The following is a 144,179-nucleotide window of genomic DNA, read 5'->3' on the forward strand; positions in this document are numbered from 1 at the left end:
ATTGCTCTAGGGAGCATAGACATTTTAACAATATTTGTTCTTCCAATCCATGAGCGTGGAACATCTTTCCATTTCTTTGTGTCTTTCTCAATTTCTTTCATGAATATTCTATGGCTTTCTTAGTACAAATCTTTGACCTCTTTGGTTAGGTTAATTTCTAGGTATCTTATAATTTTTGGTGCAATTGTAAATGGGATTGACTCCTTAATTTCTCTTTTATCTGTCTCTTTTTTTAATGTATAGATATACAACTCATTCCTGTGTATTGATTTTATATCCTGCCACTTTGTTGAATTCCTGTATGAGTTCTACAAATTTTGGGGTAAACTCTTATGGGTTTTCCACATACAGTACTGTCTTCTGTAAAGAGTGAGTGTTTGACTTCTTCTTTGCCAGTTTGAATGCCCTTTATTTCTTTTTGTTGTCTGATCTCTGAGGCTAGTACTTCTAGTTCAACTATGTTGAACAACAGTGGTGAGTATAGGTATTCTTCTCATGCTTCTGACCTTAGAAGAAAAGCTCTCAGTTTTTCCCAATGAGAATAATATTTGCTGTGGGCTTTTCATATGTGACTTTTATGATATTGAGGTATTTCTCTCTATCCCAACACTACAGAAAGTTTTAATCAAAAAAGAATGCTATACTTTGTCAAATGCTTTTTCTGCATCAATTGAGAGGCTCTTATGGTTCTTGTCCTTTCTATTATTAATGTGATGTAACACATTGATTGATTTATGAATGTTGAACTTCCCTTGAAGCCCAGGAATAAATCCCACTTGGTCATGGCAAATAATCCTTTTAATGTACCATTGGATTATATTGGCTAGTATCTTGGTGAGAATTTTTGCATCCGTGTTCTTCAGGGATATTGGTCTATACTATATTCTTTTTAGTGAGGTCTTTGGTTTTCAGATCAAGGTAGTGCTAGCCTGAATGAGTGGAAGTTCTCCTTCCACTTCTATTTTTTGAAACAGTTTCAGAAGTTGATTTTTTAGATATTTGGTAGAATGCCACTGAGAGGCCATCAGGCCCTGGACTCTTGTTTGTTGGGAGATTTATTATTACAGATTCAATTTTCTTACTGGTTTTGGGTATTTACAGGTTTTCTGTTTCTTTCTGTTTCAGTTTAGGTAGTTTATATGTTTCGAAGAATGCATCCACTTCTTCTATATTGCCTAATTTGTTGGCATATATTTGCTCACAATATTCTCTTTTATTTGTTTTTTTTACCCTTTGGTGTTGGTTTTGATCTCTTCTCTTTCATTTATGATTTTATTTATTTGGGTCCTTTCTCTTTTCTTTTTGATAAGTCTGGTTAGGGCTTTATTGATCTTTCAAAGAACAAGCTTCTAGTTTTGTTGATCTGCATTACTTTTTGTTTTGTTTCTACCATATATCATTGATTTCTACCCTAATCTTTATTATTTATCTTCTCCTGCTGAATTTAGGCTTTATTTGCTGTTCTTTTTCCAGCTCCTTTAGCTGTATGGCTTGTTTGTGTATTTGAGACTTTTCTTGTTCCTTGAGAAAGGCTTGTATTGCTATATACTTTCTTCTTAGGACTGCCTTTGCTGCATCCCAAAGGTTCCAAACTGGTGTATTCCTTTTCATTTCCTTCTATTTTTATTTTTTTTTCTTTAATTTCTGGTTTACCCACTTGTTCTTTAGTAAGATGCTCTTTAACCTCCATTTATTTATGTTCCTTCAAATTGTTTTCTTGTGGTTGACTTCAAGTTTTAAAGCATTGTGGTCTGAAAACATGCATTGTAGAATCTCAGTCATTTTGTACCAGTTGAAATCTTATTTGTGATGTATTCTGAAGAATGTTCCATGTGCACTCAAAAAGAATGTGTATTCTGCTGCTTTATGATGAAATGCTCTGAATATATCTATTAAGTCCATCTGGTCCAGTGTGTCATTCAAAGCCCTTGCTTCCCTGTTGATATTCTGCTGAGATGATCTGTCCATTGCTGTTAGTGGGTTGGTAAATTCCCCTCATATTATTGTATTATTATCAATAAGTTTCTTTAATTTTGTTATTGGGTTATATACTTGGCTCTCCCAAATTAGGGGCATAAATATTTGCAACTGGTAGATCTTCTTGTTGTGTAGACCCTTTTATTATGATATAGTGTCCCCCTTCATCTCTTATAACATTATTTGGTTTAACTTCTAGTGTGTCTGATACAAGGATTGCAACTCCTGCTTTCTTTTGATTTCCATATCCATGATAAATGATACTCCACCACCTCACTTGCAATCTGGAGGTATCTTTAGGTCTAAAATGAGTCTCTTTTAGGCAACATATCGATGAGTCTTGTTTTGTATCCATTCTGATACCCTGTGTCTCTTGATTGGAGAATTTAGTCCATTTACATTCAGAGTAATTATTGAAAAGTATGAATTTAGAGTCTCTTTTAGGCAGCATATCGATGAGTCTTGTTTTGTATCCATTCTGATACCCTGTGTCTCTTGATTGGAGAATTTAGTCCATTTACCTTCAGAGTAATTATTGAAAAGTATTAATTTAGTACCATTGTATTACCTGTAAAGTCACTGTTTCTGTAAATTGTCTATTTTCATTTCTGATCTTTTTTACTTTGGGGTTCTCTTTCCACCCAAAGAACCCCCTTTAATATTTCTTGCAAAGCTGGTTTAGTGTTCACATATCCCTTTAGATTTTGTTTGTCCTGGAAGCTCTCTATCTCTTCTTCTATTCTGAATGACAGCCTTATTAGACAAATTATTCTCGGCAGCATATTTTTCCCATTTAGCACATTGAATATATCATGCCAGGCTCTTCTGGCTTTCCAGGTTTCTGTGGACTGGTCAGCTGTCAATCTTATGTTTCTACCTTTGTAGTTAAGGACCTCTTGTCCTGAGCTGCTTTCAGGATTTTCTCTTTATCTTTGAAATTTGTAAGCTTCGCTGTTATATGTCAAGGTGATCTATTTTTATTGATTTTGAGGAGGGTTCTCTGTGCCTCCTGTACTTAAATGCCTATTTCCTTCCCCAGATTAGGGAAGTTCTCAGCTGAAAGATGAAGAAGCTTCTATTATATATTTAATGTCTTTCTCTCTTTCCTATTTTGGATATACTTTCTTCTAATAAGCAGACCAAAACACACCCAGGATCTAGCTTTTTGTTTGTTCTGTGTATTTCTTGTTTGATTTTTTTCTTATCTTTTTTTCTTCTGTTCACCCCCGCAATGTTGTTATTGTTGTCTTTTCTCGTTCTTCCTACTATCTTTTCTTGACAAAATGACAAGATGGGGAAATTAACGCCAAAAGAGAGAACAGGAAGTAGTACTCACTGCCAGAGATTTAATCAATACAGATATAAGTAAGATGTCTGAAGTGGAATTTAAAACAATGATAATAAAATACTAGCTGGGCTTGAGAAAAGCACAGAAAACACTAGAGGGTCACTTACTGTAGAAATCAAAGAACTAAAATCTAATCAGGCCAAAATTAAAAATGTTATTACCAAGATGCAATCCCAAAAGGAGGCTCTAAAGGTGAGGATAAATGAGGCAGAAGAGAAAGTCAATGATGTAGAAGGGGAAAAATAAATGATGGAAAATAAGGAAGCAGAAAAGAAGAGACAAGGATGACTGGATCATAAAGGGAGACTTCAAGAACTCAGCAATTCTATAAAGTAAATTAATATCCAGATAATAGGGGTCCCAAAGATGAAGAGAGGGAGAGTAGAGTAGAAGATTGATTTGAATAAATTATAGCTGAGAACTTCATATTTATTCATATATATATGAATAAATGAAAGGAAACCAAGAATAATATACAGAACATATATAAAAATAAAAATTAGAAAATAATTTTTAAAAATTGAAAAAAAATAGCTTAAGAAATAAAGCTGAAAGACTAAAGAATAAAAATACCCACTAATGCTATATACTGTTTTCCCCCAAAGCTGAAGCATTACAGTTCTCTGTGATCAGTAAACTTGGTGCAGTCCAGTTGTTCCTGAAGGTCTTCTGGGGCAGGAGCTGTTATACTGGTTCTCAGATGTCCTTGGCTTTGTGGAAATGCACCTTCCTTGTCAGAGGGCCGGGCTCAGTGTAAGTGGCTCCCAATTGCACTATGTGGCACTGTTTTGCTTCCTGAAGGCCTTCAGCATCCATGGGCAGGATGAAAATGGCAACACCCTGCTCTCTAGGTCTAGAGTTGAAAGTCTGCTCCCTACTCTTCAATGAGCCTTCACAGGAATGCAGTCAATCACTCTTGTCTCCATGCTTTCCTTCACCTAGACTGTGGCCCAGTGTTTTAATCTCAGGTATGTGAGTGAATTTCAAGACTCCAAATTTTATGGACTCCTACAGCACAGACCTGTGCTGTTCCTCCCCAGAGGAGGGAGGAGTGTGTCACTGTGCTTCTGCCTTTTAGCTGGGCCCCTGCCAGGAGAATGGTTACAGGACTATGCAGAGATTCACAGTTAATGGCAACACAGAGCAGAAAGCCAGCATTGATTCAGCAGACTTCCCCACTCTGATGCTTGGGAACTCCACCACACTTGGGCATCTCCATTCTTCTTGGGACCCTGGGGATGCTTCAACCATGCTGTCTTACCTGGGTTTCTGCCCTGCTTTGCCACCGAAGCCCCTTTAAGCCAGGGACATCGTCCACTGGAGCAGACTTCTAAAAGTTCCAATTTTGGGGATGCCTGGGTGGCTCAGTGGTTGAGTGTCTGCCTTTGGCTCAGGGTGTGATCCTGGAGTCCTGGGATTGAGTCCCACATCGGGCTCCCTGCGTGGAGCCTGTTTCTCCCTCTGCCTGTGTCTCTGCCTCTTTCTCTGTGTCTCTCATGAATAAAAAATAAAATCTTTTTAAAAAAAGTTCCAATATTTGCTCTCTGCTGCTTATAGTGTTTTGCAGTAGCTTCATTCCAGCTTCCTCCCCTCCACCATATCCTCCAATATATTGCTCCAGATCCTACCTTCCTAAAATGCTCCCTTTTCTGTTTATAGAATTGCAGCAATTCTTTTCTCAAATATCCAATTGATTTTGCTAGTGTTCAGAATGATTTGATAACTATCTAGCTGAATTCCAGGGACCAGATGAACTTAGGGTCTCCTATTCCTCCACTACCTTAACCAGCTTTTTCTTTTCTTTTGTTTTATAATTCCACTTATGAGTGAAATCATGATATTTGTCTTTCTCTGCCTGACTTATCTCAAACAGCACTATATCCTCTAACTCCATCCATGTTGCAAACTATGAGATCTCATTCTCCTTTTTTATGACTGAGTTATTAATATTCTCTGTGTGTGTGTGTGTGCAGTGTGTGTATTACATCTTTATCCTTTTGTTTACTGATGTAAACTTTGGTTGTTTTCATATCTTGGCTATTATAAACAATGCCACATAAACATAGGTATACATATATCTTTTTGAATTAGGGTATTTGTTTTGTTCGTGTCAATACTCTGTGTTGAGTTTTAAAAAAAACAAATGGTATTTGTTTTTTTAATATTCTTAGGAAAGTCCATACTGTTTTCCACATGGCTGCATCAATTTGCATTCCCACCAACAATGAACTTTCATTTTTAGCACATCTGCACCAACACTTGTCATTTCTTATCTTTTATTTTTATTTTAGCCATTCTCACAGTTTTAAGATGATATCTCATTGTGTTTTGGATTTGCATTTCCCTGATGATTCGTGAATTTGAGCATCTTATTCATGTATCTGTTAGCCATTTGAATATCTTCTTTGGAAAAATGTCTATTCGAGTCCTCTGTCCATTTCTAAAAATTGGATCATTTGCTTTTTGGGGGTGTATTTTGGATACTAACTGCTTATAGAATATATTATTTGAAAGTATCTTCTCCCACTCAGTAGGTGCCTTTTTGTTTTGTTGATGGTTTCCTTCACTGTGCTAAACATTTTGTTTTGATGTAGAATCAATAGTTAATCTTTTTTCTTTTATTTCCTTTATCTTAGGAGACATTCCTAGAAAAATATTTCTATAACCAACATCCTAGAGATTATTGTCTGTGTTTTCTTCTAGGAGTCTTATGGTTTCAGATCTCATATTTAGGTCTTTAATCCATTCTAAGATTTTTGGCATGGTGTAAGAAAGTGGTCCCTATTTCATTCTATGCAGGTGGCTGTCCAGTTTCCCCAACATCATTTGTTGAAGAGATCATCAGTTTCCTGTTGTATATTCTTTCATTCTTTGTCATAGATTAACTGACCATGAAAGCATGGGCTCATTTCTGATCTTTATATTCTATTCCATTGATCTATGTGTCTACTTTTGTGCCCATACATACCATGCTGTTTTGATGATTACAGCTTTGTAATATAACTTGCAGTCTGAAATTGTGATACATCCTGTTTTGTTCTTCTTTCTCAAAGTTGCTTTAACTATTGAGGGCCTTTTATGGCTCCCTACACATTTTTATATTATTTGTTCCAGCTCTGTGAAAAATGCTGTGATTTGTCCTGTAGAAATTTTCATGTGCACTTGTAAAAAACTATAGTCTGTTATTTTGGATTGAATGTTCTGTTTATGTCTGTTAGGTCCATCTGGTCTAATGTGTCTTTTAAAGCTACTATTTCCTTGTTGATTTTCTGGCTTGATCTATGCATTGATGTATGTAGGTTTTAAAATCCTCTACTATTATTGCATTACCGTTAATTTCTCTCTTTAAGTCTGTTGATAGTTGCTTTTTGTATTAGGTGCTCTCGTGTTGAATTAATTGATATTCATAATTGTTATATCCTCTTGTTGGATTATTCCCTTTATCATTATGTAAAATCTTTTTTTTTTCTTTTGATACAGTCTTTGTTTTGAAGTCTTTTTTTCTAGGTATTACCACCATAGCTTTCTTTTTGTTTACATTTGTATGGTAAATGTTTTTAAGACGTTAAAAAATTAAGTAAATCCCCTTACTTTCAATCTCGCATGTGTCTTTAGGTCTGAAATGAATCTCTTGCAGGCCGTATACAGATAACTCTTGCTTTTGCAGCCTGTCAGTCACCCTGTCTCTTTTGGCTGGAGCATTTAGTCCATTTACATTTACAGTAATTATTGATAGTTATGTATTTATTGCCATTTTGTTACTTGTTTTCCATTTGTTTTTGCAGTTCTCTGTTCCTTTATTCTTGTCTTGTTTCCTTCTTTTGTGGATTAATGGCTTTGTCTATTGTTATACTTGTATTTCTTTCTCCTGTGTGTGTGTGTGTGTGTGTGTGTATTTATTATAGGTTTTTGATTTGTGGTTAGCACTACACTTATATATAACATCTTATGTATATAGCAGTCTACATTAAATTGATGTCAAAGGTTTGAACCTATTCTAAAAGGACTGAATTTTTGCTCCCCTCCATGTTATATGTATATGACATTATATATTTCACATCCTTTTATTTGTGAATCTCTTGACTGATTTTTGTATAATTGACCATACTACTTTTATGTTTTAACCTCTGTACTGTTTTTTTAAGTTATTAATCTACCATGTTTGGATTTACCTGTGATTTTTGTTTCCTTTCATAATTTTCTTACTTCTAGTTATGGCCTTTTCTTTCCATTCTAATAAATCCCTTTAGCATTTCTTATAAAGTGGTTTAGTGGTGATGAACTCCTATAACTTCCGTTTGTCCAGGAAACTCTTTATCCTTTAATTTTGAATAGACTTACTAGGTAGAGTATTGTTGGTAGTGGATTTTTAACTTTCAGCATTTTGAATATATCATGCCATTCCCTTCTGACCATAAGTTTCTGCTCCTTAGATTAATTTTGTTGGAGGCTTTCTGTTTTTCTTGGATCTGGATATCTGTTTCCTTTTCCAGATTAGGGAAGCTTTCAGCTGTTATGTCTTCCAATAAGTTTTCTGACCCCCTTTTTTCTCTTCTCCTGTGATCATGAGAACGCAAATATTATTATGGTTGGTGATATCTCTGCATTCCTTTAACCTATTCTCATTGTTTATTATCCTTTTTTAAAAAAGACTTTATTTATTTATTCATGAGAATGCACAGAGAGGAGAGAGAGAGAGGGGTAGAGACATAGGCAGAGGGAGAAGCAGGCTCCATGCAGGGAGCCTGACATGGGACTTGATCCCAGGTCTCCAGGATCACACCCTGGGCTGAAGGCAGTGCTAAACTGCTGAGCCACCTGGGCTGCCCTATCTTTTTTTTTTTTTTTTAATTTCTGATGCTTAATTTGGTTTCTTTATATTACCCTTTCTTGCAGATTAACAATCTCTTATGTATTCTTTAATTTGCTCCAGTGTATTTTTTATTCTAGTTACTGAGTTCTTCATCTCTTATTGATTTTTATATGTTCTATTTCTTTGTTGAATGTCTCACTGAGATCTTCCACTCTTTTCTCAAATCAGGTGAGTGTCTTTATGACCAGTACTTTGAGTTCTTTATTAAGCTTATTATCTTTATTTCATTTAGTTCTTTTACTGTGATTTTGTCCTATTCTTTCATTTGGGACATAGTCCTCTGTATCATTGTGTCTAACTCTGTGTTTATTTCTATATATTAGGAAGGTCAGGTGTATCTCCTGATCTTGAAAGTAGTGGCATTATGAGGAAGAGGTTCTGTGCTGCCCTCTAGCAATATTTCCTTGGTCACCAGAACCACGTGTCCCTGGGGTATTTCTTATGTGGACCTTGTGTGTCCTACTCTTGTGACTAATCCATGATTGCCTTAAGCATAGTAGGCTGCAATGGCCCTCTTTGCCTGCTATGGATTCACTGGAAATGACCTGTTAGAAGCTGCCGTGGGCTTACAGTCAGGTGGTGTCAGCAATCAGGCTAGCTGTCTGCCCTCAGTCTGCATTCAACAGTTGTGTGCACACTGAACTGCAATGCTCTATCACTGTGCCCTCTTCTGAGAGGTTTTTGCTGGTATGTGGGGCCAGCAGTCAAACCAGGTGACTTCCCTGATGCACTGAACTGTGAGGTGTTCTCCTGTGCTGGTGTATGGAATGATCTTACTCTTTTCCCAGAGCACGAGTCATTTTATAGTAGGAGTCATTGCTCCCTCTGGGGCTGCTTGCTGGGTACATCAGGGCAGGGCTGCTTTGGAGAGCTGCCTGCCAAACTGGAGAGATTGGATGGGTCATGTCCACAGGAGAATGTGGGATGAGGCATGCAGTGCCAATAGATAGGTGGAGAGTGTTAGCACCAGTTCCTGAATGTGTCCAGTCATCTAGGTTGAAGAAGGAGAAGAAAATAACAACCAGCACTTTTGTTTGGAGAAGTCTCCTGAAGATCTTTATCCCTCCAGTGCATCCTCACAGACTAGCAAATAAATCTCCTTCCTGTATACCCCAGGTGCTTTTCAAATTGCTGCCTTGATGCTGTGCCTCAGCCAGGTTACTTGTTATGCTGGCTCTTTAAGGGTGGAGGACTCAGTTTCTTATTGCTCTTTAGCAATCCAGGAGCCAAGCTTGCTGATTTTAAAGTATCCTGAGTTAAGTTCCACCGATTTTAAAAACTATGAAAATTAAGTTCCACTGGTTTTAAAAGTTAAATTTTATGAGAACTCATTTTCCTAGTGCAGGTCCCCTGTGCCTTGATGCCTGGCATGTGTTCTGATCCTCTTGTTTCTTCATCCTTGGGGTTTCACTCACATTCGTGGCTAGTACCCCAGAGTGTTTGGCTCCCAACTGTATCTCTGCCTCTCCTACCCTTCTCAGTGTGTCCTCCTCTCTATAATTAACTGGAAGATCAATTATGCCAATCTTCAGTTAGTTTTCGAAGTTAGTTGTATAAATGTAGTTGGTAATTCAGGGTATCTATGGGAGAAAGTGAGCTCAGGATTTTCTACTGTGCCATCTCCTTACCTCCTCCTGGTTCCTGAAGCCTTATGTTTTAATTTATAATTTTAGATTGAATGTACTCATTACTACAGGAGTAATTCAGTAGACAGCATTCTAATTTTCAAATTGTGTTATTGAAAAATTTTTGTTGATATTTCTATTTTCATTATGAATTCATAAGAATTTTTATAGCCAAATAGCAGACTGACTTTTGCAAACTTTTTTTATGGATATAAGAATGCATGCATTTTAATTGCTGCATACAAAATTATATATAGTTCTATTTGAATGAGTTTGTTGATTATTCAAATTCTCTATTTCCTTGCTCAATTAGTACATTTTTGCTTAATCCAAAAAATGTAATAAAATAGCAAACCCACACACAATAAAATACTTTGACTTATTTTTATGGGGGAAAAGCTATAAATAAATTGTGGCATATACATACTAGGCAAAATTCAGAAGGCACATTTCAAAAGTGTTTGTATTGTATAACTTCATTTTTACCCAAATGTGAATCAAATAGAGATCTGCACAGAGATACCCAGAGATATATGCAGAATATCATTCTTTCCCTGCCTATTAGAATTTAACAATTTAGCAGAGTATTGATAAATATATGTGTGTAAGGAAACTTTCTGGGACTAGGAAAAGAATCATCTGAAAGAATTAGAGGGAGTGGTAATCATTGTCACACAAGGCTGGGAAGAGTGCTTGTTTCCACTGGACAGGCTGGAAAACCTAATAATTCAAGGGGACTCTGCTTAAAGTACTCAGATGGGTCTTCATTTATTGTGTAAAGTAGCAAACCCTAGACTGAGAACTTCTCTGGCTCCACCTAACACTTTTTAAAGGCAAGACCGAAATTTATCAAAATTTCCCAGTAACTAGATCCACACTAAAAAACAAAATCCACCAAAAAGGTGTAATTCACAATTTCTGATATCCAAAGATTACCAGGGATGCAAAGGAGGAAATACGACCTAAAGAAAAATAAGTCAATTCAAAAGAGCCCAGAGCTGATGGGCATTTTAGAATTAGAGAAGAATCTTAAACACATTACAATGGCTGTGTGCCTGCTTTTCAAAACGATAAGTAAACACAAGGAAGATATATTTTTTAAAAGACCAAAATCAAACTAGTAGAGGTGACAAACTACAATGACTGAGATGGAGATACACTATGTGTACTCAGTAGCATATTAGTTATAGCAGGCAAAACGATTAGTGACCTTGATATATGAACCAATAATTTCACTCTTAGATTGAAACCTCCAAAATGTGTGTATGTTCACCAAAAAACACTTAACACATATATTTATAGCAGTGGTATCTATAATAAACCCACACCCAAGTCCCCATAAACATTAAAGTGGATAAATAGATTATGGTGCATTTACACAATGGAATAACAGAGAAATGAAAATGAACAAAAATATTACTCTCTAATAACATGAATTAATCTCAACATATCATCAAATGTATCTAGACATAAAACAATGCATGCAGTATGATGCTATTTATATGAAGTTAGAAACAGGCAAACTACTTTTTAGCAGTAGAAATTAGGGTAGTGAACACATTTGAGAGGTCATAAATGGGAATTTAATATGCTGAAAAAATTCCACTTTTTTGGTATGATTGGTAATTTAATGAGTGTGATTATTGTGATGAAGCTGGATTCTAGGGTATTTCTGCAGATAAGTGAGAGGTGGGAAAGCCCATGGATAGCTAAAAAGGAGAAGTGAAAAAATATTCTAGTGCCAGGAATTGAAAAGTCTTCTTTATTTCTAACAGATCTTTTGTTTGGATAATTCAGAAAACACTCAATAGATATTTCTTTTTTTTTTTTTAATAGATATTTCTTGATTTTTTACCTGTCTTAAAATTTTTGTCAACCTACAGAATTATAAAATTTACTCCTGGGCTAGGATATTGAGAGAATTTATAAAAATAAAGTTAGCGCCATTTCTCTAAAGTTTTTATTTCACCAATAATATTTTTATTTTTGTGTCATTTTTCCATATTATGCATCATTCATGTCTTTGGATGCTTTCATATTTTACATAAAATATCAAACATCATGCTTCATATCATTCCTACAGAAAAGTTAGTGTCATTCAAAATTGTTCAGTGTCATATTTCATTTGCTAGAGTAAGAAAGATGATTGTTAACTTTTGACAGGCCACAATTTTGGGGTAGAAATTGTCACACTTTAAATTGCTAATTAAATTAACATCTACATCACTCTACATACCTTTTAGGAATGTGCTTATCAACAGTTCTATTTGCACTGCATTTGCTCAATTTATTATATTTTCCAATGTAATATGAATTGCAGTTTTGGAATTGACTGACACTTCTACCATTTCCAAGGGTTTTGTGACAATGCTCATAAGACTTGACCCTAAAATTTCAACACTGTGTTTTTCTTTATTTATCTATATATGTACAGATTCTTCTTGCTAAGTCACTTACTAACCTTTCCTCTCTGAAAAAGAACTTTTTTGTGTCATTTTCTGTATACAATCACGAAAATTTTTTTCCAAAATACAACATAATATTAAACATGTGAATAACATTGATTAGTCTAATTATTTTCTCCAAGAGTTGATTGCTACTATTTTTCAATGTACTATTATTAAGAAATTTGGACCACATGTTTTTAATAATGAATTTATATATGATACATAAATTTATACTTATCCCCTACCATACTACATAAACAGGTGTACATGTGTGTGCGTGTGTGTGTACACACACACACACACACACACACTTCAAGATAGTACCTGTGTAAATCTCCATGAAAATATTTTAGTTTTCTCCATCAGAATAAAATATACCTTCATATTTTCTTTAATGGGGTGGTTTTGGAGAATATAATTTGTGCTTTCTGATGCTATTTAAATAATTATGTAATACTGAATACTCAAAGGAATATTTTACTATTTGTATATATATATATATATAAATAATTATAATGTGAAATAATAGGAAGTGAATTTTAATAAATAACTCATGACTTCCTCTGTGAGATTTCTGTTCATGTCTTTTGCCCATTTCATGATTGGATTGTTTGTTTCTTTGGTGTTGAGTTTAACAAGTTCTTTATAGATCTTGGAAACTAGCCCTTTATCTGATATGTCATTTGCAAATATCTTCTCCCATTCTGTAGGTTGTCTTTGAGTTTTGTTGACTGTATCCTTTACTGTGCAAAAGCTTCTTATCTTGATGAAGTCCCAATAGTTCATTTTTGCTTTTGTTTCTTTTGCCTTTGTGGATGTATCTTGCAAGAAGTTACTGTGGCCGAGTTCACAAAGGGTGTTGCCTGTGTTCTTCTCTAGGATTTTGATGGAATCTTGTCTCACATTTAGATCTTTCATCCATTTTGAGTTTATCTTTGTGTATGGTGAAAGAGAGTGGTCTAGTTTCATTCTTCTACACATGGATGTCCAATTTTCCCAGCATAGACATGGCCAACATGCATATGAGAAAATGCTCTGCATCACTTGCCATCAGGGAAATACAAATCAAAACCACAATGAGATCCCACCTCACACCAGTGAGAATGGGGAAAATTAACAAGGCAGGAAACAACAAATGTTGGAGAGGATGCGGAGAAAAGGGAACCCTCATACACTGTTGGTGGGAATGTGAACTGGTGCAGCCACTCTGGAAAACTGTGTGGAGGTTCCTCAAACAGTTAAAAATAGACCTGCCCTACGACCCAGCAATTGCACTGTTGGGGATTTACCCCAAAGATACAAATGCAATGAAACGCCGGGACACCTGCAACCCGATGTTTATAGCAGCAATGGCCACGATAGCCAAACTGTGGAAGGAGCCTCGGTGTCCAACGAAAGATGAATGGATAAAGAAGATGTGGTTTATGTATACAATGGAATATTACTCAGCCATTAGAAATGACAAATACCCTACCATTTGCTTCAACGTGGATGGAACTGGAGGGTATTATGCTGAGTGAAGTAAGCCAGTCAGAGAAGGACAAACATTATATGGTCCCATTCATTTGGGGAATATAAATAATAGTGAAAGGGAATATAAGGGAAGGGAGAAGAAATGTGTGGGAAATATCAGAAAGGGAGACAGAACGTAAAGACTGCTAACTCTGGGAAACGAACTAGGGGTGGTAGAAGGGGAGGAGGGCGGGGGGTGGGAGGGAATGGGTGACGGGCACTGGGGGTTATTCTGTATGTTAGTAAATTGAACACCAATAAAAAATAAATTAAAAAAATAACTCATGATAAACATCTATGTTATACATTGTTATTTGGAGTGGTGCTTCTAGGGTTTTGATACCAGCAGCAGCCTTAAAGATGATAAAGCTGTTACTGGAGTCCTTCTGTGTCCTGAGGAATTATTATTTAAGTTGATGTTACTATCAAGGCTGCATTTTTTTCTACTGACATCTCTCTCTAAAAAAAAGAATATTTCCCAGATACATTTTTTTTTTCACTGACAGACTAAATATCTACCTGATTTGAAAAGTGAAATCCATTCCATTTTCCCAACCCATCCAGTGCTAATTTTCCATAAAAAAGAGGGGATGTTTGAGCTAACATCTCTGAGTACCTCATTTTCAGAACTTATCTATAAAAATGGGGGCAATGTTTTCTTTGCTGGACTTGGAAACTGTGTTTTAGTACTTATATATTTTTATGTTAAAGGAAGATAATTAATATGAAAGTATCTAAATGTGATAAGTGTAATATACAGACAAATATTATGAATTAACTGGTGTCTGCCTTTCAAAATATCAAATAATTGGGTCATCTTTAAATATTCCTTCTATAACAATATTATGTTATTTTTAGTAATGGGGCAAGAGCACTGTTAAGTTCTCTGTTTTATATGGTATATCTAGGGTGTTAGGCAGATACTGTACCTCAAAAAAAAAAGAGCTAGTCAGAAACCCTTCAAAATCAGTCACAAAGTCTGTAGGCTAGTGATAGTATTTCTCTTCCTACTGAGTACCTTTTAGCACGAACAGGTTCAAATGGATACATAGAATATTTTGTAATCCTTGGCTTCTCTCTGTATTTTTTATCTCCAACAGTACCTCGGGCCCTCCTTCCTCAGAGTTCTCATTTCATGGAGACCAAGACCCCAACAACCATCTTACTGATTACCTCTAAAGTAAGTAACTTGGCCTTTTGGTTCTCTTAAGACTGAGTTTAATACTCAAAATCTTCAGAAAGAAGTATCAACAAGGAAAACAAATCTTGCTTGTGCTTATTATCAGAATAAAGTCTATGTGATATTAGACAGAGCCCTTTCTTTGTCTAAACAAAGATAAAAAGGAGCAAAGAAGGAGGTAAAGAAGGTGTGCAGAACACATTCATTAGTCAAATCTGTTTATTTAGTGTTCTTGGTAACCTCCAAATCTCAACCAGCATGCACTAGGAGACTCGCTCATCAGGAAACACTCTCTGTGTCTGTTTGCCAGGTAGTTATTGGCCAATTTCTTTGAATTATTAGTTCAATACATCCAAAGCCAACATTGAAGATAGAGTCATTTGTCTTTATAGGGCCTTTATTATCAGTCAAATGACAAAATTACTTTGGCAGCCTTAAGTGGCAATAGTTTTTTTGGGGGGCTATACTTTTAGTTTCTTAAAAAAACCCAATTATATGCATTCATATTTATCCCTGAATGTTCCACAGGCCCACTCATTCATTTATGGGGGCATGATATAAGAGAAGATTCTGAAGAAAATTAGACCAAAATAAGTATATCCTAGAAAGACCGAATTCTCATATAATATTTTAAATTGCACATTGTTTTTGCTACCATCACCCCCTAAAGAACCTCATATACTATGTTAATATTTGCATATTAAAAAGTTCACTTTCATGGGTGTTAGCAAGCCACAGTTTTTGATGACTTGGCAAAACAACTGCTTTTGTCTTAAAAAACTATATATTCTGTAGAAACTTTTATATCCTACGGCTTTTTAATGAAATCTTTGGATCAGGCAATGAGATGAGATTGCAAAAGAATGTTTAAAGTTCAAATGTTAAGTCAAACACCTAGAAGCACAGCTTAAAGTAATGGTTTATTCACAGATTAATTCTGATTTTGATTTCTTCAATTACTTGTTGTAGGAAATTGGGCAAGTTATTTACCTACTCTCTGTCTTTGCATCCCCAACTTAAAAATGCGAATTCTATAAATACTCAGTGGATATTATGAAAATTACATAAATTATTATTAAGGTGCCTAGAAGATGAACATAGGGAAAGTTAAATATGAGCTTATTAAATACATCTGTTATATGCAAGTCATTGCAATACTAAATCATTGGTTTACGATGACTCTCAAATGGGGGAATATGGTACTCAAAAAATATCATCTATATTTGAGCTTATTAATTCATTTTAGAATATTACAACCTAGATTCATATTTTAAATGGTTACTGAAGTTTAAATATGATAAAGGCATAGTAAATATTTCAGTATGAAAATACTTTTAAAGTATTGATACATAGAACAGAAAAGTGCTATGTGTTTTTATTTTTATTTGTTGGGTTTTTCTTCTTTTTCTTTTTTGGGGTTTTTTGGAGGAAAGATCCCATATGATTTCCTTTGAACTATGTTATTACTACCAACAGTGTGCACATACACACACACTTCCACACACATTTTTCCAAATAAAGAGAAATTAATAGTATGACGTCATGCAGATAGTAAAATTTTAATGTATGCTTATTAAATTATTGATATGGGATCCCTGGGTGGCGCAGCGGTTTAGCGCCTGCCTTTGGCCCAGGGCGCAATCCTGGAGACCCGGGATCAAATCCCAGTCGGGCTCCCGGTGCATGGAGCCTGCTTCTCCCTCTGCCTATGTCTCTGCCTCTGTGTGTGTGTGTGTGACTATCATAAATAAATAAAAATTAAAAAAAATAAACTATTGATATGTGAAAAGAGACTATAAAACTAATTCATGGTGTTATAGATTCTGACCCTCATATTCTTGTCTTCTGTTATACTTTAATGGAGATATTTTATTCTATAGGAAAAAGTTATTAGAAGCATGGGTTCTTAACAAGTCTATCTGTATTAAAACCTGAGCTCTACAACCTACTTAACTATCTATGCTTTTGTTTCCTTATCTGTAAGTGGAGATATATCAGATGTTATTATATCTTACTGTGTTGTTAAAGAGCTTAAATAGTTAATATTTCTAAAGCACTTAAAACAGTCTGCAACTTAATGGACATCTCATAAGTGTGCTTTATAAAAAAGTAAATAAAAAGATTATACATTTTAAATTCAGATGTTCATATTTAAATCCATTTTATTTCACTAAGCTCTATTACTTAAGAAGGTTCAGTTAATCTTTCTGATCTTCTTACTCATCATCTGTCAAAAAAGAATCATATCTGTATGTTTCAGGCTTCCCCAAAATAATAAATGATGACTTCTTTATTGTATAATTGTGAGCTAGATAGTTTGGAACTTATCTTGAATTGTAAGAAACATATTAGAAAATAAATTCACTTAAAGCCATCAGATGTTGATCAAGAAAGTGAGTAAGTAGCAGGCCATAAGTTAGAGGACAAAGTAGGCTTAGGAAAATTAACTTAACATTTATGGTTTTTAATTTTTTTTAATTTTTTTATTATTATTTTTTTTACCTAGAGAAATTTGAAGATTTCAGAACCAATAGTTTGAGGGTCTAGGATAAAGATAATAACTTTTTGGCTGCCTTACCAGATATAGGAACAATAATTGGATGTTGCTCCTTGTCAGAATATAAATAAAATGGCTCCCCTCTGAGTATGAGTATCCTAGAAGCAGAAAAGTTTCTGCAGAAGTTGTATGCCAAAAAAAAAAAAAAAAAAGAAGTTGTATGCCAGCTTCAAATTTTTTGAGTCCCTGAAATTATGTTTCTTTTTTACAGAGGAAAATAACAACATTTTTAATCTGAAAATATTTCTACACTCATTACAAATACAATGCCTAGCAAACAATAAAAATATTCAGACTCATGTAAAGGTAAGAGAACATGGAATAAGACCAGGAAAATACAAGCTGTTGAAAAAGACACTTTGGGAAGCCATATATTGAAATTATCAAGTACAGGATTTAAAATATGTTTAATATGCATAAGCTAATAAAAGCTGAAATATAAACAGTGGAAAGTTCAAATGAACAAGTAAAAAAATGAATAAATAAATACAATGAAGAAGTGAAAATTCTAGTTTTAGTTATATGATAAACAAAATTTTGAAATCAAGATGGATTGAAAATAAATTATATACAATTAAAAAGATAAAGAAAGAAGTCAAAAGTTATCCAGAATTAAACATTAGAAAACATAGAAATAAAAATAAAGGATTATATAGACAGATAATATAATGACAAGGTCTTATGAATGTATTAATGGAATCCCAAAAGAAAACATGTGAGAATATGAATAATAAATTTGAGCAAATAATACTGAGAACATTTTTAAACTAGTGAAAGATGTGCTAGTATAGCTCTCTAGGGAAGAAGAACCAAGAGGAAATAGATGATTGATAGATGGATAGATAGATAGATAGATAGATAGATAGATAGATAGATAATAGATAGATAGATAAGGAATTGGCTCAAATGGTTATGGAGACTAAGAAGCCAGCAAACTAGAGACCTAGGATAGTAAGATGTATAGTTCCAGTCTGACTGAAGGTCTGAGAAGCAAAGGAGCTGATAGTGTCCCAGCTACTGTTAGGCAGGAAGAGTTCTTTCTTAAGCTTTTCATTGTGTAGGTTGTTAATTAATTGGCTAAAGCCCACCCCCATTAGGAGAGCAATCTGCTAACTCAGCCTATAATTCAAATATTCATCTTATCAAGAACCACATTCATAGACACAGAATAGTGTTTGGACAAATGTTTGTGCACCTCATGACCCATTCAAATTGACATAAAATTAACCATCATAGATTACAAGTCACAGATTCAAGAAGCGTGACAAACTGAAGAAAGATAAATTAAAAGATATTCAGAACTAGACAGAGTTTAGTAAAATTGCTAAAAATCAAAGACAAATAGAACATCATAAAAGCAGCTATACAAAAAGACATAATCAAACAATTGGTAGCTGTCTTGTAAAATAAAAATAGTAGAAATTGGAATACAATGGAATCATGTCTACAAAAGACAATAAGGGATTAATTGCGAACCAAGAATTTTAATATTTGAAAAAAATATTATTCAAGAATGAGAGTGGGAACTCTGGGAAGCTAGTGGTTGTGATATTATACTGTATCTGAGTTTTCTTGTAGAAATTGACATGGTCTTTCTGTAAGTCTAAATATATGACCTTTCTATAAATCTAAATATATGACAAAACATCAACAGCTGTGTTGTACATATTTTTTTTTTTTGGTTGACCTTAAAACCTGGATACTCCATAAATTTCTAGCACAAAAAAAGAATGTAAGAAACTAGGACAGTGACTATTGATGACTCTTCTAAGAATGTTTACCTAAGAGAAGTAGATAAATAGGGTCCTAGTTTAAGCTGGGAAGGGAAGGACTTTTTCATTTTTGATGGGAAAAATAACAGGCCAGTCAGCATAGCATTGGTCTTCTCTGTCCACATTCAGCTGCAAATGTAAATAAGGTGGGGAAATAAAGTTAGAATTAATAACAGTTTTCTTTTAGCCAACTACTTAAAATAAACAAAGGTGCATGTATTTTAGTGTATATGTAAAACACGTGAACAGTCTTTAAGGACATTGAAAAAGTGGTTAATGAACTATGGGTTCAGGTAGCGCTGAGATATTCTTGATGTTGGACGTACTGGATGGTATTGACTGAAAAAAGAAGTGGTGGTTTGAGATGCTTGGAATTGAGATCCCAGTGGTGTCACAGTTATTAGTAATGTCAAAATGTTTTGTATTACAATAGAGAATGGACATAAGAGATGTGTGAAGAAAAGATCATTGCAAGAGGGGAAAGGTTACTCTCTATCATTTGTTGTTTGGACCATTTATGAAGAGACTGAAATGACTAAAAATGATGACAGGAGTAGAGTTGGTGACACTGAATCAGGAAACTGAAATCTACAAGTACTCAAAATGGGTCAGTAGAAGACAATATGTGAGAAAACTAGATGACCTTGGTTGTGGCAATGACTTTTTAGATAGACCAAAGGCATGATTCACGAAAGAAATGATTAATGAGTGGTACTTCATTAAAACTAAAACCTTTCTCTGTAAAAGAAAATGTAAAGACAACGAGAAGACAAGTGCAGATTGGGAGAAAATATTTGCAAAAGACATCCGATAAAGGGCTGTATTTCAAAATATGTAAAGAATATTTAAAATTTCATAAACTAAAAATAGAGGAGAATATTTTTACTTGAAAAATACTGCTTCATATATAGTCTTGCTTTTACAATATTTGAAAATATACAATTCTTTTTCAAAAGTACAGCTTTATTGGTAAAATTACAATATTGAGAATGCCTACTATTTACTATCTCTATCAACGTAAATTAAACCGAAAAGGAGTCATAACACAAATGACAGTATTACATAGAATAAATCTTGAAGCTGAAGAAAGCATGAAAAAGATATGGAATTTACTTAGGTGGTTAAGATGATTAAGGTTAAGGGCCTCTGTATGTATTACGAACTGTCTAGTGACCTACGTTTGAGTACACAGTAATGTAATGAATCAATCGGATCTTACATTTCAGCTCAGCGGGTGGAAAGATAATAATAAAATTTGTGGAACAGAATAGTTCTATTGATCTCTCCTAAATCTAATCTCCCTTGTAGTATCAGCCAATCACTGGGTTTCTACTCCGGCAGGACTCTTGCCCTAAAGCAACGGCAGCTGGGGTTGCTACTACATCGGGAATGTTCTCATTAAGCCCTGTCATCCATTATCTGAATACAGTTATCAAAAACATGACAGCAGGCACTTCTAATGAGTTTGAACCATTCTGTAAGAATCCCATTATAGGGGCCAAGGGCAGGCTGCCCCAAATATGCCACGTTGTTGTAGTGATTATTTTAAATAAAAGTTACTTAAGAGAGAGCCTGAGCAGGACAGACTCAAAACCCCCTCTGTCCCAGTGAAAGAAGGAAATCAATCTCCCCTGTGAGAGGTGCCCTCCCTATACCTGGAGGTAAAGAGGCATCCTTATCCCTAGATGGGAAATGTAAGGCCCAGAAGGGCTGTATAAACCACCTTTGTTACTTTTTACCAATTTACGATCCCAACTCAAACTCTGTTTAGAATTTCTTACTAATTCAAGCTCCAAAAGTTAGTTTTTGGTGTTTTTTGTTTGTTTGTTTTGTCCTATAAGTTCCTCACAGATGTATCATTCTTTGCCTATAAAATATAAAAACTGCTTGCCTTGATAATTTCTTTAGGTCTCAATTTTATTATTGAGCCTCTGTGTGTGCATAATATTTTTTCCCTCCTCTTAATCTGTCTCATGTAAATTTTATTCTTTGTCCATCCAGAAGACCTTGAGGGTAGAGAAGAATTTTTCCTTCCCTTCAACAGAAATGAACACACACACACACACACTTTCTAGTCCAAGTTTATTAAAAGGAAAAGAGATTGGAGGCTGAATTGGGTAAGGAAAAAATCTTAATTCTCCCTCTATAAATTAAATTAGAATAGCAGGAGTCAGAATTTGGAAATGCAGGTGCTTTCTTGCTTTCTAGTAAAAATAAATGAATGAATGAATGAATGAATGAATGAATGAATGAATAAATAAATAAATAAATAGAATTTAAAAAGCTGTATTCAAGTCATTGACTGTCATTTTTGAAAGAAAGTAGAAGCTCATTTCAGTGACAGTATGACCTTCAATAATGTCCAAACTCCTGCTGCTTCTAAAATGGCTTTTATGATTCAAGGGATTTTCTCTTTCTTTAGCCATGATTTAAAAATGCAGAGGTGAGGTCAGGTGTCTTGTAGAAAGATAGATTTAGGGAAGACAGATCTATTTAGGAATAGTAATTCCAGATAGTAATTTTGATAAGTAAAAACTAAGTAAGTTATTTTTGCATGTTAAGTCCATGTGGAAATGCAATTTATGCATTGTTTTTAATAAAAGGAACAAGTAATCTAAATTAGTGAAAAGTGAAGCTGCTTACTTTATATATATATATAGTTTATATTAAATATGGATAAAATTGATAATGTGATATATTCCCCATTGAAGATCACCTACCATTTTAATGAATCTTGGAAAAAGATCCAGTACTTTATTTTTTTTTTTGCCTTTTATTTTATTTATTTTTTTTATTGGTGTTCAATTTACTAACATAGAGAATAACACCCAGTGCCCGTCACCCATTCACTCCCACCCCCCGCCCTCCTCCCCTTCTACCACCCCTAGTTCGTTTCCCAGAGTTAGCAGTCTTTACGTTCTGTCTCCCTTTCTGATATTTCCCACACATTTCTTCTCCCTTCCCTTATTTTCCCTTTCACTATTATTTATATTCCCCAAATGAATGAGAACATATAATGTTTGTCCTTCTCCGAGTGGCTTACTTCACTCAGCATAATACCCTCCAGTTCCATCCACATTGAAGCAAATGGTGGGTATTTGTCATTTCTAATAGCTGAGTAATATTCCCTTGTATACATAAACCACATCTTCTTTATCCATTCATCTTTCGTTGGACACCGAGGCTCCTTCCACAGTTTGGCTATAGTGGCCATTGCTGCTAGAAACATCGGGGTGCAGGTGTCCCGGCGTTTCATTGCATTTGTATCTTTGGGGTAAATCCCCAACAGTGCAATTGCTGGGTCGTAGGGCAGGTATATTTTTAACTGTTTGAGGAACCTCCACACAGTTTTCCAGAGTGGCTGCACCAGGTCACATTCCCACCAACAGTGGAAGACGGTTCCCTTTTCTCCGCATCCTCTCCAACATTTGTTGTTTCCTGCCTTGTTAATTTTCCAAGATCCAGTACTTTAATGGAATATGATATGAAGAATCTTAGTTACAGCTATTAGTATTCCTGAAATCTTTGAAAATTTAAAGACATTTAAAAATATTTCCTTACCTCATTTGCCTAGCTATAAAATGTGCACTAATATATTGAAAGGGGCTAATGACATTCAGGCATTTAACATCATCATTTTCAAGACTTTTATGAACTACAATCAAATAATTACTGCTAATTAGTATGTTAGGGTAGCAGAATTATTAGTGTTTGTAAGAAGGTTAGCAATATGTTGAATGTATGGCATCCATCCAAACATCAATGGGGCTGACATTTTCTTTGCTCTTTTTTTGTTAACATCGAATAAAGAAAGTCTCCTTTTTATTAACTCCAAATGTGATTTTGCTTGCAATTTTCACTAGTTTACATTTTTATTATTTACATTTGGGTCTTTTACATATTCCTCTTTCCTACAGCTTAAAGGAGTTTAACATAATATTCACAGAGAAGTGAAATCTAAAATCAAAATTGCAAACTGAACTGTGAGGAGTTTTTACAGTTTGAAAGTTGTTTTGTTTTTTTTACTCTTAAATATTGAATTATTTTTTAATAACTTCTTATAGGATAGTAATACTTGAATTCACAAAGACTTTCTAAGGATATGACCATTACATTGAGGCTGTATCTCAAATGTAAAGGCAGCCTGGTTTATGTGGGAAAGGTACAATGAAATAAATAGGTCTATCCAGTTATAGCAAGGGACAATAAAGATGAGGCATGATATATACCAGTAACATTAAACTGTTAAATAAGAAAATTAGAATCCCAAGCAGTCTGATTGTTACATATTCTTTTTAACATATAATGCTAGTTAGATTATTTAGAGTAGATAAGTAATACATGGGGCCTGACATAGTTACCTGGCTAGAGTATTGCTTTCAGAACAGGGAGGTAAATATGAACATGTCCACTATAAGATGTTCAAAGACAACCACTTCCTCACACATGAACCTTATGAAGTTCCTAAAGGCAGTATTAACAATTGCTAGATATTATCTGCCATCACAGCTATAATATTAAACATTATGCTTTCTCTGGAAAACTTCATTTCATTTAATCCTGGTTCCCCTTTCACCATATACCTTCTCCCCACCCTCCCCCACACACTTACACACTCTTTTCAGAGCTAATAGAGTGGGATTTTGAGATACAATTTTTGCATGTCGTTCAATACCCAAGAGCAATTCTTTATTCCAATGTTAAAAGACTCATTTTAGGGCACCATTAGCATTAATAGTATATGCTCTAAAATGTCAGACATGTTCTGCTTTAGGATTATTCTAATAGATCTTTCTTCCCCACTACTTACCCACAGCCATGGAAACCAGTAGAAATGTGATGTCTAAAAACATGGCAATAACCTGTAAGAAATTACTTGTATCATCTTATTCACTGATTCATTCAGTCAGTCATTCATTCAACGAATGATGTATATCTTTATGATTCACTGCTACATAGGTCATTAAGGCGACTATAATTTTTTAAAAGTTATTTTTCTCTATTAATCCAAACCGAATCCAAATAGTTACATGCTGTTGCATTCAAATTATTCTTTCTTTTGGGATCTATGTCCATTTTTTCTAGATGAGCAGTGATTCTCTCTCTCTTTTCCTGGCTTTGCATCACTTGTGGATCCCCCACCCCCATTCTTTTTTTTTAATTTTTATTTATTTATGATAGTCACAGAGAGAGAGAGAGAGAGAGGCAGAGACACAGGCAGAGGGAGAAGCAGGCTCCATGCACTGGGAGCCCGACGTGGGACTCGATCCCGGGTCTCCAGGATCGTGCCTTGGGCCAAAGGCAGGCACTAAACCGCTGTGCCACCCAGGGATCCCCCCCACCCCCATTCTTAAAACATATATTAGGAACCCACTTCACTACACTAAGAGCTCCCTATACTGAAGCCTATATTTCTGTATATTTTTAAAAATCCAAAAGTGCTTTTCTTCTCTTTTAATACAAAAGGTTTATTTTATTCTTGCCAAAATTCTAGTTTATTTTTACTACAATGGTAAGAAACAAAGAAAAAGGGAGAATTTATAAAGTAAGAATCCCTTGTGAATCTGGTCTCCAGCTCCATAGATTACAAATCTTAACAATTTGTCGTGCATCTTTCTAGGCTGCCTCTATACATTACAAAGTAAAAAAAAAAAAAAAAAAAAAAAAAGGCGGATCTTCATATCTCAATATACACATCCATATATGGGTACATATAGAAATGTGCACTGTGCACATATAATTGTATATTTGCATATAAATGTGTGTATATATATATTTATACATGCAGACTTTTAAAAACAAATATTGGGCTATATGTATTAGTTGTATATATTTTTTTCTCCTCAATATCTTTATCTCTTTCCTTTCACTAAGAGTATAGATATGTTTAAGTCACCTGCACTGCAGTGAGTAAATGAATAAATAACAATCTTTCCATATCCTATTTTTTAAGATATTATTTATTTATTTTAGTGAGATAGAGCCAGAGAGTGAATGCATGAGCAGGGAGGGACAGAGGGGAAGGGAAAGGAGAGGGAGAAAGCATGTGAGGCAGAGTCCAGACTGAGTGTGGAGCCCAATGCGGGACTTGATCTCAAGACTGTGAGATCATGACCTGTGCTGAAACCAAGAGTCAGATGCTTAACTGACTGGGCCAGCCAGGTGCCCTGCCCCATCTCCTTCTGGATACCAGTCTGTATCCTCCCCTTCTCAGTTGAGGTCTTGAAAAGAGTGGTGCAAATCCCTGATCTTCAACTCCCCCAGTACCAGTCACTTCCTTCTCATTGTCGTATGCCTTGGTAACAGTCACTCCACAGAAACTCCTCTAAAAAAGACACTGGTGATATCTTTGTGGATAAATCTAATAAATGTTTTGTGTTTTTTTTTATTATCTTGGTGTAAATCTAAACTTTATTACCTAATGAATGGCTTATTGTGCCAAACTTTTGTTTTGTTTTGCTTCCTTATCTTGAAATTTTCCCCTCACTAATATTCATTCTTAAACTCTTTCTTGAGTTTCTTTTTTTGCTCCAATCATCTTTAGTGTCTTCCATAAATCTTAACATTTTCCTTCTTTTAAAAAAAAGATTCTATGTATTTATTCATCATATATATATATATATATATATATATATATAGAGAGAGAGAGAGAGAGAGAGAGAGAGAGAGGCAGAGACATAGGCAGAGGGAGAAGCAGGCTCCATGCAGGGAGCCCGATGTGGGACTTGATCCCAGGACCCCGGGATCATGCCCTGAGCTGAAGGCAGACGCTCAACCACTGAGCCATCCAGGCACCCCACATTTTCCTTCTTTTTATATACTCTCTTTGGATAATCTTATGCCATTTCAGAGGTTAAAGTATCATTTTGCTAATTGACCCAAACCTTTCATTGCCTGGGTTATTCTGGAGTTAAAGATGATGCATCCAACTGTCCATTATTCGTGCATTTTGTGGATTCTTCAAATCTGCCTACCTCATATTGAGCTCACCATCTCTCTCTGTGCCCCTACTCCACCTTCCTCAACTCTGTGGTTTTCTTTGTATTTCATATCATTGTCAGTTAATAGCATTACTAAGTCAAATTCAGTAGAAACCTAGATGTTATCCCAAATTCTTATCTTTTCTACTAAAGTGCTAGTACCTGACAATTTTACTTCCTAATTTTTTTCAAACATTTTACTTCTTTTTATTACCACCAAAACAAACTTTGAGTTTTCAGGGAAAATAAATAAAAGAGGCCACTTCTAACTATGTGCAAAGTGTCTGTAATATTTTAATTTGATAATGAAATAAGGCATTATGGGATTAAAAAATATGAAGGTAGTCTTAAAAGATTAAGGGGTCCAATCTGACAAGGGAGTATATGTAAGCCAGAGAAGTACCAGTTATCATTGATAAGGTGGTTTGAGACCAAATAGAAGCTTATGAATGTCAAGTGGAATTTGAATTTTATTAGGATAGAACAGTCTTTGAAGGATTATTAATAGAAGTGTGACAGGATTAGCATCATGTTTTAGGGTTATTAACCTGGCCACATGCATTGTTTAGATTGGAGGACAAAAAAAAAAAATTGCAGGTGGGAAAACCAGGTAGGAGAGTTCTGAAGAAAAATACAAACAATAAAGTCATGGATTAGACATTAAAAGGAATCAAAAGAAAAGTAATATATTGAAGGATTTTGTTATACTTCTAATTTAAAGTGAAGGAAGCTTTACCAAGGATAAAATGACAATTCCTTTGGTTAATTATTTAGACATTTTTCCTCATCATGTAAAATTATTTTCAAATATGGAGAGATTAAGTAAAACAGTAAAATTTATATCTTCTAAAATCACCAATCATTTTGCCAAGTTGTTTATTTGACAAGAGTGTGTGAAAGAAAATATAGAAATTTCAGATGCATTAGGAAAACAAATGGAAGTGTCAGTTATCTGCATGCACCATTACATCCTCATCTGGAGTGGACAATGAACAAACTGACATCAATCACCTTTGTTTGTCTTGTAAGATACACACCCAAGGTGTCCAAATGCAATGATCTCATTGCTGTAAATGCTGTTTAATAAAATTGTTATTTCACTTGCCACATCTGCTATGTTCTGACTGTAAATATTGCCAGCCACTTAGTAAAATCAATGACATTAAAAGCCTTAGCAGATGTTTTAGGGCATGGACACAAATCTTATCATGAGTGAGTTCAGGAATGAATTTTAACAATTTATCATTTTGCTCATTTAGGTTTTTCATCTTGATCTTCTTGTAATTAAAGGGCCAGAGTCAAAAAGCTTGACTATATGGAGAGGCTTCCAAAATAGAGCGCTTTGGTAAGGGCATCTTGTAGACTGTCCAATTCACAATCACCCTTTTTTATACTTAAGTTTTAGAAAATTTGTAATCCAAAAGCCTCAGGAAAGAGTTTTGGGGCTGATATAACTTGTAACACATTATCTCTATAAAAATGTCTTCATATTAGATTTTGGAATGGCTAGAGTAATAATTAAGTCTGACACTTTGCATTTCTGTGGCCGTTGATAGATCCTTTTGTCATCCCTTATAGAATTTGTTGTTTCTCTGAGACAGATAAGAGTCTTTAAAGTGTGATAGTTCCCTAATACATCCTTCATTTATAATTCTATGACCACTATGGACACCCAGAATTGAACACTTCATTTATGCCCAGAAATGGAAAAGCAAAAGCACACCGATGCCTTTCATTATTACATGAAATATCTAACAAGTGTGGGATTCCAAACTAAATAATCAGAATTCAATCCAGATTCTTCCATTTACTGGTTATTTTACCTCAGTAGGTGGCCAAATGTCTCTGAATCTTATTTTCCTCATGTATAGAAAATTCATAGAATGTTGTGGAATTAAACAGTGTATAGTACATTGCCTACTTCAAACATGTGATTCAGGAGTTTAGTGTTTAGCAAATATTGTTCATATTCAGTTAACCATATATTAGGTCACTAATAATTGAATAATTTAGCAAAATTATATGTTCTTATTGATTTCACAGATATCATTTGAGTTTTTACTGTTTCATGCACTATTCTAGTCACTAAGAATAAACTAGTGAATAAAATAAATTCCTAGCTCTTGGGAAGCTTCTGTTCTGGTAAATATCAACCAACAGTAAGTTAATAAACTAATAGATGTATAATACTTCAGATGGTGATACACTCTATGAAGAAAAGTTGAATAAGTTTAGGAGATAGAAGGACACAAACTGGAGGTAGGTATTGTTTTAGACAGAATTGTAAGGAAATAAACATAGACTGGTAAGAATTAAAGCAAATTCCTCAGTGAAACAAGAATTGAGATTATTGGAATTCATTCCCCAACAGAGGAAATATGCATAAATATAGCCCTGAGGTGGGGAATGCCTTACTTAGCATGTTCATCTCCAACAGAATTCTATTAGGTACTACATTAAAGTGTTAATTAAAAAGTAAGTGTATATGATACTGAGGCCAGAAAAACATTAAGAATGCAATCATGTAGAAATTTTCTATATAAGGGGCTGAAACACAGGATGAAAGGTCTATACATATTTCACGTGTATTTAAATTCTGTGATAAGTAAAATGCATTAGAGTACACTTAAGGACTTAAATAATGAAACACTATAGAGTCTTAGATGTGATAGTGAAGGAATCATTAAGCTTGAGACTGTAATTAATTCAATTATAGAATAGATATTTAAAATCCATCTGCTTGGAAGTTCAACTTTTTCACTTTCTATCTTCTTCACTGATTAGAATACTGATCTCCTCTTTTTGCTGCACTATTCTTTATTGTGTTTCACAGATACCGAGTTTTTCACATATTGAAGGTTTCTAGCAACCCCACATCTATCAGTATCATTTTCCCAGCAGGATTTGCTCACTTGGTGTCTCTGTTTCACATTTTAGTAATTCTGGCAATATTTTAAGCTTTATTATTATTGTGATGATAATCCATTATGTGCTATGGTAATTGTTTTGGGCTCCATGACCTGTTCCCATATAAAAGGGCAAATTTAACTGATAGATGTTTATGTGTTATGTTTGTTCTGTTGTGTGCGGTCCTTCTCCCATCTCTTTCCCTTCCTTGGGTTTACCTATTTTCTGAGGCACAACGATATTGAGATGAGGCCAGTTAATAATCCTACAATGGCCTTCAAGTGTTCAAGTGAAAGGAAGAGTTGCACATCTTTTACATAGCTAGAAATGATTAAGCTTAGTGAGGAAGGCATGCTGAAAGCAGAGATAGGCCAAAAACCAAGGCTCTGGCACCACTTAGGCAACTTGTGAGCATAAGGAAAAAATTATTGAAGAAAATTAAAAGTGCTACTCCAGTGAACATATGAATAAGAAAATGAAACAGCCTCTTCACTTGATATGGAGAAGGTTCTAATGGTCTGGATAGAAGATCAAACCAGATACAACTTTCCCTTAAGTCAAAGCCTAAACCAGAGAAAAGCACTAACTCTCTTCAATTATCTGAAGCCTGAGAGAGGTGAGGAGGATGCTTATTGGCCATTCTGAAAATCCTAAGATCTTAAGAATTTTGCTAACCCTGCTCTGCTTGTGCTCTACAAGTGGAACAACAAACCCTGATGACAGCACATCTGTTTACATCATGGTTTACTGAATATTTTAAGCCCACTGTTGAGACTTACTGCTTAGAAAGAAAATTCCTTTCAAAATATTACTTTTAATTGACAATGTACTTAGTCACCCAAGTGCTCTGATGAAAGCATACAATGAGATCATGTTTTCAGGACTGCTAACACAAGATCCATTTTGTAGCCCTTGGATCAAGGAGTACTTTTGAATTTCAGATCTTATTATTTCAGAAATATATTTTGTAAGAGCAAAGCTGCCATACATGACAGTGATTTCCTCTGATGGATCTGGGCAAGGTAAATTGAAAACTTTCTATAAGGGATTTCACCATTCTAGATGCCATTGATTCAGTTATGATTGATGCAAAGAGACCAAAATATTGACATTAACAAGAATTTGGAAGAAATTGATTCCAACCCTCATGGATGACCTTGAGGGGTTCAAGATTTCAGTGAAGAAAGTAACTGAAATGTGGTGGAAACAGCAAAAGAACTGGAATCAGGAGTGGAGCAAGAAGATGTGAGTGAATTGCTGAAATTTCATTATAAAACCTAAATGGATAAGGAGTTGCTTCTTATGGATGAACAGAGGAAGTGATTTCTTGAAGTGGAATCTACTCCTGGTAAAGTGAAGATTGTTAAAATGACAACAAAGAATTTAGAATTGTGCATAAAACTAGTTGTAAAATTTAAGACTTTACAGAAACCAGCAGGATTTGACAGGGTTGACTACAATTTTGAAAGATATTCTACTTGGGTAAAATGCTACCAAACAGCATCACATCATACAGAGAAATCTTTTGTGAAAGGAAATGTTAACTGATGCAGCGAATTTCACCATTGTCTTATTTTAAGAAACTGCCATGCCACCCCAAACTTTAGCAACCACGACCCCAGTCTGCCAGCCACCATCAACATTGAGGCAAGGGCCTCCACCAACAAAAAGACTATAGCCTGCAGAAAGCTTACATAACGGTTAGGATTTTTTTTGAAAAAAATATTTTTAAATTAAGGTATATGCATAGTTTTTAGTATAAACATAACTTTTCCATGTGCTGTGAAATCAAAAAATCCATTGACTTGCTTTACTGTGATATTGCAGCGGTCTGAAATGCAACCTACAATATCTCTAACATGCTTTTATTTACCTTTTTTTTTTTTTCTTTTGGTTATTGTGAGATTTTTTGTTTTGTTTTTAAGTCATGGAGATGTAATGATGTAGAAGATGAATTTGAAGAAGAAAAAAAATAACATGTACATACATGATTTATTAGAAGTAAAGAAACAACTTCATGGATTCCCAAATTTTAAAAGCTTCTATTTCAATCTACATGTATTTGTGTAAAGATTCTTCCTTAGAGAATTAATTACTTCTGATCACATTTTGCCCTAATTTGTAGATATTTATGTGATGTGGACAAAACACTGAGAATTAGGTCCTTCTTAGCTAATATACAGCTGTGTGCCTGACTCCTTTTTCTTTTTTCTTTTCTTTTCTTTTCTTTTCTTTTCTTTTCTTTTCTCTTTTCTTTTCTTTTCTTTCTTTCTCTTTCTTTCTTTCTTTCTTTCTTTCTTTCTTTCTTTCTTTCTTCTTTCCTTTTCCTTTTCCTTTTCTTTTCTTTTTCCTTCCTTCCTTTCTTCTTCTTCTTCTTCTTCTTCTTCTTCTTCTTCTTCTTCTTCTTCTTCTTCTTCTTTTCTTCTTCTTCTTTCTTCTTCTTTTCTTTCTTTCTTTCTTTCTTTCTTTCTTTCTTTCTTTCTTTCTTTCTTTCTCTTTCTTTCTTTCTCCTTTCTAATATAAGATCTCCATCTGGTTTTAAAAACACATTAATCACAGTTTTTGACTCTATAGGAATTAGGTAGATAGAAACAGTGCTGGTTTTTTGTTTTTTCTCAAATCTATATTGTATTTTATGTACCTTCCAAATTTGAGGTTTTATAGTAGACATCATAATCGATTTTAGGAAGATAAAAAAGTTTTGTGGAAAAAGTCTGGTCTTAAAACTAGGAATTGTTTTGTATTCTTATGATTGTTGCTAACTAACTTAGTCATCTTGGGAAATTACTAACTTTCTGGGATTTAGTGTTCTCACCTGGAACATAAAATTAATTGAATTGGTTTGTAGACTGTTTCTATATCATAACCATATTGATTGTATATATTTAAAAATATTCAGAGTTACTAGATGTATGGAATTCCATTGTTTCAACCCTATGTTTTCAAATATTTTCAGAAATCCAAACATAATATTGCATATCATTTATACCTTGACGTTCTTAGTTTCATATCCATAGTGGACTATAAAAGATGTGAATATTTTATACTTTTCCAAGCTATTTCCTCACGAGTGGAGATTTTCTGCCCCTCTCTCCATATTTTACAATCTATTTTATTAGTTTGAACTCTTTTATTTCTAGTTGTTTTATTTTTTCTATACATTTATTTTTCCTTACTGGATTGTAAACTTTATAAATGTAAGGAATATATCTTTTTGTTATGCTCTGTGATTTTTAGCATAATGTGCAAAACAGTCACATATAAGCACATTGCTGGATGCTTCCTTAATCATGGACAAAGGATATCAAGAATGATTCTTAAACTAGTCTTCCTAGGATGTTGATTAATTATTGTCATCAAGTAAAAGGGCCATTTATAGAAATCCAACCACAAAAACTAGTGACAGATTTCCTTTATGGCATCTTACATTCAAATTCAAATGTGTCCTATTAAATTAAGGGGAAATAAGTTATGTCATTAAAATGTCTGATCTCATCGTTATTTCCATAGCAACTTGATTTAATGTAAATATCATTGCACAGTACAACTGGATTAATTCAAACAAAAATGGTATTGGAGAGAGAAAAATGACTTTATCTAAAACTGTTATTCTGTAAATCTCCTCTTTTATGTTTCCTCCAGAGTAAAAGTACCATTTGAAACATGATATGGCATGAGAATACCTGTCCTTTATTAAGAGTAAGATTAAATTTACTCAATTTTTTTGGTCACATTCCATTTATCTCTAGAGTAAAGGTAAACAAAATCCTTTGTTTTTCTAATATACATTTTTTTCAGGAAAATCTGTACTAGAAGCAGAAACTAATTCATATTAATCTTGACATGTTAACATTTTTAAATCTTTAATGAATAAATTTGCAAAAGTTATTAAAACTAAGAAAGGAGTAATTCTGTTTTTCTTTTAATACCCATAACAGTTTGGCAGAGAAGACTCATTTTACTTATAACTATGTCCTGCATTGCTATTGCAGTAAGTGAGACTTTAAGATACACTTTTGACTACTTTCTCTTTATGAAAACCAGAAACAACTGTTAGTATACGTTCACACTACCATAGAAAAAAAAGTTAAATTTCATTCTTTTTATACTGGGACATAAATGTTTTTGCAGATTTTTATTAGTGGACCATTAGCCAGATGCCTTCACATGGTTTAAACAGGTATCAGAAATAAGTATTCAAATTCTTTTCCTGGTACATACAACTGATCCATTCTATGGTTTAAGGATTAAGGATATGTGAATTTCTCATCTTTTGAAGTGGCTGAGTGTTTGTTATGTTTGTTAATCTTTTTAGTACATGATTTTATTTAAAGGTTATTCATAGCAACTATCAATAATACTAATACATTGCCTTATATTGAATGGATAATGAAAAAATGTTGATTTAGCCTACACTAATTACATTTTTATATTTTGGATATTACATTTATTAATTATTTGATAATTCTATAAATTAAGTGAATAAATAAGTCATAAATTTCTATAAATTAAGTGAATAAACAAGTCATAAATTATGTACTACAAATAATATGATAAAGAAAATACACTTCAAAAAAAGGGATTATTGATAAAACTAAGATTAGAGTAAAAATGCTATTAGAAATAATAGTGGAAAGCCTATTTCATTGTTTAATAAACACTTTACAAATCTTATTATCAGAGTACAGAATAGTTTGAAAATTAACTGAATTTGCAAACCTGTCCAACTTGATAGATTGATTATGCTTTCCAACATATTTATCACCTGTTCTCTTCCAGTTACTTTACCCTCCCACTTTTCTCTACCACAGTTTATTAATGGCAGGGTATGCAACAATTGACCTAAAAATAGGGAAAAAATTGAGAGATATAGAATATGTGATTCCCTGAAAAATAGTTGAATTCTTTTGGGAGTACATTAACTCATTCCATTAAGATTTTATCCTCACTTATCCTCAAAATACAGTTACTCTGTCTTATAATTTTCTTCATCAAAATGATGATATGAATACTTTCTCAGACAGGAATTATAAGGATTATATAATTCATGACAAGCTCTAAAATACTTATTTCATTAATTATTATATTTATTAATGTTTCTTATTAAGTCTTCCATAGTCTCCCTACTCTCGCTACCCATATTTTGCCCATTAATAAATACTTTGACTTTCAGTGCATGTTTTTGTGTAGGTAACATGAAGTGGTAGCTATCTCCAAAGAAGCAACCATATGGAATTTTTGTGACTTAGAGAAGTTTCCTATAGTTGCTGACTTTTATTTCAATAAATAACTGTAATAGTTTGGGAAGTAAACATGTTAAGAAAATAAAGTTCTGGTATGAGATGAAACTGAAAAATCCAATAACATTTGTAAAAATAAAACTGAGTTGAGAAAAGAGTTATAGACAAACAAAAATCAATTTGTTTTAATAAACTAACTTTTGGGGGTAATGATTTTTGTTTTTATTTCAAAAGTATTGAGTTTAGAAATAACTTGTATGATGTCTTTTTATGTTTGTATTTTCCCATATACTTTCATTTGTTTATTTTTAATTTTAATTCCAGTGTAATTAATATACAAAGTTATATTAGTTTCATGTATACAATATAGTGATTCAACAATTTTATGTATTACTTTATGCTCATTATGATAAGTGTGCTCTTAATTCCCCTCACTTATTTAATCCATTCCCATGCCCACCTCCCTTCTGGTGACCACCAGGTTGTTTTGTATTTTAGGAATCTGTTTTTTTTTTGTTGTTGTTGTTGTGTTGTTAATTTCTTTTTCCTTTCCTCTTTTGTTTGGTTTCTTAACTTCCAAATATGATGCAATCATATGGTATTTGTCTATCTCTGACTTGTTTCACTTAGGATTATACCCTTTAGATCCATCTATGCTTTTGCAAATGTTAAGATTTCATTCTTTTTTATGGCTGAATAATATCTCATTATATGAGATATAGATATAGATATATCACCTTCTTTTTCCATTAATCCATCCATGGATACTTGCATCACTTCCATAATTTGGCTATGGTAAATAATGTTGCAATAAACATAAGGGTGCAGATATCTTTTTGAATTAGTGTATTTGTACTTATTGGGCAAATACCCAGTAGTGGAATTACTGGAACATATGGTAATTCTGTTTTTAACTTTTTGAAGAAACTCCATAATGTTTTTCACAGTGGCTGCCCTGGCTTGCATTCCCACCAAAGGTATGTGAAAGTTCCCTTTTGTCTACATCCTTGTCAACATTTATTTTTTCTTTTATTATGATTTTAGACATTCTGATATTTGTGAGGTGATATCGTGGTTTTGATTTGCAATCCCTGATGATGAATGATGTTGATCCTCTTTTAATGTCAGCTGTGAGATTTTCATGTAGGGCCTTTATCATGTTGAAGTATTTTTCCACTAAACCTACTTTGTTAAGGGTTTTCATGATGAATAGATATTGTCTTTTGTCAAATGCCTTTTAATTATCTATTGAAATGATCATATGGTTCTTATCTTTTCTCTTACTAATATGAAGGACCATGTTGATTGATTTGTATTACAATACCCTTGTATCTTTGGATTAAATCCCACTTGATCATGGTGAGTGATTTTTAAAAAAGGTGTTGTTAAATCCATTTTACTAATACTCTATTAGGAATTTTTGTGTCTATGGCTGTCAGAGATATTGGCCTGGATTTCTCTTTTTATTGTAGTGTCTGTATCTGGTTGAAATGAAAGTAATGTTGGCCTCATAGAATGAATTTGGAAGCTTTCCCTACTGCTTCTAATTTTTAGAATAGTTTGAGAATAGGTATTAACTCCTTAAATATTTCATGTAATTCCCCTGTGAAGCCTTCTGGTCCTAGACTTTGTTCATTGGGAGAGTCTTTTTTTTTTTTTTTTTTCATTGGGAGAGTCTTGATTATCAAGTCACTATTATTACTGGCAATTAGTCTGTTTAAATTTTTCTATTTCTTCCTGATTCAGGTTTTGGTGGCTATGTTTCTAGAAATGTATCCATTTCTTCTAGGTTTTCCAATTTGTTGGCATACAATTTTTCATAATATTTTCCTATAATCCTTTGTATTTCTAATTTTGTTTATTTGAGTCCTCCCCCTTCAGTTGCTTATTTTATACATTTTTAATATTTTTTGACAAGTCTGGCTAAAAGTTTATTGATTTTGTTGATCTTTTCAAGTAAGAACCAGATCCTAGTTTCATTTAGCTCTTCTATTGTTTTGTTGTTTGTTTTGTTTTTATTTTCAGCTTTTATCTTATTTCTGTTCCATTCTATTACTTCCTTCTGTCTACTGGTTTGGGGTATTGTTTTTTTTTCCTTTTTCTTTTTCTAGTTTAAGTAAAAGCTTAGGTTGTCTAATAAGAGAGTTTTCTTGCTTCTTGAGATAGGCCTGTGTTGCTATGGACTTCCCTCTTAGAACCACTTTTGCTGCATCCCAAAGGTTTTGGATGATTGTGTTTCCATTTTCATTTGTTTTCATATATTACTTTTTAAATTTATTCTTTGATTTCTTGGTTGACCCATTCCTCGTTTAGTAGCATGTTGTTTAACCTCCATGTATTTGTGTGCTATACAGATTTCTTCCTGTGGTTGGTTTCTAGTCTCATAACACTGTGGTCAGAAAAGATGCATGATATGACTTCAATATTTTTGAGTTTGTTGAGATTGTTTTGTGACCTAATATGTGATCTATTCTAAAGAATGTTTCACGTGCACTTAAAAAAGTGTATTCTGATGTTTTATGATGGAGTATTCTAAATATATCTGTTAGATCCATTTGGCTCAATGTGTTATTCGGTGCCATTGTTTCCTTGTTGATTCTGTGTTTGGATGATCTCTCCATTGAGTAGGTGGGGTGTTAAAGTCCCCTACTATTATTGAATTACTATTAATTACTTCTTGGAGTGTTTGTTATTAGCTACTTTATATATTTGGGAGCTCCTTTGTTGAATGCACAAATATCTACAATTGCTTTATTTTCTTGTTGAATTGTTCCCTTTATGATGATGTAGTATCCTTTTTTTTGCCTCTTGTTATAGTATCTTTAGTGTGTATTTTGCTCATATACATATTACTGCCCTGGTTTTCTTTTCACCTCCATTTACATGATAAGTGCTTTTCCATCACTTTAATTTCAATCTTCATGTGACTTTATGTCTGAAATGAACCTCTTGTAGGCAGCATGTAGATGGGTCTTGCTCTTTTATCTATTCAGTCACCCTATATCTTTTGATTGGAGCATTTAGTCCATCTACGTTCAAAGTAATTATTAATAGGTATATACTTATTTCCATTTTGTTACTTGTTTTATGGTTGTTTTTGTAATTCTTCTCTTGCTCTCTTCTCATAGTTCGCTGGCTTTCTTTAATAATATATTTGGATTCCTTTCTGTTTCTTGCTTGCATATCAAACCATTTTTTTTAATTCGTCACTATCATTTTAGGGTCTATATCACATCTTATACATATAGCAGTTTATATAAGCATATATAAGTTATATAAGCATATATAAGTTGGTTGTCATTTAAGTCTGAACCCATTCTAAAAACCCTAAGTTTATAACCCTCTACCAAAAGCACACGTTTTAGGTATATGTTATCATACTTTACAACCTTTTATTTTGTGAATCACTTTTCTAACTTTTATAGATATACTTAATTTACTGCTTTTGTGCTTCCTACTTTTCTTACTGCTGTTTATGATTTTCCTTTCCTCTCAATGACTCCCCCTTATATTACTTGTAAGGCTGGTTTAGTAGTGATTAATTTCTTCAAGTTTTGTTTGTCTGTATATCTCTTAATTTCTCCTTCTATTATGAATGATAACCTTGCTGGATAGAGTATTCTTGGTTGTGGGTTTTTTTTCCTTTCAGAATTTGAATATATCATGTCACTCTCTTCTGGACCGCAAAGTTTCTGCTAAAAAATCAATTAATAGCCTTATGGGGTTTCCTTTGTATGTAACTATTTTCTTTTATCTTGCTTCTTTTAAAATTCTCTCTTTATCACAACTTTTTGCCATTTTGATTATTATGTGTCTTGATGCAGACATCCTTGGCTTGCTTTTATTGGGGGCTCTCTGTCTCCTGGATCTGAATTTTTGTTTCCTTCTCCAGATTAGGGATGTTTCAGCAATTATTTATTGAAATAAATTTTCAGGCCCCTTTTATCTCTCTTTCCTGGGATTTTAGCAATGAAAATGTTATTACACTTGGTAGTGTCACCAAGTTACCTTAATCTATTCTCAGTTTTTATTAGTCTTTTTTTCTTTCTCATGTTCAGCTTGATTGCTTTGCATTAGTCTGCCCTCCAGGTCAGTGATCCATTCTTCTGTTTCCTCTAGTCTACTATTTATTCCTTGTAGTGTATTTTTAATTTCAGTTATTGAGTTCCTCATCTCTAATTGGTTCTATTTTATGTCTTCTATCTCTTTGTTCAGAATCTTGGTGAGGTCTTCCTTCAATTCTCAGGTCCAGTGAGTATTTTTATGACCATTACTTTTCATACTCAATCAGACATATGACTATCTTCATTTTGTTTTGTTCTATTGCTGTGATTTTTTTCCTGTTCTTTCATTTGTGACATATCCTTTGTTTCCTAATTTTGTCTAACCCTCTGTGTCTGTTTCTTTGTGTGTAGAAGTCAGCTACATCTACTGCTCTTAAATGTAGTGGACTTATTGGGATGCCTCAGTGGCTTAGTGGTTGAGCATCCGCCTTTGGCCCAGGGTGTGATCCTGCAGTCCTGGGATCAAGTCCCACATCAGGTTATCTGCATGGAGCCTGCTTCTCCCTCTGCCTGTGTCTCTGCCTCTGTGTGTGTGTGTGTGTGTGTGTGTGTGTGTGTGTGTGTATGTGTGTCTCATGAATAAATAAATAAAATCTTAAAAAAAAAGTAGTGGGCTTATGAAGAAGAGGTCCTTACTGCTCTGCAGTGCTATGTCCCCTGTTCACCAAAACCTGGAACTTCAGGAATGTCTCTTAGCTTTGTTGTGTGCACCCTACTTTTGTGTCTGAGCCATGTTTTCTTTCAGTCCAGTCATCTTCAATGGCTCTCTTTGTCTGTTGTGGCCAGGGTTTGATCCCCATGTTGTTAATAGGCCAGTCTGGGACTGCCTTGAGTTGGATGGGTCCAGGCTTTTCCCAGAGCTGAGGTAGCACTGAACAGAAGGGATCTCTCCTTATGTTTTCCCTTGAGGAGCTTTTGTTAGTTGGCTGGACCTGTAGTCAGACCAGATGTCTGCCCTCAACCCACTGGTGGAGCTAGAGCTGAACAGGTAGGTGTGGTTTTCTTACCTTCTCCTTAGGGCAGAAGTCACTTTGGGGTGGTGCTGATCCCTGTTTGGGGATGCTTACACACTTCCATACGTGGAGTATCTTTGATGGATCCCTGCTGAAGACATGTTTGAGGGGTTAGATCCACAGGATAACACAAGGATGAGGTATTCAGTGTCAGCAAGGGTCTGCTGTGGAAGTAGGCTTATAGTTGCTTTGGAAGAAAGTCCTGCACTGAGCATGTGGAGTGGGGTGACTCTGCAGAAGACTGTGAAGGTGGGTAGGCTGTTAGCAAGCTAGGTAGGGAGTGTTAGAGCAATACTGGTTCTAGCATGAGTCCTTGTATCTAGGCGGGGGTGTTGGGGAAGGAAATGCACCTGCCAGCTCTTTTGTTGTTGGAAATCTCTTCAAGGTTCCTGTCCCTTCACACATGTTCTGACATTAGCAAACAATTCTATCTCCCATATACCCTAGACATTTTTCAGACTGCTGCTTCTATGCTATGTCTCAGCTGGGCTATTTGTTATGCTGTCTCTTTCAGGTTAGAGACTCAGATTTTTTAGCATCCTCTGGCTTTCACAGAGCTGACAGCTGCTTTTTAAAGTTCTAGTTCTTAAGCCTCACTGATTGTAAGAGCTTGAGAAATTAAGCTCCTGTGATTTTCACAGTCCAATGTTATGGGGATTCATCCTTCCAGTATTGGTCCCTTGTTCCTGGGGTGTCTGTTGTGGGATCTGCTCCTCTCCCCTCTCTGCACCCACAATGTCCCTCCCTCCCTTGTACAGTCCCATAGGTCAGTTTGGCTCCAAACTGTATATCCTCCCTTCCTATCCTTTTGGATGTGACCTCTTCTCTACATTTAGCTGTGGAGAGTCTGTTCTATCGGTCTTTGTGTTGTTTTCTGGGTTATTTATACTGATGTTGGTGTTTTCTAGGTATATCTGTGGGACCAGGTGGGCCTGCAATCCTCTCACTCTGCCACCTTTCCCAGAAACCCAATGCTTTTCCCATGTATTCTTAAACAGTAATCTATCCTTCAACATAATTTTCCTCTGATGTAAAACAAAACAAAACAAAACAAAAAAAACAAAAAAAAACAATAAATACTAAGTTCTCTTAGATAAGATATGTTATTATCATTATCATTACTATTGATGTTATTGCTGTGGTTATCATATTGAATTAGAGTATTTACAAGAGAATAACAATTTCAGGGATTTGGGATTAATTATTGAGGTGGAAAGAAAAGATATGAGTAGCTATAAAGTGTGTGAATTCCTATGTTTGAAAACATACATATACTGGTATTGGGGGTGGTTTTCCTATCCCATTTTATCCCATGTTAAAATAAAAAAAATAAAAAAATGCCCTTTTGCTTTCTATATTTTCTAAAATAATTTCTCAATCAAGAATTTCTTTGAAGTTCATATTATTCTGTTTTTTTCTGTATAAAGAAAGAGTTATGTGGGTTGAGGAAATACATACTGTGCACCTCTTCTTTGTTCAAACCTCTAGGCATGACCTTAGTTCTCCACACCTCAACTGGAACAATTCCTGTGAGCTTAAGTTTCTGTCCAGTTATATGGCATCTCTGTACTGATTTCCTCTACTCTGATACTTTGTAAACTGAATATTACTTCCTTCAGGTATATTTCCACTAGCATTGTTAGCAAAGTAACATTCCTAATATTATTTCCTAATGAGTTCACTATATACTTGCTTAGGTAAATCCCCTTTAGTACATCCCCCCCCCCAAAAAAAAAGATATGCCATTGCAATCTACACTTTTATTCATATATATTATATATTTTGTCAATATAATTGTTATGATGATAAGGATGATGGAATTTCTAGGTCTGAAAAACCTGGATGGCACAGTCAGTTAAGCATCTTACTCTTGGTTTCAGCTCAGGTCATGACCTCTGGGTCATGAGATCAATCCCCGAGTTAGGCTCCACTCTCAGTTGAGAGTCTGCTTGAGACTCTTTTTCTCTGCTCCTCCCCACCACTCACTCATTCTCTCTTTCTCTCTCAAATAAATTAAATTAAATTAAATTATTAAATTAAATTATTAAATTAAATTAGTTTAAAGAATATCTAGTTCTTATTTGGTGCTTGTCAGTTCTAAGTACTTTACAGATATTAACTTACTTATAGTAAGACAATAAAGTAGTGCTATTATCATACTTATTTATAGAAAGGGAAATTGAGTCACAGAGTGCCTAAAAGACGTGGCTATGGTAAAGGAGTAGCAAAGTTAGAAAAAAAAATAACATCCAAATTCATTTATTAAAAGTCTATGATTATATAACTTCCAAAAGGGTGAGTATTACCTTTTTCTTTAGAGATTTTATTTATTTATTCATGAGAGACACAGACTGAGGGAGAGGCAGAGACACAGGCAGAGGGAGAAGCACGCTCCATGCAGGGAGCCTGAGGTGGGACTCGATCCCGAGACTCCAGGATCATGCCCTGGGCAGAAGGCATGTGCCACATCGCTTAGCCACCCAGGGATCCCCTAGATTACCGTTTTCATGCTATGGACTTATTGCTGCTCTGTATAGAAAATATTTTGTAGCACCCTTTTTACTATCTTGAAATATTATTTATGCATAGTATAAACTATATAATTTAAGTAAAACTGATATATTGTCCTTATTTTAAAGTAAAGGAAAATAAAAGGAAATTAACTTACAATAAAATTTACATTTTAAATGCACGGCCCTAACTATACTAAAATATTTAAATGAGCGTATCTGATTCTTTGCCTATACATAGAATCATCATGAATAATTCAGGTTTATTGTATTGCAGGTTTGTACTGATATACAGGTGTGTTCTATTGTTTACATGATTTTCCAAAATGATGAACAAGTCTTGGTAAAATTCTACACAAAATAATGTGTAATTCTTCTAGTGATTTAGACAATAATTACGTTGATGGGAAATTCAAAGTATACTATGCAAGAAAGCCCTTATTGTTTACATCAAATATTTAGGTAGGTTCTATGCCTGGATAATTATACACATTTTTTTTTCACTTCATAAATCCCTTGTTGGATATTTAAAAAATATAGTAGCATTGGATGGCAGTGACTAATGAATTTTAAGAAATGTATGACTAATGGATTTTAAGAAATGTAGTATTCCTGGCCCCATCCCATAAAATGTCAGCTGCAATCTCCTTTATTATTCCCAGAAATTTCCAGTACAGCAAGTGTAGGACATGGTATTAAAGTCTAGAGCATCTCCTGAGAACATCTGAATTATGTAATTTCTGATAATACAATAATTTGGTACTATTTAACTTTTATAAGACAAATCTCATGTTTTTTTTATTTTCTCTCTGAATTTAGAAAAAAATATTAATAAAGCACAAACACTCTTAGGTTAAAAGTGCATCCCTCTTATATAATCCAGGTTATTAGAAAATTAATTCCTTATTGTATTTTTAAAAGCAGAACACTTACTGAAGGGCGAAGTAGTGGTCAAGAATTTATTGTGCATCTATTTGAAGCCTGACTCTCTCATGTTAAAGTTGAACATTATTGATTTGAAATGCTTTTTAATCTTTTTACTCCCTGGCTTCAACTTGCTTATAAAATGAAAGATAAGCAAGAAGAAATATACTAGTTTTCTCTGAATTTGGAAGCAATATGATGGTAATAATAATTAAATAATTAAATAAATTAATTAATTAATTAACAATTTGCATTATAATTCCTTTTATGGGAGAGAATTTGCGTTTGTAGAGGAAAGTAACCTATCCTACTTTGTGTAAGAAAATTTTAGCAGAAGACAAAGGGAGAGAAAATGTTGTACATAATAATTGCCCAGGAATGTAGTGGGTGGATATGAACAGGAAGACTAAAGTGAGTGCAATGAGGAGGAAACAGTAGAGAAGTGATTAGAGCTGACATCTATTGGGGCATTCAATGAGGAGCTCCTGGTGGTCAAGAATCTGAATAAATATTAAAATCAAGGCAGAGGCTAGATGGTAAAACCCCACACTCAGCCACATTTCATAATGCACAGATAAGTACCTTGTATAGGTAAATTTAGAGGGCCACTAAACACAAGCAAAAGCCAAACAAAGATACAAAAACTTGAATAAATGAGTAGAATGGAAAAGATGAAATATAAGTTAGAACCAGGAAAAAAATGTTTAAGATGTGACTTTTGGAAACTAGCATCCCTGGGAATAAGAAAAAAGTATATACTTTTTTCACATATATATATATATATATATATATATATATATATATATGAAATATATATAGTGGATTTATATATTATATATTATATAATTATATATATAGGAAAATTTTGCTTTCCCACAGAATTGAGAAAAAGATTTTAATTATAACTAAATTTCAGAGGGCTAGGTGACTTCAGTGATATATGTCTGCATTTCAGGATGAAATTTATAACTTTATATTCATTTTATAATTCAGGCCTTGAGGACAATGAAAAATGAGATCTGTGGATATGTTTGACCTGATACCTGCTACCCTTAGCCCTTATCAAATAAAATTGGGATTTATATTTACTTTTAACATACATGTGTACATATATGTATATTTTACATATATATTTACATATATATTTTTATAGAGATAGAACTCATGATTCTATGTTTTTGGGTTTACAGTTTATAAAATAATATCAAATTAATAATTAGACTCATTTGTAGGTCTCTAATTCATAATTCATAATGGGAAGACTAATAGGGCTTCAACATAGTAGTGTGAGGAATGCCAGTGTAATAGCCCGTGACAGGGTGTCACAGCTTGAGCATATGGTTCCTGTGGTGTTCATATCAGTAAAGTGGAAAGCATCCTATTGTGCCCTAGTGAACTTCACTGAATAAACATCACAGCAATCCAATAACACTCTATGATAAAGAAAAACATTTTTTTTCTTAGTCTGCAGTAAAATTATACTACTATGCCTCTATATTAACACTTCCTTAGTAGGGTGATTTTAAGGTTATTTTTGGTACACAGTCACAAAATAACCTTAAGTTGTTTTTAACCTGCTCTTTTTAAAATAAAGTAGTAATAGACACATTTTTGACATCAAATGATAATGACTTTATAAAGTAAGTATCTACTAATTATATCATTATGTTTAACTCTAAACATTTCTAATATTTCTTTTTCATGTTGAGAAATAGTTAAATTGAAGCACATTAAAATAATATTCTTCATATTTTTCTGGCCTTTATATGAAATATTAAATAAAAGAAGATATTCCTCTTCTCCATATAGTTTCTTTCATCAGCATAGCCAGGCATATCCCATTTCTTAATCCCCGTAGACAGTGGTATGGATTTCTGGACTCCAGCTGGTGATTCGCAGTCGGCTTCCTCCCCAGCACACTCCGAGGATATACAGCCCTCTGGCCTGGCACGGTGGTTACACTGGCAGGACACTGGGTCTGCAGAGTAGGTTTAAGGAATTGATTCTCCGGCTTGTGAGAGGAGGTTTTGAGCTTTGAAACTATTTTCTCACCCCCAGGAATGCATGCTCTCTGATACTGGAATGAGAGTCACTTATTTTAAATATTTAATTAATTTATTGATTATATTATATTATTTATTGCCACCTAAACTTTTCAAAATAGTGCTACCTACGAATATTTTATAAAATGCTCTGTATTTGTGTTCTACTATATTAGCAGCAAATAATTTATTACATGATACTATTTCCTTTAAAAATTTTTAACAACTAGGTGCCTGGGTGACTCAATGGTTGAGCATCTGCTTTGGCTCAGGTCATGATCGTGGGGTTCTGGGATCGAGTCCCACATGGGTCTCCCTGCATGGAGCCTGCTTCTCCCCCTGCCTGTGTCTCTGCCTCTCTCTGAGTGTCTCTCATGAATAAATAAATAAACACATCTTAATAAGATAAAAATGTTTACAGTTCAATATTAGTTATGTCATCCTTATTATAATTTTAAATGTACTCTGTGAATGAAGCCAATACCTTCATACTGTGACTTCTCCATTTACTTTTTTTTTAACGATGTTATTTATTCATCTAGGAAGAGAGAGAGAATGTGAGTGGGGTTGAAGTGAGAGAGAGAGAGAGAATCCTAAGCAGACTCCCTGCCAAGCACAGAGCCCAATGCGGGTTCCATCCCAGGATGCGGAAATCATGACCCTAGTGGAACCCGAGAATTGGATGCTCAAATGACTAAACCACTGAGATGCCCCCTCCATTTTCTTTTCTTCAACTTCTTAGCAAACATTTTGGAAACACAAGAAATTAAAAACAAAGTAGTATAACAAATAACCGTCTTGTAGATTCTGTGACTGTTTCATCATCTTTGTTTTACCTCTCGATCTGCAAACTTTGGTATTGCTGAACCATTTGAATGTGAGTTACTTATATTTTTGATAATTCACCCTTAAACAGGTCAACATGCTTTTCTTAATAGACACCCCCCCTACATAGCTGCACTAATGGCACACCTAACAAGATTAAATATTCTATGATATTTCCTAAATTATAATTTATAAGCAAATTGCCATACATTCCAAACATATATTTTCTACCTTATAACATTTTTGAACCAGGATTGAATTGTTTCCAACACCAAATGTGATTTTTAAAAATGTTTCTTAAATCAATTTTATTCTAAAGAGTTTTCCATGCTTTTTTAGACTGACTTTTTTTAAGACTTTATTTTTCAGGGCAGTTTTAGATTTACCACAAAATTGACTGGGACTGCAGATTTCCAATATACCCCCGACTTGCGCACATGCATAGCTTCGTCTGTTATCATCATTCACCTGAATGGTTTTGTTTTGTTTTGTTTTTAACAAGGATGAACCTATATACGATATATCACAATCACAGTCCATAGATCACCTTAGGATTCATTCTTCATATACATGTTATGGGTTTGGGCAAATGTGTAATGACATAAATGCATCATTGTAATATACAGAGTAGTTCTTCTACCCTAAAAATGCTCCGTTCTCCTCCTATTCACCTCTGCAACCCTGAACCCCTGTCAACCACTGATCTTTTCATTGACTCCATAGTTTTGCCTTTCCCAGAATGTCCTATAAGTGGTATCCTACAATACGTAGGCTTTCAGATTGGCTTCTTTGATTTAATAATATGCATTTAAGAGTTCTCCATGTCTTTCCTGGGCCTGATAGCTCTTTTCTTTTTGGAGATGGATAATATTCCATTGTCTAAATGTACCACAGTTTATCCATTCACCTACTAAAGAGCACTTTGATTGCTTCTAAGTTTTGCCAACTACGAGTAAAGCTGCTACAAATATGAACACCCTTGTGAAAGTTTTTTGTGGACATAATTTTTTAACTCCTTTGGGTATATACCTTAAAATTCTATCATACAGTAAGTTTATGTTCAGCTTTGTGAGACACCACCAAACTGTCTTCCAGAGACTACTGTGACTGTTATCATTTTGCCTTTCCACCAGCAATGGATGGAAATTCCTATCTGTTGCCGCACATCCATATCAGAATTTAGAGTTCTCAGTGTCCCTGAATTTTGACCATTCTAACAGATATATGGTGGTATCTCATCATTGTTTTCATTTGTATTTCCCTGATGCTCTCTATGTGTTTATTTGCCATCTATACACCTTCTTTGGTATGATGTCTCTGAAGGTGTTTGGCCCATTTTTAAATTGGGTTGTTTTCTTATTGTTGAGTTTTAAGTGTTCTTTGTATATTTTGGGTAACAGTTATTTATCCCATATGTCTTTGCAAATATTTTCTCCCAGGCTGTGGTTTGTCTTTTCATTTTCTTGATATTGCCTTTTATAGAGCAGAAGTTTTTAATTTTATTCAAGTCCAGATTATCAGTTCTTTCTTTCATGGGTCATATCTTTGATGTTGTATATACAAAAGCATCATAATACACAAGGTCATCTGGTTTTCTCCTGTTATTTTCCAGTTTTATAGGATTGCATTTTACATTCAGGTTTATGACCTATTTTCAATTAACTTTTGCAAAGGGTATAAATTCTGTGTCTAGATTCTTTTTTGTATATAAATGTTCAGTTGTTCTAGCACCATTTATCTAAAGTACTATCACTGCTCTGTGAATCCCTTCACTCCTTCGTCAAAGATCAGTGGACCGTACTCATAGAGTTTTATTTCTGGGCTCTATCCTGTTGCATTGCTCTGTCTATTATTTCACAAGTGCTACATTGTCTTCATTACTGTAGCTTTATAGTAGATCTTAAAGTGGGGTAATGTCTGTCCTCCAACTTTGTTTCTTCAATATTGTGTCCTTTGCTACCCCATATGAACTTTATATTAATTTTATCAATTCCATGAAATAACTTTCTATGATTCTGATTCTGATTGTGTGGAATTTAAATATCAGTTGAGAAGAACTAACAGCTTGAAAATACTGAGTCTTCTATAGGAACTTGGGGCACTTCTACATTACTTAGTTTTTTATTTATTCAACAGTTTTATAGTTTTCTTCATAGTCATATTTTGTTAGCTTTATACTTAAGTATTTTTGTAGATGCTAATATAAATTATATGTTTCCATTTCAAATTCCACTAGTTTATTCATAATATATAAAAAAGTAATTGACTTCTGTATATTAACCTTGTATTCTGAAATATTGCTATAATTGCTTGTTCAATCTAAGAGTTTTTTGGTCAATTATTTTGAATTTTCTACACAAATAATCATGTTTGCTGTTAACAAATATAGTTTTATATCTTCCTTCCCTATCTGTATACTTTTCATTTTCTCTTCTTGCCTTGTTGCATTAGCAAGGACTTCTAGTTGATTTTGAAGAGGAATGGTGAGAGGAAATCTCCTTCTTTTACACTTAATCTTACTGGGAATGCTCTGAATTTTTCACATTTAAGTATGATGTTAGTTATAGATATCTTACAGATAGGCTTTATCAAGTTGAGAAAGTTCCCCTCTATTCCTGAGTTACTGAGAGTTTTATCATGAATGTGTGTTGGATTTTGTCAAATTCTTTTTCTGCATTTAGTGTATAATCATGTCATTTGTCATTTTTAGCCTGTTGATGTGATGGATTACATTAACTGACTTTTGAATGTTGAACTAACCTTGCATACTGGGATAAACTCCATTTGGTCATGGTGTACAATTCTCTTCTAAATTGTTGGTTTCAATTTACTAATGTTTTGTTGAGGATTTCTGCAGCTATGTTCACAAGAGATATTAATCAGTAGTCTTCTTGTAATGACTTTGTCTGGTTTTGGTATTAGGATAATCCTGGACTCAAAGAATGAGTTAGGAAATATTCCTTCAGCATCTGTCCTTTAAAAGAGACTGTAGATATTTGATATACTTTCATCCTTAAGTGTTGGATAGAATTCACCAGTGGATCCATTTGAACCTTAGACCAGTTTTTGAAGAGTCACAGATATTTTGAAGATCAGTGACCCTAAAATTTTAGTAAGCGTTGAATTACCCAGGAATCTGTTAAAACGTAGATTCTGATTCAGGAAGCTCATGGTTGGGCTTGAAATTGTGCAAATGTAATACAACTTCCAAAGGATACTGTAGATCTGAGACCCATGTTTAAGGTTTTAGAAAGTCCTGCATATTTAGTTTTCTTCTTCATTACTGTTTCCTTTGGTAAGTATTATTTTGCTAAAATCTCAATCTTCAGTATCTCTGTAAATTATAAAACAGGTATATAAGCTTGATTGGATTTATGTTAAACATTTTGGCCATAATATTTGATAGCTAGTGTTCTGTATTTCATATCGCTGCACATGAAGAGGCACATATCATGTTGCTCCACTATTAATGATGCTAATTTTAGCAATTTGGTAAGGTGATTATTGCCCAGCATTAAAGTGTTTTTATTTATTCTTTTGCATTTATCCTGGTACCTGTGGGTTGCTACTTTAAGATCATGTATATATTTTGTTTCTCAACAGTCTTCTTTGTGTGTATGTGTGTGTGTTTTGGTGTTTTTTTGTTGTTGTTGTTGTTGCTGTTTTCAAGACCTTATTTATTTATTTGAGAGAGAGAGAATGAGAGAGCGACAGCAAGAAAAAAGCAAGGGTGCGGTGGGGGGAAGACAGAGGGAGAGAGAGAGGTAGGCTCCCTACCTAACTGACTGAACCACGCAGGTGCCCCATGTATGTGTTTTAATGTGGATACTTTTATTTTCATCATGGTTTCAATGTCCACTAGAATAGTATTTATAAACAACACCACCAATAATGATCAACCCACCACATTGTAAACCTGCATAAATTTACCAGTAATAGGTTTAAGAACAAAAATTCATTCAAGGCTTTGGCGCTGCATTTAGCTAAAGAGACAGAGAGAGAAAGAGAGAGAGAGAGAGAGAAATTGCAAATACCCAAATTTTATCACTCTAAACTGAAACTTAAAACAGCCATTAAAAAGAGTATAATATTGTTTTGATTATACTCCTTCCTATGAAAAAGAGCAAAAAAATGCAGGCACAACCACTAGGGGAGTTAACATAATGGCCTTACAGAAGCTGTCATCTTTTCCCCCTCCTCGGCCATAAGCAGGAGAACGGATGCTGATGCCTAGGTATGCAGCAGGAATGGGAACCGAATTGCTATCCTTCACATGGCCCCTTCCTTGACTCAGGGCCCTGTGGTTTTGAGTTTAAAACTTCTCTTAAGGGAGGACAGTTTAAACCTTCAGCTGTCATTTGACTCAGTTGAGCTGTACATGAAATAGTGAGCAAAACACAGGTCAGGCCTGTTGCTTCTTTGCTAGTTCCAGGCCAACTGAAAGACTGCGGCCTGTGAGGACCAAGTCTGAATGTGGTTTGGAAACTCAGGGCTTGGGAAAGGCCATCTAGTATCTGGACAAGGAACAGCAGACAGTGAACATCATTGTGGTCCTGCAAAAAAATCCATGATTTTTAAAATTGTTGTTGTTAGACCAAAGACCCCAGCACCATCTTGCTGGGGTTTAGCACAGGAGTGTGCCTCCTTTGCTCTGCAGGATCCAGGAAAGGGTGGCCAAGGTCACTTTGCTTGATGTCTGCCCAAAGATTCAACCTTGCTAAGGTCCCCTAGGCAGTTTCTGCCCATTCACTCCTGACCTGTGGAAGGACCTATGCCCCCAGAACTTGGACACCTTCTGGATGGGTAACTCTATCAAGCACCCTAACAATCCGGGTGACCTGGTCTGGCATCATGCTATGGGGTTATTGCAATGGAGACAATTATGTGGCCTTTTGATCCAGGAGGGGAAAGAGAGGCTATGGAAAGAAGGGGCCCAAATGTGGTGGTGATAACCACCAAAATCTCTTCAAACGAATTGGAACCACTAGCCACATTATCTGTCCAGATCAGCACACTGTTACCTTACTTTGTGACTGCTTTCCAAGGGACAACCTGATTTCCATTTTGCCATTGTAGGCATTGAAAATTTACATTTACTCCTTTGAAGAACTTGAAATTCAGGCACTGTCTTATCTCAAAGGGTCATTCTATGTCCTCTTCGTGCTCTCCAACAGAGATCTAACTTCTTGTTTTGAGGATTTTTATCCATGAAATGCTTCTGAATTTCTTTGTCTTTATCAGCTACACCCATTTCTGTGGTTTTAATGGCCTGCTTGAGCTGTTTACTCTTAAGTCTTCCAAATTTTATTTTATTTTATTTTATTCTATTATTTTATTTTATTTTATTTTATTTAAGTCTTCCAAATTTTAAAAACCAGTTAAGCCTGCACCCAGGACTCTCAAGTCCGATCTCAGTAATAGGTGGCTCATATTTGAGCTTCAAGGTCCGCATTTCAGTTTCTTTCTCTCAGTCAGCCCTTCCATTTCTTCACATTGGTTTTGGTTTCCACACCGTGATCTCTCCCTACAGCCAGAGGGTGTGGATTTAAGACATTTGTAGCATTGTTTTCATGACCAGACCTGTACTTTCCAGATTGCCTTGTGATGGGCTACAGTCAGCAATGTAGAAGCCCATTCTTCAAGGCTCCTTTATGGATGTCAGCTGATTCTTATACAACATGGGGTCATTTCCTTGTGAGGAAAGCACACTGTTACCAATTTGTATTTTGTGGTTACATTAATCTACTCATGGAACTCTTATGAGTTAGGTGGGAAAAAAGAAAAAAAAAATTCCTTGTTCCTCATAGAACACACATGGCTTCAGGAGCTGCCTTTCCTCCTGGAGGAACTAAAGACATACTATCTATTCTTTGTAGATACATATCCCTTGTAAATCTTATATTTTTTCCTAACCTTTCAATTTATTTTCAGCTTAGTGGATGCTTTCTTTACTAGGCTGTCTTGATGTTAGTTTATTTCACTGCCAGGCCAAAACTGACCTGGGAAGTTTGTAGCATGAGGGCCTTTACATGGGAGCCCATGTAGGACAGGCCTTGTAATGGAGCAGAAGTTGCTAGTGTTAAATGGTCCTTACTGATTGCCCATAGCTGTTGACCTCTCTGCACTTATTTTCAGAGAAGATTCATGGACTGGAGTAGATTATGCTAGAAAAGCAAGGGCATTCAAGCCTGGGAGATCTGATGCTGCATTTTCTGCTCTGGTCTCCTAGAGGGGTCTCATCCCTTCTTGCCACTGCTGCTACTACTGTTCAAGAGGAAGAGACATGATTGCATTGATAATGAGATGTAATATGAAGCCCAGGAGAGGGGAGCTACTAATGCTTTTAGCTCCTGAGCTGCCACTGTTGTCCGATGGCTCTCTGGCTCACACCGAACTGATCGTCCAGGCCTTAAAGGCTAGATACGTAAGCCTATACCTAATGGTTTTAGCATCTAGCAATGACTTTTATTGAATCAGTTATTAAATTTGGAATTGCAAAATGATATATATTTTTTTTAATTAGTAGATGGCATTTTTCCAGGAAGAAGGAATTTTCTATTCCATACTTCCATACTTCTCCCTTTGGTATGCATTTCTATGAGTTTTGGGTTTTTGTTTGTTTGTGTGTGTGTGTTTGTTTGTTTGTTTGTTTGTTTTTCTTGTATGCTCATTGTTACCTATGTGGCCTGCAAGAGCCCCTTCAAGCTGGTTTTTGTTTCCTTTTGACATAACTTTTTTTTGGGGGGGAGGGGTACTTTCTTTCTGGAATTGTATCTAATACAGGTGAATTCAACTATATCTAACACTTGTATTCACCTGCCCCAGATCTGCTATCAGCCATATTCCCAACAATCTCTCATTCTTTTTAGCGGAAAATAGTATCTAGAAAATAAGACACTATCACTAGGGGAACTCATTACTAGTGAGATATCATTACTTTTAGGTTGTTTTAATGGATTATTTATTCACTTTGAATCCTATTTGCTTCATATAAGTCATATTGTGTTTGGCTAGATTACAACTCCAGATAAAATCTTTTGTAAAAGCAAACGTAAGTAGCATATTTTTCAGGCTGTGGTAATCATCTGAACCAGAAAAGAATACGAAAGAAAGACTTTGAAAATATCTGTCCCTTGCTTTGGCACATGGATAAATGTGATCAGATAAAGAACTCAGGCACCACATATTTTTCTCCAAATCAGCAGATGTTTGTTTCCTGTCTTCTGTTTCTATATTTGATGAGTATGAGGTTATCCCTTTCTTTTGATTGGTTGGTCATAAGTGACTATTAAAAAAAAAAAAAAACCTCTCTCCGTGTAATATGATTCTCCACAATTAAATGATGTCATGTGAGATTTTTGACATTAGATGATATCATTTCCATAATATATGATTTACCTTCTTTGATTAGCTTATCTAGAAATTTGGAGAAACATTTATAATCTCATGTTAGCATTTGAGCTAGAGAGCTACATTTTAAAGTTAGGGTAGAAAGGAAAATGCTATCCTGGGCAGGTTTCATCTGAAAGTCTTCCTCTGCAATTTTAGTCTCAGTTTGTTACGTATTCATCCCTGTGATCACCTTCCAGATGTACCTCTTCTGTTTCTTCCTGCTATCTTCATGGCGACCAGCTACATTTTTTATAAGTTGCTAAGGGTGACTCCCTGAAGTATATTGATACACTTTAATTTCGTATTTCACTATATATTTTCATCTCATTATTATTGTTGTTTCATTGCTGGAAAATCAACTTCCTTCAGAATTCATCCTTTGTAGGTTAGAAAGTTGTGATCTAAAGGCAGGGGAGAAGAAAAGGGTGCAAAGTTTACCCAAGTATTTTCTTTAATCATTTCTCTCAATATCTTCTTTCCTGTTGTGATATAAGAAAGGACCCAAAGTGGCAGAGTTTTCAGCCTGGTCCCTGCCAAGCTGAGGGATAAATTACAAGCCTCCTTTAGACTTTTCTCCACATTTACCCACAATACTACACTGTGCTCATTTGTAGTAAGATTTGTGCATGCTATTGATTGGTTCTTCCAGTTTTTTTCTAAATTCTATTTTCATCTGGATAATATTGTCTGAACTCTGTGTTATTAGTTTGAGGCTTTTCCTAGTTTGGGAATAGGACTTTTATTTGGTGGGGATTTATTTCAGAAGCTATCATGAGGGAGGTCCAGATTTTAAATGTGGACTTGGGATGCCACCATATTTAAGGTCAGAGAAACTTAAAAAAACTGATGATTTTGAACCTCTACAAATCACTGTTCATTTCAGAAGTAAGGCCAGGTGCTTTCTGATTTTCTCATTCAATAGTTTAAAATTTTAAGTTCAAGAGAAGTTGGGATACAAAAGAAACATTTGCTTAGCTTTATTTTTTTTCCACCACCAATTTAAAAGTCACAGTGTAAGTTACCACCTCAGAAATTCTATTTGTATGTAGAGGAATATAGCCAGGTATGAGAGATTCTAAGTTTATTTTCCAGAAAAAGAAAAGACTATTTGTGAACATTAAATGTAAGAAAATCTAAATTTATTTTAGATGAGTCACATGAGTCAGACCTAAGCAAATGAAATACATATTTTTTCATATTGTGGAATGAAATTCTCAGTCTAGAAGTTGGAGACTGGGCACTTCTTTTGAAAAATATCAGGCCAGATTGAATGATACCATATGGTCAGTTCCAGTCTAGAACTTTATGTAACTGGAATCCTACAGTTTGTACTCTTTTGTGCCTGACTTCTTTGACTCAGCTTAATGATTTTAGATTTATCCTTTGTTGTCTAAGTAGATTTTTTTTTATTATTGCTGAGTGGAATTTCAATGTATGAGTTACCACAATTTATGCAATCCTCTATCGATGGACTTTTAGGATATTCCAGCCCTTAGCTATCATGAGTAAAACAGCTATGAACAAGCTCATCTTTTTATATGTCTTAATTTACCTTGACTAAATCATTAGAAATAACATTGCCAGGTCACTAAATAGATATACGTTTATTTTTATAAGAAATTGCCTATTTCTAAAGTGGCTGTGCTGTTTTTACATTCCTGTAAAGAATATATGAGAACTCTAACTTACCCACCTCTTTCTATATCTGCTATTGTCAGTCGGTTTTATTTGTTTGTTTTTAGGTATTCTGGTGGGTATGTAGTGATAATTATGTTTTAATTATACTTCCCAAACTTATGTTGAATATCAAACCAGAAATCAAGCCTAATGTAGTTTGTAATTATTATACTTCAGCTATATATATATATAATAAGATTTAATCTATATTTGTTAAAATAGAACTTCCAAAAATAGGTAAAACGTCATGACCTATATAAATAAAAAATAAACATGTCAAATATTATGTTGATTAATGAATCAGTAAGATGTTACAAGTAGTTCAAAGGAAAATGTAAAAACCAGGGACATATATAGGCCAGAAATGTATAGATAGATGAAAAACTAGATTTTTCCCTGGGTGGTTAGAGAGAATCAACTGTTTATTAGACAACATACACTCCTATAACTATAAACAGGAATTGTTTGCATTGCTTTAAGTTATCGACAGGGATTTAAGTAGCTTGAAAAAAAAATGATACAAAGGCAAAATCACATAGAATCAGATAACCTTAAATATTTGCTCTAAATGATGAACAATTTTCCTTTGAAGACACCTGATAATTTTTTGTTCTATTTGAGAAACTTTCACAATTTTCCTTTACATCCTATACTTGATATTAAAATGATCACTGAAAAATTTTTTAAAATAGCAAAATTTTAGATGTTTATATTAAAATAAAATAATACTGTAAAAATATATATTGCTTCTCAGAATATTGCTCCTATTCTGTAATAATTAGTTATAGAAATGTGTAGACCTCCTTCTTTTGAAATTGAAATAAAAAATTATAGCAATATAAAAATAAAGTAAAATAATGTTTGCAATTCAAGAAATACAAACGCTTAATGATTAATTGTTTGTGTGTGATGTGTGCCAGGTGGCATACCCATAATCCTTTCACATATGAGATCATCCTCATCCAGCTTGTTAAAGTTAGGGACTAAATTAGCTAGTACATAAATCTTACTTTTTCTGATATTTTGGGACAAGGAATATGCTTATTTATTAAAAAAATATGTATTATATATATATACAGACACGCAGTTCTCTGCACAGAATTAGGATGACTATTGGCATTTTAGCAACATATAATGACTATAATTTTATCTACTTATGAAAATGGTTATATCCATGGGAAGTATTCATCTAACCTTATCCATGGACAGTTACAGAAAATTTCTTTAACTTCAAGTAGCTCAGCTGTTATGTACTGACTAGATTGGTTTTAAGTTGGAAGGTTTTTATTTTGTTTTCTAAACATAGCATGGTCCCTGTAGAGCCTAAAAGGGCTAGTATCCAAGATCTATAAAGAACTTATTAAACTCAGCAGCAAAAAAACAAACAATCCAATCATGAAATGGGCAAAAGACATGAACAGAAATCTCACAGACGAAGACCTAGACATGGCCAACAAGCACATGAGGAAATGCTCCGCATCACTGGCCATCAGGGAAATACAAATTAAAACCACAATGAGATCCCACCTCACACCAGTGAGAATGGGGAAAAGTAACAAGATAGGAAACAACCAATGTTGGAGAGGATGTGGAGCAAGGGGAACCCTCCTGCACAGTTGGTGGGAATGTGAACTGGTGCAGCCACTCTGGACACTGTGTGGAGGTTCCTCAAAGAGTTAAAAATAGACCTGCCCTACGACCCAGCAATTGCACTGTTGGGGATTTACCCCAAAGATGCAGATGCAGTAAAACTCCAGGACACCTGCACCTCGATGTTTCTAGCAGCAATGTCCACAATAGCCAAACTGTGGAAGGAGCTTCAGTGTCCATCGAAAGATGATGGATAAAGCAGATGTGGTCTACTGTATACAATGGGATATTCCTCAGCCATTAGAAACAACAAATACCCACCATGTGCTTCAACGTGGATGGAACTGGAGGGTATTGTGCTGAGTGAAGTAAGTCAGCTGGAGAAGGACAGACATTATATGGTCTCATTCAACAGGGAATATAAAAAATAGTGAAAAGGGATTAAAGGGAAAAGGAGAGAAACTGAGTGGGAAATATCAGAGAGGGAGATAGAACATGAGAGACTCCTAACTCTGGGAAATGAACAAGGGGTCATGGAAGGGGAGGTGGGTGGGGAGGGTGGGGGTGACTGGGTGACGAGCACTGAGGGGGGCATTCGATGGGATGAGCACTGGGTGATATGCTATATGTTGGCAAATCAAACTTCAATAAAAAATATATACAAATAAAATAAAATAAAATCCTATTCTATCCTGAGTTATGTATGTGGATTTGTCCTCCAAATTAGCATGAGATGAAGTGATTCTTCTAAAATGTACCAATTGTACAGAGAAAGGGAGGAATTAACTAATGAATACATTAAGCAAACAAGGATCAGAATGCAGGGGAAGGGGATAGAATATTCAGTAGGATGATTGTTTTTTGTTTTACCCCTAATGAATTCATCAATTTAATCTCTTACTGCTGGTTGCAATATTGGGTTGACAACCTATAATTTGTTCAGTCATTCAGTGAAATTTCATTGTGATTTTGCTAAATGGTAGTCACTGTTCTAGGTATTTGGGATACAGAATATAGTTTCACTGAAAACAGCCTGTCAGAGGAGATGGACAAGTTGAATTTTTTTGATAAATTGCAATATGTGTTAAGATAGAAATTATTTTCTCAGATAGTTGTGTCAATTTTAAATGAAGTATAAAAGATGTGCTACTTTCTCTTTGAAAAGCTGGTGGTTTAACTTTGAAAGGAAATCCTGATTTTAAATTGAATTACTTAAATTTATTTAATCTAGTTAAATGCCTTATTTGGTATGCTAAAATAGACTGATTTTTTTATTTAATGCCTTTTAAATCAAAATTTGAAAGTATTTCGAGAAAACTTGTGGATATAGATTCAGAAGTAAGGAGAGACCCCATAAACCCTTTACTCAGCAGCCCCAGTGATAACATCTTGCAAAGTTGTAATACAATAATGTCACACCAGGATGTTGACAATGATATGGTCTAGATACTGAAAAACCCATCATCACATTCTTGCTGTCCTTAAAAAGCCTTACTAATGTCCTCTTCAATTCTCTTTGGCAATCACTAATATGTTCTCTATTTCTATAAGTGTGTCTTTCCAAAGGTCATATAATTGCAGTCATGTAGTGTGTGAACATTTAGGATTGTCTTTTTTGTCTACATTGTTCCCTGGAAATTCATCCAAGTTTATTGTGTTTATCAGTAATGAACTCATTTTTAGCGAATAGTACCACATGGTATGGATGTACTATAGTTTGTTTAATGATGCATCTTTTGAAGGGCATCTGTGTAATTTTTGGGTTTTGGCTATTATGAATAAAGCTCCTATTCATCCATACCTGCATTTGCATGAAAACATGTTTTTATCTCTTTGGAAAAAATGTGCAAGAGTGCATTTTGCTTTATTGTGTGGTAGTTGTATGTTTAGTTTTTTAAGAAACTTCGAAATTGTTTCCAGGGTGGCCTTACCATTTTACATTTCTACCAGCAATATATGTATGAGTGATTCAGTTTTTCTATATCCTCATAACATTTGGTGTTGTTACTATATTTTTTATTTTAGCCATTTTGACAGGATTGAAATGATACGATGGTTTTAATTTGCATTTTACTAATAGCTATGGATGTTAAATATCTTTCCATGTGATGACTTGCCATCTGTATATCTTCTTCTGTGAAATCTTTATTCATGTCTTTTGCCCATTTCTAGTTGGATTTCATTTTTCATTTTACTGTTGACTTTTAAGAATTCTTTATGTTTTTTTGTTATGAATCCTTCATCAGATATGTGATTTGCAAATATTTTCTTTCAGTCTGTAAGTTGCCATTTCACCCTTTAGCAGGATATTTCTCAGAGCAAATTTTTAAAATTTTGAGGAGAACCAATGATCTTTTCTATTATTTATTTTTATGGATAATGCTTTTGGTGTCAAATCTGAAAACTTTTTGTTTAGCCTGAGATCCAGAAGATTTTCTCTAGGCTGGCAATTCCTCCTCCTCCTCCTCCTCCTCCTCCTCCTCCTCCTTTCTTCTTCTTCTTCCATTGTCACTTTAACTTAAATTTGGATGTATATATTTAGAGTCCTTATGAAAAATAAAAAAAATTCTATGGGCAGGGAGAGATGTAAGCCATTACTAGATGTATTGAATTAGTTGAGCAAATTATTGTTAGGATTCTAAGAAAATTAATCAAAAACAAATGTTTTGATGATATGATAAAGATAACCTAGTTGGAAAATCAGTTAAGCTCCTGAGAATGGCTTATAGCTTGTGAAGATAAAGTATGATAAAGGTCCTTTAGAAGAGGAGCATAGAATACTATCAAAATCAAACTTTTCTTTTTCTAGAGCTCATCCTGTCTATGTCTACTTGCCATTTCTCAGAAATCTATAAACAATATTCATTGCCAATGGGAAGAAGTATTGTACTGATAATGCATACACATTTTTATTCTTATTAAAATGAGACAGAAAAGTTAACTTTAGAACATTTTATTTCCTGTAACTCAAGTAAATCTATGAAATTTTTTAAATTGCATTTTTTAAACAAAATTTATTTATTTATTCCTCAGACACACACACACAGAGGCACAGACACAGGCAGAGGGAGAAGCAGGATCCATGCAGGGAGCCTGACGTGGGTCTCAATCCCAGGACCCCAGGATCACACCCTGGGCCGAAGGCAGGCACTAAACCGCTGAGCCACCCAGGCTGCCCCTAAATTGCATTTAATAACACATCAATCTACTAAATAAAATGATACTTTATTGTATCATTTTCCTGCTTATAATGGGAATGTCTCCAATGAATGATCATTAACCATTATGGTTACTTTTTATTGGAATAATTTTTAAAAAGATTTTAATTTTTTTATTCATGAGAGACATAAAGAGAGGCAGAGACACAGGCAGAGGGAGAAGTAGGCTCCCTGCAGGGACTTGATGCAGGACTTGGTCCCAGGACTCCAGGATCAGGCCCTGGGCCAAAGGGAGATGCTTAACCACTGAGCCACCCAGGTGCCCCAGAAACAGAAAATTTTTAAGCAATTCATACTATAATGGCATGACTTAAAACTCAAGAATGGATATAGGATATCATCAAATGTAATTTGGGCATATAAAAATCTACTTTTTAATATATATATATAATATATGTCTTCTTTTATTATGACATTTCTTTAAAAAAAAAAGATTTTATTTATTTATTCATGAGAGACACAGAGAGAGAGGCAGAGACACAGGCAGAGGGAGAAGCAGGCTCCATGCACCGGGAGTCCGACGTGGGATTCGATCCCGTGTCTCCAGGATCGCCCCCTGGGCCAAAGGCAGGCGCTAAACCGCTGCGCCACCCAGGGATCCCCAAAATAACTTCTTATTATGAAGGCATATTTTCTTGAGATAATTACTTGAAAATATTCGCATTTGTCTTAGCAATTATTGACTTATTCAGACACATAACAAATTCTATGCTATTAGGTAGAATAGCGTACTACTTTTTTTTCTACTTTTTTTCTTTTTGAGAATTTAAATATGTCTTAGCACAAAATTATATATTTTATATCTTATTTTATTTTTATTATTAACATACCTTCATAAAATTCTGTTTATTCTATCTTCATCCTAGGTGTTTTAGTCTTGCAAGTGGACTTTAGAGTCAACATTTTATTATCAATGTATAGTTTATCACAATGCAGAGACTGTAGCCATGGACACTTATAATATATTTAAATTTTGATGTGCCTAGTGCATGATTTTTTTAATGCATTTTTAACCAACAATAAATGGGATGCCTTATTTACAATGCCCTGAATTCAGTGCACTTTATCTAAATGAAGAAAATCAATTAGATATTTAATTATTTAATACACTTTTAGTCTTCTATTGAATCAAAATTATATTAATTCTTACCATTTTAATAATCCAACTCTTCTACTGGTCTGGAGATTACACATTTGTTTTTAATCTTTTCAACCTTAATCAGACTATTAATTAAAATTCATATGTCAATAACTTCAAATGTTTTTAAAAATAGTTCCTTCTAGGAATATTACAAGGGTGGTATGGTAGTTCACTAGTTGCTTTTCAATATCCATACATCCTTTCTAAGGTTAGAGGAAGTTTTATTATAGTCAGAAATTTAGCCTAGACTGCATTCTCATCTGGAGGTTCACCTGAGGGTCCACTTCTAGACTTAATTAATATGTGATTCTTGAAAGGATTCAGCCCCTTGATTGTTGGTATAAAGCCCTTACTTTAGTATCTTCTCTGTTTAATCACAATGCTGGATTTTTGTCATGTTACACTACATGAATTGAACTATATCCTCCCCAAATTATGTCTACCCCAAAGTTATTTGTGAATATAACTTTATTTGGAAATAAAGTCTTTGCAGATGTGTAATCGAATTAAGAAGAGGTTATACTGGGTTACAATGGGCCCAAATTTAAGATGACTGTTGTCTTTATAGGAAAAAGGAGATTGGAACACAGACACAAGCAAGTAGGAGAATATCATGCTAATGTGGCAGCATAAATTTCTCAAGCCAAAGAATAGCCAAAATTGCTACAACCACCAAAAGGTATAAGAGGCATACATTGACTATCTTAAAATTCTAAACAAGGGCACTTGGGTGGCTCAGTGGTTGAATGTTTGCCTTTGTCTCGGGTTGTGATCCCAGGGTCCTGGGATGGAGTCCTGCATAGGGCTCTCTGCAGGGAGCCTGCTTCTCTCTCTGCCTGAGTCTCTGACTCTCTCTTTCTCTCTCTCTCTCTCTCTGTCTCTGAGCCTGATGTGGGACTTGATCTTGATCCTGGATCCCGGGATCACGCCGGGAGCCAAATGCAGACACTCAACCTTTGAGCCACCCAGGGGTCCCTAAAAAAAAAAAAAAAAAAAAAAGAATTCTAAGCAAAATGTTTTACAAATGAGGAACTGAGTTTTTAGAAATTAAATTAAATTATTTGATTAATTAAATGATTTGTTCTAAGTTATATAGGTTTGTTAGGACAGAAACACTTTCTGAACAAAGCTCACAGAACCACTATTATGCTAGCTGGCTGATATTTTTGGAATACTTAAATTTATCATATAGAAGGAGAAAAGTTTATTCCTAGAATTTCCCTGAATGAAATTCATTGATAGAAATGCACACACACACACACACACACACACACACACTTTCAAACATGTCACTTCATACCTAATAAACATGAATTGTTTCATAGTCCTATTGAAGGACCAAGTTTTGTAATCACAAGACAAATCATTAGGACAAAGAATCCAGCATCATCAGACTGTAAAACCGCTGACATACATAATAGATTTTTGGATAGAGTGGGTGTTTAGAGCTATAAGAGAATGAAGCCAATACCAAAACTAAGTCATAACACAAGGGAATACCCAGAGTTGATATATTGGATTCACGTTTATTATAATTAATCTCAGAGTATGGTGGATTGGATGATATTCCTGCCCTTTCCAAGTAGCAACTTTCTTAGTAAGGTGCAGGAAGGAGAGAAAGAGAGAGAGAGAGAGAGAGAGAGAGAGAGAACAAGAACAGAGTTAAACTAGAATTGTGGGGGTGGCAAGTATCTTGGTAGAATTTGATCATCATCTTAGAACAATGCTTGGCATATGTTAGGTGCACAATTAGATAGTGTTGAACAATTTAATGAATGAAGGGCTCGGGTTTTTTGTTTGTTTAGTTTTTATTTAAAAATTCCAGTTCGTGTAATCTAACTTTCAGGTGTACAATTTAGTGATTCACACTTCTATACCACACCCAGTGTTCATCACAACAGGTGCACTGCTTAATCCTAAGTGTCTTGGTTCTTAAGGAGTATGCTACTCCAAATTAAAAGCAATAATCTTTTCTGGGCTTTATTATGTCACAAGCTGAAAGTACACATGTAGGTCCTCCCCCAATTATCTATATTTGAGGCCTGGTGTGCTGTCTGGTTTTTGCTCTAGTTCTCTCAGAATGTTTCTAGGAGTTTTAGAAGATTGGTGATCTCTAAGACCCACTGGGATAATGGCACTTGGGCATCAGCATAAGGAATGGGGCCTGACATCCTCTATTTCATGATTGACCAATCAGCAGTCAACAAAAACTAAGTTGTACTTTTTATTGAATTTGTACGTATAATAGATGTGAGAAATCTATTAAACAGATAAATAAGTTACAAAAGCTACATAGGCACAAGGATTCCTAAGGATTTCTTACTAGGATAAGTTCCTGCTCCACTATTCTCCTTTTTTTTATGTGACCAGGGCCTGCTTACCTCTTAGTAGACCAGTTTTTCTGACTATATCCATGTCTTATACTCTGAGACAACTACTCCTAGCCTCAGGTTGGTTGATTGTTTTTGTACTGTGTGATATATATGAAATTTTTAAAAAATAATGTAACAGATTGATGACATATTGCCTAAAATTTGCAGTTTTTAAAAACATCATCATGGGCAGTTTAAAAAATATTGTGTCACCAATAGCCTGTTTTTGGAACTGCACTAATATTTGTCCATATTTTTCAAGTTTTGCTCATGAAGAGTTAAAACAAATTAAAGAGTGCATGGTCTGTCTGGAAAAGTGAATTACAGTTGTTTTGGAAAACAAAATAAAATAAATAAAACTTGAAGCCTAAAAAGTAAAAACTCAACATTTACATTACTAGTAGAAGGTGACTGAATATCTATGGATAAGTTAAAGAGGTTGCTTGAGGAAAGCATATAAGGTGACTGCCAACAAATTGATGCAAACAGAGTGAAGTTGATGGAATTAGAGGGGAGAGGAAAAAGAAAACTGATATTTTTTTTTAAAGAAAATTGATATTGACTAAACAGCCATTATTTACATCCTTTGCTCACATACAGTACTTCATATAAATATGAGAATGATTCTGTGGATAAGCAAATATAGCTGTTGCATTGCAGAGATTAGGGAATGGAAAAGTTATGCATACCAAGCAACTAGTAAAGAGGAATTGTGATTTAAGCACAGGTCTCTCTAATACCAAAACACATAGTGGCAATTGAATGGGGGGGAAAATGTTGGTGTAGATGAGGGGAAACATGGCTCAATGCCTGAGGCTTCCAGAAAGTCAAAGCTTTTCCAGAATAGATGGAATTAGAGATTTAAGAACATGAACTACCTTGTGCCACAGTTATTTGAGAGTCGCATCAGTAACATCTAGAAATGTGTGCATCAACAGTTATTTTCCAGGGTAGAGATGAGCACAGAGGAGGAATTAAGAGTTTCTGAAAGGACATGCAAATAAAAAAGTTAATGAATATTATGAGTTTGTGTTTGAAGGATGGGATGGAAGTCTCAGAGGTAAGTTCTAGAACTATACAAATTTTGGTATTATTTTAGCAGAACCTGTGACGGAAGAAACAATGAGATTGAGTAGTTAGGCAAGAGAGAGATGAGAAAAGCCCTTAAATAAACTATATTCTAGAATAACCTTGGCTAAAAGATGCAGAGTGATTATGAAATATTAATACCATTATATATTTTAAAAAGTAAGATTTATTCAACTAGTTTATATTGAATGGAGGAGTTTTATATTTAAACAACATGTCTGAATTAGCCTTATAATGAAGATTTGGCACCAGAAATAACCTTTGGAGAAAGTTTGAACTAGAGAGTGGTGTCTACCATTTGGGTAGTTTCAGAAATTATACATAGATATAAAAATTTGCTGGCCTGTAAAAAGGCAAGCAATATGTTTTTGTTGAGTGAGCGTTGAATTATCAGAAGAAAGAATTGCCATAGGAGTTAAATACCGATATCCCGAAGTTATTAAGTTCTGGGATACGAATATTTAATGTAGAGTCCATGGGTCTGCGTATACTTCTAATGATCTACAACATGCCCCCCGCCCCCCACTCATCAATTATATGCAGAAGTTTGAGAGGGAGTGCTTATTTGCATTTCCTTGTGGTGAGGGACATTTTCATCATAGTCTCAAAGAAGTTTATGACTTGAGACTTTGGAAGGAAAACTAAATGTAGAAAGTATAAAATTAGAATAGATCAGCATTTGATGCCATTTATATCTACAGAATTGTTGAAAGGTAATTTTTAAAAATTATTAAATTCGAATTTTAGGAGATAGATTACATACCATTCTCCCATTTTAAATCTGAAATCAAAGTAAGATTCTTCAAAATATGTTGATTTTTATTTTAAGATATAAGATATTCAGGCTTAATTGACTTCAGATTATTACAATATCAATTATCTCCTTAAATTAAGATAGCATTGCCATTTGTAATTGTGGTTGACATACTTATATTTGACTTTTGACAGAGACATATACATTTTTTTGAGATGCAGTAACATATTATCATTATTATTATTTTTAAAGATTTTATTTGTTTATTCATGAGAGACACAGAGAGAGGCAGAGACACAGGCAGAGGAAGAAGCAGGCTCCCTGTGGGGAGCCCCATGCAGGACTCAATCCCGGGACCCGGGATCACACCCTGGGCAGAAGGCAGACGCTCAGCCACTGAGCCACCCAGGTGTCCCTATAGCAACAAATTAAAGATCAAACTGAGAAACTTGATTTGTGATAATCTTTTCAGTGACAAATTGAAGCTTACACTAAAAATATTTTGTAAAGACAAAATATAGTTTTCATGATTATTGTTACTCTTACTTCCTACCTAAATAATTTATGCCACAATAATTTACACATTACGAATATGCAAACTTTTCATCTGGACATTTTTGTGTTCATGGGAATCCTTTGAATGGATTAATGAGCTTATTAACTCGATGATTTTCTATAATGCAGACATCTATTAGTATATTTACATTAGAATTATTTTCTTCATTATTTTACAATATCTATTTTTACCACAGGAAAAGGATTTTTAAAAAAGAATTCAGTTTTATACATATTACAATGCAAAATGCAATTTTAAGGACAAAAATGAAAGCCACTCTAGTAACCAGTTTGTCCTTCAGCTCAAAACAGATTGTCTTAGAAATTGTATCCAAATCCAAATAATTAAGCAATTGTTTTTTGTTCTAATATAATTTTTCATAGTATATTTCTTAGAGAATATAGTTACATCTGTAACATGGTATTTTTTTTTATTTTTTTAAAGATTCATTTATTATTCATGAGAGACACAGAGAGAGGCAGAGACACAGGCAGAGGGAGAATCAGGCTCCATGCAGGGAGCCCAACATGGGACTTGATCCCAGGTCCCCAGGATTAGGTCCTGGGCTGACGGCGGCTAAATCGCTGAGCCACCCGGGCTGCCCCTGTAACATGATATTTTTAATGTAGTAGAAGAGGCAACATCCCAGGTTGATTATATTGTGTATGTAGACTGTAACAGTATTTTCCTGTCTTCCCTATTTATCGCAGGGAAAAATGACTGAAGGTTGGTGGGAGCTAATAAATGAAAATGACCAGAAAGCTTTTATAGCAAATTGATTAAAGCTTGACTAGTACTATGGACACTTCCCAAAGACTAGTGATAGATTTTAGGGGTTCATGCAAACCAACTAAAGAAATTTAGACCAGTTAGAGGAGAAGAGAGAACATTCTAAGTACTAATCATAAGTAGTGATTAGGCTAACAAAAAGCAAGTATGTCTTGCTTTTTGAAAGTTCATGTCATACCATTTTGTTTTTATGAAAGACTTACATTTGTTCTTTTGTTGGTAACTGAAAGAAATCTGATAGGATTTTCACTTTTATGAGAAAAGGCAAAAAAGCAAAAATGGGGTTCCGCATGTGTTTTGCGGTGAACCTTTATAGAGGCAGTGCATATCCAGAAGGGAAAGAGGGGCCCCACCAGGTTCTTTCCGCAGCAACTATACTCAGCCTCTCAGCAACAAGCTGCCATCGTGTTGAACTCTGTGAGCATCTGTGCTTTATCTCTGGGTTTTTAATTTGGTTTTGTTTTGTGCATCCATAGGAAGATGTGTCTTAAGGAATCAGAAAAGCCTAAGAGACATTATTTAGGGGGTCTGGAAAGGCTCAAGCATTTCCCCACATGAATGAATGGTAATTGCTTCTTTGCTTTGCTCCATTTCAGCATATGAAAGCTTTCATAGGATCGCTCTACTTTCAGACAGTGGGGGAAAGCTGTATTATATAGGTGGTTTTGAGCCTTGAAAAATGTGGGGTTGGCTATAGCTCTGCAAGCATGAAATTGCTTCCCATAGCACCCTGGGCAAGCTAAGGTAATGAAGTCTTCATAACTTAATATGAATTAAGTTAACTTCATAAGTTAATATGAATTCTAGAGTTCCTTAGTCATAAGTGTGCACATCAAGAAGGATGCTATTTATTTACTAGATATTTTTTTCTCAGGAGTTAGGATTAGATCAACACAGAACTAGTTAGCTGGTTAGACACAGGAATTGAGGCAAAGGGAAAAACACTGTGGGCATCCGAGTTTTGCTAAAAGCCAATTACTAGAATAGGAATCTAAATTTAGATTGCTAAGAAGGGGGTCAAGGAAATAAGTCAGGTGTTGACAGCTGAGATTCCATTTTCCTTAGTGATTTTCTGGCTTCCAGAAGCACCATCTGTCCTGGGTTTCCATGAAGTATGAGCTTCCATTTAATGTGTAGGCAATCTATCACTGATTTCGTAGGTATTCTGATTATCTCCATCCCTTGAAATTAAGTAAACACAAATAATGTCATGACCACATTCCACCACACTTTATGGTTGTGGGGTGAAAACAGGGGAGTATTCCATTAAACGCTGATGTCCTTGAGCAAACACTGCACTCAAGTCCAGAACTTGGTACATTACAACACATATTCATAACATGAATGTTAGAAATATAAGAAATAATACAGAATATGAAAGTGTGAAAAGGAAATAGAAAAACTGAGGATAAGGAAATGTAAAAAAATAATATTCACAGTAATAGACATAACATTAGGTGAATTTTGGATAACAGACCTTAAAAATATTTTATTTATTTATTTGAGAGAGAGAGAGTTGGGGGAGCAACAAGGGAGGAGCAGAGGGAGAGGGAGAAGCAGACTCCACATTGAGTGCAGAGCCCGATGCAGTGCCTGCCCACAACCTTGACATCACGACCTGAGCCGAAATCGCGTCACATGCTTAACCGATTGAGCCCTCCAGGCCCCTGGAGAGTTTTTTTTTTTTTTTTTTTTCTTTATGAACATTTGTAGATCTCTGATTATATTAAATAATAAAAGAAAGTTCAGCATTGAATTAAAAATGTTTAGAAATTCCTTAAGAATTGCATATTGAGAACCCTAGAAATTAAAGAAACAGATAGTGAAGTTCATATTTTTCTTCTTTTTCCATTGAGTTTATTTTTCCTCAGTCGCTTTATTAGTGGTATCTAGGAATAAATAAAGAGAGGCAGGTTTAACGAATCTGATGTTACAATACTTGTGAGTACTCCATTCAATCCATCAGCATGATTTATTGCAATAAATGAAATATTGTGCTAACTTTGACTATTGAGATTGTAAAATATGGAGGTTGTTAGGAAAGTCTGGAAAAATGAGAATACTTTTTTTTAGGATAAAGGAATCAATATTCTTTCAGATGATATGTGTAAAGAATATGTTTATTCTTTAATTTTGAATATCGTTTTCAACTGAATATCTAACTTCTTTTTTTTCTTTTTTTGAATATCTACTTCTTAACAAGTCTGGATATGCGCCACAATTTCAAAGCTATTTATTTTTCATGAGTACTTTTAGTAATATTTGACAACCTTCCTTCTAACCACCCCCAGGAATGATATTTTAAATACCAATGCTGTTGATAGGGCTTGTTTCTGTGTGTAGGCTGAGAATTTATCATCAGCCAAAAGGTGATATTCCTAGGATCTTAATTATTATTTTTTTCTTTTTCTTTTTCTTTGAGACTTCAGGCATAAAAATCTGTTTGGGAATTGATTCCTCTCTGTGTATTTGGATTTAATTGTTATATGCTGCAAATTGCTTGCTGTTAACATCCATTATTTTATTTCCTTTAATTTGTAAAACTATATTAAATGTTCTTCTTGTGAATGCATAGATCATAGACTTAGTACAAATGACCTCTAAAGTTTATATAAGTGAATTGCATGGCTTGAAGCCATTACTGTATCTTTGCATTACTTTGTCTCTTTAATTTTAGGAAATGATTGTAGCTCTATATATGTATATATACAATATATGTGTATATAATAAAGCTGTCAGTCATCGTCCTATGTCACACAATGGATTAAAAACCATGTGACAGTTTGTAATCCAAGTTGTGTATATATTGCACAGCTCCTAGGTGTGATGCCTCAGATCTCATTCAACATTTCTGAGTCTAATTGTCCTATTCTGAACAATACATACAAGTCTTGTAAAGGGAGACAATTCCACTGTTGACACATATTGAGACTGTATACATACTTTTACCTTGATTTAAATGAGATAATGCTGTTGAATCTGGTTCAAGATGAAAGTTTGAGAAAGCTTCTTCCCTGTCCTCCATTCCCACTCCACCTCTCAGTTTCTGCTGAAATAATTTAAGTTATATTTAAATTAGAGCAAAGATTCTTGGAAAACAAGAACAGATGCCAGATATTTGGAAGATTTTCTTTGCAATAGAAAGTAAATAAAATTAAATTGACTGAGACTTCCATAGCAAAAATTACCAGCTGTAGAACAAATTGGTTCTTCCCTAGACAGCTCTGAAAAGACCAGTTTAGAGCCAATAAATATAAAGCATAGAAATGAATTTTTAGAAGGTTATCAGGGTCATTAATACTGCACGGGAAACTGATGGACATTTAATACCCTATCCTGTGGTCTGAATGTCTGTTTCTCCCCTCGCCCTCTTCATACCACTGAAATCCTAACCTCCAGTATGATGCTATTCAGAGGTGGGATCTTTGGGAGTGATTAGACTGTGAGGATGAAGCCATAATGAATGGGATTATTCCTCTATAAAAGAGACCTCAGAGAGATCCCTAACCTTTTCCACCACGTGCAAACACAAAAGCCAACAGTCTGTGATTTGGAATATACTCACCTGACAATGCTGGCACCCTGATCTTGGACTTCCAGTTCCCAGAAATGTGAGGGGTAAATGTCTGTAGTTTATAAGCTACCCACTTTGTGATATTTTTATAGCAGCCCAAATAGACTAAGATACCCTTCTTCCTCATTCTATTTAGTTCTGTTAGCAACAGCTTCCTCTCTCTAATGTAAGGCACTTATTCTTCTTTCTCTAAAATAAGTGATCTACCCAGATAATTTTTTAACATGAGATTCATTATATGATTTGAACACACTTTGAGGTTATCCTCTATCCTCACAATAGAAAGAGAGCAGGAAAAAAGGGGGAAAATGCGTCTTTGTTTAATATGGAAAAATACTAAGCAGATTCATTTCCAAATTAAATATTTCTTTACTTTGGACATTACAATGGTTCCCAGACTGCCCACTGGCCTCCTGATTACTCTACCATAGTAAAAAATAACATTAATCGTTCACTTGAGAGAGTGTTTAGAAAACAAACCCAGAGAACCACAGAGAAAAAGATGACTCCCTATAGTAGTAAAGTTAGTCCATCATTTAAAAAAAAAAAAAATATATATATATATATATATGATATATGAGTGATAAGAATCACTAGTACAAAAGAGGACAAGGTGAAATCTCCACAAAATAATTATGAATGATTCAGTAGAGAAGAATTTTAAAATAAAACTCTACTACTATTATTATTTCAGAAGATATTTTAAGCTAAATATCTAAGAAAGTGATGCAAAGCAAAAAGAAAAATTCAACAAAATTACCTTTGGCAGTTAAAAATTATTTGCCAAATATAACTATATAATATGATAAAAATATTGTCAATATGGAAGCCTAGAAGATAAAGTCAAAGGAATTCTGAGTAAAGACTAAAGATGTAATATGTTTCAAAATATACCATAAATTTTGGGGTTTCAGCATCTTAATAAGGTAATTTCAGAGTGGAATAAGAAACAATGAGAAGGAAAGAAAATAGAGACTAATGAAATTTTTGAGATATTATATTATGATATAAAGAATATCTTAAAATCTCCCAGAGAAACTAACATAAAGAGGAATAAGAATTGCATTTGAAACAACCTGTCATGAGCAACACTGAATGTTGGAGGTCATAAAGCAATGCACTCATAGTTCCTTATGGCAAGTGCTTTTGAACATGGTATTAATATTTTATCAACCAGGTGTGACAGTAAATAAAGAAATGCATATACATACATATATTCAAGACCTTTACCAATACTTCATCCCCACTTCATGAAATACCACACAACCCTCCCTCACATACAAATACACACACACACACACACACACACACGAATGCTTTAAGGTGATAAAGCAAAGGGAACACTTAAGTGAAATATTTAGATTTATAAAAGTAACCAACTTTGTAAAAAATAAGTTCAAAGTTGTTATGTCTGAGAGAAGCATAAAGAGATTTAGAGAATATATTTAGCATTTCGTTTAACATTTCATTATATTTGTTTGATTCTTTTAAATTCATGAATATCTGTAATGATGATAACGATGGCAAAGATTCAAAAAGATTAAACACTGTATGTCTTTAGTTTATTGCATTTATTCAATACACATTTACTGAGTGCTTAGCTTGGGCTAGGCTTGGTGCTAGGTGTGAGGGGTGACAGTACTGTACTCACAATACTAGCATGGTGGGGAAGAATGCAAACTTTAAACTCAGATTGCACAGGTGTTTATTTCTATTTTAATATATATTCATTGTGTGATTTCAAAGTTTATTAATCTCTTTGTACCTCAGTTTCTTCCTCTGGAAAAGAGTAATAGTGGTACCTACTTCCTTAAGGTTGTCATGAGGATTAAATTAGTTTAATCTAATTTATTTTTTAAAATTTATAAGAGCGCTTGTCACATGGCAAATGCATAAAAATGCAACTATTATTCCTATCATTACACTTTAATGGGAAGAACATACGATTCTACAAATCCATACAATAAAATAAGATGGGCCTATTACTTTTATATATTGTATGTCATGGGAACATATATCTGTCTAATGGAAACATATGCCTTTATTTTAAAGCATTGTTTCTAAGAGAGAAATAACAGCTACTCTTTTAAAAACTAAACACTTAGGTGATGAAGAATGCTGTAAAACTACACTTATCCCGAAAGCTCAGAAACCTAGACTCCAGGCACCATTCACATTCTATGCAGTCATTTACATAAACCATCTGGAATCTGGCATCTGTATTCCAGATTTATGATTTAGAGCCTTAGGAGCTTTTTAAAAAGCATTAAACCTTCACTTTTTTTTTCACTAAAGTCAATTTATTTTAGGATGTTATCTTCTGCAATATAATTATATATCCTCGTTTTGTATATTTTTTCCTGAGTAAATTAAATGTTTTCTTTTTTTATGACATAATTATTTTTTAAGATTGTCTTTCATTCTATAGCTCCTTACAAACATTAAGAATTGTAGTGATTGTTTCATAATTTATATTTGAGTATTCGATAGATGGGTTCTTTTTTGAGATGATTTCTGTATTAACTTGGCACCAAGGAATTGATGTCTCTTTTCCTCCCAGATCCTTCAATTTGGACATTACCATACTTCCAGGAGAGGCTTAATCAGATGAGCTTGTCTTGAAAGGATAGTAATAAAATAACAGGTTCTTTAATCTAGTCACAGTAGTAGAGGAAAGATTTTACTAGGGAGGAGAACTAGGATATCAAGAAGAGCCTAGTTTGTAGTTTTAAGAGGGCATCAAATCTAACAGAAATGAAGATAAAACGGAAATAATGAACAATAGGGCATAGATGAGAATGAGGAGGTAAATAAAAGTAGATGAACAAAATGTTCCAAAGTGAATGGTTCAGTTTTAAAACAGTGAATTCCAAATATGTAACAGTGTTGAGATGATGGATTCCCAGAGACTCCATACAAAATTAGAGATGCCATTTTTAAACAGAAATTTCCTTACCTTGATTTTAATACCAATTTCTAACTATCAATTTTTTCCTGACCTCTTCTTCACATCACTAATGAATCAATATTGATTAAAACATCACTTTTATGCTGAAGGAAAAATAACATGAAGCCTAATCTATTCTGCTCATTAATTTTATTATACCTAATATATGCAAATTCATTATATTTGGTAGCAATACTCTATACTATTTCGTACAGAAGTTCACCTTCCTTCCCCCCCAACAACATTGTGCTAACTTTTACATTTGAAGTTTTGCTTTCGCTCATATTCTTAGTTGGCATGCCCTCCATTACACCTGTTATATAACCAACTGCTATGCATCTCAACTCTTAACTCAAATATTCTCAGAAAACTTTTTAACTCCATTGAATTCTACTTATTTAATATTTTATTTTATTTAGTTTTTATTTATTTATTCATGAGAGACACACAGATGCAGAGACATAAGTAGAGGCAAAAGCAGGCTCCCTGCAGGTAGCCATATGTGGCACTCGATCCCGGGACCCCAGGATCCCACCCTGAGCCAAAAGCAGACACTCAACCATTGGTGTCCCTATTCTTTAAATATCTATTTATATATAATAAAAATTTATTTCCCACCTAGATTTTTTCCATTGAATTCAAATTCTTTTCTCTCATGTTTCTTGATAATTTTTCAGCACAAGGTAAGATTGGTTATACCCTGTCAATATTTAAATAAAAATTAATTTCATTTGCCTTTTTACCTCCCTTTTTCTTTGTTTTAATAATTAAGCAACAATTTTTTGGCAGGCAACTATTTTTTAATGCTTTATTGTGAGAGCTAAGACCTCACCATAATATTGATCAGTAATAGTGACAGTGGACCTCTTTGTCTTTTCACCTTAATGGAAATCATCCTACATTCACTATTAATATGATTTGCTTATTTAAAAAAAAATAGAGACTGTATTGTTTGTTTATATATTAAAAATTTCTCTGAGCTAAAATGTAACACTTTCATGTAGGAGATATTGCTTATTGAATTTTTAAGTGTAAATTCTATAGTTTAATGCAAAAGGCTCTTCATTTCCATATGGGAAAAGGGGGGAAATAACTGTAGAAAAAAATAAAAGATAAAACCTTTAATTTAGGAAAAGTTCAGTGCCATTGAATTTAATAAGAATTTACTTTCTAAGTGTTGATATTCCTGTCTTCTTCCTCTTTGAGCTTACAGGATACGATCAACCAGACTTAGACCCTTTAGGCAGGAGAGTGGAAGCATCTTTTTTAGGAAATCTGAATAGCTCAAGATGATACCGAAATATATTTAAATTGGTGTGTTTTCGGTGACAAAGCTCAGCCAGATCACCCTGTGCTAAACTCCATAGTTGGTAAGTCTTACTCATGGACAAAGAACTTTCAACCCACTTTTCAATGTCTTTCTTTTTTTTTAAATATGAGCACACACGAAAGTGTCATCATCTATCTGTGGAATCAACCAGAAAGGCACCTGGAAGAAACAATAATTATGTAAGTATAGAAATCTGTAATATCTTTGAGAGATAAAATAATTTACTGCATCCCTGAACAAGAATAGGTTGCTATTGAAAAAGAGTATCTGGAACATAATAAAGTAAGCTCTTCAAAATTAAAATTAAAATGATATAAATTAAAAGCTCAAAAAAGTTTTGGAAAAAAATTGAGAAAAATCTCTTACAAAGAAGAATATGGAAAATAGGAAACAAAAGGTGTAGTAATTAGTTCTCTATCAATGTCCAACTAGTATGAGTTACAGAGAGAAAACAAGGAAAAATAGAAGGGAGGGAATCATTAATGACAAATCTGTAGTAATCAATAGAGTACTGGTACAAAAATAGACACATAGATCAATGGAACATAATAGAGACTTCAGAAATAAAACCACATTTATATGGTCAATTTATCTATGACAAAGGAGACAAGAAAAACAATGGGAGGAAAGACAGTCTTTTCAATAAACGGTCCTGGGAAAACTGGACAGCTACATGAAAAAGAATGAAACTGGAGCACTTTTTAACACCATGCACAAAAATAAACTTAAAATTGATTAAAGACCTTAATGTGAGACCTAAAACCATAAAAATCCTAGAAGAGAGAATCAGAACTGTAAATACACATTACAAACTGCTGGTTGCCAGAGGCAGGGCATAGGGTGAAAGGGCAGGGGAGATGCAGGCCTCCCGTTATGGAATCAGAGTCATAGGAATACAGTTAATGATATTATTATAGTGATTTAATGGGACAGATAGTAGCTATACTTATGCTGAATATAGTATCATGTATAAACTTGTCAAATCAGTAAATTGTACACCTGAAGCTAATGTAATATTGTGTGTAAACTATCCTAAAAATGTAGACAAAATAGTACAATGAAAAAGTCCAATTTGTATTTTTAAATAGATCTATAGTGAGTATTCATTCAGCTGGACTTACTAGAAAAGAAGCTCTGCATTTTCCACAATCATGTATCTATTCTCTCAATGTATCTGCAAATATATGTCAATCAATAATTTTGGAATTGTCTGCATAATATTTATTTCACCAAAGAGAATCTCTTTGTTTCACTCTTGGATACTGGAAGAATTCACTTAAACTTTTTATTTTTTTAAATTTTTGTTCATTTTTTTCAAAGTTCTGGTTGATGTGAGAATATATCTTTCCAAGGACTTGGTTCTAAATAACCTTTGTCTATTTCTTATAACTTCAATTACTCTGCCCATTTACTCCTCAGGAATAAAGGATCTATTCTTTTCTTAAGCTGTTATGAAAAAGCCAAGTCCAAAGTACAAATATTTTTTCCATGTAGTATTTCATATATTCCTTTTTAAATGCCCGATCAAAAAAAAAAAAACCAAAAAAAAACAACAACAACAGATAAATGCCCAATCAAATGAAAGTTCAATAGGACTAGATTATTCTCTCTCCAAAGAGCATTAGGAAATGATACATGTTCTTTGCTCAGATTTTAACTTTGCTCAATTCTCAGGGCTCTAAGAGTGATTAATCTTGCATTTCACATTGATAAAACTATTTTATATCCTACTATAAATTCTAGTCTACTCGGCCCTTTTCTTTTCTCCAAGAGGAATAAATGCCAAATTTGAATTATTAAATTAATAATGATAAATATATAAACATATTTAATTCTCTGCTAATGTAAGAACAACTGACATTTCATCTTCCAGTAAGATATATTTGTTAATGAAGAGAATGTATTAAGCACAGTTCCTTGAAAACTTCTCCTATGTGGATTTTTTATTGTAAAAAAACAACTCATGGATGCATTGAAAAATACATCAACATAAATTTATTGTTACAATGTATGAGAAAGTATTCAAAATATGTAAAGATTTTAATAGAAAAAGTACAAGATTGAAAAATATTTTAAAATATGTTTCCTAAGTATGTTTCTATATCATATAATGTTATTCAATATTTTATTATATATACTCATTGTGTTCAACATTGAACACTCATCTTATTTTTATTACCATTTTATACGTGAAGATTCTAGATCCACAGATCTTCGATGAATTGTAAAGAGTCACATGATTAGTAACAGATCGGGTGTAGTACTGGGAAGATCATCCCCAGTTGCCATTCCCAAATTCAGTCACAATGTCTGTTGTTTGAAATATATATTATCTTCTCCCTCTCACTGTATCAATCCTTAACTCATCAATTATAGAGCTTGTCATCTATAGACAGAAGGGCAGTAATGGAAAAATAGACATAAATGTGCTGATGTTATGACTAACAATTAACATGAATCCAATGAATGGTTAATTTTACAAAAGAGCCTACAAAGAGGATAGTTACTTAATGACAGTCGCATTTTAACATGAATAGAACATTTTTTCCACTTTTCATTGTATTTTGCAGTTCAATCTGTGTCATGAATCCTTGATCTGAAATAAATTCACCATACTATTTGAAGATTAGAAAAATGTGTGTCTTCCCTCTAAAAACTCATAATTCTTCATGGAAGTGAAGGGAAATAGCTCAAATATGCCCCAAATATGTCCTTTTTCCACTAATTATCTTATACATTTCTATATGGTTCCTCACTCATCGCTCATTATTAGTGTTTTCCCTTCCTAATGGATAAGGTACACTAACATTGTTTACTTTTATTATTAACACAGAAAACTATTATATTTGTTATTCTGGATCATGCAAAAATGAAATCCTTTAAAAAAATCCTTGTGTAAAAGGATCAAATGACATTTCTAGTTCCTGACTTATAAACTTTAGTGATTACTAGAAAAACAGGTGGGTGATGGGAGGCTTAATCCTTGGGGAATCTACAGGTAAAATAAATCGACTTTCTCCACAGTACCTTCATAAAACTCAAGATGTCTTTCATTGATGTAAAAGAAAATTTTGAATGCCAGCCATTAATCAAAACAAATCAGTCATTTTGATTAGTTCAGTGTGAAACTAGAATAAATTTCTAGGCAAGTACATTCATTACATTATCAAAAGCCAACAAATATGTATGCCTAAGTCATGACCATGCCAGGTCATGACCCCGGAGCCCTAGGATCAAGTCTTGCATCAGGCTTCCCGCAGGGAGCCTGCTTCTCCCTCTGCCTGTGTCTCTGCCTCTCTCTCTCTCTCTCTCTGTCTCTCATGAATAAAAAAATAAAAAAAAAATAAAAAATACGGCTAGTATAAAAAATGACAAAAATTATTGTGGTAGATATTACAAAGCTAGTTATAGGGATGTCCAAAGCTGAATATTGTCAATTAAAATAGTCAAACTTTCTAACAAAGTAATTTTGGTGGTAGGATATTTTCTAACACAAGTAATGTTTCTATCTATTCTCTATCTATCATCTGTTTATCCACCTCTCTCGGTCATTTACCATCTATCATCCATCTATCTACCTATCATCTACATATCTATCCCCAAATAAACTGAAAATAATGGAGTAAATCCATCTATAAATTTTATCAAAAGAAACTCCATAAGTTTATTACTCATTTTCACTGCCTTGTAGTCCTGTAACATGTCAAATTATGCATATATAGATGACAGTAAATAGCAGAAATTGGTATTTGGTAACCACAACCACCAGGAAAACAACTAGAATTGTATTGGATTCTTGATTCCTTGCAACAAGGGAAGGTGCCACATGAGGTGTCTCAGCAGAAGAATGTTATAGAAATCGGAATTGTGTTAACAGATTTTGAACAGGATTCAAAAGAGAAGGGTTTTGCTTTCATTGGATGGCATTAAGAAGTAAAGGTAATTCTATTATTGAATATCTTAATTATTTAGAAAGTTATAAGAATTGAGCAAGTCTAAAGTGGCAATTTCTAAAGCAACAGTCTTTTACTTTAACCGAGTTGTTCGAACATTCCTGTGGTTTGTATAATGTATTGCTTATGTTTGTGTTCAGATTTGGATATAAAGTGGTCTTATTTTTGTCTTGCTCTGCCACAGTTAGATAATAATCTTGTCTGATGGTGTTTTATGAAGTTATGTTCCACAGGAGAACATCCTGGTTTAAGTTGGGAATGCCAGGTCAACTTGAAGCAAAAATAGTCATAGCTATTTGTTAGCTTCTGACCAGGAAAAGCTGCTCTCTTCTTTCTCACAGATTTTCTCAAATATTCTGCAAAGCTAATATCTCACTCACCTACTACTTTGTTAAAAATTTCACACAATAGGAGGAGGGGCAAGAGGGCGGAAGAGTAGGGTCCCTAAGTCACCTGTCCCCACCACATTACCTAGACAACCTTCAAATCACCCTGAAAATCTACGAATTCGGCCTGAGATTTAAAGAGAGACCAGCTGGAATGCTACAGTGAGAAGACTTCGCGCTTCTATCAGGTAGGAAGACGGGGGAAAAAGAAGGAAAGAAACAAAAGGCCTCCAAGGGGGAGGGGCCCACGAGTAGCCGGGCTGAGGCCCGGGCGAGTGTCCCCAGGACAGGAGAGCCCCGTCCCGGAGAAGCAGGAGCTGCACCGACCTTCCCGGGGGAAAGGGGCTCGCGGGGAGTTGGAGCAGGACCCAGGAGGGCGGGGATGCCCTCGGGCTCCCTGGGACAGTAACAGGCACCTGCGCCCCGGGAGAGTGCGCCGAGCTCCCTAAGGGCTGCAGCGCGCACGGCGGGGCCCGGAGCAGCTCGGAGGGCTCGGGGGCGGCTCCACCGAGGGGGCTGCGGGGCGGGAGCAGCTCGGGGGGCTCGGGGGCGGCTCCACGGAGGGGGCTGCGGGGCGGGAGCAGCTCGGGGGGCTCGGGGGCGGCTCCACGGAGGGGGCTGCCGGGCCGGAACGCAAATCCAACAGCGCAGACCGGAGCACAGGGCGCTGGGACACAGCCCAGGATCCCGCCTCCCCCCGGGACAGGCAGAGGCCGGGAGGGCCCAGGACAGCAAGGACGCTCCTGCCCCGAGCTGAGCAGATCAGCGGCCCCGCCAGGAGCCTCCAGGCCCTGCAGACCGAGAGCTCCGTGGTGACTGCGGGGGCTGACTCCAGGGCTGCAGAGCTGCCGCCGCCACTGGGGCTGTTCCTCCTGGGCCCTCGCGGGGTAAACACCCCCCACTGAGCCCTGCACCAGGCGGGGGCAGAGCAGCTCCCCCACGTGCTCTCACCTGAGAATCAGCACAACAGGCCCCTCCCACAGAAGACCAGCTAGACGACAAGTTCCAGGGGAAGCCAAGGGACTTAAAGTACACATTATCAGAAGATATTCCACCCTGGTTTTTTTTTTTTTTTTTTCTTTTTGATTTCTGTTTGCTTCCCCCACCCGTTTTTCCCTTTCATTCTTTTTCTTTCTCTTTCTCTTTTTCTTCTTTTTTCTTTTTTCTTCCTTTTTTCTTTTTTCTTTTTCTCTTTTCTTTCCTTCTTTCTCTTTTTCTCCTTTTCCCAATACAACTTGTTTTTGGCCATTCTGCACTGAGCAAAATGACTAGAAAGAAAACCTCACCTCAAAAGAAAGAATCAGAAACAGTCCTCTCTCCCACAGAGTTACAAAATCTGGATTACAATTCAATGTCAGAAAGCCAATTCAGAAGCACTATTATACAGCTACTGGGGGCTCTAGAAAAAAGCATAAAGGACTCAAGAGACTTCATGACTGCAGAATTTAGATCCAATCAGGCAGAAATTAAAAATCAATTGAATGAGATGCAATCCAAACTAGAAGTCCTAACGACGAGGGTTAACGAGGTGGAAGAACGAGTGAGCGACATAGAAGACAAGTTGATGGAAAAGAGGGAAACTGAGGAAAAAAGAGACAGTGAAAAGACCATGAGGTTAGATTAAAGGAAATAAACGACAGCCTGAGGAAGAAGAACCTACGTGTAATTGGGGTTCCCGAGGGCACCGAAAGGGACAGAGGGCCAGAATATGTATTTGAACAAATCATAGCTGAAAACTTTCCTAATCTGGGAAGGGAAACAGGCATTCAGATCCAGGAAATAGAGAGATCCCCCCCTAAAATCAAGAAAAACCGTTCAACACCTCGACATTTAATAGTGAAGCTTGCAAATTCCAAAGATAAAGAGAAGATCCGTAAAGCAGCAAGACACAAGAAATCCCTGACTTTTATGGGGAGGAGTATTAGGGTAACAGCAGACCTCTCCACAGAGACCTGGCAGGCCAGAAAGGGCTGGCGGGATATATTCAGGGTCCTAAATGAGAAGAACATGCAACCAAGAATACTTTATCCAGCAAGGCTCTCATTCAAAATGGAAGGAGAGATAAAGAGCTCCCAAGACAGGCAGAAACTGAAAGAATATGTGACCTCCAAACCAGCTCTGCAAGAAATTTTAAGGGGGACTCTTAAAATTCCCCTTTAAAAAGAAGTTCAGTGCAACAATCCACAAAAACAAGGACTGAATAGATATCATGATGACACGAAACTCATATCTGTCATACTATCTGTCAATAGTAACTCTGAACGTGAACGGGCTTAATGACCCCATCAAAAGGCGCAGGATTTCAGACTGGATAAAAAAGCAGGACCCATCTATTTGCTGTCTACAAGAGACTCATTTTAGATAGATGGACACCTACGGCCTGAAAATAAAAGGTTGGAGAACCATTTACCATTCGAATGGTCCTCAAAAGAAAGCAGGGGTAGCCATCCTTATATCAGATAAACTAAAATTTACCCGGAAGACTATAGTGAGAGATGAAGAGGGACACTATCTCATCTATCCAACAAGAGGACTTAACAATCCTCAATATATATGCCCCGAATATTAAAACCAATTAATAACCAAAGTGAAGAAATACTTAGATAATAATACACTTATACTTGGTGACTTCAATCTAGCTCCTTCTACACTCAATAGGTCTTCTAAGCACAACATCTCCAAAGAAACGAGAGCTTTAAATGAAACAGATGGATTTCACAGATATCTACAGAACTTTACATCCAAACTCAACTGAATACACATTCTTCTCAAGTGCACATGGAACTTTCTCCAGAATAGACCACATAGTGGGTCACAAATTGGGTCTGAACCGATACCAAAAGATTGGGATCATCCCCTGCATATTCTCAGACCATAATGCCTTGAAATTAGAACTAAATCACAACAAGGAGTTTGGAAGGACCTCAAACACGTGGAGATTAAGGACCATCCTGCTAAAAGATGAAAGGGTCAACCAGGAAATTAAGGAAGAATTAAAAAGATTCATGGAAACTAATGAGAATGAAGATACAACCGTTCAAAATCTTTGGGATGCAGCAAAAGCAGTCCTGAGGGGGAAATACATCACAATACAAGCATCCATTCAAAAACTGGAAAGAACTCAAATACAAAAGCTAACCTTACACATAAAGGAGCTAGAGAAAAAACAGCAGATTGACCCCATGCCCAGCAGAAGAAGAGAGTTAATTAAAATTTGAGCAGAACTCAACGAAATCGAGACCAGAAGAACTGTAGAACAGATCAACAGAACCAGGAGTTGGTTCTTTTGAAATAATTAATAAGATAGATAAACCATTAGCCAACCTTATTTAAAAGAAGAGAGAGAAGACTCAAATTAATAAAATTATGAATGAGGAAGGAGAGATCACTACCAACACCAAGGAAATACAAACGATTTTAAAAACATATTATGAACAGCTCTACGCCAATAAATTAGGTAATCTGGAAGAAATGGACGCATTCCTGGAAAGCCACAAACTACCAAAACTGGAACAGGAAGAAATAGAAAACCTGAACAGGCCAATAACCAGGGAGGAAATTGAAGCAGTCATCAAAAACCTCCCAAGACACAAGAGTCCAGGGCCAGATGGCTTCCCAGGGGAATTCTATCAAACGTTTAAAGAAGAAACCATACCTATTCTACTAAAGCTGTTTGGAAAGATAGAAAGAGATGGAGTACTTCCAAATTCGTGCTATGAGGCCAGCCTCACCTTAATTCCAAAACCAGACAAAGACCCCACCAAAAAGGAGAATTACAGACCAATATCCCTGATGAACATGGATGCAAAAATTCTCAACAAGATACTGGCCAATAGGATCCAACAGCACATTAAGAAAATTATTCACCATGACCAAGTAGGATTTATCCCCGGGACACAAGGCTGGTTCAACACTCATAAAACAATCAATGTGATTCATCATATCAGCAAGAGAAAAACCAAGAACCATATGATCCTCTCATTAGATGCAGAGAAAGCATTTGACAACATACAGCATCCATTACTGATGAAAACTCTTCAGAGTGTAGGGATAGAGGGAACATTCCTCAATATCTTAAAAGCCATCTACGAAAAGCCCACAGCAAATATCATTCTCAATGGGGAAGCACTGGGAGCCTTTCCCCTAAGATCAGGAACAAGACAGGGATGTCCACTCTCACCACTGCTGTTCAACATAATACTGGAAGTCCTAGCCTTAGCAATCAGACAACAAAAAGACTAAAGGCATTCAAATTGGCAAAGAAGAAGTCAAACTCTCCCTCTTCGCCGATGACATGATACTCTACATAGAAAACCCAAAAGCCTCCACCCCAAGATTGCTAGAACTCATACAGCATTTGGTAGCATGGCAGGATACAAAATCAATGCCCAGAAATCAGTGGCATTTCTATACACTAACAATGAGACTGAAGAAGGAGAAATTAAGGAGTCAATCCCATTTACAATTGCACCCAAAAGCATAAGATACCTAGGAATAAACCTCACCAAAGAGGTAAAGGATCTATACCCTCAAAACTATAGAACACTTCTGAAAGAAATTGAGGAAGACACAAAGAGATGGAAAAATATTCCATGCTCATAGATTGGCAGAATTAACATTTTGAAAATGTCAATGTTACTCAGGGCAATTTACACATTTAATGCAATCCCTATCAAAATACCATGGACTTTCTTCAGAGAGTTAGAAAAAAATATTTTAAGATTTGTGTGGAATCAGAAAAGACCCCGAAGAGCCAGGGGAATTTTAAAAAAGAAAACCCTATCTGGGGGCATCACAATGCCAGATTTCAGGTTGTACTACAAAGCTGTGGTCATCAAGACAGTGTGGTCCTGGCACAAAAACAGACACATAGATCAGTGGAACAGAATAGAGAATCCAGAAGTGGACCCTGAACTTTATGGCCAACTAATATTCGATAAAGGAGGAAAGACTATCCATTGGAAGAAAGACAGTCTCTTCAATAAATGGTGCTGGGAAAATTGGACATCCACATGCAGAAGAATGAAACTAGACCATTCTCTTGCACCAGACACAAAGATAAACTCAAAATGGATGAAAGATCTAAATGTGAGACAAGATTCCATCAAAATCCTAGAGGAGAACACAGGCAACACCCTTTTTGAATTTGGCCACAGAAACTTCTTGCAAGATACATCCACGAAGGCAAAAGAAACAAAAGCAAAAATGATCTATTGGAACTTCATCAAGATAAGAAGCTTTTGCACAGCAAAGGATACAGTCAACAAAACTAAAAGACAACCTACAGAATGGGAGAAGATATTTGCAAATGACGGATCAGATAAAGGGCTAGTTTCCAAGATCTATAGAGAACTTCTTAAACTCAACACCAAAGAAACAAACAATCCAATCATGAAATGGGCAAAAGACATGAAGAGAAATCTCACAGAGGAAGACATAGACATGGCCAACACACACATGAGAAAATGCTCCGCATCACTTGCCATCAGGGAAATACAAATCAAAACCATGATGAGATACCACCTCACACCAGTGAGAATGGGGAAAATTAACAAGGCAGGAAACCACAAATGTTGGAGAGGATGCGGAGAAAAGGGAACCCTCTTACACTGTTGGTGGGAATCTGAACTGGTGCAGCCACTCTGGAAAACTGTGTGGAGGTTCCTCAAAGAGTTAAAAATAGACCTGCCCTACGACCCAGCAATTGCACTGCTGGGGATTTACCCCAAAGATACAGATACAGTGAAATGCCAGAACACCTGCACCCCGATGTTTCTAGCAGCAATGTCCACAATAGTCAAACTGTGGAAGGAGCCTCGGTGTCCATCGAAGGATGAATGGATAAAGAAGATGTGGTTTATGTATACAATGGAATATTACTCAGCCATTAGAAACGACAAATACCCACCATTTGCTTCAACGTGGATGGAACTGGAGGGTATTATGCTGAGTGAAATAAGTCAATCGGAGGAGGACTAACATTATATGGTCCCATTCATTTGGGGAATATAAATAATAGTGAAAGGGAATATAAGGGAAGGGAGAAGAAATGTGTGGGAAATATCAGAAAGGGAGACAGAACATAAAGACTCCTATTTCTGGGAAACGAACTAGGGGTGGTGGAAGGGGAGGAGGGCGGGGGGTGGGGGTGAGTGGGTGATGGGCACTGAGGGGGACACTTGACGGGATGAGCACTGGGTGTTATTCTGTATGTTGGTAAATTGACCACCAATAAAAATTATTTTATTAAAAAAATAAATAAAATAAAATCTCAAAAAAAAATTTCACCCAATAAATGACTCAAATCACTGATATAAAATGCATACACCTACAGATCAGTAATACCTCTCTGAAACAGTACTTTCATGGGAGGACTGTGATAACTCAACAGCAGAAAAGTACAAGAGGATTAGAATATAGTGATAAATCTGTCTTGTTTTAAACTACTAAGTTTGTGGTAAGTTGCTATGACAGCAATAGGTAACTAATGCAATGGACTTTGTCCAACAATGTGAAATTAACATTTTCAAGTGAAAATTTTGAGGAGGACTCAGAGGAACAAGGTTCTGCTTTCATTGGATGGCATTAAAAAGTAAAAGTAATTCTATTGTTGAGTGTCTTAACTATTTCTTTTTTTGTTGAGGAATAGAGCTATACAAATTGAATGGTCTTCTTTTTAAAAACAGGCATTTTTTGAGGAAAAAAAGGCATTTAGGACACAAAACCTAATATAATATATTCAACTTAGGGGAAACTAAATTTATGTTAATCGAGTGAAGGAAAACAGACATAAATGTAATTATGTGATATGGCCTATGTCTACTACCTTGAAGACAGCATGAATAAAAAGAAGTTTTGAGATCTCACTTAAGAAATAGTAAAATCTGAAGCATATCTATTCTGATCTTCTAACTGGGTCAATATAGCAAACTAAAGTTCATGCCACAATATTAGTGACACTTATTTATGTATTATAAGTTAGAGGGAATGCAATCTTGAAAAATTATGTTTCTATTAATTTTAGCATAATTGACTAAGTTCAAATGTTGAATAAGTTTATATATTTAGATATATATAGTAGAAGGAATCAAGTGCCATTCTTGATTCATAATAACTTAATTTATTAAAAAGAAGCATCCAGATTCATTGCTAGAAACTCTTTATTTTAAGATGAGAAAAAAATCAAAGTACATGGAGAATAAGGAAGTGCTTTGTGGTCAATGATTTTTGATTCACATTTCAAAGAAAATTAGAGGCAAACGTAAGAGAATAAGCAAAAAAGGGACTTATTGTTGCAAAAATCCAGATGGTCTGACAGTCTGAAAAACATATACTTGTCTCCGGACACCTCTGTCTTACTTTCTCTTACATTCATCTCAATGTGGAGAGGGCTACTTAATGCTCAGAGAATATGGGTAACAACTATTATTTTATTCTAAAAAAAGTTATTTGATAAAATACAGATTTAGTTGAGTGAGTTGAATTTTTAAATTTTATCTTTGCTCTATGTTAGCACTACCAAAATAAGGTTTTGAAAATGTTATCAGTCTGTAAAATGTATGCTTATTTCATTGTTCTTTTCTTACTAAAGAAATCTGACTAATCACTAGGTAGATTAATTTACATCGTGAGCCTTCAAGTTGGTGTAATTATCTCATTTTTCAAATTTGTTTATGGGCAAAACCAACTTCTCTAAAGGTCATGAAGACCTAGCAATATTGATGTGCCCTCAATACATTTTTTTTTTTTCGGTGATACTTCTACTAGCACACAGAAATGTAAAAGGTGAAAGAATAATCTCAAATCTCCATTTCTCAAAGATAAAGAGAAGACAGTACTCAAAAAAGTTGGCATTTGAAGTATGCATCAATTATTGTAAAACATATCATGTATCTTATCTTTATTTACAATCATCAAATCAGATAAAACTGGGAATAGGGACTATGAAATAATTAGTTTAATTGAGCTAAATGATTTTTTTCTTACAAAAACAACGACAACAACATGAATTTCACCTCAATAAGATTTGGATTGACACCAGCTAAAGTGAATTCTGGGTAAATTTTCTCTGCATTATATGAGAAATAGAAATATCCCATGAGAGGGACTTCAGTCATTACCACTCTAGGCCATGGGCTTATCTTTAGATCGACTGGGTCTTTAGTGAGCTGATCAGTGAAAAGTTAGCTCTTGGTACTTTCTGACCCAATAGGTACAGCTTTCACTATATTTAATACAATTGTTATTTACTTTTCTCTCCTCTGTCAAGCCCTATCTTTTTTCCCTGTGAAAACTTAATATTTGACAAGGAATTTTTCTATGAGACAGACTTGGGATGAAAGAAAGCTTTATTATTGCAAACTGTGAAACCTCAGTAAGTGTCTAAGTTTCACTCTGAATTTCTGAGCCATTGGCTGGTTAAATATGAAGTGAGAAATATATGTTAAGAGCTTAGCAAAATGTGTGTTCTCCAGTAAGCATTTAATAAGCGAGAGGGGCCACTGTATTACAACTGTGCCCAGATAATTCCTTGGCTCTCTATCTAGACGATTTGGAACGCTCATGTTAGTCCTTCTAAGGTGGCATTATCTTGAATTTCAACTCGTGATCAGTTTTTTGAAAAATTATTCATATCACCTGCCTTCCACTCTTTGACAGTTTCTTGAGTGTATGCCTTATGCCAGAATGACAGAGGAATTGATATTTTTTTCATATAAAGTGGAAAATAGATGCATTTGACAATATATTGCATCAGATAATCAGTATTATAAGATAAATTCATAAAATTAAAAGATTGAAGTTAGTAACTAGTGGCAGCCTCGTGATATGACCTATGCTCGTGACTATAACTCCCCTTATTGTGTGTCTGGTGCAGACCAATCTGTGTCTACCCTATCCTTTCAGGTCCTTATTTCTGGGTCTCAAACATAAAAAATCCATCAGGATCTATAAGTTTTAAATTTAATTATAACATTAGGATATCATTAGGATATTTTGGTTTGTCCTATTAAGCCTGTGGGTATTTCTTTCTTATAATATTTTACAGTTTTTGTTATGAGTTTTATTGAGATGCACACCACCCTACAATATTCATTTAAAGTGTCCAATTAGGTGAATTTTAACATATTCACAGAATTGTGTTTCCATTACGTCAATTCTAGAACATTTTTCTTATCCCAAAAAGGAATTACACCCCTTAGCCATCACCCTCCAATTTTCCTATTCCCCCTAGCTGTAGGCTACCACTACTCTGTTTTCTGTCTCTACAGATTTTCCTATTCTAGGCATTTCATGTATAAATGGAATAATTCAATATGTGTTCCTTCGTTTCTTTCACTTAGCACAATATTTTCAAGTTTCATTCATGTTGTAGTATGTGTCAATATTTTATTCGTTTTTATTGGCAAATAATATTGCATCGTATGGTTATACTGCATTTTGATGATCTAGCTATCATTTGCTGGGTTTTCCATTGTTTCTACCTTCTGATTATTGTGAATAGTTCTTTTATAAACATTTGTGTACAAGTATTTTTTGTGCATTTTTATTCTCTTGAGAATATACTCAGGAGTGGAATCTATGATACTTATGTTCATATGCTTAAGGACTACCTAATGATCTTCCAAGGCAGCTGTACCATTTTACATTACCAGCAACAATTTATGAAAGTTCCAATTTCTTTACATCCTTACCAACACTTTATATCTCTCTATTTGATTACAGCTGTCCTAGTGAGTGTGAAGTATTTCATTATCTTCTTTTATTTTTTTATTTTTTTAAAATTTATTTTATTTTTTTTTATTTATTTTATTTTTTTATTTTTTGAAGTATTTCATTATCTTTTTTTATTACATTTTTCCTGCTGGCTAATGCTGGTGGCTATTTTTTTCTGGTCTTAATCATGTATCTTCTTTGGAGTCTTATCTATTCAGATAATTAGGTTGTTTGACTTCCCCGAGTTGTAATCTTTCTTCATATACTATAGATGCAAGCCCCTTATTTAATATATGATTTGGAAAAATGTACCCCCACTTGGTAGATTGTCTTTTCATTTTTTTAATTGTGCCTTTTTAAGCACAGAAGGTGTGAATTTTGATGATGCCCAGTTTATCTATTTTATCTCTTGTCACTTGCCTGTGCTTTGATGTAGTTGTTACGTTTTAATATAAAAGTCATATGTAATCAGGATGAAATATTTGGAAATAACAGAAAATTTTAAATAAAACCCACAATCCTTAACCACCATTCAAAGGCAACCACTATTAATATTTTAGTATCTTCTTTAGCTTTTCCATTTATTTGACAAGGTTGATATTGTTGTATATACCCTTCTTCTAGTGCTTATCTTTTAAATTAATATTATAGTCAAGGTATTTTCCAACCCTTACAGCTCTTTTAAGCAATGTCTTTTAAAATGTTCAATTGCATTTATTGATCACAGTTTAGTCTAAAATTTCCCTCAGTATTGTACTGAACATTTAGATGTTCTCATTGTTTTATCATTTCCATATCTTAAATTATTTCATCAATCAAGATGCTCCAAAGCAGACTATTATGTAAAAGAGTTATGAATATATTTAAAGTCCTTGATATAAATTGGCCATTTGCTTTCCAGTATACCAATTATACTACCACTAGTGATAATTGAGCTCTCACTGCTTTCTCTTTATATTTATCTGATTTAAATTTTAGTAGATGAAAGGGTTTTGTATTTAACATGTGGATTTAAATTTCTGAATTTTTATTTCATATCATGGATTTTTATAAGAATAAAAATATTATTTCACAAAAGCAAATAAATGTGCTTTCAGAAGTTGAAGTTGGGCTACTTGAAAAATCTCTATCTTTTCTCTATATTTTTAATATTAGACTCTACTTATTAATTTCTCAAATGAAGCTTTTTTCTTCATCTGCTAGCTTTTGCTTTTTATAACAGGGTACCAGAGTAAAAAGTATTGATTTCCTTGACAGAAAGAAAGAAAAGAAACACTTGTGTTTTATCTTCTATAATGTTCTCATTAACACTTTGTACAAAACAGTAATGGCTTAATACATTGAACGGAGAAAAATCCAGTGGAATATATCATTATAGTATGGTATAAAACAAGTTGAATGAGTGATCTGTAATTCTGAAATATGAAATCTACATTAGGAGACTGAATGACAAAAATGAAAGGCAAGATGCTCTAGATAACTTGCTGCTAAAAATCTCCCAAAATTTGCTTCATTTAATTTCTTTATAACCTACTGACAAGGATGATATATTACTTATTATTTTAAAAGAGTCCTCAATAAACCAGAAAAGTGATGAAATGCTCTTTTGAGCCTAGACTCAGAAATAATTATAATTATCTGCACTATTTAGCTGGAAAAGAATCAGACACTGTGCATGGTCTGTTACTTCTACTATGATATTTGATAATCTATACATACAAGTCATTGAAGGTCACTCAACCTTAGAATGCTTCAAATGGACTTAGTTAGTCTTAAATGAATAGTCAAGTATATGTGCTACTTTTCAATTACCCACCTGTCTTAAAGCTACTTAAGTATGAATTTTTGAATCGTGAACACATTGATTTTATCTGCCATTGATAAAACTTAAAAAAACTCAGTTATTTTGGACTTGTAAATATACTTTATTGAATAGACTATTAGAATGGTAAATATATAGTTATTTCACACTGTAGATGTTTGCCACCAAATGAAGCTAGAATCATAATTCTTAATTAAGTGCAATGTGTTCTTTTATCTTGTTTTGAGTAAGCAATATGCCATCATTGTGAAAATAATAGACATTTTCCTGTGGCTTCCATAGCACTAATGTGGATGTTTAAAAATGTGAAAACAATTTTGAAATGTATAAGCATATGCTTACACATGGATTCGCAAAAACTGTATTATATAACCTTGTTAAGAGAGTCCTAACATAATAACAATTTTACATATTAGACCCACAATTATCTTTAGTCCTATGGGATCTGTTTCCCGGGTATTTTCTATAATTGATCCAGTTCTCACTGCCAGCAAAAGCATGAAGGTTAAAAACTGCATCTCCAGATTCTAAAGTTACTGTAGGATTTTATCTATGTTTATTACATTTCAGTATATCAGATCTTTATTTCATTTCTAATTGAGGGAGAACTCATGAAAAATTTTCTATTGTAAACATATTTTATTTTATTTTTTAATTTTTTTACATTTTTTCTCCCAAGATTTTATTTAAATTCAAGTTAGTTAACATATAATGCAGTATTGATTTCAGGAGTAGAATTTAGTGATTCATCACTGACATATAACACCCAGTGCTCATCCCCACAAGTGCCCTCCATAGTGCCCATCACCCATTTAGCCCATATCCCCACCCAGCAACCCTTAGTTTGTTTGTTTTCTAAATTTAAGAATCTTTTTGGGTTTACCTCCCTCTGTGTTCTAATCTTATTTTATTTTTCCTTCCCTTCCCATATGTTGACCTGTTTTGTTTATTAAATTCCACATTATGAATGAAATCACTTGATATTTGTCTTTCTTTGACTTATTTCATTTATACACTCTGGCTCCATCCACATCATTGCAAATGGCAAGATTTCATTCTTTTTGATGGCCGAGCAATATTCCATTATATATATAAATATATATAATATATAATAAATATATATAATACATATTTTATATGTTAATATATATAATATATTTATATTATATATAATGTGTACTGCATCTTCTTTATTCATTCATTACATTGTGGACACATTTTAATTGATATCAGTAGAAAGAGGTGGTGATGAGTGTGGTATATCCATGTTTTAACTATCAAGTACAAATGAAACAATCCTTTGCCTATTATCCATGTGTCTAGGCCCAGCCGATTGTGTCTTATAACATTCTCCAAATTGTACAGAATGAAGCAAAACACAGTATACATCAGGATGTTTAAAACTAAACACCAAAATTATCTCCTGAGATCTATTTTCAGTTAGTAACATATCCATAAGGAGTTGGATCATTTCCCAATTCTTAGTTATCAAATAGGGATGTAATTTGATAAATAGATTGTGGATGGGAAAAGTGGCTTTAACAAAAAAAGAGATATTGTACTATAATCTTCAGCTAGATGCAATAAATGGTCAACAAGGAAGCTCCTGACCACCATTGTGGTTAGATATGTATGTACAATGCATAGAATTGTGCCTGGCATATAATATACTCCCACACGTGTTGTCATTATTCAAATATGAGTTATTTGTGGGTTTGGTGCTTTCATTGAGATAATATTGAGAGTATCAGATATAAAATTAGAGATAGGTTTGTTAGTAAAATTGATAATTTTCTTAATAAAAGGCAAAGTTAGTGAGAAAAAGTATTGAGTCATTCATAAGCCTTTTAAGACTGAGAATTAGTATATATACATCCTCCACTGAACTTTTCAGGGTAAGGTTTTCCAAGTACCTTTTGATGAACTTCCAAGTTATTGATCTATGCACCTTATGCATGAAAAATAAATAAAATGTTATGTCCTCATTGTGAGACTGGGTGGATACTGGGAAGGCAGAAAATGTGATATGTGATATTTGCAATATTTCACTAAGGCAGAATTATCACTGGCAGAGGATACAATGCTAAAAGCAAAAATTTATGACAGTTAAGGTAAACATATACGTTTGAGAGTTGACTCATAGATGAGTCAGTATTCTTTAAGTACAGCAGGAATTTTGAACCAATCAAAACTTATATTTTTATGCCATTAGAAAATAACATGACAAATGGCACTGAAAATCAGTGAACTTATAAAATATCTTAAAACAGGAGAGTATATCTTTCTCTATCTTTTTAGTTTCTTTCGTTTTAAACTTAACATATATTAAAAATTCCACACGCTGTGGGGAAAAACAAAAGGTAATGTATTCATTTGAACTAAAGATTTAAGATGGCTATTTTATGTAGTTAAATCAAAATAAATCGATAAACAATTATTTTTATACAACCTCATCCTCCTTTGAATACCACTATTAATCTTGAATTAATTTTCTCATACAATTGTTATAACAAGTAACAACATTATTGGTTTTTATATCCCAAATCCTATTTTTTTAAAAAAATATAAAGGGCAAGGAGAAATATATTCTCTACAAATCAATATTAAAGAAACAAATTAAAGCTATATTTCATTTATATAACCAAGTCACAAGATTGACTATTCCCTGTTAGGGTACAAACAAATCTTTTATAATGGGTAACAAAAATAGTAAATTTTGCTTTTTTTCATTCTCACATCCATAACTCCTTTTATAATATGTTTAATCACTAGCTTTCATTACCAAAAATTGCTTATGTGCACCATGAAGTCTAAATGCAAGGAGACTATTATCCTACAAAGGATTCTGGTCAATACATGCGTTTTCCTAAGACTTCACTACCGTATAATATTCATCCTTCTCTTAGACCCTAACTATACACTAGATGCCAGGCTCTCTAACCTAATTTCTGTTATGACTTTATCTTGACTTATTTCACCTATTAGTTTTCTGTTGCCTCAACTCAACTGTAAACTACAGGTCCCTATCTTCAGTCCAGTGAGAGAACTACGTCATCTCACTAGAAGACCTTACTGTAAGTTCAGTTTGCACATGTTCAAAATGAAGCTCATGTGCTTTCTAATATAACATTAACCTTTACTTGAGACCCCATGAAAGATAAACTCCTTGCCATCTACACAATAATTTCTCAGTAGTTTCCTATTTCTGTAGAAACTTAACAAACTTATTTTTTAAAATAGAAGTTTTTTTTTTTCTCTCTCTTTTGGCTAGAATTGTATGTCTTGCTTCTGAAAATTTGCTATTTCCCATTCACTGGCACTCATTTTCATCATAATTGAGCTTAATATTAAGGCTAAAAGGTCATAATATATTCTTACCCCACCAAGGCAAGGGGCAAAATTTTATTAAGGAAGAATGGACACTATATTTCTTATTTCATTTAAATTAATTGCTAATCCTATTAGCCTATGCAAAATTGTGAGAGTTCTACATAAGAGAGAGCTCCAAGGCCCATCTTATAGTAGATCTGTGTGAAAAGAAAGAACAGTGTGGACCACGAGGGAGAATGTTCCAAGTGAGCCAAGATAATTGAGCTGTTCTATTTCTAATTCCCTTAACTTGGTCACTACAAGCTACTTCTTCTAGCATGGAAATCCACTTATGCACCTGATGTTGAGCCACAGTTTGGGAATCCTGTAAAATATGAATTTGAACAAAAGAAATTAATCTTGAGCTTCCCCTAGAGGGTAGACCATGTAACTATCTCATATTGTTGGTGACATAATTGTTAAAGAAATGATTTGAGGTGGATGATGTTATTTATCTCTCTTCCATATATCTATTCTTTGATTATATGGAGCCATTTTATATAGTTTAATAATATTTGTGTTTCATATTGTTTTCATGAAGAGAGTTTAGTATTTGTAGGCATCCAGAAATAAATTTTGACCTACTTTAAATTCCTTTTATTTAAAGAAATTATTTGATAAATAATTTTCCTCAGGAGTTTGAATTTCCTTTATGCTTTATCTTCAAATTGTTTTTTTAAATATCAGTAGACATCCTTTTATTTTATTTGTATCACATTAATAATCAGTGCTTACCAGAGTGATCTCTTTAAATCCACTTTTTAAAACTTGGCCCATGTTACTAATTTGAAAATATTTAGGTATTTCTCTGAATTCTCAATAATCACTTTATGTTTCACATATTCTTTTGAAGTTGGAGACCCTGTGTAATTTACCTCCCTAGAAAGAGCATGGCAAATGAGAAATGAGACAAGACAGTAATTAAGACAGACTTTCATTTTACTGTCATTGGCAGTTAAATGTGACAGTTACAGTGAATATTTCATAACAAGCCATTCCCTAGACAATGAGACTGACATTTGTAAACAGTTTAAAGATAGTGAGTAGAGATTTCATGATTGGATGAGTGATAAAATAGAAGTAAAACTCATCCTAATGATACCCTTGTGCCCTCAATGTTATCCACTACAGCACGACTCCTAATTCTGATTGAAGAAGGCCAGTGAAGTTCACATGAAACAATGAATGATTTAATGATGAACTACCTGAGTATACTATAGTCTACAGAACTTATTTATTTGTTCTTAGTATTTTGTAATTGTCTGAGAATGAAAGCCAACTCAACCACTATATGTGGTTTCTAATATTCAGAGCATAAAAGGATATTGTGGGCAGTCCCTACTTACCTTGTTTTCATACTTTCAGTTTTCATTTCTTTACCCAGAAGTTGGTTTTCCTCTCTTATGCCACCATACACTAGCATGATTTAATCATAACTCTGAAATCATAATGAAAAAGAATATTGCATAGAAAAGGAAAAAGCTTCAAGCCTACTCTGACAGTGCCAGGGGATTATGGGAAAGAGGAAGACAGAGATTGAAGGGGGGCGTTTGCAGAATTTGTAATCAAGAGTAGCAAGAAGAGGAAATAAGAGCTCTGGAGTATTTACCATAAGAGGTAGAGTTACTTGAAGGAACTATTTAAATTATTAAACTGAGATGAGTTAACATATCAATTCATTCAGCAAATACATATTAAGGATCTACTGTGTGTCAGGTACTGTTTGGGTGCTAAGGATACGGTATTTGTTAAACAAACTCTGCCTCGATGGGGCCTACAATGCATGTGGGAAGAGAGCCAATAAAAAAATTCAGAAACATAATTAGTACATTTTCAAATGGTAATAAGGGCTCTATAGAATCATAAAATTGGTTATAGCAGTAAGGAAATGATAGTGTCTCAGGAGGAGACAGGGAACATGTTCTACATATAACCACGTGGTGGGAGCCAGTCCCCTTGACACTGTGTGTGTGTGTGTGTATGTGTGTGTGTGTGTGTGTGAACATCTCATGGAGAGCATGATAGCATGTGAGCCCCCACTTCAGTTCTGCGTAGGGTAGATGAGGAGGTGTGGTCGTATCAGAAACTCCATGCCTGACTCGAATTTAGCTTTGAGGCTAGGAAATAGCAAGCTTGCTAGGAACACCTGTGTCTCTGTGTCCTGCCCCCTTATACACACACCCACACACACATACACCCACACACTTTAATTCCTCTCAGGACAATTTCCAGACTCGGGGAGAGGCACTCTTGTCAGGTGCACAATGGGAAAATAGTCTTAGGAAGAAGTCAGTCTCCCATTGAATTTAGGAGCATGTAAGGCCTGAAAGAACTCTTCTGTGGTAGGCCCAAGTGGAGAAGATTGCGGCTTTCTGCTGGTACCTCAGCAGCATAGACAAACCCCACAAGACTTTATAGCTTGGGCAACAGGTCCTTCCTTAAAGGGCGGTCTATGTGTCCACCATATCAAAGTCACAAAATTACATTTCCTTAGCAAATAACCTCCAATTCTACCTCTTAATTCCTAGACTCACAAAACTTTGCAATATGATAAGTAATGTCACATATTATTTGCTGCTTAGGAACATTTATTAGTGATTTGGAGCTTCCCAACAGCTTAAAGGTTTAGTTACCTAGATTTTCAGTTGAAAATTCTCTCATTCTCAGGGTTCCTGGGTGGCTCAGTCAGTAAAGTATCTGCTTTTTGGCTCAGGTCATGACCCCAGGGTCTGGGTTGGAGCCCCACCTCTGGCTCACTGATCAGTGGGGAATCAGCTTGTCCCCATCCCACTGTCCCTCCCCCCACTTGTGCCCTCTCTCTCTCTCAGAAAAATAACATCTTTAAAAAAAGAAAACCCTCTCATTCTCTAAAGCATCATATTCCTGAATGATGAGATATGTGTCAAAACTAGAAAATTCCATGAACATCTGCCCCATTGTCCCTTTTCACCGTAAAATAAATGTTTCTTTCAGAGGAAATGTAGTGAGAAGCCAAAGTAAAAGTAATTCAGTGAATAAGTGGAAGATGTAAATGAAAGCATGGTGGGTAAGAAATAACATGGATGGGGACAAATCACTACCTTCTCCATAGCCTAAATATTTAACTTAACATGATTTTTGATTAACATGATTTTTTGTTACTACTGGTGTTAATAATTCTATGACTGCACTGATGTTCTCTCAGCTTCTGCTATCAAGACTACATTCTTTCTTAAATTTTTGTTTGAATATGGTTGACACAAGGTGTTATATTTGTTTCAGATGGACAACACGGTGCTTCAACTTCTATGCACGTTACTCTATGCTAAGGCAAGTGTAGCTGCCATCTGTCTCTATGCTACGCTACTTAACTATCATTGACTGTATTCCCTAGGCTTTGCCTTTTATTTCTAGGACTTCCTTGGTCCATAACGTCCTCGGTCCATAGTAGAGTGTATGTCCCACTCCACTTCACCTATTTTGGCCCCATCTCCCAACCCTCTTCCTTCTGACAACCAACCACCAGTTTGTTGTCTATAAGTCACTTAAGTTCAAATACATTCCAAAAAGTAACAATAATTATAAAACAAAAAAAACTTTTTTACTCTCTCCTCCATGTGTTATGTATATGCTGTGATATTTACATCTTTTTATTCATAACTTTCTTACATATAATTATGGCCATTTTCTTTCCACTTAAAGAAGTCCCTTTAACATCTCTTATAACTCTGATTTGGTGGTGATAAATTCCTTTAATTTTTGTTGTCTGGAAAATTCTGTCTTGCCTTCAATTTTAAATGATAACTTTGTTGGATACAATATTCTTGATTGTAGAGTTTTATTTTTTATTTTTTTTCCCTTTAAGTACTTTGAATATGTCATGTCATTGTCTTCTGTTCTGCAAAGTTTCTGGTGATAAATCCAGCTGATAACTTTATGGGGTTTTCCTTGTGTGTGACTTATTGCTTCCTTATTGTTGCTTTCCAAATTCTCTCTTTATCTTTAACCTTTGACATTTTAATGACCATATGTCATGGTGTGGATCTTCTTGGGTCCATCTTATTTGGAACTTTTGTGGTTCTTGAACTTGAATATCTACTTTCTTTTCTAGGTTGTATAAGATTTCAGCTGCTATTTCTTAAATAAATTTTCTGCCCTTTTCACTCTCTTCTTCTGAGACCCCTTATTGTACATGTTTATTCATTTGGTATTGTCCAAGAGATCCCTTCACCTATATTGTGTTTATTTTGTTATTGTTGTTGTTTTCTCCTTTTGATGTTCAGCTTTGGTGTTTTCCATTACCCTGTCTTTACTAACCTACCATTTATTCTCTCTTGTGTATTTTTTGATTTAGTATTGTTTTCTTCAACACTGATTGGTTCTATTTTATATTTTCTGTTTCAATCGAAGGTCTCACTGAGTTTTTCTGCTCTTCTTTGCAGTCCAATAATCATCTTTATTCATTACTTTAAACTCTTTATCATACACATTGCTTGTTTCCTTTTAATTTAATTTTAATTTTTTTCCTGAGTTTATGTCTTGTTCTTTCTTTTGGAGCATATTTCTCTGTCTCCTTATTTTGCTTGAATTTCTGTGTTTCTATGAATTAGATAGCACACCTACTTCTCTTTTAAATTTGAAGGAATGGTCTTATGTATAGTTATCCCTATGTAGATTGTGTGTGCTTGGTGACTTTGCTGACTGACTGGAACTGCAGTTGGTGTTGACTGGGGGTTCCAGGACTCTCCATTCAGTGGGTGCCCAGGCAGGACATCTAAAGCTGAGGTGAACATAAGCTGATGTGTTCCTGGGATCTCCAGGTGCCTTAGCATGACAGTTAAAGTTTAAGTGAGTGCTAGCCAGGAGACTATCCTTGGCAGGATAGCCGAGGCTGAAGTGGCTGTTATCTGGAGTGTTTCTGAGGTTTCTACACAGTGGCTCTCCTGGCAATACAGCTAAAGCCGATGCAGACTGAGGGGTCCTGGAGTTCTACATGCAAAGAGTACCCTGGCAGGACAGCTGACTCTGAAGAGGGTGCAAGCCAGGGACCCCATGATTGCCAGGTGACTAGAGCTGAAGCTGGCATGGATGGGGTGTTCTGGGGCACATCAAGTAGGGAGCACCCTGGTAGGGTGGCTTGATCCAAAGCAGACTACAACAGAGTACTCTGTGCCAGGATTCTCTAGCAGGCTGTCTGAAAGCAAAGTGATATGGGTCTGGCATATCCTAGGCTGCTTTGCTCCTGTGTCACCTTGGCACAAAGGCTGAAACTATAGTGAGTGCTAATCCGTGGTGTCCTGGTATATACCTCCCTATGGTCACCTTGCTAGGATGACTGGTGTGAGCTAGGGACCTGGGATTTGCATAAGAGGCAAGCCAGCTACGGCATCTAGACCCTGCTCTGGTCTGCACTTTCAAGGTGGAAGGAGAGCAAAACCGTATCACTCTCCAATCTCTCTGACCCCGAGAGATTTCTGGTAGTTCTCTCTGAGTTCTAGGGCTGGATCTTTTATTACCTAGTTGCTTTTTTAAAACACTGTTTTTCCTCTATGCTCAAGGACACACACATCTGCTCCCTGTCCCTTAGTACTATAGCAGCATTGGAGGTGGGGGTTCCCTTCACTACCATGTCTTCATCTCTCCTGCTATTCTCTTGCCATTTTCTATGATTTATTGGGCAGAAGCTGTATAGTTGGCCCTCGGTTCTTCTTCAGGAGGAATTGCTCTAAAAATAGGTGTAATTTGATGTATCTGTGGAAGAGGTGAGTTTAGAGTCTTCCTATGATGCCATCATAGACTGAACCCCCCCCCCCCCCGCCATGGCCACATTCTTTATAACTCCTTGAGCAAACACTGACTAGTTAGTGGAGGAAGTTGACTCCTCCTGTAGAGCAGTTTTTATAGACTACATGTTTAAAAAACCTTAAATTCGTTGTCCATTCTAAGAAGCCTATTCATAAATCCTGTTCTTGTTTATTTCCCTAGTCTCTGACTGTCTTAGCCTATTAGTCTCTCCCAGGAAATCAGTGTAAGCCTTGGCATCAGGTCATCCTTCTCTCCAGACAAAGTGAATAAAGTACCCTGCTCTAAGTTCTGCAGGCTTGGGGGATTTCCATCTTTTACTCTCCTTCAGGACAAAATGTGAGAGGCATTATAAGACTGAAATGCTCTACCCAAGACTATGGCATACTGCACCATAGCATCTAAAATCAGGTCTGAGTTTTTTTAGTTTCTGTTAAGTGATCATAGAAAATTCTTTTTGAGGCCATCCTATGGGTAGAAGGAAGATCAGCAGTTTGGAAGAAGCAGGTGCATTGTTAGTTTGGCAAATTATTCATGCAACATATCTATGCATTTAAGACCTGATCAGCCTGAGAGCATGACTGAACACTAGAGGTTGAGCTGCTGAGAAAATGTAATCATATGATTAAGTGGATGAGATAGAATGGCTATGGAGGTGAACTAGGTTGTGTGGTCCCTTGGTAACCATTTGTCATTTTGTCTTCATTAGAGCCTCGTGGTAAACTGATACCAGTTTCTTTTTTCTTTCTTTTTTTTTTAAGATTTTATTTATTTATTCATGAGAGACACAGACACAGGCAGAGGGAGAAGCAGGCTCCATGCAGGGATCCTGATGCGGGACTCGATCCCGGGTCTCCAGAATCACGCCCTGGGCCAAAGGCAGGTGCTAACCTGCTGAGCCACCCAGGGATCCCTGATAGCAGTTTCTTAAAAGGAGAATAATTATTTGCTAGGGCTGACATTCTCTGCTAGCTCTGCATCAAAAGTCCAGAGGCCTCTTATTGTTTTAGAATGTGCTTCAGAAACTTCAAATTCCATTGTTTTCTCTTGGTCATAATAGCCATTGTTAGAGGTGCTTGTGCCATGAGCTAGCTAGTTTTATATCTCACTAAAATATTGCAGCTTTGGGGTTATCTGGTAAATAGAACAGATCAAAATAGTCAGGTATAGACAATGTGCCTTCTCAAGTTAAAGTGGTCCATCTGGTAGTTTTCCTTCTTAATGGCAGGGGGTTCAGGGTGCAGCAAAAGTGTTTATTGTTATGGTCATAATCAGGCTTCTGAAATATTATGTATTCTGTTTTATACTATCCTCTGTCGTACATCTGTCTTATTAAAATGTAAAAATAATTGCTACTACCTCCTTTCCAGGTGTTTTGAGCTAACAGTCATAAATTTAGTGGCAATCAAATCCCATGTGGTGTGGAGACAGAGGATGAGCTATCCACAAAACAGAAGCAAGAATATCGGTGTTTTCACCAGGAAGCAACTGCTTTTGGTATTCCTGATGTTTCAGATGGTGAAACTTGCCTTTGGAAGATAAAGTGCATTACAAACATTAGAACTTGTAAATTTTCTCCAGCAAGGAGAGTACAAATGGAACAAAAAGTCCCTGAGATGCTCCACTTGATTAAATTTAAGTAAGCACTCCTAACATCTAGAAGTCTTTGTTATTTGTTAAAATGGAAAACTGAGCCTAATGAAAGATATCATACTTGTATATGTTAAGTGTTCAATGCTAGCATTAATCTCAGTAGTTTCTTCAAGAGGGTAATGCATTTTATTTTTCTAATTTGGTAGTAATTGAGATTTAGAGCATTTTAAACTTATTATAATAGCCCTAATTTCTTAAATATAGAATGAAATAGGATTAAGGAAAGACCGTATTCAGGGAAACTCAGGGGAGCTAATGAACATGCTGCCTGCATTTCTCTTGTGAAACAATTCACCTCCAACAAATGTTTCTTCCTCTGTGCATCTCCTTTTTAATTTTAAAATTCCCAAAGTAGATAATCCCATTGATCCGAGTTTGGTCAGTTTTCTCTACTTGAATCGATTAGCCATGGCCAAAGGGCAAGAGGAATAAGAATGAGAAATGCCAGATAAGAGTCATTGCTAGTCTGGCAGCCAAACAAATTTAAACCCAAATTTGTAGTTAGCTCACTACACCAAGGAAGAGAAAATAGATGCTTTGAAATCCTAGGTGCATTTTTAAGTCACGCAGTTAACATACCTTCTGAAGCAGGGCATTAGTTTCTATACAAATGGGAAAATGGTAAATACAGATAATGCAATTATCTTCTCTAGTAAAACTCATCAAATTTTAGACAGCAGAGCAGAGGATCTAGGAATCTGGATTCCAAACTCAGATCACCCTTTTGAATGAGGCCCTTGTGCCACATCACTTACCCCTCTGTTCCTCTGGTTCTTCAACTGAAAATGAAAATACTAGTAGACTCTAACTTATAGAATTGTTTTGAGGGAGAAATGAGTTAATGTTGGAGTGCGTTTACGTTTTTTTGCCTGACACATAGCAAGAACTGTGTGAGGTTAGTCAAATAAATACACAGCGCTGCATTTACGGTAAGAGAAGTGAAAAAGTTCAGCTAAAAGTTTTGAAGGAATCTTGTTAAATTCTGAATTCAGCAAGACCACGTGTGTATGTGGAGATATTCTTTCAAAGTAATATAATGCAAAACATAACGTAAGAGGAAAAATTAGAAAAGAAGTCATGAACAAAATGGCTAAATAGGTAGATTCCAGTGAGGAAAGAATATTGGATATTTAAAGGACATGCAAAAATTATAACTGAGAAAGGATTTAGGAGGTCTAGACTAAATGATAGGTATTTCGCGAAGCATTAATGTATAACCTAGCCCCTTGCTCCATCTCCCTTTAAGAATTCTCTTTTTCACGCTGCCATGTTATAACAGGTGGCTCTGATCTTTCCTAGGTGAGCAAATACATCTGAGTCTAGAGTGAAGTGTTTAAAACACCATTGTTGCCACACAATCAAACCATGATTACCAATATTTAAACTCCATCTGTTCAAACACTTTGTCTATCTTTATATTGCCTCTGATATCAGGCTGTGAAAGGGGTTATTATTTATTCCTGACATGAAAACAAGAGGGGAAAGATCTTCCCTTTCACCACAAGGTAACTGTCAACACAAAATCACTCTTCGTGTGCCTAAGGCCACCCTACGCTTGCACCTGAGATTTGGCTCTTAGGCACGTGAAACAGCAATGCAGACAAAGGGAGGGTGATGGCGGGGTGGTGGGGTGACCACCTAGTGTGGTCGGGTCGGTGATGGCTCGGGGGGTGTACACTGGTCGACGAGATGCACGCTTGGGTTGGTGGTTTGCTTCCAAGCCCTTCTGTTAATGCCCTTTTCCTGGGTTTGGATCTTGAGCTTTGCCATGTTCTTATTCTTTGTTTTCAATATCTCTTTCTAGTGATGTTGAGTTTAAACAATCCCATGCTGACACAAATAGGACAGAATGCCAGTGATTCATGAAGAAACTACAATCTTTTAAAAAATACAAATATAGTATATGTTAGACAATATAATAGAAAATATTCACATATTAGTAATTATCTGTGAAATTTCAATTAAAGCAGTTAATCACGGAGAACAAAGGGAATTTAAAAATTAGTGGGGATTTTGACCTAATTATCTCCTCACTGAAATTAATCTCAAGAGAGAAATAGAACTAGATAAGTAAATTTGATAATTCACTCTTAAACCAAGCGTATTTGGTATGTTTCAAGGAATTTAGTCATAGAAATTATTCAATCTCTGACAGTTGCTACAAATGCACCTAGAGCCCTTTTATTGGTAATAATTTAACTAGGATAAAACATAAGTGGGAACACATAAGGCAAGTATCATTTCACATTGTTTGAATACACAGCACTTTGAAAATCAGAATATGCTCTAGTGTCAGGGATCAAGCATACGACTTTGTTCAATGTCGCCTTCAGCATGTGTAAACAAATATACCTGGAACTTAATATTTTCACTTATTGATCACATTTGTACCTGATTATGTATCTACCACCCTCAAATAATGCAACAGAATATCAGGAAGAGGCGTTTTCAAACTCATAATAAATTTTTCAGAAGAAAGTGAAATGGTCCCTTGTTTAATTCATAACGATGAAATATGAGGTGAAGTTTCAAAGGCGGTGGCAAACAATGCACGGAAAATATAAAGAATATTCTAGGCTTTGACTTTGAAAATGTCCAGGTAACACACCATATAAAATGATTCATAAACAGTGCCTTAGTTTTATGGTACCACACACATCATGCAATGCATACCACACCTCATGTAGTGCACGCTGTATTTATCAAAGCATATTTAATTCTAAACTGTAGCTTAGCATTTCAATTTTTCTAGACACCAAATGTAGAAAAAAATTTTAAAGCTTTTATTTATTGATTCATGAGAGACCCAGAGAGAGAGAGAGAGGCAGAGACACAGGCAGAGGGAGAAACAGGCTCCATGCAGGGAGCCCGACGTGGGATTCGATCCCAGGACCCCGGGGTCACGCCCTGGGCTGAAGGCAGGCTCTCAACTGCTGAGCCACCTGGGCATCCCTAGACTCCAAATGTATACCGAATTTAAACAAACACACACCTATACTTGCAATTCATAAAACATTGGATAACAAAGAAATCCCCACTAGTAAGATACAGATAGGACGCATCCTTTTTATATATATAAAACATTCATATGTGAAAAATGTCAAAATTTGAATCAGCGATAAAGGCAAAAAGCATATTGAGAACTCCCCCCTTAAAATAAAAGTAAAAGTGAAGAAGTAAGGGAACGACGTTAAGTGATTCCCAACTCTGTTAACTCTAGAACAAATAAGCAGCTCGGCCCTAATTTACCCATATGGAGATGTCCCCGACATACAATGTATGCTGTGTTCCAGATCGACCCTCCTAAGAAGTCAATATAATCAGTGCTGATGTGCACATTGGAGCAGGCTGTGCTGTGCATAAAAATAAATAAATAAATAAATAAATAAATAAATAAATAAATAAATAAAGTACAGCAAGGGATTGAAGTCTAACCTGTGCTCCTCTCACCAAACCATGAACCTTTGCCACACAGCCCCATCTCTGTAGACTTGAGGGGCTGTCTCTGTAGAATCACCTCCAGGCACAGTGCAAGCCAGCAGCGCCTCTGGTATCCTTTGTCACGGTCTGTCTGACCAGCAGTTTTGATGCTGACCTTTGGATTCCTGTGAAGGACAGACTGGGCGTCCAACTCAATAGTAATTACTTCTGGGTTAAGTTATCATTGAAGAATGCACCTTATGAGAAAATGAGTCGCACACACACTGAGGTTCTACTCTGCATAGACAAATAGAAAACATGGATACTTTGACCAATGCAAGTACAGCAGAGATCTATCTTTGGTGTTGGAATTACTTTTGTAATGCAGAATGGGGTTAAGGCTTAGGAGAACTTGTTTGCAACCCTCCACCTCCAGAAGCCACACGCTCTAAAGTTCTGGGGTAATAGAAAATAAGATAACATGTGACTGGTACAGTTTTGTGCCATGTGTATCAAACCTGATACAGGCACATCGAAGCAATTCCCCATGTCTTCTCTCTGAGTTTCATACCCTTGTCAGTTTGATACCACTACTCACCCTGGCCACGGTGGACCTTCAGTCTCAACAACTTCCTAGCCCTGAATTACCATAGCAACTGGAAATCACTAGCCAAAGCTATCTCTATACATCACCAAAATGTTATTGATGGTCCCATATGTGTCAATATAGAAATAGCCAAAAGATAGAAAATAGAATATGATTTCTTATCTAATACCCACCATGTTAGTGGAGAGGATATTTCTCCAGCAAAAATGCAACTATCCACTCTACCTTATGAATGTGTGCCTAAAAATACTTCTTTCTCCCATTTTAGAGTGCTAGTACCTTTAGAAATAACAGTTCTGCTGTTATTTCTTCCTAATTGTGTGTAGCTTATCTCATCGTACTTGCATGTTGAACATTTCTCAATGCATATATTCATTTGTAATATAAAGGTGAAGTTGGGAGGAAGAAGTTAGCAACCTCTTTCTTCTAACACTACCTGTGTAATAATGAAGATCCAAGAAGTTTAACAAGGCTGAAACTGTCATCTTTGTGCTCCTTGAGGCAATTGCAGCTCACACATGTAATTGTGGAAGATAGGCAATAGGAGCTAGCTATTAAGAATTGAGGCTCTGTTTTGTGATTTCTTTAGTTGAAATGATATGATCTTTAAGAATGGACAAGTTTGAAAAAAAAAAAAAAAAGACCTGTATATTCCTGGTGAAATTAATCAATACCTAATTATTTAGAAGCTGTAAATGCTATCTTTGGCTGACATGTTCACAGAATGTGTTTTCTTCTGTCAATAAAGGCCAACAAATCAGAAATCTAGCATAAAGGGGGTTATTACAGAGGACAAAAGACTCACCCTCATTTTTGTACTTAGCTATTTCATCAATTTAATGGTATTTGTGCCACTTTAATAAGAAAAAGAAAGAGCTTGGGCCTTACTAATATAATTGGAAAATAGTGATAATACCGGAGACCCTAGAAAACATACTACTTTCAAAAGAACTTTAGAGTTCACAGCATTAGCCAGGCAACTCCCGAGAAAAAGTTAAGTATCACCATGTTAACCCTGAGAATATTTTTAAAGTGTCCTGCACTGGTCTGCTTTTTTATTTAAATGTTTTTTTTTTTTTTTAATCTGAAAATCAAGTTTCATTGACTGTAGTGGATAACAGAGGGCTTCTTGTATTTATTTTTTTATTTTTTAGCAGTATTTTTATTTTATTTTCTTTATTTTTATCGGTGTTCAATTTGCCAACATATAGCATAACACCGAGTGCTCATCCCATCAAGTGCCCACCTCAGTGCCGGTCACCCAGTCATCCCCACCCCCCGCCCACCTCCCCTTCCACCACTCCTAGTTCGTTTCCCAGAGTTAGGAGTCTCTCATGTTCTGTCTCCCTTTCTGATATTTCCCACTCATTGTTTTCTCCTTTCCCCTTTATTCCCTTTCACTATCCTTTATATTCCCCAAATGAATGAGACCATACAATGTGCTTCCCCGATTGACTTACTTCACTCAGCATAATACCCTCCAGTTCCATCCACATCAAAGCAAATGGTGGGTATTTGTTGTTTCTTTTTTTTTTTTAAAGTTTTTTTTTAAATTTTTTATTTATTTATGATAGTCACAGAGAGAGAGAGAGAGAGAGAGAGAGAGGCAGAGACACAGGCAGAGGGAGAAGCAGGCTCCATGCACCGGGAGCCCGATGTGGGACTTGATCCGGGGTCTCCAGGATCAAGCCCTTGGCCAAAGGCAGGCGCCAAACCGCTGCGACACCCAGGGATCCCATATTTGTTGTTTCTAATGGCTGAGTTATAACGCATTGTGTATACATAGACCACATCTTCTTTATCCATTCATCTGTCGATGGACACCGAGGCTCCTTCCACAGTTTGGCTACTGTGGATATTGCTGGTATAAACCTTGGGGGGCAGGTGTCCCAGCGTTTCACTGCATCTGTATCTTTGGGGTAAATCCCCAGCAGTGCAATTGCTGGGTCGTAGGGCAGGTCTATTTTTAACTGTTTGAGGAACCTCCACACAGTTTTCCAGAGTGGCTGCACCAGTTCACATTCCCACCAACAGTGGAAGAGGGTTCCCCTTTCTCCGCATCCTCTCCAACATTTGTTGTTTCCTGCCTTGTTAATTTTCCCCATTCTCACTGGTGTGAGGTGGGATCTCATGGTGGTTTTGATTTGTATTTCTCTGATGGCAAGATTCCATCAAAATCCTAGAGGAGAACACAGGCAACACCCTTTTTGAACTCGGCCACAGTAATTTCTTGCAAGACACATCCATGAAGGCAAGAGAAACAAAAGCAAAAATGAACTACTGGGACTTCATCAACATAAGAAGCTTTTGCTCAGCAAAAGAAACAGTCAACAAAACTCAAAGCCAACCTACAGAATGGGAGAAGATATTTGCAAATGACGTATCAGATAAAGGGCTAATATCCAAGATCTATAAAGAACTTCTTAAACTCAACACCAAAGAAACAAACAATCCAATCATGAAATGGGCAAAAGACATGAACAGAAATCTCACAGAGGAAGACATAGACATGGCCAACACGCACACGAGGCAGGCTTCTTTTAGATCTGAGACATGGTCACTCAGTTGCTGGGAAGTTTGGCTGTTGATGGCCCAGAGCCAAATCCCTCAGACTAAGGGAACCATCTCCCTTTGTCAAATCCCTTCCCCAAGAGCAGCACTTCCAATGGCTGTTCAATGCTGAGAAATGTAGCTTCTGTTGGCCTCCTGTCTGGAGAGACAACTCTGAAGGACCACCCCGGCTCCAGATCTCCCCCGTGGGATTGTCTGCTGTGGAATCTTTTGTTGTGACTGTATCTAAAATTAACAGATTAACTCCTCCCCCTTCCCAATCCTATTATCTTTATTTCCTTACTAGATTTGATTTTAGGTTACTCACCAATTAACTTCTTGCAAGAAAATCTCCTTCTCAGTTTGTCTCCCATGGCACCAGACCTATGGTAGTGATCAAGCAAAACTAGGTGCCCAGGTGTTAAATGGTATAATTTAAGCAAAAATTTTAAGTGGTGAAGCTACATGACAAAATGACACCCTCCCTTTATACTATTCCCCACCAGTTCCTTACTGTAAACTCCAAAACTCTGCCTTAGATTTAGATTTTTCCACATAAGTAAGACCAGCCTCTTGTGATTAGTTCATCATCAATATTTATTGCTTCTAATATCACTGAGTTTGTATTGTTGGCATTATTAGGACTTAATCTTTAGAGACTTAGTTAAATTCAACCTACACTTGGGAAGAGTCACCAGTAAAGGTAGGTTAACTTTTTATCTATCTATTATCTATCTATCTATCTATCTATCTATCTATCTATCTATCAATCATCTATCTATCTATCTACCATCTATATTTATGTATCTGGACACTAAATAATATTTGCATTATATTGCTTTTCTATTAACCCTGTTCATTGTAAAGCCATGATTATACAATATCTTTCTTCAAATCTTTCTTTTCCTATATCCATCATAGTATTTTCTGGATTCTATTAGTTGTTACACTTCAAACAAACAAAATCACATCTATACCACTAGAAATCACGTATAAAAACATGCACCTACAAAAGAACATCAGCATAAAAATGTACATGTATCAGGATGAAACCAGGCTTTTTAAACTCCTAACTTATAAAGGTCACCCACGCACAACTCATCAGCAAATAATATAATTTTAACTTCATCTTTAAAACTTTTCATCATGGCAAATATAATGCATAAACTAAAAAAATGCATAAGCATAAATACATAATGTGGCACACCTGTGCAATCTATAATGTAAGCCAAGAAATGGAATGATGTCAGAGACTCAGAAAAACTGGCTGGTATCCTTTCCTGAAGTTGCACACTTCCCTTTATCGTAGAAATAACTACTGTCTTTGCTTTATAATTTTACCTCTATGTACATGTAATGATCTAATGATTGATGGGTTGCTCATGTCTTATATACCCTAAAACTAACATGCTACCTAATTTTATCTCCTTGTATATTCTGGACTTCTTGTTTAACCGCCCATCGGATGTTGGATTTTTGATGCCCTTGTGAACCTAAAACTCAGTATGTTCCAATATAAACTTATTAAATCCTACCCAGTCCAGACTATTCTCTTGTAATCCATTGACACATCTTGTATTTTAATTGAAAGCATCAACTCTCACATTTCAAATCCTAAAAACTGAAGTTGATTCTTTACTTCTCTCTTTCTCTTATATACTTGTAGGTAAGCCAAGTCATGTTCTTTATTTTCTTTTTTATTTCAAAATATTTTCTTTTGTATTTTTGTTTCAAAATATTCATAGTTTTTTTTTTTTTTTCTTTTCGTTTCCATTGCCTGCTAAGCCCTTCCCTATATGTCTACTGGCATATTGGGATAGCTATCTATCTCCTCCCTCTTTTCCAGACTCAAAACTTTGGTTCCTTGCCTACTCTCCAAAGTAATGTAATGAATCATAATTCTAAGTGTATGTTTTTTTTCTTTTTATATTTGTACTGTCTTGCCTCTCTTTCACTGAAGGAGCAAAGTCTTAGACTTTCATGTGTCATATAGATAAATTCATATGCTGCCCCTATCTACTCTCTCCCTCCTTATCTCTCGCCATTTCCTCTCCCTCATGTTTACTAAAACAATTCCAGCAGCATTATATTTCCCTGGGCAAACCATAGTGTTTGCTGATCATACTTAATCTTTCTCTTCACTAGCCCATATTTCCTTCTCATAAACAATTACATTTTTAGAAAAAAATAATCATTTACCAGGCAACAATTTATCTCATCCTGGTATAACCTTCATCCTAGAAGAGTCAATGTTCTCTCCACACTATCTCTGTAACCTGGATACATACTTCTGTTTTATCACAATATTACAACTTGTTTCAATGCATTCCAGTGACATGTTTGTCATTCCTACCAGCTGTAAACTTGAAATTAAAAGAATATTTGATATATCTTTACACTCAGAAGCAAGTAGAGTTCCTGTTACACAGAAGGTCATTTCTCAGCACTTGTTCAATTGACTCTTTCCTTAAACTCTCTGTTTTTGTGTCATATTAATTCCTATTTCTTGTGACAGCACATGAGTGTTTTTGCTGAGCTTAATTTCTGGGCTGCTCTGTTGTTTCCTTAAAACACTTGACACTGATTCAAGGGACCCTTGCAAGGTTGCAAGTGCCAGGTCTACAAGCTGAAACAAACACTGAATAACCAATCAGATCACACCCTTCTACATGACTACTGCCACCTAAGCCTATATTTACAAGCAAACTTATTTTCATGTTGTGCATTATACTAAAAATCATTTGGGAAACAACAGTCCACTTTGTCAACTTCAAAATTTCCCTAGTGCCTATTAACCACTGGTTTTTATCTAAGAAGTAAATAAATATATTTATTATATATATATTTATACTATATATAGTATATGCAGATCATTGATATTTGCAAAATTGAGATGGCAAAGTCACATTTCCTTTGAACTTTCTTCATTTTTGTGTAATTTATTTTCCAAAATGACTCTTTGAAATGTGCTATTAAAGATAGAAAATTTGAGAAACTAAGTTCTCTGTATCCAATTTCTACTCTTTTTCTATCCTAATGGGAAAGAAGAACAAACCTCCTTATTTTCTATATGCTAAAGGTAAGAAAGCAATGTTTATTTGTGTTTGGGGGCTAAATTTCTTTAACACAGAGATCATTTTTCTAGAGGGATATTTTTTCTCATTTATGAATTATCATGTATGCTACTGCTTTTCCTTAGCTCCTTTCACTAAATTCGATGGTGTAAAATGTCTATTTTATTGTGAAAATTATGATCAAAGCTTGCTAATTTGTAAATTGTTTTTGCTAGTTTGATGTAATTATGAAAATAATAAAACTCCTAGAAACAATAAAACAGCCTTTCAACATCTTTCCTTGGCATTTTTTCTCCCAATAAGATGCATTGTTAATATTTTATGAAAGTAACTGTGATATTCTAGTGTCAGTTTTACTGCTGCACAACTGGTAAATACCTGGGAATTACATATCCAATAGTGTTAAAAGATTGCAATTTGTAGCTTGAGAATGGTTTATATTTAACGATACTTGTGTGGTAAAGGGAAGAGAGATATAGAGCAATAGATGTTGCAACACATTTTGTGAATTCATAGTCACCTAAGGGGAGATTTTAGGCAAATGTGAAAGATAAATAGCAACCTTTGCTAGAGTTTAAATAGTGCATGAAGGTTACAGAAGTTGGCACTGTGGGAAAATATAGTAACCTTTATTTTGCTTTTGTTTATTTTATATTTTTATATAACACTTCATATATTTTGGATTGCAGTGTCAGAATGTATGAGGCTGTTCTTTGGTGGTCATTTTGTATCACTGGTCCATCCTTCCTTCCTTCCTTTTCTGTCTCCCTTCCACCTTGCTCCATCCCTCCCTCTGACTCTTATTTGTTTGTTTATCTTTGTTTGCTTAAATTATTTTCCTAGAAATTAGGGCTAAATACTTATAAACTTGGACTTCAGTTAATAGATGCTTATGACTTGATATATGATCAAATATGAAAAATTGAAATGCTTAATAAATATGTAGATAAGTATGCTAGTCCTTTTGATTGTACTTTAGTAAACATAATGACATCTAATAAATAATTTATCATGGTGTACTTTATTATTAAAGTAAAAACTTGAAGACAAGCTTTATGATGTGGTCAGATTAATCTTCCAAATGCACAATTCAAATCATATCCTTTTAATGAAAATAAATATTCATTGGTGTTCTACTCACTGCAAACAATGTACTACTCTGACATTCAAGGCTTTCAAACAATAAATTGAACCAGCTTTATCTTCTTCTGTTTACGATTCCTTTCTCCCTGCTTCAATCAAATGGAGCACACACTTCCAGATAATGCTACATATATATTTTTTAAATTGTGGTAAAATATACATAACTTAAAATTTATCATTGTAAACACTTTTGAAGGTACAATTCAGTACCAGTAAGTACATTCACAATGTCATATAATCATCATGACTATTCATTTGTAGAAATTTTTCATTATCCAAATGAAAATTCCTTACTCATTAAACAGTAACTCCCACATTCCTCCCACCTTCCCCAGCCTCTGACAACTACTTTTTGTCTCTACAAATTTGACTAGACTAGTACTGTATATAAGCAGAATCATGCAAGATTTGTCTTTTGTGTGTGGCTGACTTTATTTAGCATGTTGACTTTAGGGTTCATCCATGTTCTAACATGTGTCAGATTTTTATTTTTCTTTTACTTCTGAAACTATCTCACTGTATATATGTACTACATTCTGTTTATCCACTCATCTGTTTATGGACATTTCGGTTTCTGTCTTTCCCAAAGAGTGAACCAAGCTCCATTTCCTGACCTAAAATAGCCTCTTGAACACCTCCACCTGGAATCTCTTGCCTAGAAGTCTGGGTTATAATCCTCTTAGAGCATTTATAAGCAATCTCCCCCAGATTCCCCACCTGCATTTGAATTTTGTAAGCCAGAGGATCCCTGAGTGGCAAGCGTTTTAGCGCCTGCCTTCACCCCAGGGCCTGATCCTGGAGGCCTGGGATCGAATCCCATGTCAGGTTCCCTGCATGGAGCCTGCTTCTCCCTCTGCCTGTGTCTCTGCCCCTCTCTCTCTCTCTCTTTGTAGATCTCTCATAAATAAATAAATAAATAAATAAATAAATAAATAAATAAAATGAATTTTGTGAGCCAGAGATGAGCAAATCTATCCTACAGGTATTCCCCAGATAAGCTAAAATGAATATATACAATAATTTGCAAATAAAGTCTTCTTTCTTGCCTCCTACTAGGAGGAAACTGGGGGCCATGGACTGCCACCATTCAGGGCCAAGACCGAGATTGCCACTACAGTGAGGAGGGAGGGCCAAGATCAGTAAAATGACACAAAAAATTTCTAACACTTCTATATATATATTTTTTTTTCTTGATTTGGTGTTCTCTTGCTTTCTATAAATTCTTTGATTTTTTTTTCCAGAGCTCCAATAAAGTTGGATAAATTCTGTGGTTTTTTCCTAATGTTTCTTCCTTTCATCAAACAAGAGCTTGGAGCTTTCTAGTCTGCTATTTTGCTCTGTTTTACATATTTTTTTCTTCACTGTAATTTACCTGGAAACAACTTCCTTATTCTTTTTTTTTTTTTTTTTTCAACTTCCTTATTCTACACACTGTCCAAAGCCTTACATAAAAATCAGGTCATCTCTTCCTGAACATGTTACATATTCTCTTTCCACTGACTTTTATTTCAAGTCCTTCAGTTGGAAGTGACCTTGACCTCCTGAAATAATGTTTTTCAAGCTTGAATAACATATTTTTAAGAAAAATCAAATCCTTCATGATTCTCAGTTTTGCATTTGTATAAATTACTCCCATATTTTAATTTTAACTATACTTAATATGTGCAAACATAAAATATATTTCTTTAGTACAATATTCATAAAATTATTATACCTGAAACATAAATAAAATAAAAGAGCTATAAAAATTACTATGTTTCAGATTAAAGTTACTGCTATATTATAAGGAATAGGATTATTTTGCTTGAAATCCTTAGTTTAATAAGAGAAATAAATATGTATGTTTTCATTGACTTAAAGATTCAACTTAATGCCCATCAAAATTCCCACTTTTTTTTTGATAGAAATTGACAAATCAATGCTAAAGTTTATATGGAAATGAAATAGACCCAAAATATCTTTAAAAATCTTGAAAAAGAACAAGTTGGAAGGACTCAAGTTGTCCCATTTCAAAACTTACTACACAGCTATAGTAATAAATATAGTATGGTAGTGGCATAGGGATAAACATATAAATCAATGAAGTGGAATTGAAATTCCAGAATTACACCCCTATATCTTTGTTCAATTTATTTTTTTATAAGATTGCTGAGACAATTTGACGGGACAACAATAAACTTTTTGACAAATGACACTAGGACTACCAGATATCCACATGAAAAAAAAATGAAATTGAAATTCTTATACTATCTACAAACATTTTTTCAAAAAGGATTCTAGGCCTAAATTTAAGAGCTAAAACTGTGAGATTCTTAGAAAAATGGAAAGAATAAGTGTTTGTGACCTTAGGTGAGGCAATGGGTTCTTAGATATGAGAGTGCAGCAATAGTCATAATGAAGAGGGAGGAGAAGGAAGAAGAAGAAGAAGAAGAAGAAGAAGAAGAAGAAGAAGAAGAAGAAGAAGACAGAGAAAGAGAGATAGAGACATAGGGAGACAGAAAGAAAAAAAAAAGAAAGAAAGAAGGAAGGACGCATTCCTTCCTGGGTGGCTCAGTGGTTGAGCATCTGCCTTTGGTTCAGGGTATGATCCTGGTGGGATCGACTCCCATGTCAATCTCCCTGTGCCTGCTTCTCTCTCTGCCTGTGTCTCTGCCTCTCTCTCTGTGTGTCTCTCATGAATAAATTCATAAAATCCTAAAAAAAAAGAAGGAAGGAAAGGGGGAAAATTGGACATCAAAATAAAAAAATTATATGCTGCAAATTATACTATTAAAAGAGTGAAAAGACAACAGAAATATTGTCAGATCACAAATAGGATAAAATTATCCAGAATATATTAAGAACTCTTTCAAATCAATAATAAAAAGACAAAATGCCCAATTAAAAATTTTGAATAGATATTTCTTTGAAGTAGTTAACCAATGACCTATAAGGGTAAGAAAATATGTTCAACACTATTATTCATAGGATAGTGTAAATGAAAGCCACAGTAAAATACTTTCTCATTAGTATTGCTTTAGTAAAAGAAAAATAGACAATAACAAGTGTTGATGAGAATGTGGTGAAATTGGAACTCTCTTTCAATGTTAATGGAGTATAAAATGGTACAGGTATTTTGGAAAACAATGTGGCATTTCCCCAGATTATGAAATGTAGAGTTACCATATGTCCCAGTAATTTCACACATACATGCATATGCACACACACACAGAGAACAGAACAAAACAAAACAAAAACCACAAGGCTGGTTAAGTCTAACTGCTTTACACAGGGTGGTTTAAGAGATTTTTCCTTTTTCTTTAAAGATTTTATTTATTTATTCATAAGAGACATAGAGAGGCAGAGACACAGACAGAGGGAGAAGCAGGCTCCATGCAGGGAGCCCGACATGGGACTTGATCCCAAGCCCCCGGGGTCATGCTCTGAGCCAAAGTCTCAACCAATGAGCCACCCAGGCGTCCCTAAGAGATTTTTCTTTCTTTCTTTTTTTTTTTTTTAATTTATTTTTTATTGGTGTTCAATTTACTAACATACAGAATAATCCCCAGTGCCCATCACCCATTCACTCCCACCCCCCGCCCTCCTAAGAGATTTTTCTAAGGAGCTAGTGATAAAGTGAGAAACAACACATCATATTTTTAGGGTAGAGTGTTGCAGAGTAAGTTTAGTAAAATTAAATGACTCATGATTGTATGGCTTCTAAAAATTTTTGATAGGAAAAACAAACAGTGCTATGCTAATACGAAATAATTTAATCCACATAGCAAACAAATGAATAAATACTATTCACTCAAACCAATGAATATATACTATTATTTTCCATTTTTCTATTTTCAACTGAGGATACTATAGTACACGGGGGTTAATTAAGTTTTCCAAAAATTACATGGTTTGCAGATTATTCCCAGAGTGCATCATAGTACAAAGGAGTATGCTTCTGTTGTGTAACTGGCCACTGCCATCCTCTGAAAATTTACTGACCGGCTAAATAAATAAGATATAAAGAAAAGAGGTTCTCAGCACTTCTAACACCTCCAACTATGACATTACTAAAAGGATATTATTATTAATATGTATAAGATAGAAAAAATTTGCAAGCCTTGTATTTACCTATACATAGTGATGTGCTTATTTTGCAAAAATGTCTAATAAAAGCAATATGGAGGTATTTAAAGAGTGAATTAAGAAGCCCTTGTATAATAGCATCCCTTTAAAGAAACAAGTGCCATTGTATATACTGCAAATGCCTGAAGCATGAACCCTGCTACAAAAGGCATTTACTCTCAGGAGTCAGGTGAAAAACATTACCCTTTCATTTTCGAGGTATCTATAAAGGTAACCCGTCCTTGAAAATGAAACAGGGAGCAGAATATATATACAAGAGGTCGAAATGCACAAAAGGACCATTCCAATTTCCAAAGAACAAAATTATTTCCTTGGAAAAGTTGCAAATACCTACGCTAGTTTTAAATGCAAATTAAAATCTTATAAATATCAATATCATTATCTAGCATTATTTTTCTGATAGCATGCCCTAAATAAATAAAGGGTATGAAAAAGGTAATAAAGAATATGAATTGATAGTTGAAAGGCATGGAGTTTATTTGGAATAATAAATTTCACAAAACATTAGTGATAGAAAAGGGAGGGGGGCAGATGAACACTGCTATCCACTAAAAAATGGCAAAATATTTCAAAAGTTTTCTCTTAATAAAAATATCAAAATTAGAGGAAATGGTTACTATAAACATCAGAGCAATGATAAAGGTTTATTTTTATACTACATATTACTATTAAATTCAATTAAATATGTACCTTTATTAGAATTTAGCTTAACTCCATCTTAGTTTCTATATGAGTACACTAAATATAGATAAATTTCAAAAAGAGGAAAGAAGAAAGCCTTCTCCCATATATGCTATTGGTAGTTGAGAATGAACATCATTTAGTAAATTAAGGTATACCTGAAAATTTAAAAAAAAAATTGAATCCATTTTTCCATCTATCTTGTTTCAGGAAATTTAATTTTACTTATTCTCAGGGCTACCCCTCAGAGTTATGCAAAGTTCTCCTGTTTTAACCAGCACTAAAGGATTTAGATGATCCCCTTCATTTTGTCCATACTACTGTCTATGCTGGTTGCCATGAAACTCCCATTGTCTTCTAGAATTTTTCCCAGTTTTAGAGGAAAAGATGACTTCAGGTGAGTGATTACTTTTCCCTGCTGTGAACCTAACACAATTTTTGCGTGTAGTTTAAATTTTTATCTAAGGAAGAAAAAGAAAAGTCTAGAAGGACATTTTTGTTTGTTTGTTTTCCAACATTAATACTTAAATTTACCACATATTTAAAAGATTCCTGAGATGTCTAAAATATCCTACAGAGAGGTAGGGTATTAAAAAGTATTTTAGGAAAATTTTAGAAATTAGTGGCTATATGGATACCAAAATGTGAATGTGACTGACTTCAGTTTGTAAAGCAAAATAAGTGATCCTATTAAATGCATTCATACATACACATATAATCAAAACTGCACTACTAGAATTTAGAAAAAAATAAGTATTAGAAACGTGTATTTGCCATTCAAGATGATAAATCATTTTGTTTTATTTTTAGAAGACAAGTTAGTTTTATAATAGGGAAGATAAAATGATTTAGCTAAGTCTCCTTAAGAGCTTTAGACTTGTGTCCCTTATTTGATTTGCTTTTCAAATAAAAAATAAAATTTCCTGATATTTACAAATATATATAGCAAAGTCAAGAATGATTTTAAAATAGGCATTTGATAGTGATATATCAAAGCTACTCCTACACATTTTTGGTATAAACTGAATTGAAAGGAGCACTTGGGTGGCTTAGTTGGTTAAGAGTCTGACTCTTGATTTCAGCTCAGGTCATGATCTCAGGGTTATGAGAGCGAGCCCTGTGTTAGGCTCTGCAGTGGGTGTAGCATCTGCTTAACATTCTCTCTCTCTCCCTCATCCTCTGCTCCTGTTCCCCTCTCTCCCTCTAAAAAAAAAAAAAAAGTTTTTAAAATTAAACTGAAAGATGATATTTAAATAGAATCAAATACACATGAATATTAAATATTAATGACAATACTATTAAAAATTACTTGATTCTTTACACTTCAAAATAGTAGAGGAAAAACAAAATTAAGAAAATGATAAAACACAATGTAACTAATATTAAAGAAAATATTTAGGCTAATTACTACATTTTAATTAGACAAAGTAATTTTAGAGAAATTTAAAAGACCTCAAAATGATAATAAAAAATAATGACACTTTGAAGAAAAATATTTCATGAAAACTTTTTTTAAAATCACGAAATAAGATCTATATTACTCTTTTACTACAAAATTCCTCAGTGTTCATTTTGCTCTTCTTTTTCTATTTTCTTAAGGTAGACGACTAGAATTTAGAATTTGAGATCTTTCTTGTAATATAATTCTTTTATGCTACAAATTTTTAAAAGCTTTTATAAATCAAAATTATAAAAGCACTGCTTTCATCCCACAAACCCCACTTTTTCTTACCTCATTTTCAAAAATCCTAAATAGATACTAAATTTTATGGATTTTTTTTTGTATTTAACTCCCATTATTTTGCTTTGTAATGTATCCTCTGACAGTCTCTTTTCTTCCCCTAGCTAGTTGATCCTCTCCTTTATGCTATTTTAGGACTTACCTCAATAGTATTATCCTAATATATTTAAGCTTTTGCTATATTTTTCACCCTTATTGGATAGATTGTTAGTTCTATATAATGTATTATGTCTTGTTTTGTTTTCTTTAGAGCTAATGCAGTGCCTGGTACAGAGTTAATCTGAATAACTGTAACTAATAGGACTGACCTAAATATTTTTAGAAAACAAATTCTTCATATAACAACTAATACAAAAAAAAATTAAAAACCAAACAAACAAAAAAACAACTAATACATATGAATAAAAATTATTATTTAAGTGTATTCTATCCAAATAAGGGGTGTGTTTGCACCTACCAATAACTGGGAAAAATTAAGTCTACCTTTTTGGATAAATGTCAGCCAAATTTGTAGAGTCTTTGGAGATTGTTAAATATTGGTTTTGCAGCATGAATAAAGTTTACTAATAAAACTTGATGGAGGAGAAGCCTAAAGATATGGTTATAACTACCACAGTGGAGAGAAATCCTGTGTGTGTTTAAGTGTCTTAGAGAAAGAAAATAAGTTTTTGAGGGAGTGCAAAATCAAAACTTAACATATTTGGCCATGTGAAATTGATAAGCACAGGTCTGTATTAAAGCCGTTACTAATGGGCCATGCCATGTGATAGTCATGGATTAGCAGCAAGTATTTTTTTTTTTAAATAATTTTAATGATCATTGATAGGCAAGCTGAACAGACCCACCAAATATGTCCATGGCTGAATCCTCAGAATCTGTATGTTATCTTACTTGGCAAAAGAAATTCTGCAGGTATGATGAAGTTAAGCATCTTGAGCAATTATAATTGCTTGAGGGCAATCATATCAGGTAGGCCTGATGAAATTACAAAGGTCATTTTCAAAAGGGGCTGGAGGTCTGAGAGGAGAAAAAAATGCTATCCTGCTGGCTTTCAGGACTGAAGAAAGGGCATGAGCAAAGGAATGTAGGTGATGTCTAGAAGCTGAAGAAGGCAAGAAAAGAAAGAAGGAGAAAGGGAAGAAGAAGGAAGAAGGAAGAAGGAAAAAATGAAAGAAAGAAAGAAAGAAGAAGAAAGAAAGAAAGAAAGAAAGAAAGAAAGAAAGAAAGAAAGAAAGAAAGAAAGAAAGAAAGAAGAATCTGACAACTCTCCAGAAGGAAAGCATCTCTGAGGAACACATGTTGATTTCTGACTTCCAAAACTCTCTAACATAATAATTTTTTACTGTTTAGTAATTAAATTTAGAAATTTGTAATAACAATAATAGGAAACTGAAACAATTCTCCTGAGTGGAGAACAGTTAACTTATCAATACATTTCTACTTAGCTTTAAAAACTGTGTAGTTAGGAGAGCAAAAGGACTTGGCTTACAAAGTGAGTGAACATAAGCTACAAATAAAATGTTAGAATTGTTCTTTATATAACTGTTTATCTCTGAGGGAATTAGAAACAAGTATTCACTTGGGAACCTCTTCAACCAGTAAAGCAGTTATGATATCCTAAATTATCTCCTGAAATCCTTCCTATGTCTTAGTGGTTTTTTTAATGTAATTTTTATATCTATGCCTATATTTTTTAACATCCAGATTCTTAGAACTTCAGTTTTTGTATTTTTTGATCATCATATAACCCGCCAAAGGCTAAATAATACAATAGAACAAAATGGTTCACAAAGCATAGCTCTTTAGCAATTTTTTTCTTTAATAAAATTGGTTTAGACATTTTTCTGAATCTTAAAGAACCCTAAATAACTATCAAAACTTAATGGTTATTTAAACTTATGCACACAGCTCAAAATCAAATAATGGAGTTAAATTAAAAAAATAGATTTATAGAAGCAATGTGATTAAATTTAGATGGAATCATAGCAGGGCTACTTCTATCATAATATCATTCAAAACTGTGATAACACTTATACCTCTAAGTATCACACATACAAATATTTTCCTCCTCCCTTCCTTTGAAAAAACTTCAAAGCAAGAGCAGAAACAACTTTAAAGTTTCCCTAGCAGCACAATTAGCACTTTCAAAATTTCTTCTAATTAATCACTAGGGAGACTTGACTAATTTGGATTTAGCTCCGAATTCAAAAAAAAAAAAAAGTTTTTTTTATGCTTTGGTAAAACTTTAATATTTAAATAGTCACTTAGTTGCACATAGTCCATATTACTGAAATTATCTTTGAAGAGGGGAATTCATGCGGACATTTTACCAGGTAAAAATTCAACAACTGTCAGAGTTGTTGTGGTTACATCAATGTTCGCTTTCTTGAGTCATTTTAAAGCTCAGAGTTATAATTAATACTAATCAAACATTTTTAAAGGATGTAAAAGAACATGCTAATTGATATTTAATTATTTTTCCTTGCAGAAATATTTTGGGGAAAAGTCTAAAATGAGGCTATATTTGTGAAAGAGTGTCATTTAAAACACACGCTAAAACATTTAGCAGACAATTTATTTGTAAAAAAGATAAAAAGAATGCATATAGAAAAATATTTCTGAAAATATAATCTATGTAATTACAGAATATGATTTAATATATACTTTCCATTATTACACATAGCATAGCTGAGTGTAATTAGACCAATGTACTTTTGTAATTAAGAACTTTAAAAAAGTATTATTGAAATATAATAGATATACAATATTATATTAGTTTCAGATATACAACATAGTGATATTATTATTGACTATAATATGATTATAATTATATAATATGCTGTGCTTTTCCCTATGCCATACTTTTCATCTCTGTGGATTATTTATTATATAACCAGAAGTTTATACCTCTTAATCCCCTTCACCCATTTTACTTATCTCACCTCACACCCCTTCCTTAAAGCAACCACCATTTTGTCATCTGTATTTAAAAGTCCATTTGATTATCTGTTCATTTTCTTTTTTTTAGATTCCATATATAAGTGCAATCATATGGTATTTGTCTTTGACTTATTTCACTTAGCATCACACCCTCTAGGTCCATCCATCTGGTCACAAATGGCAAGATCTCATCATTTTTTTTGTGGTTGAGTAATATTCCATTATAAATACATATCACTTCTTTATCCATTTATCTATTGGTGGACACTTAGGTTGCTTCCATATTTTGTCAGTTGTAAATAATGTTGCAATAAACATCATGTTTTCATCTTTTCATATTCATGTTTTTATTTTCTTTGAGAATTACTGGATCATAGTGTTATTTTTAACTTTTTGAGGAATCTCCATACTGTTTCCTATAGTAGCTATGCCAATTCACATTCCTACCAATAATGTGCCGGGGTTTACTTTTTCCTGCATCCTTGCCAATACTTGTTAATTCTTGTGTTTTTGAAGCTAGCCATTCTGACAGGAGTGAGGTGATATCTCATTGTGTTTTTGATTTGCATTTCCCTGATGATGAGTGATTTTGAACATCTTTTCATGTGTCTGTTGGACATCTGTGTAGGGTGTCTTCTTTGAAAAAAAAATGTCTATTTAGGACCTCTGCCTATTTCTTAGATTGTGTTGTTGTTTCTTAGCATTGGGCTATATGAGTTTATTATATATTTTTGATATTAACTCCTTATTAGATATATCATTGCAAATATCTTCTCCCATTCAATAGGATGCCTTCTCATTTTGTTTCTGGTTTCCTTCTGAGTGAAGGATTTTTTTGTCTTATTTATTTTTATTATTTTAATGTAGTCTTTTTTTTTTTTAAGATTTTATTTATTTATTCATGAGGGACACAGAGAGAAGGAGAGGCAGAGAGACACAGGCAGAGGGAGAAGCAGGCTCCACGCAGGGAGCCCGATGTGGGACTCGATCCCGGGGCTCCAGGATCAGGCCCTGGGCTGAAGGCGGTGCTAAACCGCTGAGCCACCCGGGCTGCCCTTATTATTTTAATGTAGTCTTAATAATTTATTTTTGCTTTTGTTCCCCTAATCTTAAAAGACGTATCTAGAAAAATGTTGCTAACCTGTTGTCCAAGTGATTATTACTTGTTTTTCTTTTAGGAGTTTCATTGTTCCAGGCCTCACATGTAAATTTGTAATCCATTTTTAGTTTGGGTTTGCATATGATATGAGAAAGCGGCCCAGTTTCTGTCTTTTGCATTAGCTGTCCAGTTTTTCCAGCACCATTTATTATATATAATGGAGATTGTATTGTGTAATCTATAATATACAATATTATACAATATTGTATTTTATAATCTCCATTGTATATCCTTGCCTCCTTTGTCATAGATAAACTGATCACATAAGTGCGGGGATGGAAGTAGATACATGGGGAATTTTTTAAAGTAGACTCCACTCTGGGCTTGAATTCATGACCCCTGAGATTAAGACCTGAGCTGAGATCCGGGTGCCTGGGTGGCTCATTTGGTGAAGACTCCAATACTTGATTTTGGCTCAGGTCATGATTTCAGGGTCCTGGATTTAGCCCAGCTTCTTCAGGCTCCCCACTCAGCAGGGAGTCTGTTTATCTCCCTCGGCCCCTCCCCCTGCTTGTGCTCTCTCTTTCTAAAATCAGTAAATCTTAAAAAAAAAAAAAAAGACCTGAGCTAAGATCAAGAGTCAGACACTTAACCTACTGAGCTACCCAAGTGCCCCAGATTTCTGTATTATAAATTTGCATCACACAAGTTTGGTAAATTAATTTATTCATCTAAAAAAAAGTATTCAAATTAGTAAGGAATAAGTAAAACTGTCACGACTTGCAGGTGGCATGACCCATATACGGAAAACCCAAATACCACCAAAAACACTGTTAGAACTAATAAATACACATAAGGATTTTTAATCTCTTATTTAAATAAGTTTATATAAGCAATTAGGAGATTGATCTTTCATATCCAGAAATTGTACGTCTTTGAACATTGATTGATCATGTTTAGACCTTTATTTCAATAGTGTCCTTTTAAGTATACATACTAATCCTTAGGATTTAAGGGCTAGGAGTAAGCAGAAATAGATGTAAGTTTGTAGCAACAAGATTGCTATAACTGGAGAGTAGATAATGAATCCATCCATTCAACAAAATCTTACGGAGCACCTACTATGTGATGGGTGACTCTTCTGAAGTTTGGAAAACAATGGTAAGAAAATCACACAGATCGTTTGTGGATCTTACATTTTAGGAATGCGTCATCAAGAGGAATCTGTTAGGATAGATTTGAAGAGAGCTGCGACATCTTGATTTTTGTTGTTGTTTGTGTTTTTTGTTTTTTCATAGAACATGAGCATATTAGGGCAAATCTTGCTCAGACTGCACATAGTCGATGGATTATATAAATCTGTACTGTTAATAGCATTTGTTTACATTTCAAAATAAGTTGTAAGGTAATTTGTATAAAACAAAATTGCAGAAACAATCACCTGTATGAAGTACTTCAGGAATAGTAGAGTAAAACAATGCAATTACTGTAAATTAGAACAATAACTACTATAGTACTTATACACCACTGCGAATATAAAAACCAAGAAGAAAACTGTTATTTATGATTGGAGTCTGCATTACTCATTACTCTTATATCGCTGCACTATTTTACAGAGATTCAGAAGTAGAGAAATTAGTTCTACTTTGTACATAAGGAATGAAATGTTTTAAGCTAGTTGTATAAAACAATAATCAAGTCATAGGCATTTATTTATCTTCCTCATGCATAGCCCGAGGTTTTAAGTAAGTAATATTATAGAATGATAAAAAATATGGTCTTCAGAATCATCCAGGTCCTTAATTTTGCCACTTACAAGCTCTATTACCTTGAACATAATATTTATCCTCTCTGAGTTGTTGAGGTCTTTACATATGAAATGAGGCTCATTTTACTTTGTTTTAAGGATAAGATACAATAGGATATTATATATGAAAATATCTATGGCTTATGGTATATAGTAATTACTCAATAAATATTAGCTTCTTTTTTTCTCATGTTTAAACTGTATTTTTTATTAGGAAGATGCTACTATTACAGATAAAGTAAATAGAGTGCTATTATTACAAAATACCATCATTATTGTAGGAGCCAATGGCAGGCCACCCCCAGATGGGCCACTTTGACATGAAGATAATTTTGACTTTAAAGCAAACAAAATCCAGCAGATTTAGGGGGAAAAAAAAGTATTTGCTTCCCCATCAATTGCTTGCTTGTACTGAATAAGGGACAGGGAGGGCTAGGTGGGGAGATATAGGTAGGGGTTATGGACTCAGGCTCACAAAAATCCCACAAAATGTGGAGGTGAAAGGAAACCAGATATAAAGAAACAACCAGACCATCCTGTCCCAGGTGTCAGGTGGGCTCTTGTTGTAACAGCTACTTGTGACCCTCAAAGAATGACCCGACCCTAAAAAAGAAGTAAGCCATTGAAGGTGCTATCACTCACTAGTCCTTACTCAATGGTGATATTAAGATGTTAAAAGGATTTAGGTTCCCAGGTTGGCTTTCAGTAAAAGACCAAACCTACAAGCTCCCAGTGGCAACACAGTGGGGACCCCTCTCACTCCTGAGAGCTTTCTCTGTGTGCTTGCTTAATCACCTTCTATCGCTTTATTCACTCTCCTGTCCCCAAGATCCATTCTTCAACTCTGTAAGATAAGAACCTTGCTCTCCCGCTTCAGTACCAGGATGACAGCTGATAACAGTTTTCTTTTTACCTAAGAAAGCTATCTACATAATAGGGCAACCTTTTTTATCCACCCAGGACATCTCTCACCTTCCTGAAGAAGTTTTTCTCCCCCTTGTATCATCAGGTCCCTACCCCTCTCCTTAGCTCATATAAGCAACATGTCGCCTCCTTGTCTTTGGAATTTCATGTTTATGCGGACTCCTCTTATGCACACTAGTAAATCTGGTTTTCTCCTGTGAATCTGTCTCCTGTCATCTGATTCTCAGTCCATCTGGAAAGACTGGCTGGAAATCCTTCTTCTCCAACAGTATTAGGTAAAATGAACTATAAAGTAATGATCATTATTTTTCCAGGAATACAGTTACATTAAAAAAAATACTTCAAATGTATATTAGCAACAGCACAAATTATCTGGAAAAACCCTGCTACAGTTCCAATTTACTCATAAAAAGGACTTTATCAGTTGTTTCGCTGTGAACAATTAGTGGAACGGTACAATTAAAAATAAAATACTTGAGGGAATCTTAGATCATAATGATACAGGAGAGCTTGGTTCTTGTCTCACAGAGTTGAAGAATGAATCTCGAGGACACAGCAGAGTGGGTTAATAAATAGAAGTTTATTAAAGAAAGATACAGAGAAAGCTCTCAGGAGTGAGAGGGATCCCAACAGGGTTGCCACTGAGGCCTTGTAGGTGGCCTTGTAGGGTTGGCCTTGTAGGGTTGGCCTTCTATCGGAAGGCACCAGGGAACCTACATCCTTTTAACATTATCTACTGATATCACCATTGAGTAAGGCTTAGTGATAACACCTTTAATGGCTTACTTCCCTTTTTAGAGTCTGGTGATTTTTGTTGGCTACAAGTAGCTGTTATCACAAGACACCCTCCCCGCCCACACCTAGGGCAGGGTGGTCTGGTTTGTTCCCTCATCTCTGGTTTCCTTACACCTCAGCATTTTTGGGGATTTTTGTGAGCCTGCTTCCGTGGCCCCCTACCTAGCCCTGCCTAGCCCCATTTATTCTTAACTCAATAAAGTGAAAGGGTAATCTTTCTTTTATTAGCTTTTTTTTTTTCTTGCAGTGACTCAACTAAGGACATTCTGTGCTTGCTGTCTATGAAAAAAGTGACACAGTAGAAATTTGAGGGCAAACAGAGAGAACATTGTGCATAAGAGCAAAGCTCTCACCTGTGATATGTGATAATGAAAAAGAATTCCTGGGGCTTGGGATTGAGATGAAAATAGGAGAACATAATGAAAGAGAGAGACTTGTAGGATATGAAAAAAGGCAACTAACCCCAGGGGGACACTGCCATACATAATGAAGGGAGCACTTAGAGACTACCTGCCACCAAAACAATGTTCATGCCAGTGATCCATCTTAGGACAACCTGCCCTTGGTCCCTATAAGTAAAAAAAAAAAAAAAAAAAAAAATTGAATACTACAACTAAAATCTATTATTTTAAAAGTCTAAAACAAGTAAAGTTTTATATTCTTATGAAGATATATGATAAAACAAATTTTTAAAAAGAAAAAAATTAAAAATTCAGTAAAGATGTTTGCAATAAGGAACTCCAAGTAGATGATGGATTCATAGGCAGTATGTTGAGATGATGATGATGATGATGATGATGATGAATATTCAAAATATTCATTAGAATAATTCTTTTATATTTTTAAATATTTTGTAATCAGAAAAGCAAGCTTCTGTATTTTTCTCATTCTGTTCTCACTAACATACTCAGAAGTGGTTAATCCCCATATTAATGAAGAATAAGTAAATGCACAGAATCACTTACCCATGTCACACATCTAATTAGAATTAAAATTAAGATTATTAACTTTTCCGGTGCTCATATCACTTTGCAGAGAGCATCTTTTTTTGAAAAACAGTAGAACTTAAGAGGGGAATCTGATAACATGGACACTTTTCTAAACAAGTTGGTATTGGTTTAGTGTTAATGTGAACTCATAACATTTTAATTAATTTTGGACATGAGTCTGAAGGGGAACAGAACTAGCCACCCAAAACATGCCTCTTTGAATAAAAATTATCTTGAGCTGGTTATCTTTACAAAAAAAAAAAAAAAAATTCAACACAAGAGAAGCTTTGAAAACCTAGTAGAAGTTATCCTTTTATAAGAGACATTGCATTTGTAAAGGTGTCTCCCCGTCCGGACCAGGAAGAGGAGGAGGGTGTTATTCTGTATGTTGCCAAATTGAACACCAATAAAAAATAAATTTATTATAAAAAAAAAAATCTCTAGAAACTCTCATCTGCAGAGAAAGCAACCGACTTAAGTCTGTATAGCAGTCACACTCTTGTTTACTGTGTTTTGCTTGATTACCTCCCAAACTGGTTTCCCTCCTCCTTGGCATTTTCTCTTATCTTAAGCTGCAGTGGGTATTCAATTTAAAGTGATGATTTGGGCCATTTCAGAGAATTGGTCAAGTTTTTTTGTAATTATTGTCATTAATTTTACCTTTATCTGTGTTATAAAATACAATACTTTGTTTTTGATTTAGACAGTTCCTTCTCATACAGAGCTACTATAAATAAGACAAAAAAAGTCTCTGATTTTAGTTTTTACTATATTTGACAAACTTTATTTATATAGATAAAAATACTCATCTGATATCATCCTTTTCCTACATGAAGGCACCTCATTTTAAAATAAGATATAGTAAAAAAAATACACAATATAAAATTGACCATTTTAATCATTTTCAAGTGTACAATTATGTGGCATTAAGTACTTTCACATTATTGAACAACCAGCACCATCATCCATCTTTAGAATTTTTTCTGTTTTCAAACTAGAGGTTGAACCCATTAGTTACTCCTCATTCCCCCTTCCCTCTCAGCCCTCAGCAACCATCATTCTACCTTTTGTCCCAAAAAATTTAACTATCTAGACACCTCCAGTAAATGGAATATTATAATATCTACCTTTTGTGTTTGGCTCATATCACTTTGTACCTTCCTGTTTAAATTTATCCTTTAATATTTTATCCTTTTTATTGCTATTGTAAATAGAACTGTTTCCTTAAATTTCTTTTTGGATTATTCCTTGCTTTCAAAGAATGCTTTTTTTCCATAAATAAATAAGAATATATCAAATTCTTTTTCTACATGTGTTGAGGTGATCATCTATTTTTTATTTTATTTTATTGTTTTATTATTATTTTTTAAATATTTTATTTATTTATTCATGAGAGACACAGAGAGAGAGGCAGAGACACAGGCAGAGGGAGAAGCAGGCTCCCTGCAGGGAGCCTGATGCGGGACTCGATCCCAGGACTCGATTCCAGGACCCCAGGATCATGCCCTGGGCCAAAGGCAGAGGCTCAACTGCTGAGCCACCCAGGTGTCCCTCCTTTATCTATTAATATGGTGATTTATCTTTATCAATATTTTAATTGGAAAAGTCTTTTATACAAAGCATAAGACCAACATTTTTGTGATGTATTATCTTTTTAATGTACCACTGGATTTAATTTGCAGGTATTTTGTTTAGGAGTTTTACATCTGTAGTTATGAGAAGTTTGTCTGGATTTTGTTTTTCTGCCTTTGTCTTTCATTTATATATTACATGTATGCAGTCAAAGTCATTATAAATAACTTAATAAAATCCACTCACTAAAATAAATTGTCAAATTTTCTTATTTTATTCCTTAACTGTGTTGTAGAATTTGTTGGTGAATGTATCTGGACATGAAATGGGTCTTTTGGGGGAGGAGGGAGAGGATAAAAAAAGGTAGATTTAAATACTGATTCAAAATCTTTAATGGCATGGAAATATTTAGAAATTCCTTTTTGGGGGGATCCCTGGGTGGCGCAGCGGTTTGGCGCCTGCCTTTGGCCCAGGGTGCGATCCTGGAGACCCGGGATCGAATCCCACGTCGGGCTCCCAGTGCATGGAGCCTGCTTCTCCCTCTGCCTGTGTCTCTGCCTCTCTCTCTCTCTCTCTGTGACTATCATAAATTAAAAAAAAAAAAAAGAAATTCTTTTTTTTTGTATCAGCTTCATTATGTTTTTATTTCTAGGATTTTGCACTTTTAAATAAATGTTCAAATTTGCTGCCATAAAGTTGTTCATAACCTCATCATATTTTGGTCTCTGCATATCACATATGCACATTTTTGTCTGATACTTCCAATCAACACATACTTTAAAAAAATCAAGGTGACTTTCTAATGATCAAAAAGACCTTAATGTTTTCATATGATTTTTGTTTTTTTTGTTTGTTTGTTTATTTTTTTAATTTTTTAATTTTTAATTTTTGTAAATTTATTTTTTATTGGTGTTCAACTTGCCAACATATAGAATAACACCCAGTGCTCATCCCATCAAGTGCCCCCCTCAGTTCCCATCACCCAGTCGCCCCCCCCACCTCCTCTTTCCCCACCCTTAGCTCGTTTCCCAGAGTTAGGAGTCTCTCATGTTCTGTCTCCCTTTCTGATATTTCCCACTCATTTTTCCTCCTTTCCCCTTTATTCCCTGTCACTATTTTTTATATTCATATGATTTTTGAAAGTGTCCAATTTTGTGGCATTCAAAATACTTTCCCTTAATGCTGAAAATAGCAGGATTCTGGAGTGGTGATTAGAAAGTTTAGGCGGTTACAAAATTTCAGTTACAGTATGCCATTTTAATTAGCTTAAAATAATATTATCATCTTATTTGTCAATAAATCTTATTTGAGAATCAGTCTAAAGTTCTCAAATATGAAAGTATAACAGAAAAAACGCAGAAAATAACTTTAGAAATTCTTTGTTGAGGTGCATTTAATCTGGTCTTTGGTATTAGTGTTGTGTTTCCATGAGCAGCAAATTTAGTATTAACTCTGATAATAAGCTATAATGTGAATCCAGAAATAATTATGTGCTAGTTTGAGTTATTACTTATCAGTAAAAAATAAAGTAATATAAAATGAATTAATTTCCATTAGTAACAAATATAAGCTAGGTAGGTGAACAAATACAATAAGTTGAACCTTAAAATGAATATAATGGTTAAAATTTAAAATCTTAAGTCATTATATTACTATTATTTCTTAAGCAATGAAATGTTCATAGCATCAATGTTTGGTTTTCAGTAAACTTTGCATTTATGCTACTTTTTAAAGAGAGAGTCTTCTTTTTCATTTGAAAGGGTGCAAGAGATTTTGTGTATAAATTCTCTTAGGCTTAAATAAGTATAATTTAAATTACCTCAAATGAAGAAAGATACTACCTTACATTTTGTGAATGAGGGATGCTTTATGCATCCCTAGACAGGTTTATGTAGTCAAATTAACATTTACTAATTTCCATTTTTTTCTGTGTTCTTTTTTGGAAAAAAAAAACACAAATGTTTCAATAATCTAAACAAATAATTTAGTTAATTTCAGATGCACAATAAACTTAAGAGGTTAATGAGCTTAATTCTCCATATCCTGCTGCCTAAATTGTGTCTGCTTATTCCTTTCTTAGTTCTTGCTAAGAATCCAAATCTGGTAATTAATCTTGATATATTTCATACTGATAATTTAGTAATACATTTTGGGTATCTAGAATGGAAGGGATATAAAAAAATAATTGTAACTCTCTCTTTTTAAATTAATCCCTGGCGTGCTCCTGGTCAAGTTGAAGGTTTCACTGCACATCGTTCTATAATTATTATAGAACAATGATCTCCAAAATGTCTCAGCATTTTTTTACAACACTTTTAGACAAAAATCAAATAAGAATAAAACAAAATAAAAGCTAGAATTTCCATTTATTCAGTTGATCAAAACAAGTTAATAGCTTACTTTGCATGATGCCCAATAGATGCCACTCAGTTTTCCTTAAAATTTTAAAATATCCCACTGTGTTCCTGTTAGTTCATTGTGGTACTCCGGGGCACTTTGGCACGCAGTTTGGAAACCAGTTTTGAAAGTTATAAATTGAATGGAAATGGTAGTAGGAGTAGAAGTTCTTTTAGAATTATTTATGGGTCCTTAGCATCTTTTTTTTTTTCCCATTAGCCAGCAACCTCTTTGCCCTATGTCATAACCTTTCAAGATAATATTCTTGTAGTTAGGGTGAATAAGAGATCTGTTAATGCGTATAATATTCAAGAATATAATAATGATGACCTCAGTCATGTTTTTTTTTTAACAACTTATGTTTAGAAGAAAAGCAAAAATACTCTTAAAAGGGTAGTTGTTTTAGTGTGATTAGCAGGGAATAATAAAAATAGATTCAATAGGGCCACAAAGTTTTGTGTAACTGTAAGTAATGCGTTAAACCTGGTTGCAGAACATGGCTGTTGTGATCCAGGCTTTATGTAGCTTCCCTGCTGAAGATTTAATTTATTTGGCCTCTTGAGGAACACATTTGGCATTGTAATATGTTTTGCTTCCAGGTTCTATCTCCAAGGATGACTTGATGAAATTGCACATAAATTTATTTTCAAGGCAAACTATTTTCTTTTTAGGGACCTATCTATATGCATCCCACAGAGGTAGAAAGTAATATAATGATCAAATATAGATATTCAGCAAGTGAGAGCCTCATAGATCTTATATGTGTGGTATTTTGTATATAATTTTATTAATCACTATTCCTATGAGATAAGAAATTTCAGGAATCTTAACTAGGCAATAAAATATGGTGGTTTATATCAAAGAAAAATTTAAATATCTTATCCACCACTAGATATTTACATGGTGAATCATTGGAAAATATAAAAAACATAAATTTGGAGAATATACTGAACTAGAGTTTGTTTTCTTCTTGATTTCTGTCAGACTCCCAAAGGCAACTTACCTTGATCTCTTTGCGATTTTTATTCTTTGTTAAAATATACAGAATTAATTAAGCAGGTTCATAGAGCTGAATGATAAAATTGTATTAAGAGATGTACTGGGACTTGATGTGACCTTATCAAGTGAGGTGAGCCATTCATTAATTCAGATGATAGAGCTCATTATAATAATCTTTTACTTATGTTATTGTTGAGCATAACCACTTACTCATATTTGCATATGCATTTTGAGATAATATCATTTCATTAATTTTTTGTACTAAACTTTAATCCTTGTCGAGAGTAATTCTGAAAGGTTTAGGCCACAGTTAATTTAACTATATACTTGTGTATTATCTTCACATATGCTTGAATAATTTCTATGCCATTGCAATAAGCTTCTACAGCAAATCAACTAATAGATAAATATATCTATTAATAATAAAGATAATTTATGTAAATGTGTAGCAAAGAGCTTAGTATGTACAGGACATTCAAATCTGCTATGTTCCTTCCCTGTCTTAAATTTTACTAATGTTATGTCCACAACTTTTTGCTTAATTTTCTCCATACTTCTGTCTCAGTCCTTACAAGCTATTTTCCCTATAGCAACCAGAAGATACCCAAAAATCACACCAAGTGTTCTTGGTTTTTCCTTTACAAAAGGGTTGATATTGAAAAATTTTTCTTTCTTTCTTTCTTTCTTTCTTTCTTTCTTTCTTTCTTTCTTTCTTTCTTCTTTTTTCTTTCTTTCTTTCTTTCTTTCTTTCTTTCTTTCTTTCTTTCTTTTCTTTCTTTCTCTTTCTTTCTTTCTTTCTTTCTTTCTTTCTTTCTTCTTTCTTCTTTTCTTTTTTCTTTCTTTCTTTCCTTTTTTTTTAAGAGAGCATAGAGACAGAGGGAGAGAATCTTTTTTTTTTTTTAAGATTTATTAATTTATTTATTTGAGAGAGAGACAGAATGTGAACAAGCATGAGCAGGAGAAGGGGCAGAAGGAAAGAGAGACGGAATCCTGAAGGAGACACCTGCTGAGTGGGGAGCCCACATGGGGCTTGATCCCAGGGCCCTGAGATCATGACCTGAGTAGAAATCAAGAGCCAGCCGCTTAACCAACTAAGCCACCCAGGTTCCCAGAGTGAGGGAATCTTAAGCAGGCTCCACACCCAGCATGAAGTCTGAGGCAGTGCTAATCTCACAACCCTAAAATCATGCCTGGAGTGGAAATCAAGAGTTGGACACTTAACCAGATGAGCCACCCAGGCACCCCCCGAAGAATGTCTCTAAACATAAACTAGGTCATGTTACTCCACACTCAAACCCTTCAGTGCTCTTCATCATAGTTAGGATGAAAGAAAAAAATAACAGTTCGACAACTGACAAGGCTTTCCATTATCTGACTCTGTGTCTCCCTAAAATGTTGTCTACTTTTCAACCACCAGAACCCTGCTAGCTCTCCTCCAATTTCAATGACCTTTTTGTATTTAAGGACAAGTTAGGCTTAGTTTCAACTCAGGTCCTTTCTTCACATTTTGCTTCTGCCAAATTGCTCTTCTATCTGATATCCATGTAGATACAGCATCACTTTATCTTTATCTGCTGAGATATCTCCTTGCCTAGGACTTCTTCAGTGACCAGCTGTGACCAGGATAATCTAAAATTATCGGGATTATAACTTTCTTTTCCTTTCCCCTCATAGGGCTTATCATTAGTTGATAGTTATAATTTGTATATTATATAGTTTCCTTTTTCTGCCTTAGAATTATGCTGGTCATACTCTTCAATGTCCAAATATATTCTTATATTCTTAAGAATGAGGGGGGTAGGGATGCCTGGGTGGCTTAGCAGTTGAACATCTGCCTTCAGCTCAGGTCATGATCCTGGAGTTCTGGGATTGAGTCCCACGTCGGGCTCCCTGACTGGAGCCTGCTTCTCCCTCTGCCTGTGTCTCTGCCTCTCTCTGTCTCTGTGTCTTTCATGAATAAATAAATAAATAAATAAATAAATAAATAAATAAAATCTTAATTAATATTTTAATCAGTGTCATAGTATTATCTGTCTCTAATACAATGTCAGTTGTACTATGAGAGTCTTCTCACAGATTGAGATATTCCAAAGCAAACTATAAAACTTTAGACTTAAATCTTCTTCTCCATTCATACTCTTTTTTGTTTGATTTTTTCCTTTGCTTTTGTAGGAATTTGAATATCTTCCTGTCTGCATAGTGTTTTTAATAATTTCAATTTGCTAAAATTATATGCTTTCAAAGCTAAATTTTGTGAAGCTTCATTTATGATATGCTTGCTTTGATTAAAGACATTCAATTAATTTTGACAAATAGAAAAAATTAGAATATTTTATTATAAATTCAGTATCAGTGCACTATACTTAGGTTTATTGAAAGTTGGTTCTCCAAAATTTCATATATGTTAAAAATCCATTTAGTGATGAACAGCAAAGAGAAAAAGTATATATTGCCTGAAATTATTTTTATTATTTTGACTGAGTAAAATATACAGAATGTTATACAAATTAAAATATTTATATATTTCACACAACTACAGATGTTTAGGGCATGTAATTTTGAGCTATATGCAAATCACACTAATTGAGATTTTTTTTTCACTTAGGAATTTAGTAAAGGTGGTTTTATTACTACTATGAGTACTGAACCAAAATTTGTATTTGTATTATCAATGCAAAAACAAATAGCTATATACTCAAATTTTTAAACTTAATTATCTGATCTAACTGAATTAAATTAATACCATTCACAATGACATAAAATATTTTGGCTTTTATAAAATAAATTTCCAAGAGCCTTGTTCATTAACATCTATTGATACACAGTATTACTGATGACTGTAAATAAGGAACCAAAATTATTTACCCGATTGAGAAATGTGGTTTGCTAAGAGAGTCAGCGCATTAACACTATTGTCACTTTCCATACATGAACATGGAAACTTGAAAGGAAAAATTAATTAATTTAGAAGAACAATCACTTTTTTATTAGAAAATGTATGGTGCAGAGTGATAAACAAATGAACTTCCTAGAACTATATCTGCTAAATCATTGCTTTTAGGTGCAGTCTTCTTAAAATTTTTGAAATAAATCATAGATTTCTTCAGTAGAGTTGAATTTTCTAATGTTCCCATAGTCGTTAATATTATTACAGCCTCTGTGGGCAATAGTAAATGTCGACTAACCTTTGGTCACGTGCTATCTTAGTCTGTGTTCCTTGACAAGACAACCCAAGGCAAAATTCATGCAATAAAATTGTATTATCCATGAAGTCCTGTGGATGAATGGAAGAAAGAACATGAGAATGAGGTGGGAAGGGGGCAAAACAATTACAAGGAGTAACTTTGAAACAAGTGATTTCTCTTTTTTCTCAGACATCTTCAGAGAGGTTGCTTCTTTAGTGGCTTTTCCTGGGAAAGGTAGGGAGAAAAATTATTTGTATAACAAATGTCCCACCTTCATGTTCACCCTAGTGAGCATTGACCCCTTAAAAATTATGGTGGCTGCTGAGGAACCTGCATTTGTACTTCATGGACTATCAGAAACCCAGTGGGAGGGTAGAAAGGTGCTCTTGTGTAGGTTAGGACTGAGGCACAGTAGGATATATCCAGTGAGCTTCCCAGTCTTTTGAAGGGGAGGTGAGAACAGTAATGGTAACTTTACTGCTCCGTTCAGAAAGCAAGGCCAGAGAGCAGAGACGGAATAATGCATAAACTGAATTTGTATAACCTACTCTTTGCACAGTTCAGATCTGTTCATACTCTACTGAAATATTCAAAACTCACTTTTAATTCTTCCCTGAGAATAAGGGTGAAAGTCCAATGTCTCCAGGTCACTGCTAGTTGCTGTACTCCTAAACAAACAAACCTACACAAAAAGAAACTTCACAAGATATTAAAGGAGGCCCCAGGTGGTCACCTTCAGCTGTAATCTGGGTTCTTGATGGATAAAATGCCCCAGACCTTGATCCTTAAGGATCATGTTACAAAAATACCAGAGACATCCCAGGGAAATTGCAGGGTTCCAGACATATTTCTTTTTGAACTTATTGTGTAGTAGGAGCTATATATCTCATGGTTATCAAGATAGACTACTCCTACCATTCCATATCAGCTTCAGCAGAATTAGAATCTCAAAGTTTTTATACCTATTTTACCCACTTGGAAAAATAGTACCTCTAATATGACAAAAACTAATGTGGTACGGGAAACACACATTTTAAAAGTAGAGGTAACTGGGACTAATGGTGAGGAGGCAATCCTACTTCTTCTCCGTGCTTCCCAGACCAAAATATTAGCTGATGGTTCAATGTGTATACGATATTCTAGGAAACAACACTGTGGGATTTTGTATCTGAGCTGACTCCTTAACTGAGCCTACATTCTATCAGTGTAATAGAATGTAATTAGTAAAACCCGTGAATCTTGGTCACTAATTCACCGTCACTAATTCAATATCATACCTCTTTTTTGATAAAGTGGGTATCTTGGTCTGAGGCAATGTCACATGGAATATTGTATTGGGATATCAGGTATTTTGTAAGATCACCTCAGATGATGGTGTTAATGGATGCACTGTGGATAAGGAAGGCAAATGCACATCCAGTTTGTACATTTTTTTTTTTTTTTTGGAAATAGATAATTACTGTCTCTCCATGAGAGAAGGGACCATACTTATTTGACTTGTCACCAAGTGGCTGGACAGATGTGCCAAGTAATAGTGCCACATAGAAGACGCTGCAACAGTCTCTAACTTGTCAGGTTGGGCATTCATCAATGGTAGCAACCAGATCAGCCTTGGTGAGAAGAAAACCGATTTTATTAGATCCATGCATAGCCTTGATCACTTCTGCTATGACCACTTTGGTCATGAGCCCGTTGTGCAAGCGCTGGAATAATCATCCTGTCTACCTTTTTTGAGGAGATCCTCCGTGGCAATAGATTATCTTTGATGAGCATTAACATTAGTTGACACATATCTGCTTGGTTTGTGTCCATCCACATACTTCTTCCCCAGACCTTCTTAGCCCTAACTCATCAGTCTTTCTTATTTAAGAACTTTGACCAATGAGCCAATCCACCAGCACAACCTAGAAATCAATATATATATATATATAAGTATCACTTGCCATCTCACCTTCCATGGGAAATAAATGATTGGAGTTCCATGCTCTCAGCTCTGCCCTTTGGGAGGAATTTCCTTATTGCCGACTCCAGGGCTAGCACTGATTGGAGCTGAAATGTGGTGGAAATCCATTTTGAACTGGCACTAACATTTTGGGGTGTCTCATTTGTTGCTTCTTTCTTTCTTTCTTTCTTTCTTTCTTTCTTTCTTTCTTTCTTTCTTTTCTTTCCTACCCCTTGGAAGGGTGGGTAGGGGCAGAGGGAAATGGAGAGAGGATCTCAAGCAAGCTCCATGCCCAGCACAGAGCCTGAAGGGCTCTATCTCACAATCCTGAGATCATGACCTGAGTCAAAATCAAGAGTCAGATGGTTAACTCTGAGCCACCCAGCAGGAGACCCTACTCTTCTCCTTTAATATTACAAAGAAGGAAGTTTCCGTGGCTCACTTCACCTTCTAATATCATGTTATTTGCTTGTTTATATAATCTTTTTTTTTAAGATTTATTTATTCATGAGAGATACACACACACACAGAGAGAGAGAGAGAGAGAGAGAGGCAGAGACACAGGCAGAGGGAGAAGCAGGCTCCATGCTGGGAGCCCGACGTGGGACTCAATCCCAGAACTCAGGATTTGATCCTGGGACTCCAGGATCACACCCTGGGCTGAAGGGGGTGCTAAACCGCTGAGCCACCAGGGCTGCCCTTGTTTAAATAATCTAACTAGGGTGTTTTTTTTTTTTTTAAATTTGTTATTGTTAGCTGATGAGCCTCACTTGCATAAAAAGTAGCTGGTTTATAATATGTGTTCAATAAACGTTTGTGAAAAGAATGAATCAATTAACTCTGATTCATCTCTTTGCTTCTTTTTTCTTCATAGTACTCATTACCCCATAACATTATATATTATAATATAATGTGGTTTTAATCTGCCTTTCCTTTCTGTACTAAAATACAAAATAAAGATTTGTTTACTTTGTTTAAAGTATTATCCTATAAAAGTGCCTAGTTAAATCTTTTTTGAATTAATTAGCAAATGGACCACACTCATCTTAATCCCTGACTGTATCACCTGACACAGTTCATGTTGTATAATAGATGCTCAATGAAGAAGTTGTAACACAAAACAAATGCATCAATTCTAAGTAGCATCCAGACCAGAAGTGGCCTCTCTAGCACTATTTTGGTTTTCCAGCAGTCTAGAATTGAAAGGAACAAAATGATGGCACTTTAAATGCCTTTTAGTGGCATTTTTATTTATTTTTATTTTACTTTTTATGGCTTTTTAAAGTTGTTTCTCAGGAAGTTGCAAAGGAAATTTCTGATCATTTATCACCCTGAAAAACTGGAAGGGCTCATTTTTTTCATTTATACACAGCTTTTATTTCTAATCCTATAGTTTATGGTTTGGGTTTTTCATGATTCCTGGTATCTTATTTCTTTGGGAAAAAAATATAACATCTTATGAAATGACATGGGAAGACAGAAGGGCCCCTTTGTTAACTTTATTGTATCTTACAGTAAGAAAGAGTTAAGGGTTTTTTTGTTGTTATTTTTTAAGATTTTATTTATTTATTCATGAGAGACACAGAGAAAGACAGAGACACAGGCAGAGGGAGAAGCAGGCTCCCTTCAGGGACCCTGATGCAGGACTCAGTCCCAGGACTGCAGGGTCTCTCCTGAGCCAAAGGCAGATACTCAACCACTGAGCCCCCCAGGTTCCCCTAAGAGTTAAGTTCTATAAGGGAGATATTTTTTAAACTCCTGTAGTACTTTATTATATGCATATCTGAAAGAGTAAATCTGGCAAAAGAATGGCCGTAGACAATTTTCCTTATTGTTACTTGGAAGATGAATAAGGAGTTAATTTTCATTTTTGACATATTGAGATTTTGAATCCATTCTCTGTGAGTTCAGTTGGAAGGAGTCTAATCTCATGGTATCATTTGAGGACAGCTCTATGAATATTTGTGACAAATGAATCTTTTATTTGCCTTGAAAATTATGATTCAATTTGATGAAATGAAAAAAATTTATGGATAATATTTAATCACTACTGTCATATAAAAGCTAAGCTGTCAGCAGGATGCTATGACACCTAGAGTTAGTCACTTCCAGCTGAGAGAGGATCCACACAGCTTAGGAAGCTGTGACTTGATATTCTGGCTCATTTAATAGATTCGTTATGTTTCTTGTTCTATGTGAAATTCTATATTTGAAACTAGTCTAAATAATTTTTTGAATATTTTATTGCTATTACACACTTTATACTTCCGTTTTAAAAATAAATGCAGTAATAAATTCCCAAAATTTACAAAGTCTTTTACTATTGATTGAACATAATTTTTACCATAAAGTTTAATGAGATATTTTGTTAAATAAATCCACACGTGATGATTTGCAGGTATATATGCCTAGTCTTGTCCTGGGTACTGTGGTTACCTATCCTCTACCCTTGAGGAATTTTCTCTCTGGAAAGGGAAGTGAACAAGAGAGAAAAAACTCTGTAACAATAAAAATAGTGCATGGAACTGCTTACTTGTGAATGTTTGTGGCAGAAACTAAAGACTACAGCACTGATTTTAAATATATATTTTAAGTATAGTGATTAAATAAAGTTACTTTACTTATTTTTCTATTGTTCAGGGACTTTGTGATGTCTATCCATTTTATTCTGGAAGTTGCATTCTCATAACTACCTGTTTCTTAGCAAGATCTAGACTTTAACCCAATTGGTCATGGTTTACTTTCAATTAAATGTCACTCTTTTAAATTTTTTCTACTTAGAATTTTTCAATGTTTTGACAAAAATTTAGAAAATATGCCTATTTTTTTTGTATATGCCACAAAACAGGACGAGTTTTACATTTGATAACCAATTTAAATGTAAGAATGACAGGCAATTTGGAGAGATTGATGTAACAAGTACAAATTAACAGGTGTAAGAGTAGCTTTTTTACTTGTTTACAAAATATCAATTTTACAAGTACATAAGAAAAGGAGAATTTTTTTAAGTGTAACAAGTACACCTTATGGCTTTGCATTATATTCAATCTGAAACAATATTATATTGTAGCCAAGAAAAGACATATGTTACATAAATTGAAATAAAGTATTTAAAATAACGAGGAGGAAAACTCCCCCCCAACTGTAGGGTGGATATTTTATGCTATAATTCTTAAGTTTGAATATGGACACTCTACTTCAAAAAAACTTGGTATAACAGGATTATGTGTAGCGACTTAATACTGTATCACAAAATGAATGGTTGAAGGAAAGAAATATTGGTAAATAGCGTGGAAAATATACAATTACAGAGGAGTAGGCATTGAACTAGGATTTCAGACCAGTAAAAAAGGAAGAAATGTTCAAAAATTTCTTTGGAAGATGAAGGGAGTGTTCCCTGAGGGTTTTTAAGTATGAGTTATGACCAAATACCAGATCTATTTTAGAAGAGATCAAACAAGGTTTAATTGGCTGTAATAAATATTGTTAGATACTTTCCAATGATGAAATTCAGTGAGTCTATATTGCCTTTAACTTATGTCCCTTTAATTATCCACACCACAATGAAGCTGTCAATTCTTATATCAAAATTAAAATAATTTTTCATATTTAATTAGTTTTTTATTAATTTTGCATAACAATGTCAAGTATCTTTTTTTACCCTATGGTTTCATGATAGAACATTAATAATATACTCTATTCTAAAATCTTCTTCCTTATGTAAAGTTCATATTATATATAATGCATATGTATGCATTACATACAGTAATATATTCATTATATGCATTAAAGCATATGATGCAAATTTAAGAATTTTTCAACTTTAATTGCCACACTTTATTTACATCAGGATTGCTTGGTTATGTTAGGTTTCCTAGTCATTGATCACCAAATTGACAATTTAAAATTCTTATTCTTTTTTGCCTATTTTACTTCCACATGGTCTTTGTATATTCAACTACCCTCTAAGTTCCATTCAAGTTGTATAATTTCCAGAAAAATTGTGGAGACCAACTGACACCAAATGTTATTTTCTTCTCATTTCTGAATCTCTGCCATGCTTACTGAAGAATCACTACTTTTCCATTATTTATTTTTATTTATTTATTTATTTATGTATTTATTTATTTATTCATTTATTTATTTTTTGAGAAAGCACAAGCATGTGGGGATAGAAGCAGAAGGAGAGTGAGAATTTTAAGCAGGCTTCATACAGCACAGAGCCCAATGCAGGGCTCAGTGTCACAACCCAGAGATCATGACCTGAGCTGAAATCAAGAGTTGGACACTCAATCAACTGAGCCACCTCGGCTCCCCAAACTTTCATGCTATCCCTGAACTCGATGTATAGAGACCTGGCACTAGTTATGACTCTATTTCCATTTAGCTATATGGACTTCAAAAATGTATTGAAACTTTCTGTGAAACGGGATTCTCAGCTATACAATAAACATCTCTTTCAAACATAAAAAAAGTATTGTGTAACTCTCATAAACTTTAAAAAACAAAAGATTTATTCATTTATTTGAGAGAGAGAGAGAACCTGAGCAGGGAGAGAGGCAGAGGAAGAAGGAGAGAGAGAATCCTCAAGTAGATTCCCCACTGAGTGTGGAGCCCAGCCTGGGGCTCAATCCCAGGACCCTGAGATCATGACCTGAGCTGAAACTTCGATTCAGATGCATAACTGACTGAGCCACCCCAGTGCCCCCATTTAACTCTCTTTTGTCCTAGGATCATTCTTATATTGTTGACTTGCATGGTTTTTAGAATATAAATTCCTCATGAGATTATAGATCTTATAGTTCTTGTTTTTTCCCATAATGCTTAGCTTAACTATTCATAGAATTTCTATTTGTATTTCTCCAATAAATATGATGTCAAAATCTAAAATTAACAACTATTTTAGAATTACCTTTACTATTTACATATGATGGTGCTGATATAGTTTGATGTCTCAAAATCATTTCAATATTGACTTTCAGATTTTCTTTGATTTTTTTTCAGGATATTGATAAGATTATTTTAACCTATGTCTTTTGCTGCTCTGAGATTTCTGTGTGAATATAATAGTTCATGTATCTTAAAAATATCTGTATGATATAAACATTGGTTTATTTCTATGAATTTACCTGTATAATCATGCTGGGAGATAGGGAACATTAAATACATTATTTTACTGATTAATTAAGTGGACTGCCTTGTAATGTTCTAGTTTTGAATCTTGGCCTATTTTCTACTTGAAAATTAAATATTGCACTTTGCAACAAGATGACATAGCAATATCTAATAACAGATTTTTCCTGAACAGACACTATAGACAGAGCTGGAAATGACTGTACTTTCTATATGATCTATAAGGAAGCTCTACGTGCTATTGGAGGGGCTTCTTCTGGAACTCAGTGATCTTGGATGTGTCCAGGTTCCAATCTTGGTCCATCCTAGTTCATTCAGATGTTCCACCCTGAGACAATTGATTCTCAGTGGATAATAATCAATGCTCTTCACCCACAAGTATGGGAATTGAAATCCTAACTCATATGAAAGGGAAACATTACATGCTTGCTTTGATAAAATAACCATTACATGGCTGTTGTATAATTACCAGCTCTAGAAAATCTTTGACAAGTTTGTGACATTGTTCAAGCATTTGTGCCTATAGATTCACAGTTGAAAGATGTAATGTCATTTGATGTCATTCAAGACATCTTACACCACTCTTACTTCTGCAGAATATTTTCAGTCTATAGAAAGAATAAAGAGAAGATAGTTTTTCAGTATTTCAGTTATCTATGGTTGCCCAGTGCCACCTGGACCAGGTTTCTAAAGTTGCAGGCCTTTCTCTTTTCAAACATAGTTAAAAGACTTAGTCATAAGTATAGTAACCTCTATCAGTTATTGCCAGAAATAACCACACAATTTCATTGGCATACAAAGTAAGCATTTATTTCTTATTCATCTGTGGTCAACTGGAATTGCTCTCCCAGCCTCAAGTGGGCTAAATCGCTCTACTTCAGGGTGTGGGTCCAGTTGATCTTAACTAGAGAAGTTTGGCTCCACATAAATGCATTATGCCTGAAGGGATAGCAGCTACCCCAAGGTAGTTTTTCTTATGCTGGTGACAGAAGAACAAGATTGAAGCAGCAAATGTCTCTTAGAGCTTACACTCAGAACTGACACACTGTCGCTTCTGCTCACATTCCTTTGTTCATAAAAGTCAAACTGAAAAGCAACAGAGTATGGGAACAGGGATATATAACCCAACTTTAGGGAGGAAGAAAAAAAGTATATGTATTATGTTTTTATAAAATTTGAAGGTTCTTATGATGGAGAGACAACATACAACACTAGGAAAGATAAAAGCCAGAACTCTGTGGCTTACAGCTCCAAATGAGAGAAGACTTCCAGGCAGGGCTACATAGGGGGTTGTACCTGGAGGTAGGATAGCAGCAAGCTGGAGCTGTAGAGCACAGCTTATGAATAGCAAATTGGGTGGGTTTAGCTAAGTCTTCCAGGTTTCCTATGAATTGGCCAGTTTGAATAATTTCTTAGGCTCTAATGGAGGGAAGTGGTCTCAAATTATCTGATACCTGACCCCAGAGCAATTAGGGCAGGTGCGTAGTGGCCTGCACTGGGAGGACCCAATCATAGAAGTGGTTGAGTTGTGAACTTAACTGCTCAAAAGGGGAGAACTGACTGGCCTCTAACCAAGACCTCAAAACTCTGCCCAAACAGCTTTTAAATAAACAAAAAATACCTATACCGACCCTTTAAAGTCTTGACATAAGTCTTAACATGTTTATTTTGAGTAATTTAAGTGGCCATATGGCAGAGAAGGCTTTCACAGTGTAGAGTATAAGTTGTCCCAAACAGGGTGGGTAACATTTTATTATGAGAGTAAAAGATGGGAAATAAGTGGAAGTATAAGGAGTTCTTATAAGCCAGCTTATAACCATGATCCTATTGTATGGCATTAGCCAAGAAAACAGACCTGGAATTTTTAAAGTCTCTAATGATATTTTTGGTGTAGCTTTAAAGTGTTTTAAAAGTATGAGTTATATATTTTTCATGACAATAATATCTTGGTATATTCCTTGGGTCAAGGTGAGAGTACAGCAATTATGTTGCTATAGGGTATCAGCTGATACTTCCATAGGTACATATAAAGGTTAATGGTGTGTGTTGGTAACCAAGAGAAAGAAGTGGTGGTGCTGATAGTCAGAGACTCAGAGTAGTTAATTCTGGTGGAAAGTTGGAGGAGGAGAGGAGGAGAGGAGGAGAAGGCACTG

General features: G+C 34.7%; 2 long non-coding RNA genes across 2 annotated transcripts; one reads left to right on the forward strand and one right to left on the reverse strand.

The window, feature by feature from the left end:
• Nucleotides 1-1,905: 1,905 nt before the first annotated feature.
• LOC125754515 (uncharacterized) lies at nt 1,906-74,408 on the forward strand. Its single transcript, XR_007408938.1, has 3 exons — nt 1,906-1,980; nt 14,883-14,962; nt 74,336-74,408. It is a non-coding gene; the product is annotated as an uncharacterized LOC125754515 (long non-coding RNA).
• LOC118353458 (uncharacterized) lies at nt 68,137-95,025 on the reverse strand. The gene is made up of 3 exons (XR_004812409.2): nt 94,816-95,025; nt 69,324-69,423; nt 68,137-68,263 (listed from the first exon to the last, which is right to left on the reverse strand). It is a non-coding gene; the product is annotated as an uncharacterized LOC118353458 (long non-coding RNA).
• Nucleotides 95,026-144,179: the final 49,154 nt, after the last annotated feature.

The sequence above is a fragment of the Canis lupus genome, chromosome 37 (assembly GCF_003254725.2).
Source record: "Canis lupus dingo isolate Sandy chromosome 37, ASM325472v2, whole genome shotgun sequence".
Taxonomy (NCBI): Eukaryota; Metazoa; Chordata; class Mammalia; order Carnivora; family Canidae; genus Canis; species Canis lupus.